This window comes from Psittacula echo, assembly GCF_963264785.1.
Source record: "Psittacula echo genome assembly, chromosome: 1".
In the NCBI taxonomy this organism is placed as follows: domain Eukaryota; kingdom Metazoa; phylum Chordata; class Aves; order Psittaciformes; family Psittacidae; genus Psittacula; species Psittacula echo.
Window position 1 is genome coordinate 72,416,942 of NC_137735.1, and position 144,179 is coordinate 72,561,120.

Genomic DNA, 144,179 nt, shown 5'->3' on the forward strand with positions numbered 1-144,179 from the left:
AGATGTGATGAAAGCAGAATTCAGTTTCTGGCTTTTATACGGAGCCGCTTGCAAGTCTAACATGTTACTCAAGGCCACATATGTACGGATCTTATCAGATACAACTGTGTCCTGGCCACATGTTTCAGGACAGCAAAATTTAATTTTGCTTTAAATGCAATGAAGTTTTGAGTTGGTTTTGCAATTACCAAGAGTTTATCAGCATTAACTGAACTAGTATTGCATATTAGCAATTGTATAGTAATATTGCATAATATTAATAATACGAATGCCATTATGTTCCCAGTTAGTTAAGTATCAAAATACTAAATTTTAAAAAACATCAAACAAATATGCTTTTTTTGGCAGGGACAGAGCAATTTCCCATTCCTTTGCTGCAACAGTAAATCGGAAAACATGCTATGATAGAGTTAAACAAAGACCACTAGGGTCTTCAGACAGCCAAAAAATTCTACCACAGAACCACCAAGCCTGAAATGAACAAAAAGTTGCCTCTGCAATTTTTTTCTCTAACAACATCTTGCTTAAGTTCTGAAATCAGGGCCACTGGGCACTATAAATCAGCCTCATGCCTAGGAGCCCAATTTTGCTTTATTGGCAAAAAGAAGCTGTTCATACTCACAAATCAGGCTCCTGACCCAGTTCAATCTCTTCAATGCTCATAAATTTTTCCAATGATATAGCCATTGATAACATGAAATTCGTTATTCTCAGGCGGCAAATATTTTCAATAAATGATGCACCATTTGAACTGCTCCACCTTATATCCACTTTCGATAGCAGACTGATCCCTTTGCAGGGCATTTGAAACAAAATCATTATAATTTCAACCTCATTTGTAGTGTGATACTGGCAAAGTACTTTGAATGAAAGCATTTTCAAATACTTAAAATATTTTCATTATCTGCATTATTCAGACAAAGACCTCCAAGTTTCGTTTTTATTTCATGATTAATTATTATTCAGACACTAATCAACCAACAAAATTAAACAATTAATTAAACCAACAGAAGTTTCAACATATGAATTTCAGAAATACAGAGGATTACCTATGGAAAAGAATTAGTGAATGTTATCATTGCAAGCACTAAAGCGCACGTGTTGAAATACAGACACTGATTTTGATTACTTCGTGATTTTTAACAGTATTCTTTCTTCAAACCGCCATTCATAGGGTCAGTACGTGCAGTGGCTGCATATCTTGGATTCCTAAATTGTGGCAATTAAGAAAAAGTTCCCCTCTATTTGCAAGGAAAACAATACACCCAAGTCAGCCAAACCAGCATTTTCAGAAAAAAAAAATCTGTTTGGGTCCTGACCAGATGACTGGATATACTACAGCGTAAATTCCAGTCCCTACTGGTAATTTAGTCCATCATGGAGGAAGCTTTTGCTTATCTTCCCTATTAAAGAATGGCTAAGCAAGCCTCAGATGAACCTGAAATGACAAAATTGCAACTAATTGACCTACCCAACTTAAGGCAAGACCCTTTGTTACACTGCAAAAAGAAAGCATCAAGTTAGTAACTCACGTTGGTACAGCCAACATGCCAAATCCTTACCTCAAGAGCAAGAAGTGTGTTTGTATTAACAGTACATGGTATTTAAAAAAAACAAACAAAACCAACCAAACATAGGTAAGGAGCAATTGCTGCTTAAGTACAAGAAACATCTTGATCACACAGAGCAAAATCCTATGAGTTTTGTCATTCAATTCAACAGCAGCCATATTACAACCTTAAAAGTATAATGCAAGACTATAATCAGCTAAAGCTGCTGCAGCCTTGATGACGCACTCTAACCATTCTCAAAACTTCTGCCTTAAATTAATACTCTTCACTGAAGTATGCAAACATTATAAACACTACCTGCCAAAGTTTTCACATTACAGAAAGCCTATTACTCTAAAACATTAAGTGTGCAGTTAACTGAAAGCGTGAGCTATTGAAAAAATATATTCACATTCTGCACAGTGTGTTAAAGTGAAGCTGGACTTTTTGATAATTACTAGGGAAAAACACAGCTTTGGTCTTCACAGAGTACCCATAAAGCTGAAGTATAAACTTGACTATAGAGATATCCACAGTTTTCTGCTCAACCAGATAACCTGCGCCAGCTCACAAGGGATACAAAGTATCCTGTCACTACTCAAAGTGCATTATTTCAATGATTTATTTTAGAGCACTAAAACAAATGAAGTAAGATGTACAGGTTTTAGTAACCAAATGGGGGGGGGGGGGGGGGGTAGGTCATAAAGGGGAAGACAGTTAAAACCAAAAAAAGGCAACAAATGTCAATTTGCAAACCTCTCCGTAAATGAACAACTGGGAAAAATAAAAGACAGAAATTGATTTTATCATGATTTACATCATTAAAAATTTACTTGCATTTAACCTTGAAGACACAACACTTTACGTGGAAACCTACAGAGTGGAATAGTTAGCAAGGTCAGAATTTATTATTAAAAATAAAAACTATTTAACATATTCCTGGATGTTATGCTACATTGTTCTTGAACAAACCTACCCATAAAAATAGATCAAATAGTTCCCTTTCCACTTAAAAAAAGAACATTGTGTATAAGTAAGAATTTCCAGATTTAAGAGTTTTCTTTAGTGCTCTTATATATAAAGTAATTCAGAAAAGTATTTCTTAATCCTGACCTTAAAGAAACCTTCAGTCTTATGAGGCACCAAACTGACTAACCAAATCTGGTTTAAAAGTGATCTACCAAGGAAAACATTTTAGATCTAATTTTCTTACTCTTAAAAATCTTTTTAATGTGAAAAAGTACATGTGTGGCCAAAATGGTTAACATACAAAGATGAAATCATGTACCTGTATTCCTCTACAATTAACATTAGGATACTGGAATATCTTTTCAACCCACGTACTTCCCCTCTTTATTCACAGCTCATCACTGTGATACTTCATTGTCTGAATGAAAACCTATAACCATCAACTTTCCACTTACAAGAAGCTAGAACAGCAAATTACTAGGAGCCCCTCTCATCTCTGTGGCTAACAAAGACACAAGACAGGGGCTCCACTTCCTCCTGAAAATTTACAGCAAGGCACAATTTAATCCAAATTCTATGCAAGATTTACAGAGAAATGTTGTACTTACAGAAAACACTATTAAATTAGTGACATGATACCCAACTAGCTGTATCCAACTTACTTATAATTCAATTACTGACCCTTAATGGAGGATTTTGACAGTATTTTGGGAAATTTAACATCTGTTGTCCTGAACAGAACTCTTTTCACATGGATCTCAATTGTTTCTAAGCACTGAGCACACCCAGGACTCTAAGACTTCCTTAACTCATTGTCTTCTTCATGTAAATAACCACCTTTTTGTCACATATTTACTAGAAAATTACCGAAAAGGGGAGCATTGTTTGCAGAAAACTTTCTCCATATGGATACCTTTAATTCAATAAAAGCTCAAGAATGCAGTCTGGCTTTATTGTGTAAGTTTAGTTAGGAACTGCACTTCCTTTTGTGAGGCTATGAAGACATGAAAACATTGTGAACAGTGTCCTTCCAAACACCTGACCATTCTGAACTTATTTTCCCTGAAAGTTCTCTGATCTCACTAATAAGGACATAAATAAGAAGCCTTTAATTCTTAAGAAAATAAAGTAAAAATAATAATGCCAAGAAAAAAAACAAGAAAGAGTTTGTTTCAGATGGCATTTCATTGTCTTTGCAGGATACTATTCACTGCAAAGTAATCTTCTCCAGAGAGAATTCACCCACATATAGTCAAACTTCAATTGTAATGCTAAAATAAGCTCAGTTACCATTCATTAAATACTGAATTTAACTTCATATCTCATATCTTCTTCCACCAGTAGCTTGGCTGATCTATCCTAATTTTCCATCAGTAACAAAAACCACATGCATATGCAGTCACATAAAAGTCAGTGGCTTTTTGTCCTCATGCAAGCAATGACAATAGTTACCAGTTCAAATTAAAATGGTATCTGAACTTAAATTATGCACAGACACACACCATAAATCAAAACTTCATAAGCTAACTTTTTTGCTCCATCAGAAGTTAATTACTGAACAGGGAAAAAAATTTAAAGACCAGATGTTTGCATTCATTTTATTAATTGTTCATCATACTGCATATAACTGGTAAAGAATTCTATATACAAATATTAAGTGAATGTTCAGCAACCAACAACCTCATAACCAGTGCAATGCCCATTACAGAAATTAAGCTTTAACTCTACTTTACTCAAAGCTGCAGTGAATGAAGTTATATAAATTCCTATTAACAAAACTACTAAAGGCATTTTAACCATGCAGGTTTTGCAATGGCTTCCTCTTTTGGCAGCTATATGAACTTCTGCCTCATTTTTCAGAAATTAAGCTTAAGTAGTTGCACTACTTGTGTATCTGTCCTGTTCTAATTACTTTTGAATCCATGGAACAACCTCATCTAAAAGGGGGGTGAGGGGGTGGGGGGGAGGTAGGGGAGGTGTAATGCGTTAACAGTTAATAAGCTTTTAAAATTTTTGTGGTGAGAAAGTGAAGAGCGAGAAGGATGCTCCTGTTACATCCCTTATGAAGCGAACAGGGGTACAATTTAGTCATTCGCACTTTATTTAATAAGCAGTTGCTAGTCAATCAGCTGATTAATGTACCCAGCATATCAAGTAAACTACCCATCAGCTTAGCTTCAGGAGCAAACAGTCTTCTGTTTAGGATAGACAAAGGACAGTAAGGCGCAGAGGGCACAGAAAACTAAACTGTAAGAAACTACATTCTGAGAAACTGCAATCAGCATGTGACGAAAGATTCTTGGTTAATAATGGAAATAGGTGCATACAATTTGTATGTTTGTGGTTTTATTTAACAGCATGGCTCTGTAACTGTCAAGGGCTGATCCTGTCCCAGGGGAAGTATCCACAAATGCTAGAATACTAGATTGGACTGCTTGCTAATCACAAACTTGCAAATGCTGCTCAGCAAATTTCAGAATTCAGCCCAAATTTGATTCAGACTACAGATGCTTTTATACCTTAAATATCAATATGCAAATCATTATAGCAAGATAATTCCAGCAGAAAGTTTTTTTTGACCAACAGAGTTGATTTAACAAAGCCAGAATGGACATTTGAAATTATAACCTCACCCCATCTTACAACACATGCCCTCCCTCACCCTGGGTGAACTTTGGTATGAGTTTTTTGGTTTCAGTTTTCAAATTAACTTGCACTCAAGAGTGACTGATTCCAAATGGACATTCTGTGCTCTACAGTATCCCTCACTGCAACTTATGGCCTGATATATCTAAATCATAAATATCAATATGCCAGAGTGAGTAACAGGCAGCATCATTTATTTCTTAAAAAGATACAGCTCTTCTAGTGCACAATGTCTCCTAACACCCAGCCTTTCAGACCACACCCCACTTCATATTCTGCCAACTTTTAACCACTAGATATTAAAGTAATGCCATCGTAAAGTAACACCATTGTATTGATGACAATGCATTTGGCAAATGCATTTGACATCTTAGGAGTTTCAAAAAAACTCCTAAGATGTCAAATGCAAGCTCATAAACCTTACTGAAAGCTGACAATGTATGTGTAAGCAAACAGCTAACCTTTTCACCACAAAAAATAAAAACTAAACATATCCCTAGTGTTTCCATTTATGAGAAACAGCTGACTGACAGCTCAATCAGAGTCTGACAGCAATTACAAGCTCCTTAACTGTCACTTTTCTAGTAAGACCTAAGAATCTTAAGTGATTTATAATGCAGACAGAAGGGTTTAGGGAACATGGAACACAAATTCAACGGCAACTAGGCTTCACAAAACAGCTTGTAATTAGTATGTTCTAATTAGATGCTGAAAGACACACAACCATCCACAATTAATTCTATTCCAGACATGGCTTAGGGAACATCACAACTAAGTTAGAAAAGACTGCAAGTGCCAAAAAATGTGAAAGCAATGCTAGGAAGCTCCCATTAGGTGGCCTACTGAAAAACAGAAAACCCCTCTTGTACAATACCCTGAATTTATTTTAAACAATCCAGTTCTTATGACCATAATTCGTTACATTACAGCTCCTGAGAAAACTAAACTATTTGTAGTCCTAATAAACTAGCCATTAACTTGTACCTATAAATGCCTGCTTTTAGGAGCAGTATATTTAATAGTTTGAAAGAATCATTATGATTTTCAATTAGGACTTTTTTTTTTTCCATTAAATCATCTTTCCATGAGTGAACACAAACACAGAAAACAAAACACCAAAGATGTTTCATGAAATTTAAACAGACCAGACAATTCCTCTGACTAAAATCTAATTTTTAAGTGCTGTAATGGCTAAACCAATGCTTTGAACTGTAAATGTTGATACACAAGGGAATCAAAAAGGAGAGAGCTGCACAAATCTTTGGACCAAGTTCTGCTTTAAGGAGGTTACTCTGGTCTTGCTAATGGATTTCAGCAGAAAAAAAAACCCATTCATTGTTGAAAAGTACAGAGGGCTTTCAGAATACGTTTAAGAATCATGGAGGGGGAAGGCGTTAATAACCAAAGAGGGAAATTCCATGTATCACATTACAGTGAACACAAAATTGGGTGAATACAGTCAATGCTTGTTATGTAATCTATGCAATGGTCCCCATTTTAACAGATATATTATACATCTTATAAGCAATGCTATCATCATTTTAAGAACTTCAGGCATTTTAGGCTCAGGAGGATGAAAATAAAGACTTGGCACTGTGATACTAACACATGCAGAATGTGATTACTTTTCCCTGTATGGTGTACTATGCCTGCTAATTAATCTGGAGAGCCTTACCCGAGCATCAAATCCACAGATTAACTAAGATGGAAAGCAGTCAATTTATTTCTCTATTAAAACTAACTAAGCAGGTGCAAAAATAACAAGGAAAAAAAAAAAGAAAAAAAAATATTTCCATTTCTCATTAGCTCAGATACTCTTTTCCAATCCTGAATGTTGAAGTCTTGACACCTCAGAGAAGCAACATTTGGAAACTGACTCATGCCTGAAGGAACTTTTAGTATACAAAAAATTCCCTTTCCTACAAAGGAACTAAGTGCCTTGCACTTGCCAACACTTTAAGCTATAGTAGTTATTCCTAGAGTAAGAACAGGAAATACAGAAAGCTTACCTTTATTCTAGTACACTCCCAACCTCCTATTACCTTCAGCTGAAGGGGTTTCTTTAACCTGATTTTATATACTTAAAAACCTCCACTTTATCCTTCTTCCTAGTACCTTTTCCAGACTCCCACCAAGTCCACAGAAAATTCTCAAACACAGTGGCAATACAACGTTATTAAAAGTACCTTTCTCTACTCTGACCATGGCACACACTAGCTTTGAATGATGGTACATCCAAGACAACCCCTATCCAGCTTCTTTTTACAATTTTATCCATCCAAACTCTATATAGCAATTTGCAGCCCTCTACCACATCTTCAAACTTCCTCTTCCAGGCTGAAGACAGCCCTAGTCTAGCAAGTAGATGCTCATAGAGGAGCATTCCCCATCATATAACTTGTCACTAGGAGTCATAATGACCACTCAAACTTTGAATGAGTTAAAGCGTTGCAATTCTATCTGCCAACAGTGCATTCCCACTCCCAGCAGAATGTTCAGAAAACGTTCACCTGCCAAGCTGAAAAAGTTCTTTTGAAGTTCTTGAAAGTTGTTTCAGAGGGATTACAAAAGACTCCTCGTGACAACAGTATGGACATCTCACCCAGTCTCAAGATTTCATTCTAGAAGTCATAAGAATTTAAGGAGGTACAAGCTCACATTTTTGTCTTCTGAAATTAACTACCTTTCTCTGAAACAGCTAAGTACATTGCTGAAATTAAAAAAAGGTTGGAAGTAGAAACTAGCATAAAAGGTTACAGACCACCCTATTAACATTTACAAAAGTAATATGCAATTTTAAAACAAGAAAATTATTTAAAGTGCCAGGCACAATTAAATATAAATACCATAACTTGTGGAAGACATAAAGCACTGAGAAAAAGTGCCAGTTTCCAAAATGTTTAATTTGCTGATGGAAGCAAACTCAGCAGTAAGAACGGAATCAATTACACTGCTTAGAATTAGAGATGAATAATTTTGTGACAGCTACTACTAGCAACAAGCTATAAACTTCACTGACTGCAGTGACTTACTTCAACAGAATGAACTCATGAAATGAAAGACAAGATTAAATCAGAAAAAAAAAAAAAATATATATATGGAGGGAAGTTCAGTATTTTAAGAAGATGACATCTGAAAATCGCTTTCTCCCCTGCCCTCCCCTCCACTGCCCAGCAATCTGTTGCATATTTGAAGAAAGCCACTGAACTAGTCTAGCTAGGTTGGTTTGAATACAGCAGTGAAGCCACAGCAATCTAGATTTTATTTCAGTGCATAGCTTAACACAATTTAGTTCAGGTTTACCACACATGTAACAATACTTTTGTATTTACACATAAACTACGTAGCTATCTGAGGATATTTACATATACTCCATGGTAGTCTACTATTTCTGAAAATGAATCATGAACATATTTTGGTACGTTCATAGCTAGTGCAGATACAAACACTGCCTCCTGAACCATCACTTTAAACCCCCCACAGACCCTGTAGCTAAGGCTTTTGCTTGGTTTAAACCAGATTAAAGAAAACAAGCAGTGCCAAGCAGTATGCTTGGCTAGATCTAGCTTCTAAAATTGAATTCTCCTGATAATACTGTTACTAATTTCAACAAATAGACAAGTAGATGGAAAAAGGCATAATTACGATACACTTTATGTTAACTGTTGCAGTGATCTCACTGGGACCATTTGTACGAGCCTGTGTATAGCTGTTTATACAACCAGTATAAATAAGGGTTCTATAATCAGGCTTAAAGCACTTGCCAGTACTTTTGCTGCTCAGAGACACTGTAGTAAACTGAAGCACTCACTGAAAGCAAAAGGAAGCAATCACCAATAAAGTAAATGCAGGTTAACTATCAAACTTGAATAGCATTACTATAAATGTACCAAAATTAAATGCAATGAAGTCCACTTCAGAGCTGGCTCTAGCAGCGTGAAAGAATACTGTTACATTTTATGTGCAGCAAACTATGCACTGTGCTGTTCATATTTTGAAAATATGTTACATGGTCAGAATCCAAAATAAAACAAACATTCTGTTTTGTGGCTTTTAGAGGCAGAAAACATCTCAGCCTGGGAAAATGAAACAGTAAGCAACACAGTACTTATTCACCAGTACTGTATCATATTGCTGGGCAGTACAAATATTAACTGACTTGCATTTCTAACAAGTTAACTAGAACAGATAATACAGTAGCTATGCCAGTCATAGCTAACAAAACACATAATCCAGCATAAAGTTAGATCTTACTGGCTCTAACATCTAATATGGCATATTGGAGAAAAATATTAAAATATTTAAAAGTATACAAAGATATCAGCAAAATTTCACTCCTTTTCACAGTTTTTGCATAAAAAAAACCCACTGTGCAGTGTCATTTCATGCAGTGTTAGATTTTTATCACCTACCATGATAAACCTGACAGCCTAAGTTGCTCCATTGTGCATTTAAGACACAAATCACTTGTGCCAGGAAGACACTATACCACTCAAGTTATCTTTAAATAAAACTTTTCAGTTATATTTTTGTATTGAAGAACAGCAATTTTCTTTCCCTCTTAAGCTACAGTTTTCACACTGTTTCACATTCTTCTCTAATCCTCATTCCAAAGTGTTCACATCAGTTGAGCCTCATCCTGGAGGGGTGCACCATCTCTTACAAACCAGGCTAAATTTAAATAAAGGAAAAAAAAAAAAAAAAACCAAAATAAAAAAACAAAACAAAACAAACAAACCACCCCACACCAAAAAATCCTTCAGAATTAATACAGCCTTTTTTGAAAGTTTGCATATCATAACACTTTTATATTATAGACTGACACCTCACGGAATTTATCTTCTGCTAATTTTGTCTCAAAATTACAGAAATACTACTGTAGGAAAAGAAAACTTAGAACTATATCTACACAGCTTGGCATAGTGTTTCTTTTAATAAAGGCGTCTCAAAAAAAATTAAGCCATCATCAGCTTCACTGAAACACCTTTTTCTAAAATCAAGCATATAGTAAGAAGGAATGGATCTGGTGAAGGATAACTAGGCTGATAGCACCAAGGCACAGTTTTGATAACCTTCTTCTTCCACCTAGTGGCAAGAAGCTTAAAAAACAAGGTCTTTGGAAGTACAGTCACAAGGTGTTTTCAAACACCAACTCTGTAAGATTCGCCGATATTATAAGGACTGGGAATAGAATTGTGTTTCTGTAGAATTTTGGTGTTCATGTTTAATTTCACAAGCAATAAACATACTAGCGTAAGAAGCTGAAAAAAAAAGCACAAGATAAAATTGTTTCAACAATTCTAAGTTCTCTTCATAGGTATACTTTCCTTTCATGAAGCTCAGGTTTGGCTTTCTTTATTTGATTATGCACACACACACATTCAGGTTATTCAGCCTGATCATCTTGTAGGTAAAAGGCTGCAACCATCCAAAGCTGCATTCGGCCTCAACTGCTCAAGTATTTACTAAGAAGAATGGCAGGGAGGGAGAGAGGGGGGAAAATGACATCAAAGCTGCTCAGTATTTCATTAAATTTAGTAAATCAAATACAACAATAGTGTGAACTAAGACAGGTAATTCTATTGCTCTATGGACAGAGGGATGGTTGTAGCAGAACATAAGAACTAATTAAACGTTTCTGCAAACCACTTTTGAGCACTATGTAACAGCAATATATTCATTATCTCAACAGGAATTAAGTAACGGAAGTATTTTCAAGCTTGTATTCTGCTTCTCCTTAGTCACAACAGAACAGAAATAGGAAATTTATTAAACCAAAACTGTATTTTCAGAGGCAATGACAAGTTGACATTATGTTCTTGTTTTAAACTAACTCTGGCATTAAACCTGGGGAAACTCCATCCATTATCCTTTATGTGGAATCTTCTTCTGAAAAAAGACAAGAACAGGGGAATTATTCCCTCAAGTTTCAAAAAAAATTAAAAATTAAAAAAAAAAAAAAAAAAAATTGCATCCATACACTGTCTCGTAAGCTTCTTACCTCAAGACAACACTAGGACACAGGTCTATGAAATCTAAGCTGTGACAGCACCTTATATGCCTCCAGCTGTTCACATTCACAGATTTTGCAAGAAACCACTATCTTTTGGGGCTGTATGTTCCCCCAATTCAGCTGAAATCGGCTAATGGACATAAAAATTGTTGTAGCAGTGGGAGAAAGGTGATGACAAGACTGCCAGAAAGGCAGGAAGGTAGTGATAAGCCAACAGCCTCACTTCCTTAGGAATTCTGGCTAAATACAGTAAAATAATTAAAAATTGACACAACATTGATTTTTCACATCTGAAAATGTCACACTTACCGTTATCTACAGCCTGGAGAAAAAAATACTGTGCACTCCCAGTAAGTATTCTCCCATTTCCTAAGTAATAAAATTCCTCCTGCATCTTTGACTTAATACATCACATGATACAACCAGTATAACACCAAATATTATCCACAGGAAATATTTGAGACAGGTTGATTTTTTTTTTTTTTTTTTTTTTTAAGAGAGCAATGGATAAGAAGTGCCTACAGAGTTGAAGTGTTTAAATCCATTACAAAATGAAATGGATTTGTGGATAGACTGCCTGCTTTCTATCATGCAGCCCTGCATTTTATCAAATTTGTATCCCACATAAAGGGTATCTAGTGGGACAATTTAGCAAATTTATCTGTATTATTCTTGATACATGTTTGACATACAAAACCAGCACAATACTGAATGCCTACATATGTACGCATGTATATACACACATACATTAGCTAGACTGGATTGAATGATGTTCCTTCTATACCGAGATTAATAATTAATGAACACATACTTAGATGGAACTCATGCAGAACAGTCTGTTCTGTCTTTTCCTCATGCCAAAAAGAAGAAATTCAGGAAAGGCAGGCTACAACTGGACTCCACAGCGTAAAACAAGGTCCAGTTTAAAGCAGATCAGAGCAAGAAAACCATCAACTAGCTAGTCATCTCAACGAACACTGATACCCATCCATACAAAGTCCTAGGAGCTTTGAGTGATGCTGGCAAGCATTGTGATATTCATTGACGAGCAATGAATTCACTACTATGTGCTGAAACACCATGCTTCCATCTAACCTGTGACTCATGTAGAGACTGTCTCCTACAGTAACTTTCTATCAAGGAATTCCTTCAACTTAAAACTTCAGAAACAAGTCAGTGTATAAATTCCAGCTCTGCACTCCATGAACGTATATGGAAACCTTCTGATGAAAGCCAGCACTTACAGTTCAGGTTGTTAAGGCTTAAAATCATACAAGTGACTCCAACAAGTGGAGTACCATGTGCCTTGAATAAAGTCTATATGATAATTCCCATTTTCAGAAGCATCCAACATTAAATTTTGTACTGCAGAGACAATTATTTTGCTTTAAAATACTTATTTAGGGAAAGTAATCTACTACCCTCAAAGTTTACAACTTGCAGCCAAAGTCAAATCTGAAGTAGTCAGTTTGAAGTGGGAATGAATATGAGATCAAGGCTCTGAATAAATGATTTGATTTACTGTCCTTTATGTACAAAACATTATTCATCATGTGAAAAACATCTTTGTGGAAAAAAAAAAAAAAAAAGGAGTAAACTCATTTTGACCCTTTGTATACACTTTTTTTAACAAACCGTTGAAAACAAAGACTAAAAGTTTGACAACCGGTTTGTTTTGGGGTTTTTTTGCTTTTAACCAAAATTTCAAAAGCATCTTTGAGATGTTGGTGTCTAGAAGATGGTTTTAATAAATATTTTTGGATTATTCAGTATTTCAGACTGATGGCAGCCTTTAGAAGATTGTAGGTAGAAAAGAAGCCAAACAATTGAATGTACAATACTTATAATTTTCAACAGATGGCACTTTATATCAAGAAATCTATAGTGTCTAATTAAGAGAGAGCAAAAACAATTAGATGCACGAGTGCACTGACATGCCAAAGTCTGCATCCAAAAAAGCCCAATATCCTTAAATTTGAAAGTATACCTCTATAAAACTGAAAGTACAAATAAGGAATCTAAAGCCAAACAAAAACTCTGAAGGAACATTCTCAGATATTAATCACACAGAGATGTTTTTCATGAAGGCAAGTATATTCCCATTTTCTCAGACAAAAAATAAAAGGTAGACTTAAATTTAGAGATGACACAAACATGACTATAGCTATTACTGTATACAAGCTCATAATAGAACAGAGAATCCTTTTAGTAATATTACTTGGAGAGTGCAGTCTTGTGCAGAATTTCACAGGTGTTTTGATATTTAAAGCTACATGGATTTTTAGAACCACTTATGAGTTAACGTTAAAAAAAAAAAAAAAAAAAAAATGCACTCTTCTTGGACATACCAAAAGGACCAACAGCAATGGGCAGACATTGCAACATGGGAAATGGTTATTAGGCAAGTTTTCATAACAGAGTAAGTATTGAAACAGGCTACACAGAGCATCTGAAGCTCCATTTTTTGGAGTTATTCAAAACTCAACAAGCCCCCGAGTGATCTCATCTATCTTCAACAATAGCCCTGCTTTGAGTGGGATATCAGACTGCAAGAACATCAGTCCCTTCTAGGAAGCTATAGGATTTTAAATTGTTCAGAAGAAATTGCAACACAAGAGGATGCGACCCAACACCACATCCTCAGGGTGTAATTTCTGAAAAATACTCCCTCAGTTATAACTGAGCTGTATTCTCCCAGAGTCCCAAAACAAACCTCACAAAACTAGAGAACATGACCTTTTAGCCTGTGATGACGACATTTCAACAAGATGTAGGAAGTCCTCTCTCTAGTAGGGGACTGAGGACCATGTCTTGGTCTGACTCCTCATTCTGAAATAAACCAAACAAGATAGATTTTAAAATCACCTATTTTTCAGATGTAAGATCTGGTTAGTGGGCAAGCTTCCCACTTCCTAAGTTAATTTATATAGGATCAAGTTAGCAGCCACAGTCAAGAATCATGTACCATGCTAGACAAAAAAAATGACATTATCACTTGTAAATTGTGAGAATTTACAATTAGATGTTGCCATCTAACAGTATTCACTACTGTTAAAAATATTCATGCCTGTACATAGAAAAAGTAAGCATTTAAAATTAGAGTATTTCTAACATCAGTTGGCATGCATACAGAATTCGCCTATGTCTGAGCTGAATCCTTAAGGTGATGTGACACCATCTTGGAACAAATGAGCTTTTGTAGGTACATCAAAAGGTTTTTAAACATTATTTGTCCCAGAAATTTTTCCTGGAGTATATAAAATCTTTTGTAGATCTACTGTCCATACCTAAATATCACTAGAAATTCCACATTGAATTTGAAGAAGAGAAGTCTGATAGTAAACTAACACAGATTAAGTTCCCTTTCAATACCGTGCAAGGAAAAACTTGTAGAGGAAGGTGTAAGACAGGGTAGTGCAATACCTCCATAGCACTTTGCAATGCAAGTACTGGGCCACAAATGCCATGATAGCAATATTCTTTTCTGTTCCAAGAGGAGGTATTCTTCCTCCTGATTGCAATCAAAAAAAAAAAAAATAATTTAGACATGTAAGACTCATTCAACAGAATGACAAACAAACAAGAAAATACAGCAGAAATGGACTAACTGCAAGAAACTGAAGGATTCCAAGGCAGATATTGGCCCTCTCAGGCTAGAGCTCTCTCAAAACCACAGCTGTAATTTTAGCACTTCATTTTAGCACTTCTCCCCTTCATTGGTAGGAGCACATATGAAAAACTCCATACCTACATGAACTGAAGCACAGCTGTTGCATAGTATGTACATTCAGATACTTTGCAGTTGATTTTAAGACTGATCAATGATTTTGATGTCAAGAAATGCCTTAGGAATCTGATATTTACAGACTGCTCAGAATGAAGTTGCTTCCATACAGCTTCATCCAACCTTAATGCCATAAAATATTATGCCTCAATCCATTTAATTATTGAGAGATTTCCAAATATCTGATTCAGGCTGCTTCCAATCTTCTCCCATTAGTCCTTTCAGGTTCAAATCTTCAAAAAAATTCCAGGCAATGACTGCAAAGAAAAGCAAAATAAAAAAAGCTGTAATTCTTGTAGTATGTGTCTTAGTAAGATACAATATCCTCCACAGGTTTAACTCATCTCTATTTTCAGGTTTTCCTGGACAGAAACGTAACCAGCATTTCATGTGTTCATTTTCCAAAACTTAAGTTTATAAATAAAACACACTACCATGTTTCTGAAAATCTCATCCCAGAAAAACACAGGGCAAAATTCTCAGCTACAAACAAGCATTACACAGCATAAAGTGAAGTTAAAGCGCTCACCTTTTAAATTCCCTTAGTTCATATTGCCTGGAACTGCAGTCAGAGCAAGTGCACAGTAATATCCTGCTTTATGACTCACCTGCACTCCAATAGAATAAAAATCTACAACTCCTGACCATTTGAAAAGTGGTATCACAGGGATATTCCTTCCTTACAGAAAAAGAGGAAGTCTGGATAAGGAAGCTAGAGAACATTTTTTCCTCTAAAAGTTTTATTTTCTTTTAAGCATTATGGATCAGTTCTTGCTAAAACTTTCTCCTTTAAGCTATCACACAGAAACAATAGAATGAAGACACTGAAGCCAATTGCTAATTAATACTTAATCAACTGACAAAAAGTAGACGAGTAGACGGAACATCCGACACTAAACTCACCATTTTAAAAGGTAAATGGAATTCTCTTATTTGGAAGAGATTTCTAAAAGTAAAGACAAACTAAGAGCAATGAAAGTAGCAAGGAGTAACCTCTTCACATAATTGCATCTTCTATCAATGTCTGAAAAGTTAAGGGTTTTTTTGAAAGGGGTGCTATAGAAAGAATAGGAAAATATTACAGCCAGTTTACCACAGAAAAATAAATAGTATTTATTTCTTACGAAACACTAAGAAAGGGAATTTATTAGCAACAGCTTAAAATTTTTAAAATAAACAGTTGCAGAAGCAAAATTTATCTTAAATAAAGACAAAAAGGGCAAGTTATCTAAAATTTACCTTACCTGGCTGCCAATGTATGTTAAGTAACAAGTTTGCATAAGAACTATAATATACCCACTAAAGCTCATTTATACAAAATACCCAGAAGTACCAGCTCTTATCAAACCATCTCAGCCTTACAGTTGAAGAAAATAAATCAGCCTAAAGCACAGTTTAAAAATCAAGATATCCTAGTTTTTCTATTGATACTGGATATCCTTTTATTATACTTTTCAATTTAGTCTGCCTTTTAAAATTTTTCCCCAATATGGAGCCATCTGTAGAGGTAAGGTTGTTTAGAACAGTAGGGGAGAAGCAAAAGAAGCAAAAGAGGTCTCCTGGAAGTGTATCTGGTAAAATGAACATTAAATCACATTTCAGGAGGTGCGGAGGAAAGGAAAAAGCAGAACAAGCTTTCTATGATTTAATTGAGAAAGGTGATAAAACAGATGCCCACAGTGTTGAATGCATCATTTCCTATGCATCTAAGGGATGATAATACAGAAATCAAGAACTTATTACAGCTATCTGCCACAGTGCTTTATAGAAAGCACAGTGCCAATGGATCCGTGGCTAAGCAGTATAATTAAAATAATAGCAGCACTCAAAGAAAGCCAGATTAGCTTTCTTTGAGTATTCCAGAAATAGTGTAAATATATTACAGAAAAGCTAATTTTATGCTTACAAATCTGGTTTCTGTCCTTCCTGTAGTTCATACTGAGGTACCGGATAAAGTGCTTCATATTTGCTTTCTTCTCCTGAGCCATGAATTGCAAATGTATTGAACCTGTTAATGCATGGTGGAAAATAATTCTGAGGAAGATGAACTTTACCCTCCCATTTGGTTTTCATTCTGGTCACCTCAAACTCTAAAGAAAGTTCTTCCTGTTAAAGACAGGAAAAATAAACAGAGATAATGCCATCTTCTAATCGGGCAACAGGTACCTAAACGTAACTAGGTTTTCTGTACATTATGAATGTACTTGACCACTTACTTTCCATACTCAGGCCAGAAAGCAGCAGCAACACGTGCTGTCTATGGCTGTCAAAAAAATCAGAGCACCGTTTTCTTCAAATTATGCCAGTTGCACAATTATTAGTGCACTGTTCTGCCACAAATACGTACACTCCCCATACTGGAACAATTTGCAGTCTTCCTCATACACATACCTTACAAGCATTAGAACTCAAAATGCAAATAACATATGTAAGTTTCAGAGTGCTGTACTTATGGACAAACTTCAACTTCTAAATATTGTCCAGTTCTGTCATTCAGGAAAAATGCTTCTACAACTAAAAAAAACCCAAAAAACAAAAAACACCAAAACACACTGACAGTATTTTACATTAACTATTTTGTAACACCCTGAGACTTTCATTATCCCCCTAAAACAATTCTAGTTTCATGATTTTCGGCCTGTATCATGCCAGATCTTGACTAGCTGTGTACATGCTACTGACAGCTTCCTAACTATTTGAAATGCTGAGCCATAACTGTAACTTCAAGAGTTTTTATTTCTAATGCTTATCATCATAAAGTGGTTTAAAAAGCACTGTAGTAATCTATTTACTTTACCACTTTCAACTTTCAAAACACTCATCTCGATGTTGCAGAAAAATATGGCCTACTAACTATATTAGCTCTCCATAAAAATAAGAAAAGCATCACCACACAGCTATTTCATCCAGTATGCTTGCTGTGAACAAAGCTGACCAAGATAGACTGATCCTAATCAATAATATGGCAGGCACAGGCACTCCAGGAAGGGTACTTAAGTGCAGAAGTCTTGTGTTTGCTGGTAGCCTGAGGATTAAAAAAAAAAAAAAAAAAAAAAAAAAAAAAGAGAAATAGTTAAGAAAGCACTGAGACAAGTGATTACTGTTCCAGGCGTACCGGAAAGCCATGTTGAACCACCTTTCAGGAACACAAAGGAGAATTATAATGGTGTTTCTCAACATCAATGACATTATTAGAAAGCTTCAGTTAGAATTATGATTATTTTGTTTTTACATAAGCCTACTTAGTATAATCATATCAGAGAGGTGCTAACACTCTTTCAGTAGGGCTTTAATCAGAATAGTTCAATAATTAGGAAGTAGAGAACAGCCAGAAACAAATTTTTGCATTATTCAAAGCAGGTGAAAGTGACAGAATTGACAGGAAGCAACAAAGAAAACAGCATTACTATAAGAATATTCCCCATTCCATTTGGGAACAGTCTTGAATCATATTTTATAAGTTGCTATCTCTTTGTTTCATACTCCCCCAGTCCTCAAATAAGACTGTGGAAAACCAATTAAAATAGACATAGATTCTCTACTTCTTAAAGCAAAAGCAGAACCCATCTTTAGGATTTCACTTCTACTTACCAATTGCAACTGCATTTATATATACATATACTCCACAAAATTATTTTGATATTCAAATATGTTAAGCCCCTGTTATTCCACAAATTATATCAGTAACTCAGAAACTAACTTCGATTGCCTACATTAGGCACTTGACTAAGCACTCTTCCTTGACTAGGGAGAGTCAGCCTCATCATTCTTGAAATCAATCCAGCTCATTGGACTTCATTTCTTCCCAGTCACTGACTGACATAACATATTTGCTTCTTTTCCCAGTCATTTGTATTGTTGCACTACTATAAAACAACCACTCACCATATGGCCAGCAGTGCTAGTGATGAAAATCATTTCATTGCCTAAAAAAAGAGTGTTGCTGTTTATACAGTTTGGGGTAGTTTTCAGCTGAATATAGCATGAGGCTTGTAGTTACTTAAGGAGCTGTTTAAGGATAAGGCAGTGATTGCAAGTAAACTCTTTCCTGGACTCTTCTGGATACAACAGAATAGTAAGTTTTTACTTTACATTTCAGTACAAGCAGTACTGTGACCAAAGAAACTGAACTAGATGTCATACACTCACAACCATTAGATCAGTTAAAAAAAAATAACCATCACAGACTCTTAAATAAAGACCATCCATATTAACTACAGAGGAATATCACTGTCTACACAAATTAGATACAACTGCAGAACAGTTATGCTTACCCTCATAGTCCCACAGTCTACTAAAAGGTTTCCCTGGCTCTCCAAGTGGCGCTGGAGGGTCATTAAAGAAGGGAGCACTAACTTCCATTAGCAGTCCCACATTGTCTGACTTCAGCCAAATTGTTGCTGGCCCACGGCTCACAGGTAAACCATTCCATGTGTGTTTAATTGTAAATTCCATCTTCATACACTACATAAATGAGAAAGGAAAGTTCTGTCAATGATAATCTTTGATTCCATTTCAGCACCAACTTCACTGTTTGCTTGTCCAGGAAAAAAAAAAAAGCACACTTTTGTACAAAGTCAATCACCAAATCATGTTTTTATATATTAAAAGAACTGAAATAGTTTAACTTTTCAAAGCAACTAAATAAGCAGTTACATGAATGCTTTTCATAGGTTTTTATACTTGCATGGTAACAAATCACCCCGACTCTTACCAAAGGTAATTTCAAGTATGTACCTAAATAAACACCTTCCAAAGCCATAAAAAATATCTATCAAGAAAACACAGACTCCACTACAGGACCTTAGATGATTTGGTGTCATGAGAAAAACAGATTGAGAAAGGCCTTTCACGAATGAGATACAAGCAAATGAAACAGTTAGCTAAAGCTTTCCTTCACAGTCACTGCAAACCACCCAAACTAAAGGATTTCAAGCCAAAGTGCAAGCTCATATTGTTAAGCACATTGAATGCTTGCAGAGGAGCAAGAGCAGAGAATACTGCACTCCAACAGCTGTTGCCACTTTGAAATATACAAACCTTATGAATAGTCTTAATCTATTTAATAAACAAAAGAACCAGTAGAGCCCAGTTTCCAAACAATTTTAAAGCCCCTGAAGCCTTACTCCTCCCCTCTTTAGTATTATGAGTTCATTCCATATTGATGGTTATTTTTTCATCCCTTACACATCTAGCCATACAGGAAGTGAACTGGCAGTACATAGCCCAGCAGAGAATTATAAAGTTCTGTGACCAGAAAGATGCTAGCTCAGTACTTACGCTGTAACCACAATGGGAAACACTAAATTGGATCATTTAATCTCTGCTTCACTACCTACTTCCTTGGGACTCACAGAAAGGTAAGTGTAGCTTATCACATTTTGCAAGTATTGTCAACATGTCTAGCACATGAGACAGAACGTAACTACATGCATCACACTTCTCTATATGCCATAGCTTTGCTCTTATGACTGCAAATTAACTGTCTCATACACTCTGCTACAGACATACCAGCCAGCTTCTCTTCACTGATGGGTCATCCTGAAAAGCACCAGATCTCCCCTCTTTCTAGCTATTTTACTGACCTAAGCCCAATGACATAAGTAGATACACTCACAATAATAAATGACTGTGATAATGATGTGACCAAAGAAGACTGACAGATTAGAGAAAGTTTGAAACAATAGGTTTAATCATTAGATACCTTAGGAAGTCCAGTAAAAAAGGAAAGTCAAATACTGGAATAGCACTTTGACAAGGCTGCATTTAAATAAACTGAAAACTAATTAAATTCTTATATCACCATTTTAACTGCATAAGCCAGACAAGCATCAGATGTGCTTTATGCAAGAGACCTGGAATAGCCCTAGAAACTATGAAACACTTTACCATCATTAATGTTTGCTCCAACTCAAGTGGCAGGTGAGTTTCTGGAAGCTAGACTGCACAACCTGAGAGAAAACAGCCATTGTACAAAGCACGGGAAGACACTTTACAGCATCCTAACAGCATTCTTAAGCCAGTAGAAAAGGGCTCACAGTCCAGTATTAATACTAAATCAAACAGGAAAAGCTAAATCACCACAGTTTAAAACAAAAACAGATAATTAGTTAGGTATTCCAAGCAAATACAGTGACAGCTTTCTGCAATAATTACAATGTATATCACCAATTAAAAGAGCAATATGTTAAAAAACAAGTCCCTTTCACAACACAAACAGCTGCTGAAACATACCCAATAGGCTACTTCGCCTTAAAATGATTTAGAAAATGTTAGTCCACAGAAAATGTAGGCAAGAGCTGTGCTTTTAGTGTTTTTAAGCTACAAACACTGAGCAGCATAAGCATGAACTCTCCAGAGATGGTAAGGCCCTTCCTAGTGTTTTCTGAATGAACAGAATTCCTGTAAATTGAATACATGTGCCTTATGCACTCACCATGGAAAGAAACAAAACAGAATTTCATAAGGAGGATTACTTCCTGAAAATAATAAAGTTTAAGACAAGATGGGTGCATGTAAACAAATTCATGAAGTGTTATGAACCCATTCTATATTACATTATGAAATTAACATGCACTTAGAAGTGAACATTCCCTTCTATCATTCAGTTTCAATTTGTGCTAATATATTTAACTATTGGCTTTCACTGGTCAAGGCAAATGCCTGAAACACCTATTTGAAAGGACTACCAGATTTTAGTAGCTTTTTAATAAAAGTAGGCTAGAAAGATCTTAAAATAGAAAGCGCCCTGGGTTCTGCAACACCAGTCATTTTTCTCCTTCTTAGTAGCTGGTGCAGTGCTGTGTTTTTGACTTTCGGCCTGGGAACAGCACTGATAACACCAATGTTTTTAGTTGCTGCTCAGTAATGTTTATTCTGACTAACGACTTTCTGAGTCTCATGCTCTGCCAGGGAGGAGGGGAAGCCGGGAGGAAGCAGGGACAGGACACCTGACCCAAACTAACCAAAGAGGTATTCCATACCACAGCACGTCATGCCCAGTATATAAACTGGGGGCAGTTACCCAGAAGGGTCACATCACTGCTTGGGTTGGGCAGGGTACTGGTTGGCAGGTGGTGAGCGGTTGTATTCTCTTCCCTTGTTATTTCCCTTATCATTATTATTGGTGGAAGCAGTAGTGGTTTTGTACTATACCTTAGTTACTGGACTGTTCTTATCTCAACTCGTGGGAGTTACATTCTTTCAATTCTCCTCCCCATCCCTCTGGAAGCCAGGGGGAAGAAAGGGGGCAGGAGTGAACAAGCGGCTACATGGTTCTGAGTTACTGGCTGAGCTTAAACCACGAGAAGTACATGACTAGCTATCGTTCCTGAAGTAACGTGAAGCTTGCCTTTGGGCATAAGATTCGAAAGGTTGTCTCTGGAAAAGTCACGACATAGCAAGTTTAATAGGGGAAAAAAAAAAAAAAAAAAAAAAAAAAAGACAAAAAAAAGACAATGAAATAATGTAAGTTGCTAAACTATTTTAGACACTACTGTAACTGCAGTGCCTAAAATGAAGACAAGACACAAGATGCATCACACATATACATCCCTATTTGTACCTGTACGATAGATGACTTTTTTTTGGTTAAAAAAAACCCTAACTCCTGCAGGGACAATTCACAGTATGCCTAAATGAATATACTGAAGATTTAGCCTGCTGCCGTAAACCCCTATTACTCTTGAATAGAAGAGCATGGAATCTAAAACAATCAAAAAAAAAAAAATCAAACAAATACTATGGGAAACTGCAAAACATTCATTAGCATCTGTTGCTCAATTTACAGGACAGAAGATGTAAAATTTTCCACATTAATAGCCTTTAGTGCAACTTTTATTACATTGCACAGACTTAGATAAGCTGGTTACTAGCATGCTTTTTAATTATAATAAAAACAGCAATACATAGAAATAGTGTAAAAGCAAATTAAAACAACGAGGGGCAACCCTCCGTTACTTTTAACATCACACCTCTACCAGTTGCTAATACGCTATAAAGACATGCAAACGCTCAGTAGCTTTACAGCAAGTACTTTCTCAGCCACTTTGTAGTCATACTGCATGGCCTCAAGCTACACAGTGCCCAGAACACCTAGCTGGTATGCTCAGACCTCAGCAAGCAAGGAAAAATCTGCTGTTCGCCGCTGCCACTACTTCATAGCTCTCCCTACCGAACGGATTTACGTCTTCCATTCCAGATCCCAACCACACTAGTAAGAAGGAAAAGAACAAGTAGGAAGTAATTACCCTAGTGTTTTTCTTAATTCCTCCAAGATAACAGGGGGAAAGTCAGAAACCGAGTAGAGACAGTAGCTTTTAGCGTATTTAAGACTTCGCTTTTAGACACAGGCATGAGCTCCCATAGGGCTTCAAGGTGTCTTCGGTCTCGGAGCGCCCTTCTTCAACGCCAAGTCCCTCAGATGCGTTCACCAAGGCACTTCTTACACACGCAGACACCCACCCCCCTCCTTCCCCCCTCCGCCACTTCGCCCTCCTCCAGCTGCCGCCACAGTGCTCCAGCGCGCATGCGTGGGTGCGCGCGCACACAGCTACCCCCCCCTCCGCCGCGAGTGATTGCTGATCGCGGCTGGAGCGGCCGCGGAGAGCGGAGTTCGAGGGGGCTCGGCCTTTAGGCGAGCTGTGAGCGCGGCTCGAGGCGGGGTTAACAACTGCTGAGGCGTGCGCGGGCCGTTAGTGCCGGTTGGTGCCCAGAGTCGTTTTCCTCTCAGACGGCGGTACTGGCGCCGTTGCTGCTCCGGGCTGAGGGGAAGGTGTGTGGAGGCTCTCCTAGGTGCAGCTGTGGCTTTATTTAACGCGAGAAGGGGGAACTGGTGGGTGAGGGAAGTGTGTCTTCGCTGTCTGGAAGTTATTGATTCCGTCTTCTTAATGGTTCTGGTCTTCTTTATCCGCCGGTGAGCTGAACGGCCGAAATTACTGGTGTTTCTCCGGGTTTTTTCGAGCAGGCTTTCTTCGAGCTAGTTGAGCAGGGGTGAAGTTTCCCACGGGAAACGTGGCTACTGAGCTCAACAGTGGGGAGAGTCAGGTGAGATCTCTGCCAGCGGTCAGCATCTCGGGCTGCCCACCCGCTCCTGACACTTGGCGTGTCGGGACACATTGTGTGCCTTCAAAGCACTACGCTGTTAAACATTTTTGGCTGACAGGTTTATGTAGATAATGTCCTATGTTATAGCTCTTATTCTCAAACTTGATATCTTTCAGATCAAAGGCTAAGTATGCTACATGAAATAGATGAGATTTTGAGAGCTACTGCTGACCAGGTACGTGAACTTGGGGAAGGAAGTAGTAAGATATTTTTTTTCATAATGAAGTTTTGCAACAGACATCTTTCTATACATAGACCACAGCCTGCTTCAGAGTGGCTGGCCTTGCATTGGGTCCGTCCTACAACTCTAGAGCTGCTTGTTGTTCTTCCAAGCATAAATAATAGAATAAAACTATCATAACAGTGAAATTCTGGTGTATTTAATGCATTTTTAAAAGTTTGTCATATGCAGGAGAACATATCCTTGAGAGAACACATGATTTCTCCTTTAGTAGACACTCACTCTTACAGACTTAATGTTTTTTTCTAAGAGATTGGTCTCTTGTTAAGAGAACTTTTTATGCTGGGTACAATCAACCTGTCTGAAGGTCTGAATAGAAGCTAGCTTATGAGTCTTTGCTGATGCTGAGGTGCATGGAAATGAACTTAGCACTTACACAAACCTCTGATTGCTCTTTGAAGAGTGAGATGATTCCTCCTCAGATCCAGTTGTGCTTTATATCAGAGCATCTCCAGGAAACAAAGAAAAAGTTGATTTTTTTCAAATTGGGCCACTTAAGTATTTTTGAGCATAAACCTGAAAGTGATCATGTGGGATATTGTGTATTAGTACAGTACAGACAAAACAACAGCTTTGGGGTCCATATAAAAATTTAAAACTACATGCAATCATGTGCGATTATTAACATGTAAAGTATACTATTACAGAAAAATGCCCTTGGTGGTGGTGTCATGTCAGGATCCAGGATGATGGACGAAAGGTAACTGATTGCAAGTGATAAGTGGGAATACTACGAAGTACTTAAAGAAATCATCACACGCTTTTAAAAATTTAACCAGGTGAACCTGGTCTTATGTGAATATATTCACAGCTCTGAACTCGTCTGTAGATCTGTAAAAGTGTTCCTGTAGTAGTTGCTTTTAGATACTGTTCTGTTAATTCAGTGAACTAAATATATGACTTTTCTTCTGCAATCTGTAAAATAAAGGATGAGATATGAATGGGGGAATTCTCTAGTCTAAATTGTAAGATGATAAATAGAAGTGCAGCTAGGACTGTACTGATCTAGGTAACAGCTGTCTGTTGAGGTCGGGTGGCTGTTTTTAAAAGTGCTTATTTGACAGTCTTCAACTAGACTTTGCCTATTAGTAAATCGTTTAATAATTATTGTCATTCCTGTTATAAAAATAGCCTATCCTTTCTTGTTAGCTTTTAAGGTATTATCCCTTTAGACTAATACAAAATTTTCAGGTAATTACTGTCAATTAAAAAAAAAATGCTAGGAAGACAAAAAAGATATTAGTGGAACTACCTTATTTTACATTGTCTTACAGGCTGCTTTACTGTTGTATGTGAAAGCAGTAGCAGTCTACTTTTCCATCATTTGGGATTCTATGTATGAAATATGGATGCTGTCTTAATGCTCATTTATAATGTCACATGTTCTAAGTTCTGTTATAGAGGAAATATGCTGTTGATGATCATACTTTAAAAATAGTAAGTGTATTTGTTCATTTGATTCTGGTGAATGTCCAGCTTAGGTATAAAGAAAAATGACTGTTCTTTAGATTAAGAATTCTTTAAAACTAGTTAATTATCAGAGCAATGTTTCAGTATTTACGAAACTTAGCATGTTTTTCAACTTTTTAGCTTGTCAGCTCTGATGAAGGAGTATAATGAACAATTGGAAGAAATGAGGAAACAGCAGCAGCTTTATTGGGTATGGATGTTCCTAACATTTCAGACTGTAAATTCTTAGTATTTTATAGTATTGATGTCTAGGCTATTAGTTTTTGTCAGTAAAGGAAAGTCTGCCTCCGCCACACTTCACAAACTTGCTGGATTACAGTCTGCTTAAAATGGATGAATGGAGAGCTTTCAATTAAAAGGTTGGGAGATCGTCCAAATTGCACAGATTACTGTTTGGAGAAGTTTTGTAAAATAAAACATACATGGTTTATGTCTCTACATGTTCGGATGTGGTTGCAGGTATTTTCCCAGGTGACATTCAGGTGAGGCAACTGTTTCTCTCTTACCTTACAGGTCTGATTTTGGCTGTGCAGTCCAGCTCAGTCCTGCAAATGTAGATGCACCCAGCCTTCTTCATTCTTAATAATTTTTTAGATTCTAATAATTCTTTAAATGTTGATTATCATGGAGACTCTGATGGAGGGGGACTGTCCACCTTTCAGCCACAGAAAAAATAAACTTTTTAATGCTTCATATGATCACTGAAAAGCAAAGTAATGATACGTTTAATATTTAAAACCTGTGGCAACCAGAAAGCAGTTTTTACTTGTGATCTACATGCAGAAGAGATCCTCCAGTTTTGATTTAATGCACTGAATTTGTTTAATTTGTCTATCATAAGTATTATGCAAACACAGTCTTGAAGCTTGCCTGATTTCAGAAGGCAATAGAAGCACTATGTTTTTGTTGCACTAGTTAACAAAACAGTCCGTTTGGCTCGTGTAACTGAAGTTTGTCCTCAGTTAATTTTTAAACTGTTTTCTCAAATATTTACTGCATGAAAGATGAGAGTTATCCACTGTATCTCTAAAAGAGCTTGAGTTAATAAAGAATCAATCTGTAAGAGCCATAAGAACTCCTAAAGGTAAGTTTAATGCTCATAATAGCTTCTGAATGCTTTAGATATAACACGACCTGGAATATACAGGACTTGGCAGCTCTTAAATTTAAGTAGCATCCTGAGAATTTCCTTAAAGAATTAACAAAGTTTGTGTCACCTGAATGAGTGCTTACTCTTGCATGTTTTTATGTTAGGTACAAATGAGAGAGATGAGACAAAAGCTTGAACAGGTCACTCGGGAAAATGAAAGGTAAATAACTGCACTTCTGCTTTTCTTGATTTCTAAACCTTGAAAAGCTTTTTCTCTAGGACCTTGAAGTCTTTTGAACCTACGTAACAGTTGAAGATTTCATACAAGCTCAGTGGCTCAATGTTTGTGCCTTTAAGTGCTTACTATAGATTACAGCACCATGTTTAGGAGATTTAACTATGTATCTAAAAGAACTAGATTAAACTATTTCAAACTGTCCATTGTGTTTGTAGAACATAAAAATAGATTTAAATATGACTTAGAAGTAAACAGTAGGTACAGATTGAAGGTATAATGTACTTCAGTTGTTAAAAATATCCTTGTTAAAGAAATACTTTGCTGAACTTAGTTATTTGAATTTCAGGCTGCATGCAGAGTTGAAAGAGGCTATTGAGAAGCAACTGGACGCCTTTCCTTTCGTGTCTCTAGGAACTGATATTCTTGCAGATGAATATATAGTGGAAAACCTTCAAGAGCAACTAAAACTGGAAACTCAGGTGTGTGAGATAAAGCAGTACAAATGTTTTACTTTTTTGTTGTGACTTGGCAGTGATTTATTTATTGGTTCAGAATTAAGTTGTTCAGAGTTCCTTGACACTCTTTTGAGGCATTCTGACGTTCTGTAGCTAAATAAACAAGTGTTTGTACTATCAGCTGAGACCTGAAGGAACTTCTTTCCTAGATTAATGTAAGGTTTTTTAGAATTAATTTGTGTCTGTGGTTTTTACATAGTTGACTTCAACTGGAAGTCAACCAGACCAGGAAATTAATGAAATACTTTGTTCAATTCAAATTTTTGTAGTAGAATAAAAATAGAGGTTAAGACCTCTCTTTAGAGAATGATAGATGAAGGTAAATGTGCTATAATTAAATATTTCATACAAGCTATTGTTCTGTAACAGGCAAAGGAGCAAGCAGTAGAGCTTTGGCAGACTGTAGTACAGGAGCATGATCAACTCCAGCAGAAGTACCAGGAATACCTGACTGAAACAAGGATTCACATGATTGAAATGCAAAAGCATAAAGTAATTTTAATTTGTTTTTGTTAATTTTGGAATCTTTCTATACTGTAGAGGTGATGGGGGTGTGTGTGGTCAAACTGAAGGAGGGAGGTGCCTACCAGTACTGTTAGTTATTTTCCATAATAGTTACCTAAAGGTGCGTGGTTAGATGCGGTCACTGATTCATCAGCTAGATGCACTGTTATGACTGGAAAATTCTTTATTTCAAATATACGGGCAGGAACTTGCAGAGGACATGGAGTCTTACTGTGTATATATGTATATGTGCACAAGATTGTCATGTGCATATAAATGTGGTTTTTATTGCAGGGTTGGAAATCATGGTTTTTTTGCCGTTTTTAATTAAGGGGTGTGTCTGCTACTGTATTTAGCAAAAATACTTATAATAGCATCATAGTCTATGTGACACTTTAAAGGCACTGCTTATACTTTCATATTTTGGAAATAAGTATGTATGAGTATTGGAAGGAGGCAATTTATAACTGAGTGAAACTTGGATACATCTTTCAGTAGCATGTCTTAATTATCCAAGTTACTACGTCAACACATAAAAGCAATCTAATTAAAATCTACAAAGGCATATTGGGTTTCCTGCGGTGTGTATACATTTTTGGGAAATGTTTTCAGTTGACTATGAAACTATAATTATACACTCTTTGTGATGATAATGATTATAACAAGCTCTGAATTCTCTTTTTAGGATCAGCTGACTGGTTCTCAGAGGTTGACTCAGCAACTGCGCATAGCCAATGAGAAAAAAGAGTTGGTAAGTAAAACTTCTGAAAAATGACCTAGTAAATTATGGGGAGGGGTTCTACTAGAGCCTCAAAGTATAAAAGAAAAGCAAAAAGTCCTTCATATATACCTTGTTGAAAAAGAAATTGTGCCTTTCAGAATTGCAGACTTTTCTGGGGATGAGACAAAAATCAAGTAGTAACAGCTCTTTTTTTCCTTAACTCCAAACACCTGGTCAGCGTGGTTGAGAGGTTAGCTCTTAATATTATGTGAGCTCTTTCTTCAAGAAGTCAGGTTACACTCATAATTTGAGTATGTGGTGAGTACACTTCAGTTACACATGTCCAAAGCCATCTTCACAAAGGAAAAATTGAATTACCATCTTTTATACAGGCTGTTCTCTGCCATATGTTTACTGATTGTTTGGCACTTCTGGCTTCAGTGTCTGTTGTCAACCTTTTCAAAGATTTTTCTGAGCAATAATCGTCTACCAGTACTTCATCCATATACTTGGATTATGAGACACCTTAGTCTTTAAGATTTAGCCTAGGACTTCCCAGGATTAACAAAAACTTTTAATACTGTAAAAAAATCAAGGTGAAATCCTGACCTACTATAGGTAGTCTACTGTCTTCTGTCTTTATCACTGGAACCCTTTTTCCTCAGATGTGACCTCCTGTTAAAATATTCTTGTTAAAATATTAGCCAGATTTCTTTGGTGTGAAATAACGTGGGTATGAAGGAAAGATTATTACATTCTTTGTCATGGTGCCTCTATTATTGAAACTTCTCTATTGCCATCTTTTCCCTTTCCCTACTTCTCTATTCTGTTCAAAGCCAGTGAAGTCTTTAAATGTTCTTTGATGCTTTTTTCAACATATCTAATCATTCTTATAGCTCACCTTTAAATTCCAGTTGTGTCATCATTCTTGAACTGTGGTGCTGGAAACAGTACAATATTCCAATTGAGCCCTTACCAATGTTGTGTAGTATATTGCAGATTACTACAGAACTGTATCTTGCAAGCAGTTGTCCTGTTAATAAAAGCAAAATAACACTGAGAGGAACTTGTATATTATGTCATTTCAAAATTAACTATTCTGTAAAGATAGATTCTTTAGAGTTATTGGGAGGTAGCTGTCTGAAAAAAAATCTTTTGAGGCAGTTTTGCTGAGGGTTTTGCAGTTACAGACTGTTTAATCTGCTGTTACGACGTCAGTAGTAGGTACCTAGAAAAACAATCACTAAATGCTTAAAATCATAAAATTGGGAAGAGATGATATGGAGAGAGAGTAAAATATGTGAACTCATGGAAAGAGATGAAACAGATGATGTTAACATAAAGGTAATCCATTTGTCCTATCCAAAGGATATTACAATTCTCATCTCAGGAAGTTTCTGTGCTACGAAAATATGGGGAGGATTAAGTAAAATCACTTCTGTGTTTGCCCTTCTAAAATACTCTGTCTAAACCTTGGAGATGAGCCACAGTTTTAAATAGACCTTGCTGGCTATTTGAATGGTATTATATTGTGTAGAAGTGCCCTGTCACAATTCTAAGCATCTATTTTCAGTACTGTAAGGAACATGTTACATGTATCTCCTTATTTTGCAGATTAATCAACAGCTTCTGCAAATGGTAGCACAACAGAATGTGGAACTAGAGAACCAACAAAAACAACTGAGGTATAAACTAGGCAATTAAAAAATTATTAATTATCTGTTCTATAGCTTTTTCTAACCTGCTACTATATCATGGGCCTTGTTTGTACTGTAAACTGCCTTGATAGTGATAGTTACAATGGTTTCAGTTAAAGCCTCTTAAGTTTGTTAGAACTGTGCATCATTAGTGTTAGGGTAGCAAATTTCCAGTTAGCAATACTTGTCTCAGCTGTTTCCTGAAATATTCAACATTTGACTGTTGGTTTAAAAAGAGCAAAGTGTCAGTATCACAGCAAAATTTACTCTGGAGATAAGTTTTCAGTACAAGACAGTTTGCTCAAAATCCAGTGACATAATTACTCATTAACATTCTGAAATTTGAATGTTCAAAGTAGTTTTAAATTTGAATGATGTTAATAAAATTTCCATTCACTGTTTGTCAATAATGAGCAATAAAATGTGGGCTCTTTGGAAATTAGAGGTAAGAGGAGTATTAATTATATTCCTGAAGTATATCAAGGAAAACAAGGAAAATAGCCGTGACACAATTTCATGATTATTTGTATTTACAGCCAGAGTCTGTTCAGTGCCAGTTTACTGTATCTGTTAACCCTTCTAATTAGTGATGGTTGAGGTAAAACTAAAATTTCAGTAACTAGTGGATTTGTAGAATGACAATAAAAAGGAAATTGATTCTATATCAACCAGTGATGATTTTTTTTTTCTTTTATAGCTTTACCCTAAAACTTTAAATAAGCTCTTTAAAATAAACATTTATGTTTATAGGCATGAAATTTATAATGTGCTTAAATTTGGAGTTAAATTTTCCTTTGATTTCTAGATACTGTAATTTCCTTCAATACTGTGATTAAAATATTTAGTATAGTTGGACTGCTGTGATTTTGTTAGATGGTTTTCTATTTTGATTTTTAAAGAACATAGAATCATAGAATATTTAGGGTTGGAAAGGACCTTAAGATCATCTAGTTCCAACCCCCCTGCCATGGGCAGGGACATCACCCTCAAAATGGTAAAAATCACTCCTATTTTTATGTAAACAGTTAAAGATGGCTCTCCATGTGTATGCACTCAATTTTGTATGCAGTTTTTGCAAGCAATGCTGGTATTGAAAAACCTAGGTTGGCTGCATCAGACCTTCTCTCTCCTCTCTTCTGAACCCATACAAAATATTACATGAAAAGCAGCTGCTATCTGTTGTAGTGCTAAGTGATTGTCACTGTAAAGACTGGGTATTACAGGAATTTCAGCATCTGTTTAATGAGTCTAGTTGTACTATTCGTAGATATTAACATTACCGTGTCACAAAACCCACATTAAAAGGTACAGGTTGAGGGTGAATTAATAGATTTATTAGTGTTGAATATTGGTCATGGTTGAATATTTATTAAGCAATTTAAAAGTTGGGGGTTTTTTTAAGATTGGATGCATCCAAGTTTTCTTGCTGTTAGAGTAATAAAAAATAGCTGCTTCTACAATTAAGCTTTCACCCCGGTTGGTACAGTATCGTTTACTTACTAGAATAATTTTGTTTTAAACAATATTTAATTTTACATTTCCTTTTGTACAATAAATGTGGGACCAGAACCTGCTTACAAATGCCAGGTTATCTCAATCACTGAAAATGTGGTTTTGAGAGGGACTTGTTAGGAACTCTCGTTTTTATTAGTCAAGATTTTTCTTTGGAAAAACTGTTTTCATGAATCATGTTTTGGAAAACAAGTGTTATGACAAGCAATCAAAGATTAACATGGTACTTGGGGTATTTGCCAAAATAAAATATTTCCAAACTTAGTAATCACTTGCAATTTGCTTGTGCTACTGTTCTTAGAAGGGAAATAACATTTTCATATCCCTACTTTTTTTGCAATTTCTTTCTTTGCAGAGGATATTAGTATTGAATTACTGTTTTGATCTCTCATTCATCTGTAAATCTTTGCTGTTGCATTGACATGCTTAAAGTGACTCCTGTAATAAGTGGGGCTGAAAGCAATTAGCATAAACTGAACCTATTTTAGATATTCAGTAAATGTCTAAATTCACTCTAAGGTCTCTCACCCACAGTCATGAGATTTAATGTTTCCTTTCAAGCTGCTGGTTTAGAAGTCTTTCTGGAACTATTTAATCTGGCCGGCAGTGATCGTGAGCAACCTTTGTCATTGTTACACTCCCTTATAGCATTCTCAGTTTTGGGAAAAGAGGATCTTGGAGGATTTTTGCATCTAATTATGGGCTCTGATTACACTTGCATCCTCTCACATCAGCTAGAAGTTCTTGTAACCCTGAAAGCGGTGCTTTTATATTTGTAAAGCTAATGACAGCAGCTCTGTATAGCTCTAAAAGTGCTGCAGTGATTTTTTTCAAAAAAGTCTGGCGTATTCTACAACTTGTTTCTCCTAACATGAAGTTACATAGATGTAGTTTGCATGGATTATATAGCATATATTACACACAATTCCAATCCTTTAGATTGTTTTTAATAGATACACATTGATATATGATGGTAGAGTAACAAGTCATGAGAGGAAAAGTAGATCTAAAAAAACCAGACTTGTATATAAGAGAATTTAGATTTGATTTAGGTTTGTGTGGCCTAGATTGAATGTAATTTTGGAGATTTTGATATTGCTATATTTATAAATGTGTTTTGATAAACTTTAGATACTTTAAAATTAATTATATCAAAGTATGCAATCTGACATGTAGCCATGAAACACTTTAAACATGCTCCTGACATATTGTCATGCAGTGTCTCCAGTACATGTGCCTAAAGGAATACTGTTAGATTAAGATTTGGCAAGTAATCTGGGAAAAAGAAGACAAAATGAAGAATTCTGCTGGAAGTTATTTTCAGCCTGATGTTAGCTGTTATTCTTTTGATCAGACCTTACCCAAAATAAAAAAACTGAAATTTGGGCAAAAACTCCCTAAGTGCTTAAGAACTAAGTCATTGCTTCTCATCAATGTTAATGTAAACTGAATTTAAAATGTACTACATTGTACTATTTATGTACTATTATGCTAGCTATTGAAGGGCCATAATCTGCCACTCTTAGAGACATTGTAATATTTGATATATTTCTGTAGAGAATTGAGGTTTGAATAGATTTCACTTATATGCTGAATATGAATATATTCACTTATATTTTACTGAAACATTTATTTGTGCTTTAGTGTTTCAAAGCTCTGTTGTATACAGCTAATCATTTAGTTCACTGTATTGCTGTTCTGTTGAATTAACTACTAGCAGCTGTCTCTGGAGAGGGGATGCGTAACAGTCAGTGACCTGATGGTCTTTTCTGGTGGCTTGAACTGTTGAGTTTTACTGAGGGTATTAAAAATGTTTTAATCTATATGCTAATGAAATATTTTTAAAGATTGGTAGATAAAATATATAAACTAAGCAAACTGGCATTGCTAGGGTCTGTATCTGCATTTCAGAATCTTAACACTTTTAAACAGAGAACTTGCCAAGGTTATGTTAAAGATTTATTGCACAGTGAAGAATAAAATCTGCATCTTTAGAATTAATTTGTTGCCTGTTAAACACACACCTCTGAATTTTATCTGAATCTGAATTTGTTCCTTAAAATTCATTTTTTATATTTAAACTTTTCTGAGTTTTATAACTTTTTGTTTGTTTGTTTGCTTCTCCTTATGCTGGGTTTTAAGGTTTTGTTTTGGTTTACAGCATATTTTAAATATCTGGGGGAAAGCAACTTAATGTCCTAATAAATTCAACAGTACTTTTTGTAGGAGAAAGGTGCATAATTCAGATGGAGTAAGATCAAACTTCTGGACCTGCAATGAGAACCTTATGTCTGGAAATAACATTTTTAACTTTGTTTTTTGCTTTTAAAAGAAGCTGTAACAAAATTAGCTTTTCTGATTAATTAAGCTGAAATTAAGTATTTGCTGTGGAATTGCTGGGATTATGTATATCTTGCTTAAGATTTTCATGTAGATATAATATGTTCTTGTCTTTTATGTCATTAAATCAAAGTCACTACAAGGATTGTTTTGCTTCATATTGATTATTTAAATATTTTCTAGCTTTCGTTAATATTGGTGCTCCAGTTTGCATTACCTTATGTAATATATTTGCTCTTTTTTAACTGTATCATACATGCTATCATTGGTATTTAAATTTAGCCTAATATGCAGCCTGAATAATTGGGTTACACCCCAGGTGAAGGACTCAGTCTTTCTGCTCTCGAGTAGGAGGGTTGCCTGTTTCAATAAGCTTTTCTGACTAGAAGGAAGCCTGATTCATTAACTAATCTTCATGTAAAACCTATTCAAGTTACAAAGCACATCAGTTAAATTCTTTGGAAGTGGTTAATGATTTTTTTTTTATTTTTTTTTTAATTCCTTGTCAGGTTGCTATAAAAAGTGAAATCTAATTCTGTAAATGATTTTTCTATGAAGTATCTGTGGCCAGTTATATTTAAGCTGACTGAATGACTTGAAGTTCTTGATTGCCTTGTCCTCTCAAATATGAAATCAGCCTTCCTGTTAGAGGTCTTAAAGAAGTCATTTTCACAGAACAATTGTTTAATGAATCTGTTGTTCCTCTTTCACTATGCCACACAGTAAGAAGGAGAAGGGGTAAAAGTTTTCTGCCCTGTAGGAGCAGTGTTATGAAATTTGACTGCACTTCACAGCTATTTCAACAAAGTTGTAATTGATCTGGGGTTTTTTTCCCCTGTAATAATTGAAATGTAATTCATAGACTGTTTTCTCTATACAGGCAAGCCAGAAAAGATGAGCAGACAGCAAATGTTAAGGTTGATGAAATGACCAGAGCAACAAAAAAGCTTCAAAGCCAATTGGAGAGAAAGGTACTTTAGAGAAAGTAATAATTTTCTGTTGCAATTGAATGGCTAGTCAGTTACCTGAATGCCGACATAAAATTAATCCCAAGTTGTTCTCTAACTTGTTTTATGTTAGTACATACTTATTTTGTTCAGGGAAGGTCAGATGATGTCTGGATAATGCATACATTCTTTCTAGGAAGAAAACATGTTATTTGACCAGCAAAGAGAAGCAGCATTTGGCAGACAGTTGTATCAAATGCAGACTAGGATAAAACAACTAGAAACAAGGTAACAGTCACTCCTTGGGTGTTAATCACACAATACTTGCAAGTAAGTTTAAATACTGTTGAGTTTTTTCAGCCTGTGGGTTTTGTGTTTCTGAGCAGCTCTGTTTTCTCAAAATACAGGTATCTTATCCTTGGCTGCTCTCAATCTTGTTATATTCTGCAACCTTTCAGAACAGCTTCTGATTTCAGTGCTTTTAAAATGATAAACAGGCCACCTGATTTTATTGACTGTAATGGAGAAAATATGAGGCATATATGTTTCGTTCTAGTACATAAATTCTAGTTATTCAACTCTTGTTAGCTTTGAGTGGAACTCTAAAGAAAAACATTTTCAAATTTCAGTATCAATGGTTATGTAAACTAGAAGATTTTGAAGTTATTTTTCCCCCCCCCGTGTTAGATAGGATTTGTTTTGAGGTGTTAGTTAAGCAGTATTTACACAGAAAAAGATAATGACATTGTTAAAGGTCGCTTCTTAACAATAAATGCTAATTACGAAAGCAGCTTGAGTAAGTTTGAGCTAAGGAGTAGAACTTAAATTGCAGCACTATCTACTGGAAGATGTAAGACTCGGGTGCTTTTGCATGGATTTTTTTCCCCTCCATTTTCAAGGATAAGACACTTGGCTGAGCACAGTGATTTTTGATTGAAGTATCACAAACTTGGAGTTAATTCGAGTTGTTGAATTATTAACATTAGTCAAATGACCTGATAGTTAAGAATATGTAAATTTCTTACTGAAATAATTGTGTGACTGTTCATCTTCCATTCTTGGCCAGCCTTGCAAGCATGACTCTTCAATAACTCTAGAACCCAAGTAGTTACTGGGGAACCAAGCTTGTAAATCTGTGGTCAAGTACTATCTCAAGTTGTTGCACAGGCTAGTGAGGCTCTCTCTACTTGATGAATTTCGCTGGCCTAAGCATTGTGGAGGATCTTAAGTTTATTTTAGAATGTCTGAAGGAATTAGCTTATTTTACTGTTTTCTGTAAGTTTTTGGTCTTGCAAAAATTGGGCTTTGGTTCTACAAAAATATGATGGTTGTCTCTGTTTTCTGAAGTGCTCTCAATGGATATTTAGAACCATGAACTTCAGTGAACCAACAGTACTTGTGGAACTTTCTGAGATTGTTTGAGGATACCTCTGAGGCTGTCTTGCTCTTTTTCATGCTTACCACTACTGACAATCATAATTAAACAAGATTTTCCAAGCTGTTGTAAAATTACCAGTGGTTTCTTGTTCTAATGGTACAGCTGCAACTTCATTGCTCACTTCCAGTTATTCCATTTGTTCCACAGAGGAAAACTGTATTCCTTCTGGGGCTGTTATATTCTGTTTTAATATAGAACATTTGTGGTGATGTATCCCAGGATGTATCCCAGGATAGCAACATTCTTCTAAGGATCTTCTGAGATTAGGTATCTCAGTTAACTCATTTAGTTCTGTTTGTTTCTAGGACTTGATGAATATTAAGCTCAAAGACTGTCCAAACACAAGCAGAAAACCAGGAATGCAGTTTTGGCAACTTATGAATATATCTTATTAGTTTAGCTTGCAAGTATTAGTGTATTAATTAACCATCTTATTGTTAAATTAGTAAAATTATTACTATCTTGTAGGTTAAGCATTACTGTCCAAGATGCTCAACAGCAGAGAGAAGAAAGAGCAGCCTGGGAGAAACAAGTCATGGAACTTCAGAAAAAGATTGCTAATCTAGTAAGGGAGAAGTGTGATGCTGTTGCAGAAATCCAAGATTACATACACCTCTTACAAGAAGCTAACCTACAAAAAAATTGGGTAAGGCAAATGTTGAAGATAGTTATTAGAATACTTTAATCACAGTTGTGAGGTGCATACACAACCAAGCTGCATGTCTGTTGTACTAAAATTACTACAAGTGCATAGTGCGTAAGATAACAAACTCTGATATGACCATACATTAGTTAGACTTGTTCTACAGTACAAATTTCAAAGAATATGTTGAGTGTCTGCATAAAGGTGACCTAAGTGATAATACTGTACTTGAACTTGAATTTTCAAAGATTTTTTACAGAGCTTCTTGTCAACAGATGTTTCTTATAAACAAATTGGACTGTCAGAATAAAAAGGAAGGTTGTGTTATGAATTTCTAACTTAGGAAAGAAGAGCTAAAACTAAAGGGAATTTTTTTGTTACATGATGGGCATAGGTCAGCAAGAGAGCAAATTCTGTGTTCAGATCTTAATGATGCAGAAGAAATCTGAAAAAGTGTCTGAGCAATCAGTGGGTGAAGTGTGCAGTCAGGAAGAATTTGCCAAGGTGTTTATTCGTGTATTATAAAATGACAGAAAAAATTCAAATGTGCCATACTGGTTGCTGAATTTAGTCTTACCAGACAAAAAATGGTTTAGGAGATAGTGTGGATGTCTCTAAAGAATATACTTGCACAATCCTCCGTGGTGCTAATACGACGATTAGAATGCGCAGAGTGAATGCAGAGTGAATAAAGATGCCTTTAAACATAGTGCCTCCTTCATGTGCAGTTTTGATCAGTCCATTTCAGGAAGACATAGGAGAAACAAGAAAACGTAGGAGAAGTCAACAAAGAAAACTAGAACTTTTTTTTTTTTTTTGTATACAATACGTGATTAAACTGTCATAGCATGAAGGGTATGCAAAAAGTATGTAGGTATGAAAATGGTCAAATTCAGGACAGGACAATCCACCAACACTTCCTAAAGAACAGGGTCTAATTCAGCAAGTCTTGATGTGTCTGTTGATTAAAAAAAAAAAAATCCTTTTTTCCCAGGTCTTAACTTTACAGAAGTCTGTTCTTTGCCCCTTTCGGGAATAGATTACAGGGCTTGGAAAACTTTTGTCTAATATGGGCTCTTTGTTTAATGCTAGGCTTCAGTTTCAGTCAGACTTTTAGAACTCTAATGAATTGTGTTTACTGTCAGGACAGAACTTTAAAACACATCTGATGACTGTAGCCATCAGTAAGTGAAACCCAGTGTAGTCAAAGTCCATGGAAATAAATGGAAGAGCTAACATGTTGAACCGGTGAGCAATTAAGGAGAGAAATGCTCCCTTTTAGTCTGAAGTTGCTTTTTAAACTTGAGGAGCCTCCTGAGTGTCTAAACTAGATTTTTACTTTAACTTTCTAAATATTAAAGTTAGTGTTGCCCTTGCTGATTTCAGTTCTGTGACAAAGGAGGCAGACCTGCCTCTTTTTTTTCTGACAGAAAACGGAACTAGCTTCTTGAAGGACATCCTGCTACCTTCTGGCCTGCTTCCAGAATAAAGTATTGACAAAGCTTAGGGTTCTGCATGTTATTGTAGTTAAACTTATGTGATTGTTCTTGCTATACAAAAAGGGGTTATCATCTTGTTACAGTCTTCTCATGTATTTATAGTTATTTAGGAAATCCTTTGGTGCCATCTTTTCCTTCTCAGAATTTCCTCACAGCTTCGTGCATCTCATTTGTTTCCTAACAGAGAACTTACTATGCATCATTGTTGGTATTTTTTATTACAGATCTGCCCCTAAATGAGAACATGGGAGAGTAGCTCTAAGTTCCTATGCTTTCTTCTGTGTAATTCTACACGCAGCCAAAATCTGAAGGTCCCAATAATAAGTCTCAAGAGAAAAAGGCATCTACTGATGCTAACTTTTTGTGTGGTACTGATGTACAAGAAGGTGCATTTAATGCAAAATGCTCACTGTTCTTGTTCTCTAGCTGGGTCTTAGCGTCAAGCTACTCCAAAGCAAAAAGGAAGAAAGGTGTTTTGAACAATGACTGTGTGGTTTCTTCTCTCAGTGCTAGATGCTTTGTCACCACTGAAATACCAGTAGTATTTCAAGTTGTGGGTTTTTTTCTAGGCACACTCGAGGGAGAAAAAAAAGGAAGAGGAAATAAAAAAAATGAAATATGAAATGTCTCGATTCGCAGAAGATAATGCTGCAAGAATTAGAAAGGCAGTAAGTTATGGTGTTTAGAAGGAATGGGAAGATTTTTTGGTTTTCCTCACTGTGAAAAGCTGTAGATGATGCATGATCGTGAGCAGTTTTCTTACAAGTGTTTGAGTAATATAGATAGCAAGGCAGCATGCTAACACTACTGTACTTTTCAGGTTTGTTACCTAGACATAAATTCTTCCAAACTAAATGGTATTCTGAAATTTATTTTAAGACAAGCTCCAGAGGAAATAAAAGCATGTGTTGGCAATGTCTTTTTTGCAAGTGAACAACAGTGTAAAGCTATTATTTTATTTTCTTAAGTTTTCAGTGGTGTAATTAATTTTGACTCCTTTCACTTTTGTCTCTATGACTCAATGTGCCTGTGTACTGTATAGGGATGAAAGGATTATTTTTCTTTCCAATCCTTTCATTTCAAGAGGTGTCAGGAGCATACTACCTAAATTTTCAGAGGCTAGGATGATAAAGTTTGTGCTTTCCATTTATGGTTACCTGAAAGAATCACAAAAATTGTATGGATTACTTAAAACTGTCATAAGTGGTTCAGGGAAAGTACAAGAGCTAAAGAGCAACTAGGATAACCACTTTAGTTGTAACAGTCCTTTACTGAATAGAATTTAGAAGCTTAGAAATGCCCTATTTCTTATTTTGAAATTGTCTCAGTAAAAGTGAATCTATCAGAAGCACAGAAAGTAAAATTTTAAACCACGAGTTGTCATGTTTCTCCAGGTATTAACAAATATTTATTTTGTTATGCGATCTAAAAATGTCTTGTTACACAAATGGCAAATATCTTGCACCTGATAGCAGCTTTCTTGATAGAATTAGTGTTCTTTTTATAAGGCCTTGTTGTGATATCTTCCTTTCTGTCTTTTTTTTTTTTTTTTTCTTAACAAGTATGGGTTGATAATAAACACTCTTCTAACATTTGTACAATAAGATTTGTCAGTTATTGTAATTCCAGGTATTTTTATATATATGCACCGCATATAGAATATATATATAAAAATATATATTTATATATATACATTTAAAAAAAACAAGATGGAAAATTAGTTCATGGGTTTATGTGTTCTCCTTTGGCTTTGATCACAGGTAGACTTGGCAAAGAAGCAGTATAAATTGCAGATTTCTCGACTAGAAGAAGAACTTTCAGCTCTTCAGATGGTATGGTATTGACTGATTAAAGTATTTTTCATAGCAAAATGTTTGTGACTTCTAGTTTTTGTTGATGAGGTAAAATGCTAAATTCTGGCTAAAATGCAGTCAACTAAAACACGACTAATGAGTAATTTGTCTAGGTCTATGTTTTATTACTGTATAGCACTTTACATCCTTCGTAACTCCAGACATTAAACACAGAGTGCCTTTCACGTTACTTGACAAAAGCAGCCGTGTGCAGCGTCGTAAGGGTGCAGAGATTCATATTTAGGTATAAAGCGTATTTGGTTTGAAACTTCATTTTTAATGTACAGATTTGCCTTATGCATATACAATCATACCTTACCTTCCCTGAAAAATTGACTGTCTGTGCATAAAATTACACAGTTCTGCAAATCCACCCATTTCTTTGTGTACATTTATTCCTTGATGTAGGTTTAGTTCACAAGCATCAAGTCAGTGAGATGCTGTGCTCTAGAAAATATTTCCCATGCGATGGCATTTCTTAGGTATTCCTGTTTCTTTCAGGGATAAAGCATGGAAAGCTGAGTATCTGTACCATATCATATCTATAGTTGGGTATGTAGAAATGAAGTATATGAAAGTTGATAAATACGCTAAGAGAAAGTCTGTGCATTACAGTCATCACATTCTTGAATGAACCAAGCGCTTGTAACAAATTGTGCGGGAGACCAAAAGAGCTCAGTGCATATGCACAGTGTGGGTTAAATTTCTTAAAAAAAGCTTTCATTTTACGTGTCTTGGTCTGTATTATGAATGAGACTGATCCTATGGAGAAAATAATGAGCAGGTAATTATAATCAAATGCATTCATACCAGCAGGAAGAATTACATTTACAATGGCTAGTTTTAAGCTTTGACACTTCTTGAATTTTTAGAGTTATTTTTTTATTAGATTTATCTTAAAATGACTTTTGAAAAACAGGAGTGTGGAGAAAAACAGGGTCAAATTGAACGAGCTGTTAGAGAAAAGAGAGCAGTAGAAGCAGAACTTGAAAAGGTAAGGCAGTTGCATGCTTTTTCACATCACATTTAAGATCACTTTTCAGAAGGAAAAGATACATAAATTTTTCCCATTTCTCATGGCTTGTTTTTTCTTAATTTTCTTATTTGATTCTTGGAGTAGATTTTCTTAATGGTAAATTTTCATGCAGTCATTTTAAGTTCAGGTTTTTATGTAATCCAGAAAGCATTTTAAAGCTGTAATACTAAACTGAAAGGGTTCTTTGGAAAGTATAAAAAGTGAAAGAAGAGATGTTTGATGTCACGGAAAGGACTCAGTCAGAGATCAATGTGATCAGACAAAGCCATTTATTATAGAAAACTAACTCTTTATATACTATTTCTTAAAGTTGTTTACACTAACTTGGCCCATTGTGATTGGATACGTATCTTTAAGGCCCTTAACAACTAACATGTAATTGGTTAAGCACCGGTGTGAGAACCTGACCTTCAAAGTTTTCCAACAGTCCTCAATTTAGCAACTCAGTAAATTCCAGCTCCTTCTTATCTTCCTGGGATTCTCACTCCCAGTGCCTCACTCCCATCCTCCTTCACCTTTAGCTGTCCCTTGGTTCATGTCGAACTCCATGTAGGCACTTGCTGATCTGGGTGTGTGGCCTTTCTTTGCCAGAAAATCATCCACAGTTTGACATAATCTGAAAGAGTGTTGGCACACATTCCAGTTAAGCTTAATAGACAGAAAAATTAATGGATGCCAGACCTTTGTAAACTTTTTTTCCCAAGTAACAGCAATAATGATTTTTGTTCAAAACTTAAATTCAGTTTTGTTTTAAATGACTGGAAAATAAGGTGCAATGAGGAATAAATAATCTCCTTGTCAGTATCATAGAATAGTCAGGGATGGAAAGGACCTTAAGATCATCTAGTTCCAACCCCCTGCCATGGGCAAGGGTGCCTTACTCTAGACCATGTCGCCCAAGGCTCTGACCAGCCTGGCCTCAAACACTGCCAGGGAAGGAGCATTTGCCACTTCTTTGGGCAACCTGTTCAGTGCCTCACCACCTGCACAGTAAAGAGCTTCTTCCTTTCATCCAACCTGAACTTCCCCTGTCTAAGTTTGAACCCATTACCTCTCATCCTGTCACTACAATACTACACTGTAACACAGTATTACACTGTCAGTCACCAGTGCAAGGTAAAGATGATGTTACGCATAAGCTTATTCTTCAGATTTACAGGGAAGACGAAGGATATGAATCTGACAACAGAAAACTAGAGCAACTGCATCAGAAGTACTTACTTGCAGAGACTACAAAAGGTGACCTTCAGCTCACTCTTCAGACAGCACAAAATAAACTGAAACAGCTGGAAATGAAGTAAGAAATGGATGTTACAGAAATTAGCATGGAAAACAATGGAAATTGTGTCTGAGTATTTAAATTGTTAGTCTGTGTTAGGGGGTTTTTTTTACATCTTTTTAACCAGTGACAGGAATAGTATCCAGATACCACAATTCTCAATCAAGGGCAATTATGAATCACTGTAAAAGAATTAAAGGGGATAATGTGCTATAGAATGAAAGATCTTTACGAGATAAGAATTGTAAGCAATTTTTTGACCAAAAAAAAATAGAATAAGAAAATAGTATATTATTTGGACTCTCACTGTTTTTAAATACTGTTTGTAGGAAAAGTATGAAATATTCAGGAAGAATTTATAATATTATAAATTCATCTACAGTGAGGTATCTCCTAATACACGCAGAACACTGTTTACATAGCATACTGAGTTTCAGGTATGTGTTCAGAACTAACAGGCATTATTGCAGTTCCAGTAATACAGTGGTAAAAAGTACACATTTTTAGAAGAGGTTGTAGTTTTCAGCATGAAAATACAGGATTCTCTAGAAGCTTTAGTCATTTCTGTACTCTGATCACCCTGAATCATAGAATCATAGAATACTCAGGATTGGAAAGGACTTTTAGATCATCTAGTTCCAGCCCCTCTGCCATGGGCAGGGACGCCTTACTCTAGACCATGTTGCTCAAGGCTCTGACCAGCCTGGCCTCGAACACTGCCAGGGATGGAGCATTTACCACTTCCTTGGGCAACCTGTTCAGTACCTCACTACCCTCACAGTAAAGACCTTCCTCCTTATGTCTAACCTAAACTTCCCCTGTTTAAGTTTGAACCCATTACCACTTGTCCTGTCACTACAGTCCCTAATGAAGAGTCCCTCTCCAGCATCCTTATAGGCCCCTTTGCCAGATTAATCCTCAGTTGGGAATCTGGAAATGTGGTAAAAATTAAAATCTTTTGTTTGACATCATTTTACTAAGATTGTTACAACATTAGATTGGTTTTATGAATTCCGTCAGGATAAAATTCTTTGCTGACTTTTGTATAGTTCTAGCTGTCAACTGTTAAACATGCTGAGCAGATACAAACTTTCAGGAAGAAACGTGAACAGCTGTACTGGATCAGACCTCAGATCTGTCCCAGATTATTTTTTTTTTTTTCCGCTCTTGTGTGGTAGTTGCTCAACTCTTGAGTTCCAGCAAGACATTTCTTCTCTTTCAGCTTTGAGGAGGAGAAGTCCCGTTCCCAGGAAGTTATCTGTAATTTGCAAAGGACTTTGAAATCAGAAAGAGAAAAGAGTGTCTCTATCAGTGAACAAAGCCTAAAGCTTCAGCAAGAGAATGAACAGTTGCAAAAAGAAATGGAGTACTTGAGAAAACAGGTCATAGAGGCTCAACGAAAAGCTAACATAAAGGTATGGTTTATATGTTAGTTTTATTTTAACATGACTGATAATTACTTGATAAGGCAGCAATTCTAAGAGAAAATCATTTAAACTTTATCTTAAGGAAGAAAGTTTCAAGGATGCTTCCTGTTTTCTGCTTAAAATCTACTTCATTGTAGCATTTTTTCCACAGAATATTTAGGTAACTCAATCTCTGCCAATTAATTTTTAGTTAAATTTGTATAAGAAGATCCCAGATATTCTTTGTTTAAGATGATTAAATAGTATAATAATTACATAATAATCCTCCAAGTGATTTCACTTACTCCAGTTCCCGATCTTCATTTATCTATCTGTAATATGTTACGAATCTCTGTATAACTTTCAGTCTAGAGTGTTCCTCTATTTGTATGTCCACCATGTTGTCAGTGCAGTGTGCAACTAATAAATAATTTAATACTGTGGTTGTCGAACATTGGCCCTGTATTTTCCGAACAGAGAACATTCTTCTTTATGAATAGTTGCAAACAAGATAATTAGCTGAAAGATTATTCCTTTTTGAATGTGTTCCATTAAATGCACCTGAACAGACTGCGGGTGCTAGAATGAATTAATAGTAACCTCAGCAGATTTGTTGTACCTTTAGTTTCTGGAGCAAATAACAGCTTTGACCCTTGGTGTGCTTTCTAGGCATACAAAGCTGGTACTTTTCCCCTCTGCTCTTAACTGCGTAAGTGTAAAGATATTGCAGAGGGATGTAGGAATCTACAGCAATTAAGAAGACTTCAGTAAGCAGTTTTACAAGTTATGAGTGGGGATCATCTCAAGTCTGGTTTCCACTTTGCACCACAAGATAAAGGAAGCAGACAAATGAAATAGGAAATCTTGCTACAGCTCCAGAATCCTTAAGTCAAATGTAGTTTAAAAGCAGAGAATCAGTCTTGTAATAGTTATAAACAGTTTTAACAGTCTTGTGACAGTTATAAAACATATATCAGATCTTTGTCTTTCTCTTCTTATAATCAAGACAGGCTTCCAGTATAGTCACAGGTAAGATTTATTATTTTCATTTTCCTGTGACATACGAAGGATTTTAGATGCAGTTAAGAAATTCTTGATACATTTTAGCTAGATGAAAAAGAAAGAACGTGTTTCTTTGAAGAAAACTCAAGAGAGAAGGATAAAGATTATTTCCAAAAATAAGCATGCACAGCTCATTATCATTCATTGTCAGTTATACTATTTGCTTAAATTGGCCTTGGGAGCATGTATGCCTTTGAGCATATAATTACATGTTTAATTATTCTATGTTACATACTTTCAACAAATGTTTATAAATTGAACTTAAGTGTTGGGGGGGAAAAAGTTAGAGACTTGATTGTACCGGAGTTGTATTTTTTCTAGATAAGCACAATGGAGCATGAGCGTGATGTGAAAGAACATGGATATGAAGCTCGACTTAAGGAAATGGAAGACATCAATCAGAAGTCTACTGCTGAACTTACATGTCTGTTATTAGCTCAGAAAAAAGCAACAAATCAATGGAAAGAAGAAACAAAAAAAATTATTGAAACTACAGAAGCCAGGATCAGTAAGCTAAAGTAAGTGCAATTTTGTTCCTTTTCTGGAAGCTGTTACTGTTTTAGTTACTGTTGGCATAGTAATGCACTTTATAAGTGAACATTTTTCAGGAAATCATAAACTTCCTAAAAAAGTCATATATGGGTATACTGGGGTGGTAGTTTACATTAAAAAGCATTTTATATTGCGTTTCACCAGAAGTTTGCTGTTAGTGCAGCTCTCATAAGCATTGGGTCAGTGTCCCGTTTGTTACTGTAGGTGTTTCCCATTCTTTTGGCTTAAAGTCATGATCTGTTGCTGGTTTTCAGTTCTGTCCTCATTACTGTCTTTTTCCATGTGAAGGTATCTGAAACCTTTTGGCTTCTTTATGAACTTCCCAGCAGCGGCAGCTAACTTTCACATGTTCTGTGCTTCTCTTTTGTCATCTTTTAAGTCTGCAGTGTTTTGGTTTGTGAGGTGTAATCCATATGCATAAAGGAGGCATCAAATAAATAATTCTAAGAACTGAAGCAACATCAGGGAGTGTTAGGTGATTTTTTAATTAAAAAAAAAAAAGAGGCAGAAACAAACAAACAAAAAAAAAGGCATAAGAAGGAAAAACAAATTTTGCAACCTGTAGCTGTAGAGTGATGATTTTCTTATTTCTTCTAATAATACAAGAATGTAGTAGATCAGTGAAAAACCTGTAGATAATGTTGAAAAATAAATTGAACCTTTTAGGCTTCACTGAAAATTATTCTCTGCTTTCTTGGATCTCTGGGTCACAGTTCAAATCAAACACATAATCATTGCCTATAAGACTGAACTTGAAATTACAAAATAATGCTTGGCAGTGCATTGAATACTTGTAGACTAAATTCCACCATTTTCTTCATAAAAAATACATTGCAGTCTTCATTTATGAGAAGAGGTTTCTTCTCTCTAAGCATCTTAAGATGCTGTACGCTTTTAGAAGAATTTATTAGTAGTAGACCTCACCTTCACCTTGCAAGAGGGCAAGGAACCAGTTTTGCTTCAATATACTTATGCCAAAAGTCAACCTTGAAGGTAACTGAGAAGGTCAGTGCTTCTTGCAACATAGGTACTCATTCCAAAGAAAAATGTTGCTCTTGGCAGCATGGCTAACACCTCCTGACTAGTGTTTATTCTGTCTATTCCTGCAAAATATCTGGTCTGGTAGAGTATGGAACGAAGCTGTTCTGGCTTTTGGTTGCATCCATTTTAGATCTACTTTGAGTTCTAATGACATTTACTGAAGTGAACTGAGATAGCAAATATTTACAATTATAAAATAGTTATTTAAATGAGTGATTGCTGTTAAAGGTTGTAAAAAAAGTAGTGTAGCACTCTTATTTAAAGATGGGTTGCCCCAAGGCTTTTCTACTGAATTTAGGCTGTTTCTCCCTCTAAGAGTGTGCATGTATGTAAAAAAATCTATAGCTGGTTATATGTGTTTATAAACACATATATAAATTATTACTGTCAGATTAATTTTTGGGGAATTTTGTATTTGAAATCAAGGTGAATTTAATACTTCTTAAAGACCTGTGCAGGGTTTGACGGGGATGGAGTTCATTTTCTTTGTAGCAGCCTCTGTGGTGCATGCCATGGCTTAGGTCTATGACCAAAGTAGTTTCAATAACAGTGATGTTTTAGCTGCTGCTGAACAGTGCTAATACAGGGTCAAGCCTTTTTCTGTTTCTCACTGTGCTCCCCCAGCAAGGAGGGTGGTGGTAGGCAAGATGCTGGGAGGGGACATAGTGGGATAGCTGACCCCAGCTGACCAAAGGGATATCCCACACCATATGATGTCATGTTCACCAGTAAAACTGGATGGAAGTGCTTCCAAGGTAGCTGTTGTGTTCATACTAGCTTGCTGTTGCTCTGCTGGTGAGGAGTGATTGCTCTTGCATCCTTTTTTTCCCCTTTAGTTACTGTCATTCTCATGGACCATGAGTAATTTTCTCATAGGTACCATTCCAGTTCTCTCCCCCTGTCCTCTGGAGGGGGAGAGAGTGAGTGAGGGGGTGAGGGCTCGCCTGCCATCTGGGTCAATCCACCTCAATACCGAAGGACAGAAATGTGGATTTGGAGACAGAACTGCATGTTAACATTTAATTTTAGTTGAATTGGTTTGGTTACTTGCTGTGTTTCAACAGGCTTGTATTTTAATAGTTGTATCTCTGCAAGGGTCTGAGATTGAACCACCAGTTCAGTTCTGACTAGGAATAGTAAGTAGAATGAAGTGAGCTTCTGAGATGCAAAAAGTAATCTTTGACATTCATTTAAGGGTTTAGATGGAAAATAGTAAGGAGAGAAGTACAGAAATTCTATAAATTTAGTAAATTTCTCAGGGTAATTCTTTTCATAACACAAAAAGAGCTTTTAAATCTTGGTGAATAATTTAACTACTACATATAGTTCATGAATTAGTAACTGACACATACTTGAATTTCCATTTCTTTTTCTCCCCCTCTATCTGGAACGTTATTGAGGTCATCTAAATAACCAAATCAGAATTAGATTTCATGTTGAATAAGTTATTTTGATCTTCAGTGTCACTTCTTCGTAAATTTGTATGAATTTGATGAGATATATACAATCCACGTTTTTGGTGCTGATCTACAGGTTATAAAGCTTCCAGTTGTGAAATTGTAAGCTCTCAGATCACAGTCATTTTGAATGTCCTAAAACTTCAAAGGATGTAGGTGATCTGCCTTTGACAGCTGTGATAAAACAAAAAAAAGAAAAAAAAAATCAGTATTGAGTGTTTGCAGCTTATTTTATGTTTCTTGTCATTTGAAAGAATTTACTTTTGAAATAATTGAGAAATACATGCACATATTTTTAAAGGCTCTTGCTTTCATCAAAGTACTGTAATCTAGAAAAATTATTCCTATGGCTATATTTGGGAGGAAGAGACTGGGTAGGACTGTTCTTGTTACGTTTACAGCATCGTGTATAAAGCAATATAGTTCTTCAGACTTCAGCTAAGTAAATGAGAGCACAGAGAGAAAGTGAAATCAGCAAAACCAAAGGAACATTTAGGAAATTTTTTAATTGAAAGGAAACAAACTTCAGTAGCAAAAGAATACAGGATAGATTGAGATGGGGTGAGAAAGAGAGTTCTGACAACACAATTTAAGCAAAAAACAGGGTAATCGTGTCAGCCAGCATTTACTAAAAGAAAATAAAGTGAAAGACTCTATGCAGGTTTAAAAATAAGGGCAAATCGTTCCTTCTGTAAAGTCCACTTTGACTTATCTGTACATAAGTAGGTTAAACAACTAAACAGAAAAGAGGTTGTAATACAGGTAGTAATAGATGGTTAATCCTTTCGAATTGGTATTTTTAGTATTAGTATTTTTCATATATTTCTATGTTTTAATCCGGAGAATGAAGGTAAGAACTGGGGCAATTGAGAGAGGATTTTGCAGGTAACCAGTGGTTATACATTAAGCCCTTACCAAACTCTTTACCTGTAGCCAACACCAAGAGCATGTTTTTATTGAACATGATTCTGGTTGTACGAGGGATCAGAACCAGATTCACATGGATAAGCCAAGTCTCATATTCAGTCAGATAATTGAATTATCCACAAAAATGCTCTTGGGTGGAGTAGATCTGGAAAACTGCAGATGGGGAAGAAGTTAGATCCTTGAAACTTGAAAACTTTACAGGAAATCGACAGTTCTGTCAACTTTGCTATGAATATTACTTTAGCTTGTTAGACCTGTGGGTGGTTGCTCAACGAAGGTACATTTTAGCCTGAGAAGGGGTAGTAATAGGTGTACAGAAGTCTGTTCTCTTTTTAGAAATAGAAACTAAATCTACAAAACAAACAGTACCCAAGAGAATTTATAAATGTAGGCTTAAACGAGAAAGAGACTAAGTAGAAGTTAATTCTGTGTAACAAAGCATTTGAGGAGCTTCTGAAATCTTAACTCTTTAATAAAAAAGTAATAAAATTGAGTACTAGTACTTGGTATGAGTAAATCGGTAAAGTAACAATCTTAACCCATGTGCCACTGTTCCCTAGCAGTAAGATACAACTATTTTTTTGGAAAAAATTCAAAATATTTGTGGTAACATGAATCCATCATGTTTGAACCAACTATACTGAACAGCTTTGGGGTTCTTTTTATTTTCACTTAAATTATGATTGTCAGTACTTTACAAAAAGGGAATCCTTGCCATATTGCTTTTAAATTTAAATCAATCTTTTGCTTAGCTTAAGTCATCTTTGCAGCTATTTAGGGTGGTTTTGTTCCAGTTTCTGCCTGTGAAACATTCCTGTGTCACATTTAGTCCCTGACTCAGCAGTAGCCATGTGTGGGTTTTGGAGTTCTCAGTTTTATCTCTTCCATAATTGAAAAGAATCTGCCTCTGAAGGATGACCTTTTTTGGTGCCTGTGCATGAAGTGCTGGCCAGGACTGCCTTCTCCTCCTCCCAACATCCTGTACAGTACACTGAGTTGCACAGCATCTTGAGATGAATAAGTTTCTTCCATTTCTAAAACATTATTCTTGGCTATACTTCCGTACTGTTTGGCAGCTATAGCTGCTTATTTTAAGATGTTCATTTAAAGAAAAAAATTAACAGGATGAGAGACAGCTGCAGGTACTGGAAGTATACAAAATTCATAATTACTAAGAGTAACTGAAGCGTAGTATAATTCCACTGAAAGAACAGCTGGCACGTGTCATATATGTTATATGAGAGCTTTGCAGAATGTACTTGATACAGCTGGCAGATTTATCACCTGTCTGCCAACATGCTAAAAGCTCACCTTTTGTTTCGTACTCACATAATAAAGACAATATGGAGTAGGGCCTGATGTGATTATTCAGCAGTTGAGGTTACTTCCCAATTTTAATTTTAAAGTCTCATGACTGGGGGAGGGTTAACAGTCGGAATGAATCAACTGGCTCAGTAGCCATCACACTTCCTTACATGGGCACAGTTAAACTGGTTTCTTTCAATATGTGTTCAGTGTGAGGCAGGCAGGCAGGCCACCTTCAATAATGTCCATACTGAAGTATGCTTATAGGACAGTAATTAACATGTTACTATAAATATTGGATGCACTCTGGTAACGTACCTTATATTTATAATATATTTGGTAATGTTCTTGCCAAATAAGATTCAGTAAAGAAAAAGTAAAATGTCAAATGCTCTTGACAAAGTCGTATTGAATACATTCCTTTCCTCTGGCATTATAGTTTTGAATTGCATCATGAAGCAGTTCTAGGTGTGTAGTGCTTTTGAAATCAATGTTTTAAGAGCAATGCTGTAATTAAAAATATATCATAAGCCCTAAACTGCAAGAAAGTAACATGTGAAATTATATTCCAATAACTGATGCACTAATGTGTGTAATCAACATCTTTACTTTTGATTAATAGAAGAGAGCTAAGTCAACAAAAAATTTGTAACCAGGAGCTCATTTCTCAACTGGAAATCGCAAATGAAAAGGCAACCGAGGTAAGATTGACTGATATGACAACTACTTTCAGTTGCAAGCTGGTACATGTACATTAGGATCATAACAGAAACCTATTGAGGTGAGTTATGTTGTTGGCTTATTAAAAACTAAGGATTTTTGACAGAAGTAGTCATAACAGGAAACCCCCGATGGTTCTGCCAACTGACAAGTTCAAATGGCAGGAGGACAAATGACCTTTACTCTCAAATTACAAGGAAAGATAAAGAGCGATCATCTTTCAAGGTTCATAATCTGGCAATTTTAGACAGTACAGGAAATATCTCCGAAGTCACTTGTGACTATCTATGCACACATACCTCTACAAAGGAGAAGGCACTGTGTTGTGGATAATGCAGATAATGCAGATAATATGCAGAGATACCACATTCTCAGCATACTATGTGTATAGTGCAATTTACACTGTATGTGCATATATGCATATAGCGGTATCCATTAAAGATTAATGGCAGGGTTGTTTTGGAATTGCATTGTTCAGTAAATAATGGCCACTTTAGAAAACAGCTATCCTGTCAGCCTCATAAATCTGGGATAACATGCAGTTCAAATCAGGGTAAGTCCTCCAGTGTTGTTTTTTGTAATGCTAGATTATTTAGAGAAGAAAAATGGGGCTGATGCAAGAATAGTTTTTTGTAAGTAAAATATAGTTCTGAAAGACTTTATACAGACCCTTTGCTGAAGAGAACAGATCTGTAGCAAGTTTATTATCTCATTCATATTATCTAGTGTGGCCTTTGTCTCTTTGAGTATAGTTGAAGTATAGCTAAATAAAACACATTTTAAGATATTGTGAATTTAATTACCTGGATTAAAATGTCAGCTTTTTATGCATCTTACTTCAAGATGATGGAATGAGTAAAACTTCCTCTGCAGATCACTATGTTTAGAAAAGTCATAGGATATGATACTTGGGCTGGAAATTCTTTATATAATGTGTCAGCTGTATGTCTTAAGTCTTGTAAGTGGTGTATGAGGTTACTCTTGTTCTAAGCTTTTTCACTGCAGTATGTATGGATCCTGTAAAAAGAACTTTGCATTTGTAATGAGATACTTCAATTCCACAGGATGGAAAATTAAAGAGGGAATATCAAGAATACATCAATAGGCTTCAAAGGCGTCTAAACCAGGCAGAACACAGGGCAGCAACGGCAACTCAGAAGGTACAGAACTAACAAACAAACACCATGTTACCTAAGTGCATTTAAATCTTCCCACTGAATATTGCAAAAATAACCACTTTGTATTATTCCTGAAGCAGACATGATCATTTATGTGCATTCTTACTAATACAGTTTTAACAACAAGCTTCTGTTTTGGGTGCGTCATGACAAAACTGATGCATATTCAGTTAAATGCCACCTTCTGACAGGATGCTTAAGTGACAGTATAATTTGTTTATGGAAACAAATTTGATGCAAATTAAGCTTGTGTGGTTCAAAATGTGTGAATGAAGGTGTATGATCATTTCCATCTTCAGAAATGGGAGCAAATTAACTAAGAGGAATAAAACCTTTGACAAATAACCCAGCTCCTGCTTACATAAAGCAGGCTTACCTACTGCAGCTGTCACAAACAATGGCTTCACGTGCTAAAGAGCAAATGTTGCACTGATCCCTACACTTGTCTCCTGGGATTCTGATATAAAGCAAAGCATGCCTTGAGTTGATGGCTACAGAACTGCCTTTATAAAAATTGGGAGGCAGCATAGCTGTTTGTGGGAATTCTCTGCTTTTTTCAGCCAGATAAGTTCAATGGTCTAATTCATTGTGTGGCTGCACAAAGAGTGCATGGAAACAGTGTGAAATAGTTGCAGGTTGACAAGTTCAGTGTTCATCAAATTGCAGCCTTGAGTACCTTCTTCTGTATCATGTAAACTTCAGAATTATCTTGTCTATGCACCTGCATTTCCATTAGTAGTCTCCAGTAGCTGTGGCCCCAAAGATTGTTGGAGGAGTACACCTCACTGCAGTCAGCATCAGTTACCTACAGTAAGTGCAAGAGATCTTGCAATGTCAAAATACTGAAAATTGTGCAGACCAACTAGAAAAAACTTGGGTTTTTTTCTAGGTCAGGAGAAGAAAGGGGATGTTCTATGTATCTCACTGCCATGGTGAACATGCCTAGTCCATGTTTCAGTAATTCTGAAAACTTCAGACAAGACGTGTCTGTTAGGGCCGTTTATATGCCCACATCCTCCTTGTGGCATCCCTGTGATCACTTAATGAGCTGAATTGTTGCTGCCTTCTTTTTTCAGTTCTCTTACAATTGTGTTCCAGCTTTGAGCAATACTGGTCAGTATTTCTAGACATGAGGGATATTGGGAGGAAAAGTCTTCCTCTCCTCAGAGAGAAACTTTGGTCTTTAATTATCTGAACCTCATGCTACTATAATTCTGCTACTATAATTCTGTATTTCCTCTGCTGGACATTAGGTGGGTTTTTCCACATCCAGCATTCTCTTTCCATGCTATTCAAGTTATACTTGAAGCAAATCCCACAAGGGGGTTGTACACTGGGCTCACTTATTTGCCAAGCAAACTTGTAACTCAGGTTGGTGTCCTGTTAAGTAAAGGTGGTCTTCCTGCCTCCTGGTTTGTTTTGTTGTTTTTTTGTTTTTTTTTTTTACAGTGACTTAGGAAACTCATTTGCAAATTACAGCCTTTTAAGGGAAGGGAATCCCATGTGAGCTGCAGCCAGAATATGCTTGGTAGATCCAAATTGTCTAGTTAGGACAAAAGGCAAATTTTCCCTAACAGCAGTGGGTATCTGCCAAGCTGTCATAACTTAAGCTGCATTTACTGGCTGTAGATGTTCTCTTTCATGACAAGGTCAGCTGGTGATATAGGAAGAGATCTTGCTGTTCCTGAAAACCTTGATAATTAACTATTCCTTAGCAGTCTCCTTCTGAAAGGTAACAAAGAGATTTGTAAGATGTTTAGCAGCCAAATTGTTGTCTGGATCTTGCTACCAGTCTTCAGAGCTGCCTTGCCCTCTTCAAGCTTGGCAGAGGTTACTGCTGCCTGCTGTCAGGCAAAGCTTTTCTGTAATGGCTTAAAGACTTCTGTGCCAAGCTCCTTCCTCTTCCTCTGAACCCACCCCAAAAAAGACATAACAGCACTGTTCCCACTAAAGGCTGGGAAAAGAGGTCTCCAGGAGTACAGCTAAAAGCATGTCCACTCTTTTGGATCTGAAGAAAGGAAGTGTTTGTTCTCTTTTAGCTCTCATAAGACTAAACGGTCATATGGGTACTTCCTGAGATTCAGAATGGCAGATCCACTCTGTATTCTTAACCTGTCAGTTGAGGACTGCTTTCTGACTTAATTGCATATTCTCATTACAGTATCCACCTTACCTTTAAAATTAGATCCAGGGTAGGCTAGAGCTGGACTATTAGGGAGTCTAGAAATTACATTTTTATTGTGGTTAGTTCAGTGACGATGAATCTTAGCTTATTATTAATAGTAATCTTAGCTTATTAGTAATAATAATTATTATATATCCATATATATAATATTATATATATAATCTTAGCTTATTAGTAATACTAATCATTAATAATAGTAATTCAGTAAGAAACATAAAAAATACAGGCTAATGTTGGCACAGGTTTAAACTTTGTTTATCCTATGTAGATGCATTGAAAGTGTACTTTTCCTAATCTTTGATCATCTTGAATTCTTTGGGATCTCAAATAAAACAAAAGCAGTAGTCATCTGTGGAGTGCATTGTAAATTCTGCTGCTTTCCCCAAATGCCCACTTACCTGTACTTGTTCCCTCTGCTTTGTGCCACCTTCCATATTGAAGATATATTGATACTTTGATCTCACAAAAACTTACATACAAAACTGTTTGTTTGTAGTTACAGCTCAGCCTCATGACACCACAGACAAAAAAAAACTGCTCCCCTGAAGGAGGTGGAAGATATGTAAACACCTGCATTGTTTCTTCACACCATGTTGGAGATAAGAAGATTGATGGAGAAACTTCATATTGAAGCATTAAAGTCATCATAGAACAATTAGGGTTGGAAAAGACCTTAAAAGCTATCTTGTTCCAACTCCCTGCCCTGGGCAGGGTCACCTTCCACTACATCAGGTTGCTCCAAGCCCCATCCAACCTGGCCTTGAACGCTGCCAGGGATGAGGCAGCCACAGCTTCTCTGGGCAACCTGTGCCAGGGCCTCAGCACCCTCATAGTGAAGATTTTTTTTCATAATAGCTAATCTACATCTACCCTCTTTCAGTTTAAATTCATTCCCTGGCCTGTCTCTGCTCCATGGGAAAGCTTGAGGCACCTTCTGCAACCTGAGATCTGCACTGCAGCTGCTCTGAGTGAACGCATAAGCTACCACCAGCACAGACAGTAGAGACCCTCCACTGGAGTTGTGACCTTTGCTTTCCAACAAGTGCCCACCATTCTGCCCTGAGGGTGAGATAGGACATGTGTCCCAACTTGGGCAGGAGGCCTGTGGAATGGCCCTGCTTCAAAGAGGCGCCCAAATGCATAGCAAGGCTTGTAAAACTTAGGTTTTAAGTTCTAATGTTTAATCTAAATGAATTATATCTAAATCTAAACGATTCTTAATGTTTTATCTAAATGTTTAAATAAACATTTCCTAGTTTATTTAGGTAAGAAAGGGGTGGATCAAGATACTCTATCTGTAGGCATACTAAAGATTGGAAGAAGACCACAAAACATCATTTAAAGGACTTAAATGTAGCTGCAAAATGCCTTCCTTATCTTCCAGTGTTAAGATTTTGGTTCAGTTTGGTTTTATGCCTCTTTGAAAAAGTTTGTAAATAAAATGCTGTTCAGACCATATCTTTCTTCAGTTGTGCTTTTTCTTGCTAATCACTATTTTACAGTTGTTCCTTGTTTGTCCATTGGTCTGCTCTCCTTGTCTGTCTGTCTGTCTGGGAACTTGAGTGCTTTGTTACTTCAATTAGCACAAAGCTGGTGAAGTCATCCAGCTTCTGTGCATTCTGAAACGGTGTATTTAAATTCTAGAAATGCCTGTATGTGGTAATCCTCTTGCACACGTTTTTCTTTGATAGTTGAGAAACTTCATAAATAACATTCTAAAATGAGAGCTGAACTCTGTTTTCTCTTTCAGCATATATTATAAACATTTGATAGGTGCTAACTGATTTTGAAGTAATGTAGTTTCTTGTTCTTTCCTGTTAAATGTGAAGAGTATAATTCTGGTTTGTAACTTCAAATTCAGTTGGTGGATAATGCTTACCTAGTGCTTCAGGAAAGCTGGTTTTTTGGACTAACAAACCCATAAATCTGTCACAGTGGATCTTCACCATTCACATTTTAGAAGACAAACCCAGGTTGTTCATCACATGGAAGTTACAGTTGGTGCCACCTCCTGAAAACCTGCTGTTCCAGTAGAGCCTGCAAAATGGATGCAACCTCAAGAAGAATTTCTACTTTCCACAGAGAAAGTTACCTTGTCCTGCAGTTGTACACACTTCTTTCCTAGTGCTTTCTCAGTTTGGTACCTGTACCTGTACCAACTGCAATCTGTAATTCTGCTTAAAGACTTCCAAGATTTGTCAAAGCAACATGGACACATTGTCTGGAAACTCTAAATGTCTGTTGCGGTGAGACTGTCATCAATCAACCATCTGTGATACAGAGGGAGGTAAGTACCAACCACCTTTTTTCTATTTGCATAATGCACATCTGAAATGATGACAGCCCACCTGGAAGGTTTTGTGTGAGTTGTTCATCCCATCACATCTTCAACAGAGGCTCTAGTTGGGAAGTGAACCCCAGCTCGAAATGGCAGGTCGGTTTTTGAACAACATTATTTGTGTGCTTGTTCCTTGAAGCACAGAAGGAACCTATTTGATCCCCTTTTAGTTATGTGTGTATTCATTTCAACTTGTGGTCTAGTTTTTGTGTAATGGTTATTTGCCAAAATACAAAGTGCAGTGATGACACAAGAACTTAATAGTCAAGATAAGGGGCAGCAGAAGAATTATGGCAGAGGACACAAAGAAGAAAAAGATTGCCCTCCCCTCTGCCTAACCCCTCTAAGAAGCTAAAAACTGACCAAATATTTCTGTCTGAACCACAAAAGGGACTGTGGCCAAGCGAAGCTGGTCATCCAGCCACCACCACCTCTCATTTCTGTTTAGCTTCTAGAGGAGGCTGCTGGCATGTTGCTCAGAAGCTGGATTTGGAAAGGCACCTGCTGAGGCAATTAAAATTTGAGGTTTGCTTATTAGGGAAGTCCTGCTCTTTCCCCTATGATACTAGGTTGTTTCAGGGAAGTATCTGTCTTGTTTTTTTTACATTTGTTTCTATCTATATATTTCTTGTCATTCTCAGTAAAGTTTGTTTCCCCTACCTTCCTTTCCCACCCAGCACCAGTTTCTAAGCATTTTGAAGATTCTGTAGTGTGATGTTTCCCTTAAGTAAAATTTTGTTCTTGACTATGTTTAAGAAAATTTTCTAGGGAAATAGTTGAACAGGTGAGATGATAAACTGACAGGTGAGATAAACTGAAGGTTAATACGAGTTTCATTTTGGGTCTTCCCAAATGCCTTGTACCTTCCTGCATCAAGCCAGAGCCGTGACCCAGCCTTATTTGTGTCATTCCAGCAGCACAGTGCCCTTCAGAAAGGCTGCTGTCAGCAGTATCTATACAGCGACTGGAAGAATGTCTTTCAGACTCTTATCCACACCTTGATAAGCCTGTACTAGTAACCCCTCGTGGAGTCATTCTTTAATCCTCATTCTATGAAATGTGTTGAGGGTTGCGCCACTTGCAGTGCCTGCAATGGGAGTGCACGTGATACAAGTACAGATCTGAGAAAAATTACTTGCCCACAGCTGTTTTTCAGGATGTATTGCTAGACATACGCCTTTGCAGTCTTCCTCTTTACTTGCTCTGCTGCAAGTCTGTTCCATGCTTTCGTTTAGAGGAAGCCTTGCATGCTTTGTCTCCTCAAGATCCTGCTGCAGCAGCAAACATTCTGTCGGTGTTACTTGACTAGAGGCAGTTCATAGAGTGAATGTACATTCAGCATACTAATCCTGAAGAGCTCCAGGTCAGAAACTTCAGGTTCCAGTTCAGTGGGATATGTACGAAGATGATGGATGTTGGAAGGCCATCAGACATCAACAACTAAACTATTTGAAGTAAGCAACATCTCTTTGAGGATCTCAAGGAAAAAAATCAGACAATTTTCTGTTGATGGAACAAGCACAGCTGCTAGTAACAAAACTCTTTACTCTTCCTAACAAAAACAAACAAACAAACAAACAAACACCCCCCCACCTCCCCCCCCCCCAAAAAAAAAAAAAACCACCACCTTTCTTTGCATTTTAATAGCTGTAATAATCTAAATTAAATGCTGGCTTTAACCATGAAAGTTTTTCATATCATTGCAGTGAAGTGTTTATGTAAAAACTCTAAAACACAACTACTGTGAATTCTAAAACACTGGGCAAGGATACTGCAAAAATGTACAGCATTTATTCACATACAGACAAAAAGGCACAAGTCTACTGAATATTCTAACAAAAAATAACAGCTGTCTTCAACTAGGTCTTTATAAATACTTCAAAAAAGGGAGAAAATAAATACAGATTGGGCCATGTAATATAAAATAGTCATCTCTACATATACTTTTTATTTCTATCTGTTTCTCTTCATGCACCTTTCTTACTTAATTTCAGCTGAATGAACACCAAAGCTAGGCACATAGTGAAAAATCTTCTGTACAAGATTTTACAAATGTAATGACAAATCTTCTCAAATCTCTGAAATTAAGATTTATACACAACACAGATAACCCTTCATTTACGTCTGTGTGAGTCTGCAGCCTAATAAATGGCATTCCAGGCAACTTTACAGAAGTTCAACTAACCTACAGTTGGACAGAATACACCAATCATAGTCAAAGATCTGTTGGTCAGTCTGCACAAGGGAAGGAAATGCTTATAAAAACAGAAATGCAGCAAATGGTTCTCTCACAATAAAAGACAGGGCAGGTTTGTGGTGTCACTGCTGTACTTCTGACACCTCCTCTGCTGACAGCAAAGCATGGGGGACAAACCTAACCTACAGAGCTGAGCATCCTGCAGTCTTACAGGTTTTTGGTTTTGGTTCAATTTAACTTCAAAAGTTAGAAAGCTTATTAACCTAAACAGCAGGGAGCAGAACAGGTAAGGCATTAATTCTGCACAACCTTAGCGTTCATCATAGTGCAAATTAACAAGGTAACTCCTTCAATCTGGTGCGAGGTTAAATGTTTACTTAAGCATCAAAATTTAGACTCCTTGTATGGCTTAACAAATTATTCCCTATATGGTTACAAGCTTCATTATTACAGAAAAGCACGGCGCCTGTTTGGAAAACCTTGCTGCACGTTGAGCAGAACCTACCTGCATTCACCTGTTGTCTGTCTGGTGATGGTCGATCAAGTAAGTACTTTTAACACATCCCAAGAATAACTGCGTAACTTCAGACTCTCCAGTGCCTTGTCGTGATTTTCACCTCTGGAAGTCCTGATATTAATCTAACTTCTTGGGACCAGCAATCTATTTTAAAAGTATACTATCTTATGCACAATCCCCCTCCCTCTACAGGGTAAGACTTTGGAGTTGTAAAACTACTGATAGGGATATGTTCAGTTGAAATACTTCATTAAGTGATAACTTGCATAGCAAGATAGGGTGTTAATTGTTAATAAGCCTTGTTTGTTTGATTGAATCCTCTGGAAGACTCAGTTATGGCAGAGGTCTGCTGGGCTTTAAATGTCCCCTACTCAAGAAGCAAGGGTCTAACACTAAAAAGTGAGGGGATGTAAGAGCAGACTAGAGTAGGAGGTGGGGGTGGGAAAGGAGGGGTTTCTTTATGCCTGACTTTGTGTAACACATTGCAGCTTCAGCTTTTTCACCAGTACATACCTGACTTACAGCTATGCAGAATTCCAGAACTTGAAGGCTCCTAACACTCTACTGTTAGATGTGCACTCTACTTGGCCCAACAGTACCCTAATGATCCGTTCATATTATTGCTCCTAGCTTACCACTTATTGCCATTTGCAATTACTAAAAAAGTATACAACCAGAATACGAGATCCCTCTTCCATCAAATCTAGTCCAGAATAGAATGAGTTTTTTTCATTTGTAAAGAGCTAATTACAATTTATTGCCTTTCCATTTTATTCTATTTAAAAATATATATTCATGTCCATTTTAAAGCAACCCTTTAGTGTCCTAAGCCTGGCTTCCCCAGTACGTACCATTAGTGCATCTGCAGTGGACTTTGGGAAATCCTACCAACTAGTGCCTTTGAAATTTCTCTGTGGAGCTGTCACCATACTCACAGAGCCAGGTGACTGACTAAATGGTGGTGGGTTATTTCACGGGGTGCTGTAACCCACAAGCTTCCCCCCACTTCCCTTCTCAGAACTGAGCCATTTTGAGAGTGTCCTCGTGCTCAGTCTGCATCTTTCCCAGCTGCTGCAGTGTAATACAGCTGCAGCCCTGACCACTCCCTTCCTCCTCCTCCAGCATAACATCACGGTTATATCTGGTCACCTCATAGGTATATGTACATGTAAACTCTGGAGCTTTCAGACAGGTCTGAGCTGCCACCTCTGCTGAAACTGAATGCAACAGGAAACATCTGCAAAGAGAGGAGAAAGACTACCACCGTCCAAGGTAAGTGACCATTTGTAATGAGATAATTAGCAGTGCAGTATGGTGAAACAACCATCTTCCATTCAGTACACGCTAGTTATAAATTACGAGCTTGTGCTTTTCCAGAAGGCAGGGGAAGGAAGTAATATTTTATCAGTGCTTTTTAGCTAAAAGGGATGAATGCAGCCTACTCCCCCCTACCCACCCTAGCCTCTTTTTAAAAGGTTTCTGTGACTTATTTTAGTGTTCATCACAAATCCCATCTTAGGAGTGACATAATTCCTCTGCTTACTCAGGATAGTTGCAAATAAAGGAGATTCAAACTTCTCACAGAATGAGAGGGGGAAAAAAACAGCTTTAAGTGCATGTAAACATGTTTATACAGCTCAGGAACAATAGGTTATCATCAGTCTATGGCTAGGTCTAAGAATTCTTCTCTTTCAAACTAATAAATAATGTGGAGTTGGCCTGTAGGCAGTGACTCTGTCCCTGTGTCCAGTCAGGATGCCAGGATGCTTCTCCTGATAATGTCTGTCCTTCTGCTGATAGTGTTGTTTGGACTGAGCCTCTGCTGCCGGCACTTCTTTTCAGCCACTTCAGTCTCTGAGTCACTCATTTCGGCATCAGGGATATACCCATCATTCTCGCTGTCGGGCTTGAGCTTGCTTTTTGCCCTGTCCTTTGGGGAAACTCTGCCCAAGTAGGGGTAGCTGGAGTTCTGGCGGTAGGTCTCCTCTAGGCTCTCACCCTGCTGTTGCCTTTCCCCCTTCTTTGGAATTCGGAATCCGCCCCAGTTTTTCGCTGGGCTCGTGGGTGTCGTAGGCACTTGAACTGCTGCTGTCTGATTAGAGTTTACTTTCACAAGACCCCCGTTGCATTTAGGCACTATATCCCTCCGCGTGCCAGGTGCTGACCTACCACTGGAGTGGTTCACAGCCCTTTTATTTTCCGATTGCCTCTGAGAGAGTTCTGTAGGTCTCAGTGGTTTGTGGTTGTGTTTAGAAGTCTTTTCTTTTAGTTCTGCCTTGGTCACCTCGCACTGTGGACGATTGTCTCTGCTTTTTCTGTGGTCTGGTATAACTATGCCATTTTTCTGCTGTGCTGATGCAATCCGTGTTTCTGCAAAGGTCTTGTCAAAATGTAAAAAGCTCCCTGGAGCTGCACTGCCCTCCTTTTGGCTAAGCTGCCTCAGAATGGCTTTGCCGTCATTCCCCGAGCTCTCCCTTACTCTGTCCCTCTTGTGTGATTTTTTCAAGGAATGAGTCAGGGACGTGCCCATCTGTTTCCTGAAGAATGCAGAATGCCATTTCAGATCCTCTATCTTAGGGGCACTGGGGCCCAAAGATGGACTGTTGAACAGCACTGTGTTGTCAATGGAGGAGAATGAGGAAGGCACACCTACATGTAAACAAAGTAAGTTAAAGTCAAGGAATTCCACATCTGGGTAAATACCACTTTTGAATATACCTATTTTAACACTGTTCTTCCCAGAACCTGGTGTGTTCTTTGACAATCAATGGGTATTTGGCCACAGTGATGTGGCTATGTCTTGGTTTCGCAACATACTGCTGGTGTAGTTTGCTTTCCTGTAGCTGTGTTACATCCAGTTACACTTCTAGCAAATATAAATCCTAGCACTACTGTAGCTACTAAGACAGACTCCAGGGCAGGGAAGCAACCAGCAAGTGAATGTGATTGATTCTGCCTAAAATGTGACTTATTATTACTGAATCCTTTAATGATAATCTAGTTAATGCAGTTAAGTTTGAGGACATTAATCTGAGAAAAGGCAATGAGAAAAAAACTACATCTTGTTTTAAAACCAGAGTGCTACCTTTTCAAAATTCATTTCATTTAACAGCCATCTGTGATGCAAAGAAGCACATGCTAAACACTAATGTAGTGGCACTAATAAGCCACAGACCTAGAAGGTACCATATGGTACCTAAGTCATGTCTTTCTGTCACAAAGAGTCATTGAAGAATCACACCAGACAGAAGCTGAAGCCACGAGCCACTCAGTGCCCCCTAGACAAGAGCATAGACTTACCAGTTCCTATAGCAATGTGCCCACTATTAGAGCTCCACCCACCCACATCTCTCCCAGTCCGCTGAAGCATAGTGGACTACACAAGTTCTTAATGAGAATAAATGAGGTCCTGATTGTCCTTCAAAATTAGCTACTAGCCTGTAGCCAAACCCTTCAATGCTTGTACCTGTGGTCTTAGGTGAAAAAGACAACACTGAAGCATACCTGAAACTCTTTCTTGTTCCAGCTGCTTTGCGTAGATACTAAATATCTGTTCTTGAACTTTGCAAACAGATCTCTTGATTTTTTCCCTTCGGGTCACCATGTAAGTGAGATTACGCACCTAGAAGACATCAAGTTATGAGTTTTACAGGAATTGCATTTCTATAATGTTGTCAATCTGCTCTTCAACTTAATTTAGTTTAAGCACTATACACCATTTAAACAAGTTAGTAACGTATCTGTATTTTAACCTTCTTGAACATATTTCTTACAGAAGAGTCTTAAATACCATTTAATTGAGAGATTATTCTCCTAGAGCTCATTAATTCCTTCTCTCCCAGTGTAAGAAACTCCTGAGGGGTCCACGTGAGTGTTCCCAGGGCTCCTCACTCAGCCTGGTGCAGCCACAAGCAGTGTGGTGCCCTGCACATTACAGCCTTGTAGGCTGGTCTCGCAGTCACTGAGGAGGAGACACTGAATATGTGTGACCTTGCGTGCTGAGGTCCTGCTCTATTTAACGGTTCCAGTCCCATGAAAGCCGGTATGTTTAACTAACTGTCATTACTCTGTGGATCTTAATTAGCAGGGATTTGTCTGGCTGGTCCCCTTTTTGAGACAGCCCCTGGCCTTTTGTTCTTTGCCTTGTTTGATCCCAGCTGCACAACAAATACATCACGTCCATCAAAGTACCTCTTCCATAAACTGGATGACATGATTTCAGACTGTTTCTAGATAGACGACACTGTCACTAATGTCACTCATAAAGTTGGGTAACTTGATTATCTTGAAGAGGAGAAAAAAAACTTAGGCTTTTTTTTCTGTATGTCCAAGATAACTTCAATTAAAATCAGTAGGGACAATAGAGTAGTAAAATATTACTGGAATGATGTATCCTGTTTTGACATGGCACTTAAAAACAGGAAGTATACCTACAGAACCATTTAAGATCCAGAGAACACAGTGACAATCTCAACTTACTTAGCTGATCAAAGAGAACATGAAAAGAAACCTTGAGCATGCAGCAGAAACAAGAGATGCCATCTCACCAAACTAGAGAAGGGTCATGGGCCATTTCTAGTTGGATGGGCCATTTCTAGTATAGGTCATGGGTCATTTCTAGTTGAAACTAAAGGAAAAACTTCCAAGTAAATTTGCAATGATTCCTTAGAAGAGTAGTTAAGCACTGGGATGCTTTACAAAGAATGCAGCAGATGCATGAACATCCACTGTCCTGATTTAAAGGCTAGGTATTACTCTGGAAGAAAGGCTCCAGTTCACCCACAGGTTACTGTGGCTGAGTTACAAGCCCCTGAGCCAGGTCCTGTACATGTCCATACAGTATGTGGCTTGTGTAGGCCATGAAAAGCTGGAATTATTTCAGTACTCTGTCTCTAAACTTAAACTGATCTTAAGTGTTCTCTAAAGTTAAACTGATCTGATCTTAAACTCTACTAGTTAACCCAAATAACCCTAAGAGGAAGGAATTCGGGTCATTACAAGATCAGATGTACTTAAAACACCAAACTGCTCTTTAAACATTCAAAACTGGAGTGCAGTATCACACGCCTCCCAAACCTACTACACAGACAGTCCAGTGTCTGTATGTGTCAATGCTATGCTGTGTCAATGAAAACACAGATCTGCTGCAAATCAAAGTAAGGTTCATAATCTTTTCCTCCTTGTGCACCAGATGAAAGGAGCAGAGAAAGCCCTTAAAGGCTAGAAAAGCTCCAGGTACATGGAAATAAAACAATCCAGTGCTTATAGAGAGACTGGATACTACTACCAAGACCTGGCCTCTGAACTAACCCTCTGTTTGGAATGGGTAACTGGTGCGCTCCGTAGAAATTTAGTGTTCATGGTCTTCTCTGACACCACCACTTTGCGTGAGGATGCTGCATGCAAGGGCAGTAACTGAAAGCGTAATTTAGAAACCTGGCTAATGAAGGGCAATGCCGCTTAAGCATGTGCAGGCAGTGCTATATGCCTTACCCGCTCTAGATCCTGCCGGAGGTGTGTGAAGAGCTGCAGTCTTCTGAACAGAACATCCTGTTCTCGTTTGGCCAGATTGTCCTCTTCATCCTTCTTTGGAGTAATCAAAGGCTTGTTGAAGTTGGCTTTTCTCTTCAGCTTCCAGTACTGGTAAAGGAATTCCACTGACTCCTCTGGCAGCCGCAGCACTTTAGCCACTTCCACAGACTCAACAAAGGTATAGAACTCATCCTCCAGCTGCTGGAGTTTCTGTTTGCGGAGGCTGACTCTGTGGGCCTCCTCCTGGTTTTGAGCCATGCTGTGGAAAGGGTCAATGTGGGCGGGAAGAGAGCTGTCCTGAATCTCATTCCCATTCTCCTGACCTGGGCTTTCACTGAAAGTCTCCTCATCCACTTTCTTGGTGGAACTGTGCTTGGGACAGTATGACTTAAACTTCACCTCATCATTGTCTGCCAGGATGGTCTTCATCTCCAAGCCACGGTCAAATGCACAGGTAACATGAAAGGCTGTTCTGCAGTTCTTCACCGAACACTGCACAAATTAAAATTAATCAAATACAAATTTAAAAAGCCACACTGCCTAAAACTATTCATGCAGCCAGGAATGCTTTGCAAGAACAACCCTGTAACCGTGCTCTGCCTCTAAGCTGCATGTAGTTCCTTGCTCTCTTTTAATTAGGCTTACGATCTTGTGCTTTCAGGCTAGGTAAGGACAAAGTGGCCCAGTGGGACAGAAGTGGTTAACCCTCCCCCGCCCTATTCAATAACCAGCAAATCCACAAGACGAGCGTTCTCACCGGCACTGGGCCACGCGTGTAAGGCAGCATTACACAAAGGAAATCATTCCACTTTGGCTGTGCCAGCAAGAGAGAGGGAAAAACACCTTGGGGGCTCCAGGCCAGTTTGATACTTTTAATTAAAAGTCTTCCCTTGCACCGGGACCTGTGCTGCCCAAAAGGCCTCAACCAAGGGCAATTTTCTTCCCATTATCCCAGTTTTATAATGTCAAATATTAAATTGCTGTCAATCACTACTTCACTGACTGCAGCCTTCGCTTCACCTGGGATATGAGGAGAACAGGAAATTCCATTTTCTGTTCTTTTTCTTCCCTCCCTGTGAGCCCAGCCATCATGGTGTGATGGGCACTAGTTCAGCTGATTTAGCACTTCATTTATATGTAACTTCCTCTTTCAAACTGCTGTCACAGCTATCACCAGCCACAAACTGAAAAGTTTAAATATATATGTGTATGTATATACCCACAGGCATACATATGCAGTTGTATCAACTCACACCTCAGCCTCCAGTGAAGAGAATTTAGAGTGGAAGTGAACACTGGTGCTATTAACTAGGAGGAAACAAAACTATGCTTAACACAAGTCATCTAACCTTAAAGAGAAATAAATGCACTGCATGAGGATGTTTATACAGTGCTTTGTAAAGAAGCCAAATATCTTTCTCTGCTGGATTTTCCTGCTCAGGTTCACTCAGCAGCCAGATGGCATATAAAGGTACAGCAGAATTTAAACTGCAGAAGTTTCAAATGAACATTCTTTAATAAAATCAACATATAAAATGAATTAAAAAATACCAACCCATCTTTTGCCCTTTCCTGTTACCAACAAGCAGAACAAAAGCAGCCCTGCTGGAACACCACATAGTCCAGATGAGTACTCCAGCCACGGTGTCCAAGCTGCTCCCATTCAGAATAATTAGCTTAGTGTGGCTGATGTTTTACTGAGAGAACAGGGGAAGCCTGTCTCATGAGAAGGAAATCTGCTGAATCTGGGAGAATACACAGTGTCAGTTTTCCCAGCTTGTTGCGATTGCTCCATGCCCAGCCTCACACGCACTCCAGCTGCCAGCTTTTCTGTTTGCTGTGCCTATCTCCCAACATCTCTGAAAAATCCCATCTCCCCCAATTTCTCCAGTTAATGCTACTTCCTCTCCACTGCACTCTGTATAATATTCTTCTCTGCTGTATAAAATTTCACAACACAGATCTATGTATTTCTCACTGCTAGCTTTAACGATACCAAAGATTTACACAATTGCTATAAGATGTCAGGCACAACTGCAGTTTTTTGTCTCTTTCCCCACAATTTCAAATGCAGAGCTGTCTGAAGTGGCAGCTGTCATGTCTGCATGTCCTCCTGCGTCAGCACTAGAAAGGGAGAAGAAATACGGAAGGACGCTCCCCTCTGCACCACACTGACGTATGTAAACACTCAAGCATTCAACTTAAACTACCATGAGTTACCCCACAGAATGGACAAAACAGTTTCCACCAAGTAAGAGCGGCCAAGAGGAAGGGGCAGCTCTGCAAGGAGGTATTACAATTGCAAATTTATATGCTGTGGACGGATTTATTTACTTAATGTTTACTATTTTATACATTCCTTAAATGGGAACGGACTGATAGGTTTCACTGGAAATACTGCTGCAGTGCTGGTTTACAGCTTTTGCTGGCAACCTCATCAAATAGAGCAGAGGGGAAAAAGGAAATGGATAAAACCTAATTTCAAAGAAGAGCAGGACTTTTGTGTCTTAATGCTGGTCTGACCATCCCGGACCCTGCAACGTAAGGCCAACCACAACACAACGAACAGAGCTCTACTTCTTCAGAGTGAGTCACCTGTCTTCCTGCTCTCCCATCATTTGGTAGGGAGTAAGCTAGGTCAAAGTTTTGTCTTGTGTTTCAAGAAACCTAGTATCTCCTCTTTCAAAAACTTGGGGCTTGGCAATGTGTTTTCACAACCTAATTTTAAAATGATTCTTAAAGTGTTCTTAAAATGATTATTTAACATTTCTGAGTGATCTTCCACTGCAGAGGATATGCAAGTGCTTTACAGGCAACAACTGAATATAAATATGCACGTGCACTGACACTGCCTGATCTGAAGTACCCTGGTGCAGATCATTTAACAGCCACAGTTTACAGGCTATGGTGAGAAAGGCTGAATCCAAATGCAACTGAAACTGCAGAGAGAATTTCAGAAGTATGCGGTGAGACAAACTGGCACTGGCACAAGAATGGGAGTTGTTGGTGTGAAACCAACTGCTTTACACGCAACTCCCACTGAAATACCCAACTTGTCTTAGAAGTCACTAAACAGGGACTAGCAGATAGATGACCTGGCTATCATTATTCAAATCTGACTAGACAGTAAGAACATGCTAACACTGACAGCACTCTATACAGTTAAGTCCATAGTAGCAAACAGGAAATCAAAGAAAATTTCTGGCAGATACAAGTTTTGTGTATCTACTAAAAACTGACAAAACAAAACACACAGATATCTGTGCAATTAAATTACCTGTATAGAAGCTCCAACTTTTTCATTGCAAAGGCTGCACACCAGTGCCCATCTGCTGCTGGGAATGTGAGAAACCTTTGTAATGGGCTCCATTTTTTCCGGGCTTCCAATGCTCACCTTAAAGAAAAAAAGGTTAAAAACCACAGAGTGACCATTACACTGTTAACTGGAAAGCAATTTATCAAAGAAATCTAATTCCTTGTATGCATGTGCAAAACAAGCATGTTCCAAATTCCTCAATTTGTAAGGAAATAAAAAAATTACAACTCCTTTTTAAAAACATCAGTTCCTCACTGCATGAACAAAACAGTTTCAAGGTGAAGCCCACCATTCTGAAATTATCATGCAGGATGAAAACCCACAGGAGCTCTCACTGCCACATCCAGACCTTCCTGATCCACCTTTAATGTTCCCTTCACAAAATAAAGCAGTACTTTGTGTCCTTGTTAAAGGAGATTTGCCAGCAACAAAGGCCTCATTTTTTGAGGCCTAATTTTGGTTGACAAAAGGTAATGTAATTTCTTTATAGATGATGCATCATCCTGCCAGACTGTACACCTTACTGAAAATCCTTTATACTGTCTTTCTGAGAAGTATCATATGTATGTTAAGCTCACTGTAGGAACACACAGGAAGCTGAGCTGTATTTTTATAACATACCGCTCCCAGAGCCCCAGCAGCCCCAGCACTCCCATAGGATCAGTACCTACCTCTGGAATCCATAGAGCACAGCTAACGTGGACCCACTTGGTGCCACTTCGAGTTGGCTTCATGGCTCCACCCTTCTTAGGACACAGCAAACACTTGGGCTCAACGCCAAGCGCGCAGGTCCTGCACAACCAGCTGCCTTCTGGCACCTTCAGGATTCCGTAGCATGCCTGTGGGGAAATAAAACATGGGAAGGATGTGAATTTCTGTTACTTTTTAGCTGCTTACGTGTAGCCTCTCCCAGCTTTCGAACAGTTCTTTATGGGATTGCTAACACTACAGACACTTCATCTTGCGGAGAATCTCAACATGCTTTCAGAAACGTAGCCAACCTCATTACCCATTCATTCCCCAGGAAGATCAGATGTCACGACCAGCTGTTAGGCAAAAACCACTGCCCACGTCATCTGGGAAAAAGAAAAAAATGTGTTTGCCAGCCCAAACACCAAGGGGACTCCTGACAGACAGCCCTGCCAGAAGCCAGCTCCCATGAAGTTCAGTATCACCATGACTCATGTAACAGGGATTGGGCTATACCTAATTCAAAAGGCTAGAATCACGAACTGAGAAGCTCAGCTGTGCAGTACTCAACGTAACTCAGGAGTATCAGGTTTTACTTTGTATTCAGAGGGAAAAATGCAGAACAGCAACAAATTAATACCATTTTTTTCAGATGCTGCACCTTTATGGAGACCTGTGTCCACATTACTGTCAGTTTTAATCCTCTTAAGTTTCAGATTTGATGTGATCAGAGACTAAGGAAAGAGAACCACTACAGGTCTAAAAATGTCCACCTCACTCTGCATATCTCACAAGAAAGCCATCTGTACCTCACAGCTCTCGGAGGCGTACTTCTTTAAGATTAGTACAACTGCATTTAAGTAACACATACACAAAAATGCCATTCTTGCTCACGAGACCACAGTTTTCAAAACAATGAATGGCAAAGCAAACTTCTTAGAGCTGGGAAGGAAGGACAGACTGATAGAAAAGCACCTGCTGCAATAAGAAGCATCCACAGAAACAGATAGCCTAAAATTGAAGACTTTTTAAATGGCACAAAAAGGTGGCACATAATAGCGCTTCATTAGCTCAGCTCTGTAAGTTCTCCATTAAATTTACTATAATAAATCCTCCCTATGTCCCCACTGATTACCAGAAACCCTTTTTTCCCCTCCCTGCTGAGCCTCAGTTACTGATACTGAAGTGTGCAGATTGGATATGAGTATAGGACAAGAAGTGACCAGGTGAGAATGTGTAACAAGACATGCCTGTTCTGGGGAGGCAACTCCTCACCTTGTAACTCCTCCACACATAAACAATACTACTTTTAACCTTCTTAGCATGATACTTCTAGAATCACATGTAACAATTCTAGTCAATTACATCATTTCTGAATTCATCCAACTGCCTGATGATGAACTCTGTGCAACTGAACAGATCAATGTCACTGGAAAAAATCCCATCTGTTATCTTTAATGGTTTGGAAAAGTTTCTGTCACCATCCCTACACACCCCACCATACCTGGTGCACACAAATGTTGCATTTGTCACAAAACACCATTTCGTTGCCATCTTCTCCATCTGGAGACTGACAGACGTCACAGACAACATCTTCATCATATTCAATCCCAAGTCCTTCTTCCGTCTCAATAGCATGATTCATGTTATCATAGCATCGTAGTTCAAACTCCTCTAGGATCCTTTCCATCGTGTACTCATCCAGCTCGGGCATCCCTGGGGAGCAGGGGAAAGAGTGGTAACACACAGCTCCAGCTTCTTTTTTTAACAGCTGAGTAGATACAGCCAACCCCCAAGCACGCACATTTCATTCCCAGACAACCTCAGCCTATTCCAGCATAAACTAGAGAAACTTGAAAATAACGTCAAAGTTGTCTTATAACTGTATTAACCTAACAGAAGTGCAATATCCAAACCAATCTTTCAAAATCCTGAGGAAGATTTCCATAAACTGATTTTGGCTTCCTGGTCTTGCTCTCAGTTTTCATTCTGGTACAGCCCCATCTATGGCTTCGGCTTCAATTTTGCAACCCAGATGTTGACTGTTTGGTGAAGGATTTGAGAGTGTTTTGAACCAAAAGTGATGAAGGCAGAGGGAGGAAATCTGCTGCAATACTTAGGCAAACTTACAGTTTCTAACAACAGCTGCTGTTTTTTTCATAACTTCCAACTCAAGAGGGTGCAACCCCAACTGACAATAAATTGGTTTAACAAGTGAAAACACACCTGTAATAAATGCAACATCAAATCTGGGACAATAAATACAGACACCATCTAATCTGGGACTTGCTCTTTTCAAATGACATCCATCAGAAAATTATTCATGACACCACAGCTGCAGGCTGACTGTATTATAGTATTCTATAATCTATCTTTGTTAATTATATTACCATTACAGACCTCAAAAATATCTATCATAGAAGCAGCAGGAAACATATCAAAAAAAAAAAGCATGGTGCTTCCCCCCTCTGGCTTCCGTGTCTCATTTGCCATGACAATGAGCTGGCCGTAATACTTCCAGGTTGGTGCTGCACTGACCTTCCCCACACAACCATGCTACACAAGGCCCGGTGAAACCAGGACAGATATGCTACTGCCAACAGTCATCTTCCTTTTGCCAAGTCAGTTTAGGACAAGCATTTCCATGTAGTTAAATCACTACAAAGAAGCACAGGCTTAGGATATCCTACTTTTGGTCTAATACCTAATGTTTCCTGTAACATACAGAAGATGGCAACCTTACGATGTGTGTTTTAACAAGAAAATCCTCCTTTCAGCTTTCCCTGTGAATAACTGAGCCATAAATTCCACAAATGAAGAATTAAAACCTCTCTAGCTCCTGCAGGTCGAAGACAAACACTCTCTGGAAGTACTTCCAGCTTCCCCTACTGGCAGGTAAATCCCTGCAGCAGGGATCAGTGCCTCCAACACCCCACATAGAGCAGTTGGAAGGCAGCAAGAAGAAACAAGCTGAATGACCACTTCAGGGGTTCACACACCTCACCACTCACACCCCAGTGTAACACTGTGGCAGCCCTCCTCTGGTTCTGGCAAGACAGATGGACAGAGGGGATTATCTACACTGATAGGCATCAACTGAAAATCATAAAAAATATTTTGATTTTATTTTGAAGACAGCTAAGGGGACTTGCTGGTTCTGTTCTCTTGAAGATAACTTGGAAAAGTAACTTAAACTCTTGAATTATGAACTGGTTTGACTTGTTTAAGCCCAACACTAAACCTGAGCTGGCCTGACCTGAGATCTGGAAAAAAGGCTGGGGTAAGAGACCAGGTCATGGCTGGGTCATATGTGGGTTTAATTCAAGAGTTCTAAATGGTCAGTTTGTTGTTTACCAGGTCTTGTGCCATGCCACATGTGGGCTACAGCCAGGTAAAACCCGTATGAGCATTCTGTAACCCAGAGTAGGGGACTGCCACAATGCTGACACATAAGCCACCTTCACTAACGTTCCCGTTCTTGCCCTGCTTTCTTGTCCCTTCCAATGCACAAGTCATCTTGCAGAAAAAGGAAGAGCTGCTCCTCCTGCAATACCTCTTCTTTCTGCTTCCTAACTGGAGCCCACAGGCACAGTAAGGTTTGGGAGGTTCCTCCAATAAATCACTACAGGAGTTCCTTAATGTCTCATTCCCTGTGCAACTGGGATGGCATTAGGCTCTCCCGACCTCCCACGACTCCTTGTCTGCCTTCTTTGCACTCCACATGGCTAGCTAAAAAGATGATACAGGTATGTGACGCAGAGAAAAATAAAGAAGTAAATGGAAAGGACTAACTGGGAAAACAATGAACAGTCTGTCTGATGTCCTCTTCAAGAAGCTTGATGGCAAAATGGGAACTCTGGAAGAATTCCCTTGTGAAATAGCAGCAGAGAAAAAAAAAATCCAACCATGTGGCCAGATTCTGACCTGGTCTAAACAAATACTACTCAGCAGTTACAAAAGCCTGTATCTTATGGCTTAATCACATCAGGCTTGGCTTCCCATGGCTACCCCATCTCTTCCTGCTGCTGCCTTCCCTCAAATTATTCTTAAACCTGCCAACTTTAAAAATAAAGGACACACAAACACCATGACTCATTGCTCACCCATTTCTTTGAATTCTTCATTGGCAAGCTGCAACCACGCTACATCCACATCATTGAGATCGTAGCGACACATGCTGTCTGCTAAGGTTCGAATGTCAACATAGCCCAGCTCCGGAGGCTCCGACCCTGACGAAACAATGTACTTCCTGGGTCGCGTAAACGTGACGGCTTTCGTCTCAGACACAACCCTAAAACAGACAGACAAGAGGATGTCAGATATGCTGGGATGCTGAGACTTGTTTCTAGAGAACTCAAACTGCCTCACTTTAAGTGATTAACCACCATCAGCACACATCTGACCACCTAAGCAATTACCGTGCTCTCTAAGGGAAGAGACAACAGTATAGCACACTTCCATAATGGACTGGTGATATTATGTTAATTGGAGTTGTCTAGAAACCAAATTCATTACCAAGAATCTAAATAAAATGGAAAGATTAGAGGATAGGGTTCTGCTTACTCTTACCTTGTTTACTTGTTTAAAGCTAAAGTGGGAACACTGTATTCATGTAGTGATAGCTGCCATACACACAGATGTAAACTCTGGTTTGCAGCCTTTTTTAAAATCAATCTGTTGAACTACATTACCTGTTTGGAAATCTACAATACCAAGATCATGAAAATTCAAGGAAAAAAAGTAGTATTTCCTGCTACATTTGAAGGGGTTGTGTGTGTGTGTGTGTGCACATGTGTAGCTAAGGAATTGCCATCCCTGTGAAATTCAGAAGACTTTTCCACAGAGAATCAGTAACCTGCACTAGTTTCACCTCCGCTTACCCAAGCATCCTCGGTCTGCATTTCCTCTTTCACATTCACTAATGCCATGCTGGGTCAAGTGCAAATATTAATCAGCCACTGATGAGACTACTTTCTCCCAGACTGTGGAAGCTCCAGCTGGCCAACAACCAACCATGAAAGTGTATTTTAGCTGCAAGCCAATGGAATTTTTGTTTGACCACAGGCACTAGTTCAGGAAACAGTAAAGTATCTACAACACATCACTTGTTCTAGGTCACATTCCTGCAATGCCACAGCCTTGCCAAGCCAGGAACTGGGGGCAAAACCACCCAATTTACAAAGGACAGCAGTCGTTCTACCAGCAGGCTTGCCTCCAAACAGTAAGGTAACTCCAGCCTGCAGCACAGTTCCCTCACTACAGGACATTGCACTTTCTCTTAGTTAACTGCACACACTGTAATTCAGTTTGGATCAAATCCAGTTCACCACATGAGGCTGGTACCTCCAGGAGCGACAGGCCACGCTGCCAAAGGACTGCCCCTGCAGCACCAGTGCAGATGATCTTTGGTGTAAATCCTCTACCTATCTCAGTCTTCTGCACAGCCCTAAATCTTCTCCTCATCTAGCTTATTTCAGAAAACAATCTGACATATCGTGGCAACTGTGGGCAGGAGCCAAATGCTGAATTTGGGGCTTCCAAGGTGCAGAAAGGAACCGTGGAAGTATACAAATATGAATGACTTTGCCAGCCTAACTGCACTGCCCAAACCGTTCCTGGTCATGCTGCACAGTTTTAAAATACTACTGTTATAGCTCACAGCAAATTTACTTGAAACTGGGCACTGCTCTCTGAATCTTCTGTACTAGAAATTCCTTCCTGAGTACTGCTCCATCCAGAAATCATAACCTCTGGGCTGCACCTTGCACATGCTGTCTAAATACCACTCTAGTGGCACAGGCAGTTTGGCTTCTAAACAAACCACTTTCACCTCTTTATTTCTGATCAAAAGAAGTAAAAATATGCCACACTTGCTACATACCGACAAACCCATCCAACTGCGTTATCCTCCTGACCATGCTTACACGCAATCATCACATGGACTTGCTCCTTTCACCACCCCTCTGAACCTACACCTGCTGCTCTGACCAGCCAAAACCTTTAATTCACCATTACATACCTTGCTGGCATCAGCTGTCTGTACTGTATTTTGCCTCTGTTCTACATCAGCTACTGTTTGAGTATTGCTGGTTCAATTTACAGAACATTTGCCTCCCCTCCCACAGTCAGGCACAAAACAGTTCCAGCTCTCCAGCAGCACCACCACAGAGCTCTCTTGAGTATTTTGTGAGGGAGCAAGCAAGACAATAATCACAGAGCCACTCTGAGCAGCAGGTACTCTCCAACAGCACCATACAAGATTGCTCAGCAGCTAAGAAACAGTGATGCCTCCTGTACTCATACCTACAACTGTGGGTGCTGCCTTTCCCCATTTCCTTTAATATCTTAAATTTGGAGCAACATCTCTGTTGGCCACTGGCAGAGAAAAACTCTCTCCTAAGTGAGTACCTGGATCTGATACAGTCACCAAACCACCTCCCTGAAAGATACAGGGTGGGGATCCCCTGGACAGTCTCCCTCTCTTAAAGTCCACAGGTCTCCCAGCCACCCTGCAGCCATGGGAGATGCCTGAAGGAGAAAGAGGTGAGAAGACAACGTGAGCACACATGTCCAGTGTGTGTGCATTTATGTAGGGACTGGTTAAGGTCGGTGTAGAGCATGCTACAAGCACTGCAGGAAAACAGTATGCTCCCATGTTCTAAACTGCAAAGCATAAGGAAAAATCTCAAGTTCTCCTTGGACCTCCACCTCCAATCCTTTGGAAGAAGAAGGAAGGAGAGTCTACCTGATGTGTCGGTGAAGTTCCTCACTGTACAGACCTAGCGGGGCTGTGCAGCGGTCTGCAGGCTGCTGCACAGAACACAAGAAGTGCTAAACATTCCTGTAGTCGCCCTGCTCCAAGGTTAAAGATGGCAGAAGCAGTGCAGCATTATCCATGATTTTTTGCTGTATATCAGAGATCGGGCTGTTCTGGCTCCACCAGCACTGGTGGGTCATTTGGTAACACCTTACGGGCCAGCCTGGACTTTAATCAAAGAGATCTAGTAGAATTAAATAGCAATAATCCTTGCCCACTTTCTCCAGCTCCAATCATGAAGTAGACAGCTGGGCTGCAGCACACTCCTGCCCTTACAACTGTTTAATTTGAAACAGAAAACAGTATCCAAGTATAACAAACAAGGTATGGAAAATGAGGGTTTCTTGGATAAGAGCTAGAAAATCTCACATTAATGTATTTAGTTACATGCACATGTGGATGGTTCTTGAAGCAGCTGAAATCTTGTACAACAAACCATTTCCTAAGTTAGTAAATGAAACAACCAAAAAAATAACACAAAACCAGAATAAATGCTGTGTTTTCTCTAGCCCTTAAGTCTGGCTGTCTTAACTGTTCCTTGAAAGGAACCTATGGCTTGGAACTAAACACAAGAAGCATTAGACAAGGGCTCTCCTGGCAATGCTGAGTGAGGTCAAGTCCGGACTTAAAAATAGAAGCTATTTGTAAGGTTCTGTCATCACACTCCATCCTAATGTAATGCCAAAAATTACTCTCTGACATTCACATTTTAACACACAGGCAGAGCAAGCCTGACTCTTGACCTCCCTGATCAGTCGAAAAAGCTGAGGCAGGTCACTCTTCATCTCTGAGAACCAAGACCTTTCTAGCTAGACACTGTGGAATACAGCTCAAGAAGCCAAGGCAATGTAGATATAGCTGCTAATATAAATGTTTGTGTATTTATTTACATTCCTTCAAACTATACCTGGCTACCGGTTCTGGGATGGTCCCTGGGCTAACTGGCACCTGAACTCCCTTTTCCCACTCCTGCCTCCAGGGGTCTGCCAGCACATAGTATTCATCAGGGTTCAGCTGGAAGGAGTCATGTAACTTCATGGCAGTGATCAGGTCCGTTCTGAACACCTGCAAAGAGAGTGACCAAGAGAGAAAAATAGAGACACCGACATTTGATATTTACACTCTATGATTCACAGCTTGAGGGTAACCATGGAGCACAGTGTGCAACAAGGTCACTGTATCACCAGTGAACTAACCCAGCCCGCTGCAGAACAGAAGTTTAGCTGCATTGCAGGGAAAGGGGTGGCTGAAGGTGCAAATACTGATAGAATGACTTCCAGCTAACTCCATTACAAGTCCTGGCACTCCCCCTACACTGGAGGCATAATGCTGAGAGCTGACATCCACTTTCACCTCTGTCTTTCTGCAATAAAAGCTGCAGGAGCTTTGAGTCTTGAAACAGCAGAACAAGAAAAACTCATTTTTGCTGCAAAGTTTGGGGTTTCTTTTCCTAATTACTGCAGTTCTGACTAATCCAAAGCAATTCTAGAAATTCCCTGTGGTAGAAATCAAGGCGTGACTCTACCATGACCAGCCACAAGAGGAAATTCTAAGGAGATGACTCTTTGTGCAAGTATTTAAAATAATAACCGAAAAGATCAAATAAAGTAAGACCCAAACTGGAACTGTGGGGGCAACTCCATTATTCAGCACAGGTGCTGTTGTTCCATCAGCTGCAGACACCTCTGCATCATAGCTGTGAGTTTACTTTGTCTTTGCAAAGGCATCCACCTCTAAAATGAGCAAGGTGTTTGGAAGCCTTTGGGTTAGCAGCCATAAACAAGCAGTGATACTGTTTTCAACAAGCCACAGAACGAAATTAAAAGGGATTCATTCTTGTAGCAGGCATGCTGTGGTACTGCTGTAGCAGCTTCAACCCAGTCAGCCACTGCCTGTCAGCACTGCGGAACACAAAGGGTGCTATCACAGGTAGCAGAAGTACAAGCCTGCACTTGTTCATGCATCTTCCAGCTCTCCTCATCCAGCTCTCGCTGCAAGGCAAGGCTGCTGTGCAGTGTAACTGCTCTCACCACTCCTCACCTCCACAACCACTCATTTTTAACTGCTCAATGCCATATTTAAAGGAAAAAAACCAACCAACTGACAGAAAATAAGCACCATCAGGACAAGAAGAAGACAAGTAACACCTTAAGAAAAGCTCCACTGCAGACTTTGAGGTTCTGCATCCACTCAGCCCCACGCTGCACAGTTACAAAGGAGGAGACAGATACCTGGGCAGTGCTCTTAAATTCTCTTACTGGGCTGCTAGTGGAGCAAAGGGACCTAACCTCCCAGTCCCAGAGCAATGGTTCTACCTTAGCTCCAGCCAGCAGCTGCCTAGGGCTGAGGAAGAGCTCAGTCTATGCAGAGCGCTGATGAGGCAGCCTCCCAGGACAGCCATTTCTGTCATACAGTAGTCACACACCTGAAACCTCAGTAGATTCCCTATGATTTTCGGGAAGCACTTCTGGGAAACAGTGAAACTGATGGTTAATTACACTTCTGAGAATATTTCAAAGTGTGATTTGCCTCACCATGCTGCACATCTTGGCACCTCTCCTCCCTCCCATCACACACATACTACCCCACTTCTGTCTCTGTCTGTTTCTGTTTCCACTCTGGCTTTGACAAAAAATAGCACAAAATCATGACATTTTTCTTAACATTTGTCTTGACATGTTCAGAAAAACTGCCAATAATAAAGAATAATATTACCATATGAAGGAAAGGGAGAATGCAGGTAATGAAATATAATGAAATGTTTCAAACAACCCAATTACGAGCCCTGTGAGGCTCCAATCAAGAAATAAAAAACAAGCCACAAAGTAAACCAGCTCACAAAACAAACAAACACAGCTGGTCAGGGGATTCCGTACTTCTAAGTGGTTTGATTTAAAGCAATCAGATGTCAAATGAAGAGAAGCCTAGAAATGTAAAATGGGTCACAAACCTTGCTCCATCCGAGAGCCAAACGAAACTCAGGCTCTCGGATAAATTTGTCACTAAACTCCCTCAGAAGCCAAGCTAATGCATCACCTGGCAGCCAAGAAACTTCTTCCCAGGCCAGTGGCCCCGTGACACCATTCTTTCTGCTCTAATTTCTGATGCAATCAGACTGCCCGGAGCAAAGCAGAGCTTACAGAAGTGCTGGCTCTCAGAAGCACTGAACACTTCAAGGCTGAAGGGTGAAACTCTGGCCACGCTGAAGTCAATGGAAGTTTGCCACCGACTGCAATGAGAGCAGGATTTCACGCGGGCAGTTTAGCAAGTGTCACTTTCCTGCCAGCACACTTCTCATCAGAATAGTGTGCTGTGGTGAGCAGAGACAATGCAAATGGAGGGAGGCAGCAGGGGCAGGGAAACAGAGCTAAAGGGATGTGTATGAGAAATCCATCCAGGCTCAGAAGACAAGAAAGAACAGCACAAAACTGCAAAGATTCTGACAACAAATGCAGCAACAGGGAGAAAGCAGAAGCTCACAAAAAACCAATCTGTAATTATCTCAAATTATTTCCAGATGGCCTTTCCTGAGGTAGTTCTCAAACCTGCGTGTAAGGGGCTGCTTCTAAGGGAAGTACAAAAGGTAACTAAGGAAAGCAAGCCCTTCACCAGGGGGTCTCCACATTCACCAAGAAGGAAGGAAAAACTTAAATAACAGGTCTTTAATGGCCAACAATCAAAAAAGAAGACTGGAAACCACCAGTACTTGGTGTCGCTCACACTGAGCAATGAGAGGGATTCTTCACGTGAAAACTCTTCTCTGGGACTTGGGCATACTGTCATTGAGGAGATTAATAAAGCAAGTTTTTACTCAACATCAATCACTAATGCATCAGAAATACATGTATTGGGCAAGTACATTAAATGAAGAAATTCCATCTCCCAACATTAATACTTTCCTTGCAGCCTCTACAAAGTCTGCCGTGCAGTATTTGCCTGAAGATAGGGAGATTCACCAAGAATACTTCCAAAGAACTGGATTGCGTTTATGTGTTACTAACAGCTGATCCATCCTGGAAAGTTCAAAGATTTGCATCTCCCTTAAAAGAATTTCCTCAAAGCACTACACAAGTCAGAACTGTCAGGAAGCAGACTTCTAGTCTGACAAGCAGTTTAACAAGGATCACATACCAAGACCCAATATCAACTATGCAATAAATGCACCTAATGTTGACTTTCACTGTTCACATATCAAGCTACAAATAAACCCTGATGCCTAAAAGACTAGAAGAAAGACTACACAGCCATGCTGAACGAGTGTCAGACTATAACAAAATTCACAGATAGAGACTGGTGCTGGCAGTGGCTGTGCTAACAGCTGAACTCCCTCATCTCCTGGCCAAAAAAATAAGTTGGGGGTGTGGGGAAGGTGCCAGCTAAAACCTAGCCGAAAGAAAAGAAAATGTAAATCAGAAGCAATGGATCCATTACCAGAACACGTATATGGCTCTGTACTTGATAGATGTAACAAAATGCAAATCACATTCCAGAAATACCTCAGAAGGTTTCCGATCTTCATGTCTGGAACACGACGTCCTCCGACGTCGAGATCTGGAATGCTGAGACCAAGTGGACAGACCTAGGATACAGAAATGATCATTTGCAGACACTGCTGTCATCTATCAATAAAAGCCTTTGCTCTCTCCATGCATCCAAGAAGACCAATTGACTTCAGCATAACTGTATGAGTAAGGTAAGCTAGAGGCAGGCTTCTATGACACACCTCCAAAGACTCTTTCAAAATGAACCAGAAAATGGAAGTTACTCAGTTGTAAACTTCAGTGATTGCTCTTCTGGTTTGGTTTTGTTTGTAATTTTCTACTTACAGAGGCATCGGCTGCATGGCACTTACCAGCCTTCCCCCCAGCATTTAAAGAAAGCTATCTCATACCATGCTTCCCCCTGAGCATCAGTAAACCACTTTCTACAGATTAATTACTGACCAAGAGGTCTGCTGGCAGCCAGAAATGTACTCTTTCAAGCTAACGTATTAACATCTTAAATATCTCTTTTGGTCAGCCAAAGAGCAAGCCTCTTCAAAATTAAGCCCACTGCCATGCGCACACCGCAGAGCCCACAAAACAAGCTGCTGTCTCTTCTCCTGAGCAAATCTCTCAGTGTGGCTGTATAATTTTCATTTGCATAATTATTCATTCCATTCCAAACAAATTATGTCTTTGCCTTGAAACCTTTTGGCAGAGTCTCTGTCAGCTTTCAGAAATATTGTAATAACAGGAAAAAAAAAACAAAAAGAGAAAGCACCTACACTCTGCTGTCAAGGCAGTGCTTTGACACCAGAGTATATTATACCTGTGCCAATCAACTGATTTTAATTCAGGAAGATTTACAGGTACAGCAGGCATTTTCTACTCCCAACTACACAGCAGTAATGAGGAAAAAAATAAAAGGCCAATAAATCCTCATGGGATGGAGAGATGAAGGACTTGAAGTAACATCTGTATGATAAGGAGGCTAGGACCTACACACTGAACTCTGAACACAGACTTTGCAACTCTGGGCATTACAGACAAACAAAACAGAAACAATGCAAAGGCCTTCCCACATTGCTCATTTCTCCACTGCCTGTGCACATAGATGGTAGGAGTAGAAAGTGTAAGCTACAGTCCATAAGAGCAACACCACCTTACGTCATCCAGCAGAAAACCTCATGGGGACCAGAAGGTACTGCTCAAAACTAGATTGGATAGGATAGATTGGATGGGATAAGCTCTCAAAATGAAAAATCATTTTCAAACTGAAGCGACTGACCAAGATGCTCATTGGAAAGACACAGCTAGTAACAAGTCATCAGAAGAATTCATTATGTCGTAGTTACACTTCTGTCTTCTCTTTTCAGTTTTTCAGATTCCATTAAGGAATCTGCCCCAACAGAAACTGCTCTGTACATAGCAATGAGTTAACAGGTTACGCAGACATACATAATGGTCAAACTAAAGCAAGGTGACAGCGCAAACAGCTAAAAATCTTCTGAAATAAGAATACAGAAAAGATTATTTTAAGCACATGTCATCATTTTACTATAAAAGCCGGTGATTTTACAAGTTTTTTAAAAGTCATGGTCACTTGTCCTAAGCTCCCGTATTTCACAATTACAATTTTCTATTTCTATGAAGGAGGAAAAAAAGAATAGGAAGAAAAAGAAGGAAAGAATCAACCATTATTTATTGACCTGTGTGGAAAACCAGACTCCCAAGATCATTTAACCACCATTCCACTTAAACATTCCCTTGAAAACTAAAGAAAAACCACAAGCAGCAGCAGAAATTGCTTCTGAGGATCCTATCAGCCTTATCCAAACTCAACCTAAAAAAGGCAGAGGGGAGTAAGTGTAAGCACTCAAAAAGTGTCAGATATACAGCTAAAATCCATGACAGAAAAACAGATTTTTCCTGCACCACAACAATACAAACATTTTAACGTTTAGGCAGATGTGATTAATCAGGAGCCTCACTAGAAGACAGACCACATTCACACCCACCCAGACAGTATTCAGTTCTCGTGGGTTCTGGTATTTTCCATCAGCAAGACATTAATATCTGACCAACCATCTGCTACCGAGATATTCAGCTAGTCAGGCCGCTACACCAGCAAGTCAGACACTTGAAATTTCTAATTCATCTGTGGTTTGGGGTGTTTTGTACACTGCTGGGCCTGCGGGATGGAGCCTGCAAGGCAAGGAATTAAGAACACCAAGCTGTATTGGCAAAGTGGTGTTTGATTCAGAAGTTTCTGTGGGAAAAGAGCTGGTGGGTCTGGAGGTTTCATCCAGCTGTTCCCAAGTAATGCATGCATCTGGGAAAATTAGAGCAGTAGCAGCAGTACAATGTACTTCTGGATCTTTACCCATGAGCTGTAATTCAGCTCTGATGACAATTTATCATAAGCTGAAGACAAGTAAGCAAGCAGCATATGGGGCTTGTTTGTTTGTTTTATTGTGGGTATTAAACGATGGACTCCCAGGTCTCTCTCATGCCACAGAGAAGCCACAAAGGGTGAGGACTAAAATAATCCCTGCCGTATCTGCTGCCGTATCTTCTCTATCTCTTTACTCAATCATCTGCAGATGCTACACATCAAAACTGTCTTAAATGTGTACTTCTGTTTTAGACACAGCCCATCTACACAAGGGTTAGGCCAGCAGATCAAATAACTATCGCGTGCAACATGAAAGGTCAACTCTTAGCACCAAAACTGCAGAAACTTCATTTTAAATTACTTTTTTTAAAGTGCTATACCAAAGCACACAACATAAAATTTCTGTGCATAAGGGACAACTGAAATGCAGCCAGCCTTCCTCAGGAGATACTGTGGGTATTTTTTCCATGCCAAATAACTCCCTACAATAAATAAGGGAAAAAATAGTTTCTTAGGTAGTTCTGTAATAGCTGTTTCCTTGCATGTAACATTGGTGAACACACACTGAAAGCATACAATGTTTTTAGTAAGTTACTGAAGAAGCTGTTGTATTTTTCTGAGCAGCGTAAACTGACTACATAATACTAGGAGAAAAAGGTGTAAGAATTTCTCATGGGACTGTGATTTTACTACCCACTAAGATCTGTAACTATAGCTAACAGATGACCTTTGGCAACAGCTTTGCTTCAATACGGAAAACATTTACTCACTGAATAAACAGAACCCAGCTATAAGGCAGCATTCACAGAGTCAAACCACTACCACTTAAGACACCGAACTGCAACGAATTGAAGGAGCTAGCCTAATGATAGTAAACTATCCAGCCCATAACAGTATTAAATTTAACACTTTGGAAATCTCGAAACAGATTTTCAACTCTGCTCCCATTAAAGTTAATGGCAAAGTATCACTGCCTTCAACAGTGCCAGGAACAGGTCACTGTATTACCCAAAGCTGCTTTCACTAATAAGGAATCCACCCGCTCTGAGTATACCATTAAAAGTGCAGGAGGAAAATGAGGGTGCTATGTGTCTTTTCAGCATCATTTCCACATTTTCATGCTTAATCCAGAAGAAGGACCTCACTGAAAGAAGAAGTTCATAGGCAATTACAACCACTTCAGTGATGAATGATCTGATTTTTATGTCTAATATGTGAAGTAAGAACCATTCCTGGATCGTACAGAAGGAACAATCTACTGTAGTCAAAACAAACACTGATTCAAAACAGCAATTCTGTGCTTGTAAAAGCACACGAACCTAATTGAGTTATTCTAGAAAGATTACAGACACTTTTCACCAAAATTATCCTCTTGCATTAAATATTTAAAATGACTGTATTCATCAACAGTTTTCTGAATACTAGCCTTAGTCTTAAACTGGATTAGGATCACCAAGACTAGAAAAACAACTGAAGATCAAGACAGTTAAACCCAGTTTTGGTAAAACAACAAAAAACATAAGGGAAGGCTGAATCACAGGGATTTGGCAGACGTAAAACTTCTGTAAGATAACATTATACACCTCATGGCAGAAATGAGTTCTACAGAAGACAGAAAATTAATGAGATGTTAAGAGAGCCTACACTACCAAAAGCCACGTGAGTAAGAGTGAACAGGAAAAGTACACAACTCCAAACCACGAAGCTAAACAAACACATCCAGAGCATACATCACTATTATTACTAGACATCAGAGATAAAAGGTGTCTCATTAAGTGCCAATCCTGTTACATGATTGTGGAAGGATGAACCTAGTAGCCAGACCCATCACCACTCAGGAGAGACACCAAGAGCATGCTTGTTCTTTTACAGGTATGATCCTTTCAGACTGCATACGTGTTCACATGTTTTAAAAGGGTTTCATCACTGAGACCAGTAGGAGGATCATACTTTTACTACATCTCAGTTTTCCCTTTGCGTTTATCCACTTACAGACAAAAAGCAAGAAGAAATCCCAGACTACTAACAAGGTGCAGTTCACAGCAGGAGAGGCAAAGCTCCTGGTGCTGCAAAGGTGACTTCTAATAAGACACAAGTAAGAAACCTTCCTATTCCCCTAGGCTACTACATACACCTTACACTGTACACTCTATAATACCACTACAGGGTGTATGTAGCACATTCACCTCCTGATAATGAAGAAATCAAGAACCATGAATTCTCTCTCCATATTTGTGAGAGACACACACTTTGCAGAAGGAAAACCATAATCAATTTTAACTGTATCAATTCATTAAATGATCTATCGAGGATGTGTTTTGATTCAAAAGAAGTCCATCAAAACACAAAACTCCTCTAGACCAATAAAGCAATTCAAGCCCTCAGGGAATTCTACCCCACAACTAATCTACTACTCAGCATGAGCAGGAAAGGCTCAGCTAGTATGTATCACACACAGGGCTGTTGTAAAGCCACCTGCAAGGCACTCCGCTGTGTCCTTGGAAAACTACCTGCTGCTCCAGCCTCTGAACACTTCAAAGCCTCAGATCACCAGGCATCAGAAAGCAGTTCTCCCACCCTAAATACACTCCTGCTACACCATTACAGCAGGCAGCACAACAGAGCAAAACATCCCCGACATGGATGTATGTCTGGCTGTCACTTCTGCTTAACGCTGGCATTTCCAGCTGCCTATACTGTTCCTCAGCTCGCTCTGACTCAAACTAGGTGCTGCTGCCAATACTCTGTCAGAAAAATCTGCAATCTGAAGAGAAAACATAGATGCTCACTCTCCCCATTTAGTGGCTGGCCCACAACTTTTCACGTATCATTACACATAACTGCATGTCTAGACCAAAATTCCAACACGAAGAAAACAGAAGCAGACTACTTCAAGGGCAGGTTCCCATTATGTTAGGTACAAAAAGAGCTGTCTGTGCAGAAGTCTTCAGGCCTTATCACAGAGCATGTATGCAAACACAACATACGAGATCGTTTCACACAGCCAGATTCCCCTTCTCATGTTTCTGTTGCTGGAGAATTCGCCCATCTATCTTCCTTATCTTTATATAATAGCGTATTAATACACAATAGTCTCATTCAAGATCAAAACAGAAAAAGCAACACCAATTTTACTTAAGATGTAGTGTCATTTGACAACTACAAAAAGTCTTTGCCGTGCTTTACAACATAGCACAATTGCTCAGTATCTGACACACCTAACGAACAGCCTTTGCAGCTCCCTGCCACAGCAGTTCAACACAAGTTCCCTCCTATCATCCCTTTTCTCAGTAGCACACACGAGTTTTATAATTACAAAGACCACACACACAACATGTGCTATGCAGAAGCACATGACACTCTTCTAACAGTGAGGAATTCCTAGACCCCACCTTGTATTTATCAGAAGACCCAAGTGCCACTCTAGCTCTCTAGCCCAGGGCTTCCCACCATAGCAATGTTTTACCATTAACAGTATGCAAAGTTTTAGGGCAAGGTTAATACAGGTCATCAAAGCAAATTTAGCACCTCCTGAGCTAGCATTCATAGGTTGGTAACACAACTGTCGTCATCCAGGCCTTAAAACTCCAGCGGAGTTAGATGTATTCAACATTAGCAGTCTTGTAAAGAAAGGTGTACGCCTCCCAATATGGTTGCGATGATTATGTGACATCCCTTCCTCAGATGCAACATCCTAAAAGCCCAGGTAAGTCTTTCAAATCACTCAAAAGAGCAACAACTTCACCAAAAGCCACACCACCCCGGTGAACATAACCTTCACATGAGATGCTAGTTCTGACCACTCAGCATCAAATCTGAAGGCCAAAACCCTTGTCGAAAAGCACAGTAGTAACCACTAAACTTGCTACTTTGCCCAAATTCTCACACTGTAACTACATTACATTCCACTATTTATCACTATCCCTCACCTACCAGCCAGTTCAACCGAAAACCAAAACATGTCCTTCACTTCCTTTCGATAAAATGGTGCACAGCGTTACTCATACTGCTAAGTAAGTGCCACACCTCAGGCCAGCAGCAGCTGCAATTCCCTGGTAAATGATGTACACACCTGAGGTTATGTACTCAGCAACCTTTGTGAAGGCACTCTGGGATCCATCTCAAATACAATGGAAATCCATTGGGATGAAAAGCCCTTTCTAAACCTAAGATCCCCATCGTTCAGCCAGAGCAATGGATATTGGCAAAGTGAGTTTAACTTTAAAGTAACATTTGTTTAGCAAAGATAGAATAAGGGTCCATCTAATTTACAGAACTATATTCCATAATCCGTAAGTATTAAATCTTTCATTTCTCGAAACTGATGTGAAACCTTGTAAATCTTACAAGTACTTTTTGTCTGCAAGCATCTTCAGTTTTTCTCTCAGATACTCTGCATGTAGGAGTATGATGAATTGATGACCCCTCCACGAATAAATGAAGAAGCATCTTGGGAGCCAGTAAAGTGTGGAGAAAACCATGCTCTGAATTCCTTACTCATGGAAAACACCAACCAAACTCTGACATCAAGGAAAGCCTGGATTTCACCCAAGATCCCTACAGTACAATTGTCCAAGCAATTTGTGTGAAAGGAATGCCCTGAAGCTATAAATGAAAACTACTCCCTGCACAACTTTACCTCGCCAGGAAGCAAAGCACATGGAACATTCAGCACAAACCACTTTTGCAGATCTACACACCAACAAGGTTAAAAAGCCAGGTCAAGACTGAGCAGGAAAGATAAAACAGCGTCAGTATCTACCATTTGATTACAGTAAGACCCAGAATCATAAAGAGGAGTTTTTGCAAAGGAGGAGCAAGCAGAAATACAATGGAACAATTGCTCAAGAACTACGAAAGCACTAGCCAGCCATGCAGGTAACAAGGACATGACTGAGTTTGAAGTAAACATTACTAATGCACTTAATACAGGTTTTGAAGAAGGTGGCATGCATATCACCAGGCTTTTATAATGGCCCTGGCTCATATTAACATCTACTGAAGCTGCTGTAATGTGCTACCTGGAAAGGGACAGAAACTAACAAGCTGCCAGATGACAAAAAAAGGATCACTTTCAGGTGCCAATCATCTTAAACCCTTCCGCAAGCCTTGCCCAATACCATTTTTCTGTATTTAGACATAAGCTCAAAATCCAGAACTATATCTGCAGCCATTTTTCATTCAATTATCTTTCATGAATAGAATATTCAGAAGTGACCTATGATTTTAGAAAACAAAATCTCTGGGAACACACTGGGATATGCAGGGGCTAACTGTGGAACTGCTGTGTACAACTTGCACTGATACCTCTTGCTCACGGCTTCAAATATGCTATTTTGGCCTCATGTCTAAATGAGGGTTTAGAACTCTGATTTTAAGGGGATGCAGCTTAAAGATTTACAGCAGTTAGACTGAAGGACATAAAATAAATACTTTGCGGGGTTTGAAGTCTGCACTTGGCTTTTGGGAAAGAACCAAATCAGAGGGCAAAAAAGAAGAGATGAAAAAAGTAAGGGTTCTGTCTTTAAGGTGTAAGGCTTTAAAATACTGCAACTACTATATAACCACCCACACTAAAATATCTGACATAAGTCAGTAAATGCATGTATGTACTCAAAGACTGCAGCCATGTAGTTAAGCTTTCTTCTGTCCTGTATTTCACTCCTAAACGAAAATGATCCTCCCTTCTGTCAGCTCACAGAAGGAGAGTGCCCCTGAAGAACTACAGGTACACATATCTTCAGCATAATACATTTTTAGTGTTTAGGATATGAGGCTTATTTTGCTGTAACTTTGTGACTACCAAGGAAACTGATTCAGTTCAATTAACGGAGAACAGTTTTTGTATGTTCATTCTTTTTCCATAACTTCCATTATTAGTAGTAGTATTATTATTACCTTATAAATATTCAGGTTCCTGAGTTCAATAATGCAGAATGTGTATTTCTTCATGTCAAAATATTTTCCGGGTCTACGTGCTGGAGTCTACCCCAGTCAAGCATCCTCATTCAGGTTACTTCAACCACATTTATCCAGTGACACTTGTGATCAAGCCAAGATGCCTGATCACACAGTCTCCTAATGCACAGTATGAAAACTCAGCTTCAGAACTGAGGAAACCCAAGAGATGGAGGCCAAATTCTCACCATATGAGATGAGGGACAGCAGTGCTGAGCAATAAGCTGAAGGACCACTGAGTTCAGTATGATGGGAATTCAACAAGTGCACTGAAGGGTCAAGAGGTGCCACTGACCAAAGGGAAGCAGATGCTTGGCAACAGGATTCCAACTAAGTGTTGATTACAATTCCAACTTTTCAACAAGAAGATGGCTGTCTGAAGTGCTCAGAATAGTCTATTTAATTGTTTTCTGACTCTGGGAACTCCAAGAAGGAAGAACAGCTAGTGAAAAAACTTAAAGCCTTCAACACAGAGCACAGAAATTTTTACCTTTCGTTTTTTCAGGCAACAAAATTTGCTTCCCCTTCTAACACTACTATCCGTACACTGAAATTAACATTGTCAGAGTAATCAGTAATTCTACTGAAAACTACTAAAGATTAAATGAAGGTGAGACCTGTTAGAGGAGACCTTTGCCATTCACACATAGCTGGGAGGAACTACTGGCATCCCTGTAGCACGAAAAGTGGAAAGGGCCTGAGCGCTGTACTCAGCCAAGTGTGAGTGACAGAAAGACTCAGACACTGTCCCTACACTGTATCTCAGCTTCTGATTATTAATCCTTGATCTTTTTGAACACAGAATGAATACAGGAGCCTGTACCTAAATCTGACCACTAACTTCACAAGGGGAAAAAAAAACCCATAATCAAATCAAGGGAAAAGAAGCCTAATGAAAGGGAAGCAGTATATATTTCAATCAGTACTTGAAAATACTTTTAAACTGCCTTTTGCCATGTAACTTATTCAACAAATAGTTAGGCTTTAACGCAGACAGATCCTAAAAGAGCAAGGATTTGGTTTTGTTTCCCTAACTCATTTCCTTAGATCTTGACCTCTGGAACAGATGAAAATACAGCTTTTTGGGAAACATAATTCTGTAAGTTGACAGCTCTATTCCAGATTGCTATATATCAAATGACATTGCAAACAAGCACCATAATCAGCAACAGATCAGTCAACTGTATCTGTGTCAGAACTTCAATTCCAAAATTATCTCCTTCATATTTTACCTGGCAAAACCTCTAACACAAGGCACATGAGGGGATTGAATTGTAAAAGTAAGAGTGAAAATAAACACCAGTATTATCAAAATGGAACACTATTATACAAAGCTCCTAGGGAATGGGAAAAAAAAAAAAAAAGGTAAAGCAAAATTATAATGAAAGCCCTCACATTTGCAGCTACCTGTCTCTCTTACAAGTAAAAACACAACTTTGTTTTGGGGAAGTATGCGTTACATTTGAGGAAATACACCAACTTCAATTTCTTAAACCTCAAGTAATCTTCTAACCCAGAAAAAACAGGTCTGAATCACCCATTTTTGTCTTCCAAAATCCCTCAACTGCAGGTAGCTCTCCAAAACCAAGCCAAATCCCACACCTCTTTACCACATTTTACTCAATCCTCATTTGGACGAACTCCTATTGGCTTGCTAGTTCTCACCTCCTCCAATCCTTTTACCACTACTTCGTGTCAGCAAGAGTTTGCCTAGGGTTTTCAGGGTGCAGATCTGGCCAGACCTGAGCAGACTCCCATGCAGCACAGACACACCTAAGAAATGCAGGTGAAGTAGTCACCTGTGCAGGGCCACAGTGTAGCACAGCTGCAGCTCTGCTTCTCAGAGCAAAGCTTTCAGAAGCACCTGGAAAACCTCCCTGATCATTTTCTGTTACATTTCAAACTGAAGTCTCATAAAAGACTTCAGATTTGAAGATGTGCACCCAGAGAGATCAAATTAAAACCAGGGAAATCTCTCTGACAACTGGCTAGGCTGCACTATTGTCAGGTATAATCAGCTTGCTTGTTTGGGTAAATGAAACACCCTGGCACACTTCCCAAACTGCCATTTTACCTTCCTCTCTCCCTGCCCCCCCCCCCCTTTTTTTCCTGCTTAATGGAAGATTATCAATCTCTGGAATCCAAAACACCATTAAGAGCTCAATGTTAGTTATGTCAGCACAGAAGGAGTTAAAAAACTAAATACATTCTGTATCCAAATTACTGACCTACTGAATTCAAATTCTTTAAAGTTATTCCTCAAATAAGATAATCTTCAAATGAAGTAAGGCACAACTTTTATGCACCATCAATCTTTCCTACTGAAGTTGGAAGCAATATACCCTTCCATTGCATATGAGAGTATGAGAATCCTAATGCCAACTCCTATTAGATACTAAGCTGTGGACAATGTCAGCAGATGTCTCCATGCAAATTTTGTCCTTGCAATGATAAATTATGCTGCTTGCAAAGATTTTAAAGAAGACAACTACTTTTTCACTTGTTCCTCTTACCAGCTAACACTGTACAGTCAATGCAGTGGGGGGAATCCCCAATTTTCTGTCCATCTGCACTCGAATAACTAAATCCTTATAATACACATTTCCTACCAGTCCAACCAATATGCAAAATACCTCTGTCAGATAAAACACTGCATTAAAATGTGTTTTCAAACTCATAACCTATTGCACTGTACAACAAAGGAGCACTTACTGCCATTGTCATCAGAATCTTCACTGCTGCTAGGAAGCCGACGTCGTTTCATGATCTCCCCGGGAAACAGCAGGCAGCCTGCAAAGCAATGAGACAGCACTTAACCCAAGATAATAATACACAGTCATCAAGTTGTGTTTCTGATGGCATTTGAGGATTTACAGCACACAAAGGAAAACAAACAACTTTAAACAGCATCTGAAATACGAACAGAGACTCTCTTAGGGATGCTTAATTAGGCAGTCATCAGATGAGCAAGTGAACAAGATTGGAGAGTATCAATGACAGCCCCACCAACACTTTCACCCATAAGCAAGAGCATATTTTGTTCTGAGAGGTCTTAAAATCACTGAATAGCTGCAGTCAATGTGATTGACTTCCCCTGCCCATTCTGACACTGGATTTGGAATACAATAACATTTGTACTGCTTGTGTAAATATTTGCTCTGGCTAATATGGTACTGGAACCATTTTATTCCTGTTTAAAGTGCCAGATTTACAAAATCAAAGTTTAAAGTCATCCACATATATATGTGTGTGCATTTATATATATACATATGAAAGAAGTATCAGCAGTAGCCAGCCAAGTTCTCCCACATTAACTAAACATGCATCACCTATGCCTTGGAAAGCACCACCCTCTCCAGTGAAAGCGTTAATTCCTCCTGCAGGCACATTTCTAGCACCATGCCCAACACTGTTCTGCAGGAATCAGACCACCAACTGACTGCACAGAAGCTCCTATAAACTGCCAGACTTCTACCAATATTGAGTTCAACTGCACATGAGCCAGTGATGTAAAGACAAAAAGTTCAGTATCTTTTTAACTGCTATTCACAGGGTGTTGGTATTTTCACAAGTATTCTCTGTGGAATGAAATCAAATTCAGAAAAATTAAAGAAGCTGTAAATAGCTAGTGCGCATCTACATGTATAAAGCTATTAAAAGGTGTAAGCTGAAGAGCAGAAAAAACATGACAAGTGTAGAACGACACATCCACCATGAGTTAAAATGACAACCATTCTAGAAGCAGATCAAATCCCTTGATTCTGTACTTACCACGTATCAATCAGAGTATCAATAAGGTCTGAGTGTTCTGCTAACAGCAAAGCCCTCATACATACCTCAGAGACACAGATTTGGAAATCATGATACTGAAATACTTCTTTGCTTCTAGGTAGGTGCAGAAAATCTAACCTCATTTTCACATGAGCTGAGATTTCTTAAAAAGCCTTCAACAAAACTCTTTTCACGGAGCCTTCCTTTTTTACAATATACTTGCAAACAGAGGTGGGGGAAAGCCTCCCTCCCAGAAAGTTACCTTTCAGAGTGGGATTTAACATGGTTGTCTGTGAAACTTTTAACAGTTTTGAGCTGCAAACTTCACTCAGTGAAGGTAAACTGAATGGTTCACTTCACCAAAACCTTTTGTTATCATTTCACAGAGTAGAAGTTCACAGATAATGTCTAACGCCAGAGAATAAAGAATCATAAATGGCAACCTCTTACAGTGCTAGAATTCCCTCCGAAAGAATTGCTTTGAAGCAGACCAGAACTCTGTGTGTATGGCAGGCAGAAATGCTGCCAATGAATAAATACACAGATCACCCTGGACCATCAAAGTCATCTGAATACACATCTGGTATAAATGTAGTAGGTCCAGAGCCAAGTTCTGACACAATCATGTATCACAGAAAGCCAACATTCAGGTCTAGAACAGGCCAAGACCGAAAAAATCAATTAGCTGCTACAAGGCCAAGGATACGGAAGAAAATAAAAAAATAAGTTATCTCACAAATGTAGCTGGGATATTCCTGGTCAAAAATCTTCATTTCTTGGTTCATTGCTGCACAGTCTAAACATACTATGTACCATAATGCAAAGTAGCATAGTGTATATACACTGAGACACACTCATGACCTTGCAAGGAGTAAGAAAATTTGACATCCTACTCCTCCACATCTTTCTGGATACATGTGGTTTGAGTTCATCTTTTCCCATCCCTACTTTCTGCAAATTCACAAAGTAAGGGAAGACCAGGAAGCTTCTCCTTCCTACCTGGTACTTAAAAAAGTCCCCAACAAACTAAACAGTTTTGTTGTTGGTATTCTTTAAAGGAAAGAGTGGTATTCACACCTCTCCATCCAAACACTCCCCATAGTTCTGCAGGAAAAAAGAGAAGACAGAACAGAAGCTACTTCCCTGCAGTATAGAATATTAGGTAAGACAGCTCATTTCCTTGTCCACTCTGGTGAGGTTTCTGAAGTTGGCCTGAGAAAAGCTTGTGTTCTCAAAAATAACAGTCAAAGAAATACACCATCTGATGAAGCTTCTGTGAGAGTCCTTTATAGAAGGGTGGGGAGTTAAAATCCAGGGACCTCATTTTCTCATCTTTGAACCTGAGTTCACAGGGAGCTAAATCGCAGATGGAAAAAGGAGCATTCAGTTTCTTAGAGCAAGTCTCAAACCTCCCAAGATCAATGCCCTGGAATTTTGCCATTATAATAAAACAGCTTTTTTTAACTTCTAAAATAATTTTACACTGTTCCCACCAGATGTTCATATCCACAGTTCAGAAAACACATTCTAGAGATAACACTACAACAGCTAGTAAGAACTACAACCACACAGATTGAAATGCTGCTGTCCTTTAGGGTCCCATAGTGCCTGTAGCTCAAAGACTACTGGTTTCTATTGGGTGATGGTGACCTCAAAGTCACACAAGAACCACATCTGAAATAAACCCAGTGATGGTTAGGTGCAGACCGAAGGCACAGGCTTTCCTTGTTCAATCACATTTTCCCAGCATGTTTAGAGAATACCTGTGAATTCAAGTAACACTTTTGTAATCTTCAAGAAGAATGGAGAAAAAAAAAAAACAAAACCAAAACCAAACAACAAACCTGTAGTAACTCTTTTCATTAACTAAAAATAAGGAGGTATCACTATCACACTGAAAAAGGCAGAAGGGAAGAGCTATCAAACTTCTCAGTAAAATTACTTATTTCCTTCTCTTTCCTTTCCTTATCTGAGATTTGAGGGCCAGAAATATTACTTTCCCTTTAATTTCTTGCCCTTCACAGCCATGAAAATGTTGTCATTTTTCACCTGACTTTATTATGACCCACACTTACTATACCCAGGTGCATATACAATGCATCTGGTCCAACTCTGAGCTCATTAAAACGTATTCTGAAACTAAAGTACACCTGTCAATTCCAATGCGTCAGAAGTAAATACAGGTTCATCAAGACTGACTGCATCACAGCTAGTTTAATGGCACATATTGGCTGTGATTACCATACCTGTAAGTAAAATAAGCATAAAAAGGGTGAAATATTTAAGACAAGCTTTAAAATTCATACCAATAGCAGTAAAAACTATGCACCCGGTCTACAGCACTTGCAGGACAGGAAGAGACCACCCAGGTTACCAAGTGTAATTCCCAACGACTGCATGCAACCACATAATTGCTGTTTAGCCCAGAAGCTTCCACAGAACATTCACTGCACCCACACATGCTTCAGAATAACCTGCCAATCCCCTTCACAAAATGAAGCAAGGAAGCAGCCAACCAAGCAGTGCCCCTGAGCCCTGTGTCTCCCATCACAAAATTTGTACAGAAGTTTTTCCCAAATTCTTACCCCAAAAGGGCATTTACCCATATACTGTTCACCTACAGAGGGAGCCCACACTTGGGAAGCTACAAGAGTCCAGCAGCCCTAGAGTCCTGCATCACCATGCCAAACATTTCCCAAGACTTTAGTGACACTTGTAAATAACCCAACAACTTTGGCTTGACGTTTCAGTTTCATTTCTTGAAAAGATGATTGCTTCTTCACTTTAAAAGCATCCGTTCAGAAATCAGACAGACCAACACACAGCATGCTGACAGTTATCTGCTGATAGTTATTTCTCCTGAGGACTCTATTATAACATTTACCCATTTATTGGGGGGAAAGGGGAGAAAGGGAGAGAGAGATCAACACACAGACAACAACAAAACACACACATGGACTAAGGCAAACGCCAGCCTTCAACCACAGTCATCAGCGGCTCTTCCATGCTTTCTCATCATGCTAGCTCTGGAAGCGAAGCTTTACTCATTGATCAGGTACAAACTTCAAACATACAAATATAACTCTGGATTTACATGGTACAACTGCTATAATTTACATGGCACATTTTTAAAGGTAAGATTACACTGCGTGAAATGTTTCTTCTGGCTACTGCATTTTGGAGAAAGCACTAAACCTTACCTAATATACTTGTAAAATGCTATGCAAACGGAATGACTGGATGATATTCATATAATCAATGTCAGGCTACAAAATCACATTTGGATTTACATATCCTTGTGGAGGTGAGTAACAAACATCTAATTCTACACAAGTAACTAGACACAGTTAGGAATACAGACATTGCTGTCCACTTCCAAGTATCTGCTGGTAGATGCAGTACAGCGGGTTAGAACTAGCAGCATGACACGGTACAGCAAATACACTGATCACTGTTTTTACCAGTAAGCATTATCATGCTCCTCTGATCATAGAACCAACAAAAGTCACAAACCATTCTGGGCAGTAACACCAAGATCCTTCTTCTTACTTTTATTTCTTCCACACTGAAGTCCCAGGAGTTGCACAGGTTAAGAGTGAAAAAAAAAAATCCAAATCCTTATTCCTAGCTTCTTCAGAGCAGAAACCCCCATAAAGCTGGCAAAGCAGTACGCCCATGTGCAACACATCACAGAACTTTCTATGTTATTACTGCACGCTTAAGAACACCCTACACTTTTTCCTCTCTGTCTGACCCCAGTAGAGAGACATGATCAAATAGGAAGATATAAAGTGTGTCACTCTTTGTTATGCAAATAGCTAAACAGAACCAGGTTTTGAAAAATAATTATACATGAAAAAAAACCCTATATCCTCAGGTCAAAGGTTTTACATAGCACAACTCTTACTAAAGTATTTTCAAGGGCTGTATAAACCTCTGGGTAAAAGGAGTGTATAACTGAAGCCCTGACAATTAACTGTAACCATGCTAACGTGTGTCGCTACAATGAACTGCACTGAACAGCTGCAGAGACAGAATGGGAAGAAAGCAGAATTATGACAGACGTACACCCTGAAGACAAACTGAAAAACTGGCTTTTACTGAAAATAACCCACTAACTGCAACGAAACTAAGACCTAATTATCTCTAGTAAACAAGAAATCGCTTCAAAACACTTATTGTATGAATGGAAGTGTGACATAGTCTTAATGACATGGATAGTAGATGAAGGCATGGCTTGTATCTCACAAACAGGTAAAATCCATGTAGAACTTTATTATTCCTCTTTAATCCCTAGGAAAGCTTCGACAGCAACGTTTTATGGTCAACAAAGAAACAAAAAGAGTTATTTAATTAAATACTGCAATACTACATAGCACAGTCCACAGTTTAAAAGAGCCACAGACCTTGAATTTGGAGAAAAAAATCTTCCAAGTCTCATGAAGTAAGAAAGTATGTCCCAATGCCAAGAGTGTTCTCCACAAGGAATATTCCTGCTGACTTCAGCGCACCTATTCGAAATTTGACAAGGAAAGGCAGAAGCACAATTTGGATGTAAGAGCCCAACACTTTTCAGCAAGCCACGTTTATTTATGCACCTGTGCAAGTCAGCTCATAACACTACCCTACAACCTGCAGTGGCAGGAAATTATTCCCAAACTGTGCCAGTGAAACTGTCTGCCCAAAACTTTGAGCAATGATAAACTGGGCTCCATGAATTGATGCAACCCACGCCGCACCCATAGCAGTTCACCTCTTCCATACAGAAAAAGCTGTCAGCTTGGTCAGCTCCAGCTGAAAACAGGAGCACGAAGCAGCAGTACTAACCACATACAGAACACATCTGAGGAAAGACTGGAAGGGTTTGGGTTTTTTGGTTTGGTGGGGTTTTTTTTGTTTTGTTTTGTTGGTTTGTTTTTTTTTTTTGTTTTGGTTTTGGTTTTTTTTGTTGTTTTTTTTTACAGTATTCTGCGAATTGGGAATGAAACCAGAGAAGCTGGAAGGGAAACCTGCAGCTGTGAGGGGAAAGGGGAGTTTATTATTATTATTTTAAACATATGTATTAAACATAGCTCAAAAGCAGGGAGCGAGTGGTATCCGACGCCAGAGGGAAAATCCTGCCACTAAAACGTACGACCCTTGCTGTTTCAACAATATCTCACTGAGTGTGAGAAACCTCTAGAAATAGAATCATAAGAAGCATATTTTGGCATAACTTTTACGAAGGTTTTACGTTTGCAAGTGTGGGCAGCTTTTGACTTACTTAAAAGACAGCACCTGCTTAAAAAGGAAATTATTCTAAATCACAGCTAAATCTTCCTCTTTAAAAAAAAAAAAAAAAAAAAACACCGAAACCCAGCCTGGCATAAAAGCATTCTCCTGCTTTTATGTTAAAGTGTCAACTAAAATGTGTTGCTAAATGCTATCAGAATTTCTAATAGTACCTAACAGCTACCAAGACGCAGCAATCTATTTTTAATGCTTGTGTGCAGTCACACAAACCATGCATTGGAGAGGGACCTTTTACAAGGGCATGTAGTGACAGGACAAGGGGGAATGGCTTTAAACTGACAGAGGGGAGATTGAGATTGGATATTACAAGTAAATTCTTCCCTGTGAGGGTGCTGAGGCCCCGGCACAGGTTGTCCGGAGAAGCCGTGGCTGCCCCATCCCTGGCAGTGTTCAAGGCCAGGCTGAACGGGGTCCGAAGCAACCTGGTCTAGTGGAAATTGTGCCTGCCCATGGCAGGGGGTTGGAGCTGGATAAGTTTTATAGCCCCTTCCAACCCAGAACCGTTCTATGATTCTATGTCACACATGGCCAGTCCTTGCTGGGCTAGTGACAGGTCTCAAAATCCCGCGGACTTCACCGATAGCCGAACCTAATAAACTCTAGCCCCATAAAGCTGTCAGAAGAGGGAAGAGACGGAGGAAGAGGCAAGTGAGAGGACGCCCTCGTCCGGGAAGCGTAGCCTTCTGCACCGCCTTCCAGGTGAGCAGTGCCTCTACCGATGCCAAGGAGCCGGCGCTGCGGCCAGGGGCCGCCTTTCCTGCGAGTGGAAGCCGGGGCTCCAAGACTAAATTCAAAACCGGCGCCTACCGCCCCTCGCTCGCCGGCTCTCTGCCGGCCGGGTGCCGCTCGGGGCGGCTCCTTCCTCCTCCTTCTCCCTCAGCTCCCGGCCCGGCGGACGGCGGCTGCCCACCCCGGAGCCGCCGAAGCACGGGCAGCAGCGGGCAGAAGGAAGGAGAGGAGCGGCCTCGCTGCACCTCCTTCGCGGGGTGGCACCTTCCCGGGCAGCGGCACGGCGGCCAGTTTCCACTCGAAACGGCCCGGCTTGCCCCCTCGTCCTCCTCTCGGCTCCCTCTGCCGCCTGCAGCACCAATCCGCTCGGCCGCGGCCACAAATCAAACTTGGTATCCCCAGCCCCGCTGCCTCTACCCCAAAGCCCTGGCACTGCCCGAAACGGCAGAAGCACCTTCCCGACCCCTCCATCCCCATCCCCGCGTTGCGGTGGGGGAGACGGGACACCGGTTTCGCGGATGGAGCAGCATCAGCAGGACGGACGAGACTTGAGCTCATTTTATGTCTGTCTCTCCTCCCACTCCCAGACAGTTCTGGAAACTGTGTATCACCTCTTGTCACAGGAAACCAACCAGCAGGCGGTGCAAACAAACAAACACCCTCTGCCTCCACCCTCCCAAAATAACGACCGCCCCACCGCCTATCGCTAATGAACGGGCGGGCGTGAACGGCAGCGAAAAGCAAAAATTAAAAATTAAAATAAAACCCCAAAACGGCCTCGGAACGCAGGCGGCTACCCGAGCCCAGGGACCAGCAGGGTGGCAGCAGCAGCCGGGCGGCTTTGTCTAATTTCATCAAGTGGAATACCGCTGGAACCGCGCTCACCTCCAACGGGAGGCCGAGACCGGGCCGCCGCAGGGCACACAGCGGTTACCTCAGCACAGCCCCATCCCGCCTGCACTGGGATCCCGGAGCTACCTAGACCGGCGCCCAACCAACTTCTGGCGTTTGCCGCCGCTCCCCGACGCAAGAATTCTTGCTCTGTTACGTTCGCGTTTCAACACCGCCGGTGACGTTTCGTTCCCTCGTCAACAAACACGGGCACAGCCACGCCGATCACCCCGGCAGAGCTCCGTCCTGCACAGAGCCCCCGCCGGAGTTTGCACACTTCACACCATCCCGTGCCCCTTCTCGCACCGCACCCGCCTCCCCGGGGATGCCCTGCACCTGCCGGCCGCAGCGCTGCCGCCCCTGCCCGGCGGGGCTGCTCGCAACACGTGCACTCCTGGGCTCCGCAACTTGCTCCGCAGCGGGACACGCCGTGCGCTCTCCGGGGCACAGGGGGTGGGTACGGTCGCACCTCTGGCTAACCACCCGCCGCTGTCCGCCTCCAGCGGAGCTGCCATCGGTGCCTGTGCCCTAGCGCATTCCCTCCCGCGTTCAGCCAGTGCACGGCTGGCCGGCTGCGGCGCAAAACAACTTGTGCTTAATTTCACCGATGAGCAGTTTTTATGCTTTTCAAGCATTTTTTTTCTACAAGCGAAAGCCAAGTGCGCCCGAGGGGGGAGGGGGGACCAGTGTAGTTACAGAGCTGCTTATGCACACCCTGAACACATCCTCCCCCACGTACACGCTCCCGGCGATGGGTCTAGTGGACATGTGGGTAACACGGTGACAGGCAGTGGCCATGGCTTCCCCCGCCCCCTTCCCACACATCACCATCCGAGCAGGACCTGCGCTCTACTATTGCCATCTGTCTACCAAGTTACTCCAATGCTTCCCGCTTCCCGCGGCGGGCGATGCCCCTGGGGCTCTCCCCCAGCGCAGCCCGAGGCGCGGGGCCGGCGCCTCAGTTGGCCGCAGTACCTCGGGAGCTGCGCGGTCCTCGCCTGCGGCGGCGGAACAAAAAGCCGGGCGCCGGTGCCGGCGCAGCCTCCCCGCCCTGTTCCCACCGCCCCGTCCCTCCCGCCCGCCCCGGCCCGGCACAAGTTGCTCGTGGGATAGCGGAGCCGCAAGTCGGCCGCCTCCCCTCGCCCGGCACCGAGCCGCGCGGCTCTTGGCGCCATGTTAATGACGTACTATCTTATTTCCACTAGGCAGCGACCTTCGGCACCGAACTGCTCTCCCGCCGCCTCCGGAGCGACAAAAAAAAACCATCAAATATGGCTGTGCTGGCGGTTTCCCCCGGCTGGCGCGGCGGCGGCGGGCACGGTTACCTGCTGGCGGCGGCGGCGGGGCGGCGGCGAGGGCGGGTAGCGCGGCCGGGCTCCCCCTGCGCGGAGGGCTCGGGGCCGCCTCATGAGTTCGGCGCGGCGCCGGGGACCGGGCGCGGAGAGCGGCTCCCTGCGCCACACACACCACAGACACAGAGAGACTCCCTCTGACTGACGTTTGTACTTGTTATGGAGGAAGGACTCCGTGAATCAAACTCGTTTCTGGGTCACTGCTGCCACAGGGGGGAGCTACTTTAATCCCCTGCCAAAACGGGAAGGCTAGGGAAGCGGGGGGGGGTGGGGGGGGGATAATAATCGCGTACCGCCAGGGAGGGGACGGCCCCGCGGGAGCCGCCGTTAACTCTTGGCGGGCCGCGCCCGTCTCGCAGCCGCCAAGCCCCGGGCAGCTCGCCGGCGGGCTGCTCAGCACCCGGTTATGCCCACTTGGCCGGAGCCCGGGGGGGCGCGGATGACTGGGTCCGAACGCGTTCGCGCTGGTGTTGGAGCGGGCTCGCAGAGGACGAGAGGAGCCGACGGCGCAGGGCTGGCAGCTGGGAAACGAATGGTGTCTGCACCCAGGTCCCGCCCGTGGCACTGCTGGCGTTACCCTGCGACCATTGCCTCTTCTCTCCCCAAAATTCCAGCCGATTTCACAAGCAGGAACTACAGTGCTGCACAGGCTTCCTGTGAGTAACACACAGTGTGCTGGGTTTGAGGCAGAGAAACTGAGGCACCCAAGAGTTAAATGGTGCGGCCGCATACACAGTGAGTAATTGCCAGGGCAAGAATAAAACTGCAGGGTCCCCATTTCAGCCCCAGCGCTACCCCTCCATCTCCCAACTTTGACACTTAGGAAGGACCAGAAAGAGCTAACACACGCTGAGGTTCAGTTCACATCTTTCTAGCAGAAAACCAAATTATTTTAAATTGGCATCAAATTACATGCTAAAGTTCCCATTATCAAAAAAAGTATGAATGCGGATTTCTTTATTTTCCACATAAATCACTTTACCTCATGCCATGCACCCGTGCTCCATGACTGAAGAACTCCCCCTTTTGAACAGCGTTCCTGAGCAAATGCAGTGTGAGGTAATGAATACCATGAAGAAGATTCGGCATAATCTCAGAATTAAGGCAATCTGTGGAAGGTAATCCCCATAACTGCAAATACAAATTAACGCAGCCTCCACAGCAGTCTGCCAGAGAATCCCGCTTTAGCTCAATAGAGGAACTGGGTCATTACTCATCCATGCAAATGGAGTCATTCATCCTGCCATCTCACCCACCTACCTACCCAAGAATGAAACAGGACTTGCATTGCTACACATCCTAAAAAGTTGTACTTTACTACAAAAATATCCTTTCCCTGCCCCAAGATATTTTTTCACTGTGAAAATAGGACAGTTGTGGGTTTATATGTAGAACAGCCTGAAACATCTTCAGGTTGTAGAGCCTAAAAGCCTTTGATTCTCTTTGTTTTCATCTCCATGAAAATCAGAAAACACACCAATTTGCTATATTCTCCTGTACTTCCCTGGATGTCCAGACCAGCACTCCAGTTAAAACCATTCATATTCACAGGATCAGGGCCTCAGCTCTTTGCCATTCGGGGCACTTGTGATCATCTGTGTGACAGACCAGGTCAGATTATCTGATAAATAATCTGCTTATTGCCAGACTTACATCCACACACCCATCATCTCACTCCTGAGCTCCCAGGAGCCTACCCCATGCATGCGCTGATTGTCAATACTGCCAAGGGGGTTGGGGACTAGAACTTTGTTGATCTGTGTTATCTAAACAGCATGTGCCATGCTGTGGTATAAACGCTGGAACAGGTTAGGTCAGAGGATTTTTTCACTCAGTGGTCTGCAGGCTCCTTGGGGGCTCATGAACTACTTCTTACTTTGTTATGATAAATAATGTCATTAGACTGTGTGCCTCCTTCAGTCATCTTTGCATCAGTATTAACACCCATTCCAGGAGCATTCTAAGCATATGTATAAGGCTTGGAGTCAGACTTTGTACTACCACACAGAACTTCTGGTCCCTTCTCCAAGGTGTTTCATCAGATATAGTCACTCATATTTTTCTTTTTTCCTTGATTTTTTATATAGTTTCTTGATTTCTCTTGCTTGACTTATTTCTGAGCAAATGCACAAAGACAATTTGCCTTTTCAACACTTTTTTCCCAGCCTTTCATGAAAATCTGTTGCTGCAGCAGTGTCTGATAAAATACTTTTGCTTCTTTCCCCTCTCCCCCCACGCCCATCGGTGCCTTTTGGGGGGAATCTTTTCCACTAATTCTTGCAGTCTCCACACAGGAAGATGGAGCTAATGATGTTGAGTTCCTTCCCACCATTAAACTTAGCCCAAGTATTGCTTGGAACCCAAAACTACTCTTCTGCTCTTTTAGTTCCAGTTCTTAGGAACTTCTACTTCCATTTTTTCCTTCTTTATTTGGAAGATTAGAAACTTGAGGGGAAGAACACAGTCCAGATCCAAACCAGCACTGCCAAGACTTTAGCTCACACTTAATCTTGAAGTGTAAGAACTTCCAGAAAGCTTTAGCATCTTCTGTGAGATGTGTGCATATTGCAGTGAGATAAGGTGTATACATAGTTGAGCCAAATCCTATTGAGATCCATTTTGTCTCTAGTTGGTCTACTCACATGAGCGGGAGGGGGGAGGGACACACGCACCGTTCTGAATCATGCATATATGAATCTATGCTGCTTACAAATTGCCTAAGCACAATACTTTTAACTCCTACAGAAATAAAACTTGCTCACACAGCTCATGTATGGGCTGTAGAGGAACACAGTTATCACAGTTCTGTCTAATCCAAATACAGCATTTATGGCAACACAGCACCTGGCCACTTCACAAAATAATGCACAAAAATTAATCGGTTCTCTGGCTTTTTCTTCCTTCTCTTTAGAAGCACTGAATTTTGGTGTGTTTGGATTAGGGAGGCCAAAAAGACTAAGCTTGGGTAGTATGTTATTTTCTTTTACTCTGAAGCTGAGGTTTAAAGCTCCCAGGATTGCTTGTAGGACTGATTTGCATATTCACGGGCCATACTCCAAAGATGTGCTTTCTCTTGTGCACACAAGCCTCATTTTTCTGTTTTATAGTTCCTCTGTTTTATTGAAATATAATTGTTGTGAGAGGTTACTAACTGGGTGTATGAGCCAGTACCCCAGTAAGGAGAAGTTGTACCATTAAGGGATGAGGATGGAGAGGGATGAAAATGAATCTTTACAGCAGAACATTATATTTAGCATACTATCAAACATGGTAGTTGTAACAGGGAGACTAGTCTAGTCTTTTTTAATGACAATATTTGAGAAATAGAGATTATAATATTCATTTTCTGTTTTGTTAGGCAGGGGCATACAAAGGTTAAGTCATTTGCACAAGTCACATCTTAAGTCAGCATTAAAACCAAGAATAGAAACCTAAAGTCATGCCTCCCCATCCAAGGTTTCTAATGATTAAACTATATCCTCTCCTTTGGCCTGGTCTGTAGCACATAACACAGTACAAAGTATCCCTCCATGACATTTGACACATAGATATCTTAAAATATTCTTGCAAACATAGTCATTACATGGATATGCATCTGCTGACATTGTGTATTCATCTGAAAGTGAACTGGTAATGGGTAAGTCCAATAGGTAAAATTTACTAAATTCCAAAATCCAGAAGAACAGCTACTGAAACCAAGTGTTTCTAAATTACTCGAATTGAAAAGCAGAAGCTGACAGGAAAACAGTAGAACAAGAACCTCAAGGGAACAACTGGAAGCAGGCGGTTAACTTGCAGGTCTGTGAGTTAAGCAGGATGAAGCTGATGCATCACCTTTAAGGTAAACAACACCATTTTGTACATGGTGAGAAAAGTAATTAGCAGGCAGGGTAATGCCCTAAGTACAGGAAGAATGGATTCTGAAAACCTCAGGCAAGTGAGAGTTTAGCAGTAGCAGATCAAATCTCAGTTGATGTATACACACGTGCCTATCTGGCAGCTCATCAAGCAACATTACACTGGCTAATCTAAATGAACTTCAATATTAAATTGTGTTTGTGCAGGCATAAATCATGTAGGGAAAGAAAGGTGCTGTGACAAGACTCATAGAAGGGTTCAAAAGAATCTGATTACAGATTTTTTGATTGCAGAGTACATCCTGATAGCTGCTTGCTAAAAGTGGAGTAGTGGTACCAGTTTATTGGGGAAACACAACAAATATCAATTTCTTTTTTCAGTAACAACCTGGTGCCAAAAATGATCTAAAGAAAAAGGCAGCTTCAACTCTGGATCCTTAGGAGTCAGAAAAAAATTAAACTTGGAAAAAAAAAAAAAAAAAAAAGATCAGCTGTTGCAATTGCTCTGAGCAATTTGTGGTAACATTTCTGGAAAGAGCAGAAACCTTTGAAGTATCTTCCCATGTGGCCCTTTTGGGTTCCATTCGGTACTTTACGGAATTACCCTAGAGTGGTTTCTATTTGTGGTCTCCTCCGGGACAGTCTCTTCCAAATGTGACGACTCACAGTTCATTGAATTTAAAGCTGTTTCCAGACCACAAAGCTGAGGTGTGCCACAAGGGCCAAGAGATCATACACTCCATGGCAGAAAACATGGCTAGGACAATTAGACATAAGTTACAATGCAGAAGAGATTCTCTGTTCATCTTCAATAGCTGTAGCTCCCTCTCCTCAGTTTACCAGCTTAGCAGTTTCCATGCTTGAAAGCCCCATTAGGGAATGTGTCAATCATAATTAAGGGCAAATTTTCTTATAGTATCATAGAATCACGGATCGGTTTGTGTTGAAAGGGACCTTAAAGCTCATCCAGTTCTAACCCCCTGCCACGGGCAGGGACACTTCCACTAGACCAGGTTGCTCAAAGCTCTGTCCAGCCTGGTCTTGAACACTATTTCCTAGTTAGCAATTCAATAATTTCAGATGCAGTTGTCCTGAAATCTACTTCAAATATTAGTAACTTTAGCTCAATAGTACACAGATGTAAGGCCACAAAGGTGTAAAGAAGCCATTACTTGTAAATAAAGAAAACTTAAGTCAAACAAATAGGCAACTGTTGTTTACTTCAGTTATTTTACTTTACCAATTACATGGTTTAGAAATTAAGTTATTCAGGGTTTAACACATAGGAAAACTAAATTGAATGTCTGTGGCAATATGTATTGCTGAGCTTTTGTATGGTTTCTTTGCATAAGTAAGCACAAAAGAAAAACAGTTCAGAAAGTTTTAATTGGCATAAATGTAATAAAAGCAGCCTCACATACTTCCATTTCACTATTACATATATTCAAAGGTTCAACACTACCAAACAGGTCTTGCAACAAGAGGCTCAGAATATCCAGTACAAAAGAACCGTTACACAACAGAGGGAGTTGAGCACTTCTCTAACCTCCCTCCCAAAAAAGTGGGGGGCGTATTGGGATACACAAGGCAGTTTATCCCATAGATCAATGAGCCACATAACCGTGCAGCAAATGGCCTTAGCTGCCTCTCTGATCCAGCCAGCATTAATACATACCCAATGCAACACAGTCTCATGCTGTTACTCTTCCGCTTTGCTAAGAGCTTTTCAGAAATACACACTCAGGAGGAAATGCACAAACATCAGAAAATCTGCAGTACCCTTATCAGGTAGAGTATTATTATCTATTTTGCAAGTAAGACATTGAGACATAATGGCAGAGAGAGACAAATAAAAGCTGCACCTGGCAAAGCAGAGACTCAATCTCATAATCCAACACTAACTTACTACAATAAGTTACTCCTTCAGAGCTGTTTGAAACTAAACAGTATAAAAGATCAGCTACCCTTAATGCTGCATTTGAACACTGGATGTGTCTCAGCCCGAATTTCTGCTTCAGACTCCAGGACACCAAGGAGAGTCACAGGAGGTAGCAGAGTTTTTGCACATGAAGATGTTCATAGGCAGAATCTCAAACAGCTGCACAGTAAATTTTCACTGCACATACTGCAAGCGCTCAGGATGTAAACAGCCCTCAAGTCATTTCGTACCATCTATAACAGCAATTCTGAAGTTACTTTTTTTTTAATGGACAAAGGACGTTATAGCTTATTTAGAAGTTTCATCTCCTTTGCTACTGCTCAAAGCCGAGGCTGCCACAGATGTATATAAGTAAGCACACAGTGAAGAATGAAGAAAACGTGGACATCAAATCATTACTCTGGCTCTTGTGAGCTTTGCTTCACTAAGCAAAAAAACCTGCAGCAAACAAAATAGGCTCTGACCTTCGAGAACAACATGAAAAAAAAAAGTCTGATCTGCTTATGTGGGCAGATTTTGGCACTGGGTAAACATCTATGTTTGCTCCTCAAATTGCACAACTCGGAAAAGACTCTCTCCCTCTTTTATCCAGGACATGCTTTTAAACCATCACGCATGTATGTTTCTTTGACAATCTGAGGCAGATTACTTTCTTCACATGGAAGTGAGAGCACTGGGGCAAAGTCAGTGTGCCAAGTGCCTGTAACCTGGTATCTCTAAAGGAGGAATGGGCACATCCTACATCGAGCACACATATCCTTTACGTAACTGCCAAAACCACAGTTCCAGCCTACTCTGTTTCTCAAATACTCAGCCAGCCATAGCAGCACTTCTGCCCTTGGCCAAAGCTAAAGGTGAGCCCACAGTGTCTCAGATCTCTCCTGGAAAAGGGCCCAACTACTTAAGGAAGCCAGGCAGAGTCTTCAGCCCCAGCACATCAAGGGGGGGGAAAATGTTTATAGAAGATAAGTTCAAGAAAGCCTGAAAGAGCTCCAGGACCGTAGTGTAGTCCCATGCCAGAGTACAACTTGTACTGGCACTCTGCTGTAGTGCTCTGGATTGACAACATCTGTAATAAAGCACATATTAACTGACAGGCTGGACAGATGCACAGCAGGAGCGAGTGATTGCTCATTTCCCATGTGCTGGCACTGGAGCCTAGAGATCTGCCTAGGCTCTACCTTTACATGTTTATCTTTATTTCATGCTTTACAAAGAGCTCCTCCTGTGGGTTCTTTGGGGTTCCCCCCCTTTTGAATGAAATTAAACATCTTTCATGACTGCCTTAATGAACTGCTGCAGGTGTTGTGCGCTCAGTAGTGCCTGACATGCACCTCACATATTCTGGTTAGCTTGTTTGCAGGAGTTTGATTGCAGTGAAGGAAACCAGTGACAGCGAAAAGGTCCCAAACCTCAGGTAAAGTAATGAGAATCCAAGATCACTGACTGCGTAAGCCCAGTTGCTTTGTGTGAACAGAATGATTAAGTATTAAAATGTGTACATCTGTCATATGCTGTCCCCAGCAAGGGAGCCCCAGTGACTAAGCTGGTTACCCTTCACAATACAATGAACATCAGCTGGTTAAGTGTTTTAAATCCTTTTCAGGTTGCCAAAGGTACACTAATACTTCAAATTCTGTATTTTTCCATGAAAAATAGCAGTCCAGAAAATCAAGCTACAGCATACGCACAAAATCTTTCTCTACTACATACACACATGCACGCTTTGTTTTTGCAAATATCTCAAAGTCTGGATATCTCCAAGCCTAGCTAAGGGAAGAAGACATCAGTAGTTGTCTCACTTTAAAAATTCCTTGCACGTACCTGCAGTTTGTAAGCACCCATTGGAACCAAAAGCAGGAGTTGAAAGTCTCTTCTCACCAGGAATGAGTGTTTATGCCACTTACATCTGTGGAGCCAGGATTCTTCCTGAGCCTATGTTTTATAATTGCAGAGAATTCCATGTAGCCGTTGCCGTTCAAACTTTGTGTCTGAATAAACTGATTTCTCCAACACAACACACTACCCTGATTGAAGACCAACATCTCAACCTGAACATCCAACAAGGATTTAGTTGACAGAGGGTTTAAAAGCTGCATGTCATTTCTAGCACATGCACCAAATGAAATCATACTGCTACACTAACCCAGTTTACACTTCCTAGCACAAAACCAGACACATTTAACTCTGAAAATTTAGGCCAGGTCCAGGAGTATTAAGCACAAGTAAAGTGAAAAATGTGCTAGGTTACCGAGACTAGGTTCAAAGGACTTTGATGTCCAAGGCTAAAAATGTAGTTCAGCAAATTCTTGCTCTTTTGTCTGACTCTGGAATAGTCTAAACTTACATAGTACCTCCCTGCATGATTGCAACATTCCTTGAAGATCTGCAGCTCTTATTTGTTTGGCATGATCTGAACTGCTTGAGTTTGCATAATGAGGTCATGGCTCCAGCCTCAGCCCAGTGAAGCCAGATGCGATGGTCTGGGGCTACCTATTGGTTAGATGCTTCCACTTGCTCCACGCTGAATTTCGCAACCCAGTGCCACAGAGCCAAAGGGCCTGCTTGTTCTCATCCTGCTTCGTGACTCGTATGCACTCTTGCACAATGCCTCAACTTTAATAAAAGGGATGAAGAGCACACATCTCTGCCTAAGTTTGAGGGGAAACCATTGTATCTCATGTCTTTGTACTTACTTATTCTGTTCTGGCTACACTGCTTTTTTACAGGAAGAAAACTTAATGCTTGACTCATTTTTTAAAACAACACTACTATTTAAGGTCTGAAACTTGCATAACACTTTTGCTAGCTATGCTACAGACACAGGACACCAACTAGGATATCTCAACTCTTTTGTATTTTTAACCTAAATTAATAGTACCAGTAATTCAGCTCACACTTCCCTATTGAACAATCATTTTGTTCCCCGTACAGGAAAGTCTCCGGCATATGGAGGCCACAGCTTGCAGGAATAAACAAATAAGACATTTTCTAAGAGATGAAGTTCATAAGGATGTTACAGTGCTTCACACTGACAGCAAACCACATGAATTTCCTTCAGGAAAAAACAAAAAAAAAACCTTTTGAAAGAAACAAGTGAAGTTGCAAATTTTTTTTCTTTGCACTGAGGTTACGTCACTTATCTCTTGGGTACAGATGACACCAATAGCCACTTGCCTGGACTCCAGTTAAATTATCAGTTTCCTTTAAATAGTTTGAGGGAAGAAAAACAGCAAGAATGCTGCATGGCAGAGTAGTAAGGCCTGGTCTTGAGCCTAATTTTGAAAATTCTGTCAGTTTGGCCTCCATGTGTTGTTCTACAGGTTTTCATATACAGATATTTCTCATTTGTGCATGCAGACTCGGTAGCTGCATATGTAAGTACCCAAACTGCACAGAATGCAGGCACAGCACCTGCACACACTAAAGCTGTCTCTAGACAAGTTCTAGCTCTTCAGCCCAAGCATTTTAAATTATCTCCACCCATCAGGAGACCACTCTTTACCTTTGTTTAAGATTCATATTTTAACCCTGAAGTCACTGGTCCTTATGAGTAGCGTTAGGTTTTCCAATGACATTACACAGAAATGTGCACACCCAGCTGTTTGTAAGTCAAGGTCTGAAGAGGACACCATAATCCCTTGACTCCCATAAAATGCATCACACTCAAATTGTCTCATATAGCTGGTATATAGAAGACTTGAGAAATATCAGGTAGGTGAGGCTTCAAAAAAAAAAAACCAAAAAAAACCAAACAAAAAGAAACACCAAAAAAGAGTAATTCTGTCAAATTTCAGGTTGCAGAATGACCTGCATCACTAAATTAACCGCTGATGCTTCAACTGAATCCACCATGTGTCTACTAACACTATCAAAACTGAAAGAGTATGCATAACTCAAGGTCCTATTCATGATCAGAAATTCACAGCCAAATACAGGTAGTACCAGGAGCATTCCAAGATTTCCAAGCAAAATTTAATGGTTTCATGTTAATAATTTTTTGCATTCCAAGCAAAATTTAATGGCTTCATGTTAATAAGTAAATATGATGAGCTTTACAAATGACTGCTGAGGCATTAGAGATCATTAGTCCCACAGAGAAAGCACTAGCATCCTGCAGTATCAAATGGTTTATCGCTAATTCACAGAGACTGAATCCACAAACACATTTCTTTCACTTTGTAGTTGCTTAATTAATTACATATATTAAGCAAATTAAACTGAAGGATGCAGCGGGTACTCCCAAGGCAACCAATGGCTCTGTCATCAGCAATTTGCTTTATTTCTGCTCAGAGAAGTCCTCCCAGTTTTCTTTTTCTTTTAGCAGCAAAGAGAATCATGAAAGCATGAAAGCTGTGATCTCACTAGCACAACAGAAATCAGGAGAGACTGCTGTTGCATTGAGATCTGGAAGATGACTCTGAGAGAAGAACTTCATAAACATGTGCATGAGTGAACAAGCAACCAAAACTTTGGGGAATCATCAGATCGCAGTCAGAGCATCCCAGTGCAGCTTTTCATTATGATAAGACCAGAAGCAGCCCACAGATAGCAATAAAGGACATAGGTATTTGCAAATTAATTCTAAACTTCCTAAGTGGAGTCTTCTACCACAGTATGATTTATAAAAACTAACATTTAAATAGTTTTTTAATATATCAGATTAATGACTGTAATATTTACTGATTTGTTATCTTTATATAAAATGTTAGAAGCAATAGTAAGATGGTAGTTAACTTTTTGCATAAAGCTGTTCTGCTAATTCAGTTTCCTCTTGTATAAAATAATGCAAATTAAAAATCAGTGCTCAGATCTCATGTGGTTAAAAACATAGAATGTTATTTTGCTTGAAAACAAAGCAAAAGCAACAAGAAGAAAATGTTTGCCCAGTATTTTCAGCACCATACAAGCTGCTATGAAGAAAGTTAGCTGCCTGCCAGGCAGACTCAGTACCTCCACAGGCACATTTACACATTTATGTCCAGAAGCATCAACTGGACTATTATACCTAAAATTAAACAATTTCCTAAGTTCTTGGCAGACGGGGTGCTAAAGTGCCCCAGGCAATTAACAACTTAGTTTTTTAAAAAAAACAGTTTACTGATACTTCAACTTAAATGCTTAGGAGGCAGTTCTCCTTTTGATAGTATTCCTTAACGCATGTTCAGTCCCTGTACCGTGTTATCCCTATTGTGTGTACATATGTATTTTTGGTCACACAGACAACGGAACCTATACATTAAATATTACCACAGTTTATTTTAAATGCACACCCATTTTTGTTACTTTAAAGATACAGATCTTTCCTGATAATCCAAAATCATCTTATAAAAGCAATTGCTGGTATTTGTGGAGCTCTGTTTGAATTTTGAAAAAACCCTAGACTATTGGCATTCATTTTTCCTGTACTGTGAGGGTAGGGGATATTTGAGCATAATGTCTTCCTCCTTCATACAAAAAAATCACCTCAAAAAACCCAAACAAACTAACAAAAAAACAACCCACCAAGAAATCAAACCAAAAAACAAGCAATCCCACCTCCTAGCCCCCCCAGACTGAAGGGAACATACATAAAGGGCAATTCCACAGCTATATTGTGGTAAATTATAAACCCCAAAGTGTCCCTTAGTGGATGTGCAGAATGTATGATTCAGGGTTCGGAATATCCTAATTTCCTGACACTTCTCTGGCTTTTCCTCTATGTAAGAACTGCTGACTGTTACACTTAATAGGGAGGGGCACCCTTATTCTGCACTGGTTTAGGTTCCAGACTTCAGAACGACTAATTCTTCTCTTCTAGTATTACAGACACAGTTCTGAAAAGAAAATGGCATAAAATATAAAAATTGAGGGTTAATGCCTTTCCCCCTTTTTTTCTTTTTTTTTTTTTTTTTTTTTTAACCCAGATTTTGGGGCATGATTTTTAGAATGTTCTTGGAATACTCCATTAAATGTTAAATTTATTCCATGGTACAAGATCAAAACACTTCTTCCATACTCATTGATATCAGCCTTCATACTTTGAATTAAAGGTCAAATGAATCAAGTGACTTAAATCCTACACAACTAAAAGGAAAACAGAAGAGAAGTCGATGACTAGAACAGCAGAACATTCAAACTCTTTCACTCCAGACCCTTGTAGTGGTTTTATTTTAGTGTCCAAATATATGCCATGATTACACCAAACCCTTCTGTCCTTTGATAAACAGCAAAACCAGCAGCTGAATTAAAGATTTTAATTTATATAGACCACAGCAATAACATTTTCAGGAGAAAGTCACTCATTAGATATACCAAGCTTCAAATGCCTAAGAAAACAATCTGCAATTTGGTTTCTTTCTTCAAAGCACGAGCTGGCTATAAATTTTTCCTAGCTTGAACCCAAAATCTGATGAACTTTCCTGTGAATAGGTAACTGAAGCCTAACAGCATTTTACAAATAGACTTATAATCTACATGGTCAAAGTAAATAGCTCTTGCAAAGTATCTCTTCACCAGAAATCGCAGGCTAGATCTGGCTGCCAAAACACAAATTACATGTTCCCTCAAAGGTTACTCTGCTTCAGTCAATATAAAATTTCCTCATAAAAATTCTTCCATTAATTGAGGAGAACCTGTCTTGTGTCTTTTCTTTCATTTTAATGCTTCTTATTTCCTGTTCCTCATGGTTATTCTTTATGTAGTCTTCATTCCTGGCAGTTGATCCTCCACCTTTGCAACACCAGCAAGACGGGAGTCACTTGGACTCTGCTGGCCATGCAAAGAGTCACACTGGCGGCCCCCTGGTTATTAAATGCAGCATGGTTAGTTGAGCAAGAGCACCCTCTTTCTGAAGCAATTTTCGTCCCAAGGACCTTGCTGGTATCCACAGTGGGTGAGTATCCTGTGACTGAATGAGATTTGGACTTCTCCAGCCAACTTGGTGTCATAAACACGTCACAGTCTGAAACTGCTGTCAAGACATTCATCAAGCCGTTAGGTTTCAGCCCTCCTTATATAGTCTGCATGTGTCTAGGCTGACTTGGATTGAACAGGCTTAAGTATTCGCTCTTTCTTTGGCATCTCTGGTACATTTCCAGGGCACTCACAACCTCTCTATCAGTCAGTCTTTTCATGAGACTTCTAGTCCGGCCACTGTCTGAATCAACAAATACTGACCTTCCTCAAAACAGGCCCTTTGCTATATCTGTGCTCAGGGTACTCAGGCTTTCAGCACATTCAGGGGACACATGGCTACTGAAGCAAACTGATCCTTAACCCTGTGTGCAACATAATGCCTGCAAATCTCCATTTTAGGAATCACAAGTGGTTTGTAGAGTTAGCTTTTAAAAACATCCTACATTCTGAATACACCCATGTACATAACCACCCAATTCTCTAAATAGCCTAAAAAGTGTCCAAGACTAATCTTAAAGTCCTCTAAGAAGTGTATAGTTGTCTACATAGAGCTGCTTCTCTGAAACTGAAGGCCCAGCAAACATTAGCTTTACATAATCGTTTCTGTAGGGAAGGCCATACGCTGATCTCAACAAAGCTACACAGGAAAAAAAGTCGCATAAGACTTGTGGAACTCTTCATAGAAATAATGCAGAAGTGTCCTTATTCTTTGTGCCATAAAGCTGACATTTCTCTGAGTACATTTTCTTAATTATTGTCCACTTTGTAAGAATTGAGGAGAATTCAGAAAGTAAATGGAGTTTACCAACCAGTAAATATTGAGGTTTATACCCCATTATAAAGACAATCTACAGAATCAGACAAAAATTGGCAGAATCGTTTTTGTTTAGTTTGACTGGTTTCAGTAACGAAAGTTCAGAGAAAAATCACAATGGCAATTTTTTAAAACGCATCCCTGCCATGGTTTGAGCTGTGGCAGTAGTTCTGCTATCTATATTCTTACAGTTTAGAAGGAAAGCCACCATGTAAACACAAACAGCCCAAGATTTTAAACCAGAACATTTTTCTCTGGGGTTCTACAGTGCCAATGAGTAAAATTCAGGTCTGCAAGTCCAGTTCCATTGAAGTCACCATCCTTAAGAAATGGCTCTCCTGCACTTCAGAAATGTGTTCCCTCAATACAAATAAGAGTCCTTTGCATGTATTTTAGTGGTGAAAATAAGACCCACTACTCCTTGAATTCAGCAAAGAATGTCTATGGAAGAACTGAATTCTATTTCACTCTGGTAACCACCCACAGAATTCTCTACTAGCGTCTGATAACATCAAGATGAAACAGATGCTAAATATTAAGCATCTGCTTTAAAGACTTAGATGCCAAACTGCTGTGCTGATGACCTATATTTTTCAGTAGGCTTTATTGATGATGGTAAGGTCTAAAATGAGCTTGTAGGCTACCACTGATTAAAAATGCTATTCTGTTGAAACCACCAACAAAATGCTAATATTTAAGCTTAATTTTAGGATTCACATCTCACTTGAGATAGACGAGAATATAGCATAATTGTGGCTACCCTTTCATTAGCAAGTTGTGCAGCACAATCAGAGCAAGTCTGAAGAGCAAAACAGGTGTTACTGGAAGCCAAACCCCCATGCTACAGACGTTTCTGGAGGGAAGGGGAAATGCTTTATACTAGCTGTACCCCAGTCTCCTGCACTGAATGACCGTTAGCAGTTAAAGCACTTTAAACACGCTCCTGTAGCCTGCCTCTTATTTTAATCTAAAAGGAACTCAGTTTGTGTTCTCCAGGACAATTTGACAAGACAAACCAACACGAGGTGAGGAAGGAGGATGGAAAGATTCATGTCACCAGGACAAGCCCTCTCTGAAGTAACACATTAACATATATGCACCTGGTGATGATCAGCAGAAATACTTGAGGCAGAAACCATTTAATATAGAATAAAATGACAGAGAAACGACATATTTTCCGTGAGGGTTCCATTCTTAAAAACTTTCCCTCATTTAGTAACCTAGTACCTTTTCAGGAACGTCACAAAGCCTGCTAACTTTGGAGTAACGATTTAGGAAGGGCAAAAAAAGGTTAGAGTCAAGATGTCTGTTTAGTACTAGGGTACACTAGGGAAATTTAAATGGGACTGTGGTAGGAAAAGTAAAATTAGAAGAAAAAGTTGTATTTCTCAGACATTTTTCCTTTGAAAGAAAAGCAATTGTCTGTAGCAATACGGACACAGATGTTTTCAGATATAGAAATAAAATACAGATGCTAAAGACTAAGTGAAATTCATAGCTGCATCTGGGTATAGACTGCCTGAAGAAGAATCAGATTCTGCTCTTTGCCTCATGTGTGCACCATCACTAAAACATCAAGGTGTTCTCCAAGTTTTAAATTCATTCAACATTACATCCAAGCAAGGGACATCTCGTAAGTCTGACCATCCAACATTCATCTCCACTAAACTTAAAGGATATAACAACTCAGTGCAATTTAACAGGAATTCTAACATATTCCTGAGAGCCATTATCATCTTTTCTTTGTAAATTGAACCCAGATCCATGGCCCAGGAGTTCGGATTTCTGTGGTCTGAGGCTGAGTTCTGCAAAGCACAGAGGTATGACCTTAGCTCAGCACTACAGAAAGATTATTGTTGAGCTGTGAGAGAGTATGCAAGATAAGAAGTAGTAATAAGTAAAAGTAAAAACAAAGATTAAAGTGATTTTCTTTTTTTTTTAGTTGGAAGCAGTAGCTGAAGGACTCAAGAGCCAAATACAGCCATGAAAAGGTATAAAAGTCCAAAGAAGTAACAGTAAAAAGTCAGCAAGATCAAGGAACAGTTTGTTCCAAGAAGCCACAGAGGCCAACGCGCCTCCACCTGACTAATGAGCAGAGATTTATCAGATGTTTGCATTTGGGGTGGTGTACACATTTCCTGTTGGCCTAATAGAATGTTGTTCCTGCCAATGTACTAGCCAATAAATAATTATTGGGTACACAGTGGTAGTATATATTCCCACTTGCAAGTCTCTAGGCATAGTAAAGATATTGATGCTGTCAATTTTGATACCTATTTTGCTATCAGAGGCATCGCTACTTACTGATTTCAATACTCAGTGGCATTGCTACTCATTGATGCCTATTGATTTCACAACTTTGATATCAACAGGACCTGATGAAATCCATCTGCGGGTCCTGAAGGAGCTGGTGAATGAAGTTGCTAAGCCACTGTCCATCATATTTGGAAAATCATGGCAGACAGGTGAAGTTCCCGATGACTGGAAAAAGGGAAATATAACCCCCATTTCCAAGAAGGGGAACATGGATGACTCAGGGAACTGCAGACCTCTTCCTGGCAAAGTCTAACCTCTGTGCCTGGCAAAATCTTGGAGCAGATTCTCCTGGAAGGCATGCTAAGGCACATGAAAAACAAGGAGGTGCTTGGTGACAGCCAGCATGGCTTCACTAAGGGGAAATCCTGCATGACCAATCTGGTGGCCTTCTATGATGGGGCTACGGAACTGATGGACAGGGGTAGAGCAGTTGACGTCATCTACCTGGACTTGTGCAAAGCCTTTGACACTGTCCCACACGATATCCTTGTCTCTAAATTGGAGAGACATCAATTTGATGGGTGGACCACTTGGTGGATAAAGAACTGGCTGGATGGCCGTACGCAAAGAGTTGTGGTCAATGGCTCAGTGTGCAGCTGGAAACCGGTAACGAGTGGTGTCCCTCAGGGATCGGTGTTGGGACCGGTCTTGTTCAACATCTTTGTCGGTGACATGGACAGTGGGATTGAGTGCGCCCTCAGCAAGTTTGCTGATGACACCAAGCTGTGTGGTTCGGTTGATAGCGCCGGAGGGAAGGGATGCCATCCAGAGGGACCTTGACATGCTTGTGAGGTGGGCTGATGCCAACCTTATGAAGTTTAACCACGCCAAGTGCAAGGTCCTACACCTGGGTCGGAGCAATCCCAGGCACAGCTACAGATTGGGCAGAGAAGAGATTCAGAGCAGCCCTGCAGAGAAGGACTTGGGGATGTTGGTCGATGAGAAAATGACCGTGAGCCGGCTTCAGTGTGCGCTCGCAGCCCAGAAAGCCAACTGTATCCTGGGCTGCATCAAAAGAAGCATGACCAGCAGGTCGAAGGAGATGATCCTGCCCCTCTACTCTGCTCTCATGAGACCTCACTTGGAGTATTGTGTGCAGTTCTGGTATCCTCAACATAAAAGGGACATGGAACTGTTGGAACAAGTCCAGAGGAGGGCCATGAGGATGATGAGGGGCTGGAGCACCTCCCGTATGAAGACAGGCTGAGAAAGTTGGGGCTGTTCAGCCTGGAGAAGAGAAGGCTGCGTGGAGACCTCATAGCAGCCTTCAAGTATCTGTTGGGGGCCTATAAGGATGCTGGGGAGGGACTCTTCATTAGGGACTGTAGTGACAGGACAAGGGGTAACGGGTTCAAACTTAAACAGGGGAAGTTTAGATTGGACATATGGAAGTTGTTTACTGAGAGGGTGGTGAGGCACTGGAATGGGTTGCCCGGGGAAGTTGTGAATGCTCCATCCCTGGCGGTGTTCAAGGCCAGGTTGGATGAGGCCTTGGGTGACACGGTTTAGTATGAGGTGTCCCTGCCCATGGCAGGGGGCTTGGAACTAGATCACCTTAAGTTCCTTTCCAACCCTAACTATTCTATGATTCTATGATTCCATGACAGGCATTGATACCTATATGCATCATTATATTTTGATATCAATAGGGATCAAGAGGCACCAATGCCTATCAGGAGGCATCAGCGCCTATCAGTAGGCATCAGCACCTATCAGTACCACCACCTTTCAGTTCTGATAGGCATCAATACCTATCCATATACCTCCTGGAGCAAAATATTGAATAAAACTCATTTTATCCTATGAGATATTTTCCATTCAGTCAAAATCCTGCACTGTGAAGGTCAGTGAGCATCTGCAACATCAAATGCACAGATGAAGGAGTCATTTGTTAGTAACTGTTCCTTGATATTTAGATGGAGAACAAAAATGTAATAGCTTGTTATTTCATTATTTCCAGGAATTCTGAGCACTAACATGTTGCTCAAATTCATTTGGTTTTCTTGGAAGCCAGTTATCTTTGAAACTGGTAAGTTTCCATTAAGCACCTCTCAAAATAGCTCAGTTTCAGCCTCTTAGAGGTGCACTTCCTCCTCTCAGGTCTTGCAGATTTATTAGTTCTATTTACATTTCTCTCTACAGTGCTGCCACAGTTTTATTTCTGAAAGTTGACAACACAGACAGCTTTTTCACTTTCAGCTGCAGAAATCATTTCTCAGTCCCACACACACACACCTCCAAACCCAGCAGGGCAAGACAGACCTGCTCTCACAGAGCTGCCCAAGAAGCTACTGTGCCATGTGGAAAGACAGTTGGATTTACTGGCATTGCTTCTCACTTTCAATGTTTTGTCAACTCCGGATTTTGGGTTTAAATTTGCTTATGCGACTAAAGGAAAACTGATAGCTACAAAAGATACTGCTCGCTCATGTTAACTTAGATCAGTGTTGCAACCAGAGTAGCAGCATATGTGGTGTCACTGGCACCCCCAGAAGAGGCAAGTTTTCAAAGTTCACCTCTTGCCTGCTGGAGAAGGCTGGGATCCTCAGACTAATGCTCCTTGCTGATGGTAAATGTCACCATGATATCACATTACTACAACTAGTTTAAAAAAGTCTGACATTTAAAAGATACCAACTTAGAAACCACCTCCAAACCACACCACTGGTGAAGCACTGAATAGTAGCAAGGAAAAAACACTATCTAGCAATTCAGACAAACTTCCCTTTAGTACTTTCATGTGGGGTTTTTTTTCACCAAAGGCATTTCCCATGCAAACAGTGACTCTGCCCAAATCCTGTTACCTTCAAAACATTAACAAGATCACAACCTGAAGGAGCCCAGTAAGTTTTGGCTCTTAAGGGCCAATACTGAATCAGGTCAGTCAGGATGGATATAATACACTATAGCAACACCTGTCACACCAAAGCTGAGAATGAAAAACAAGACTGATCTCCTCCCTTAGGTAGCATACACCAATATAAATGGTATCCCAACAGCTGTGCGGTTGCTTCATTAAGAAAACAGTCACAAAGCGTGACAGAGGTTTTTAATAAAAACTGGCATCGTTTTTACAAGTAATAATGGATCCCTTTATGAGTATTTAGGTACAGAACCAGGGTGATGTACTTTGCAACAAAATGAGTTAAGAGTACAAGATTAAGTGGCTAAAAGGACTGACGGCAAGCACCATAGCTTTTCATAGTCATAGTATTTTCATCAGAAAATAACTGAGCCCAAAGCAAGCTGTTCAGCAGATCTATGAGGCTGCTGCTGAAAGGCCTCTTATCTCCATTGTATTTTGGTCTAGGAGGGCTACTTTGGATCAGAGCCTGGCCAAGGGCCAAAGCGTCTTCACAAAGCTGTTCAAAACTTCCTGAAGGGATGTTATCCTCCAGGGCTTCACAACCTAAACTACAGGTCTCTCCAAGAAGCACTGCACTATCTTCTCATTTCTTACAAATATTTCAGCACCACATTACGATCACTCATGGACACAGAAAGACACAAAGATAACAGATGATCATTTGCAGCATTTGGGTGTCCATTTACACCACAGGACATGCTACAGATGCACTATGACATGAGCTCTTGTGCTGGGTATGTCTGGGATGGAGTTAACTTTCACCATAGCAGCACACATGGTGCTGTGCTTCAGATTTGCAACTAAACCAGGGTTGATAACAAAGCAATGGTTTGGCTATGGCTGAAAAGTGCTTGCAGAATGTCAAGGCCACCTTTCTTTCTTCACTTTGCACTGGAAAACAGACTAGGGGTGGGCAAGAAACTGGGAGGCGGCACAACCAGGACAGGTGACCCAACTAGTCCAAAGGGATATCCTGTACAACATATAAAATTTAGGAGATTTTGTTTACGAAGGTAGTCGCGGCTCAGATGCTAGCTGGGCAGTGGCGTGATTATGGGAAAAGATAACTGATTCAGTTCCTTGGGGCCATGAGTTGCAGGCTTCCAAATTCTATAAAGTAAAACAGGTAACTAGAAATTTGTCAGAAGATGGTGAACAAAGTAGAAAAGTCATTACAGGAAGTGGAAACTAAAAGAAATAGGAATTCAGCAAGGGAAGATGGCAAAAGAAAGATGGGCAGGTTCAGGAGGGATTTCAAATCCAAATAGGTACAGATGAATGAGGAAAGAGTACCAGAAGTGCAAGAAAGAGCAAAGGGCTGGCGGTCAGCAGCAAATCAGAAAGCATTCATGGCATTTAGCCCCTTGTAGAGGCAGAACTAATTCAGGGTGCTGTGAGAGCCTTTGAGATCCTCATCTTGACCCTTGTGTATCAGGTTTTCCCAGGTGACCTCAGGGTGGCAAAACCTAAACATGGGGATAAAGCCTAATGAACTAAAACAAAAATCAATCACTGTAAATCCTAAGGACTGTGAAGTCTAACCTACATCCTCAGTTTCATGGTGTTAAAATAGGAAGGGTCACATGCAGTGTCTGACCTACATAGTCACACCACGTATGCATTTATGAAAGTGCTCCAAAGCTTTCCAAAGGCACAAGGTTCTAGAAAAAGAGTGAAGAGGGGGCAATCTCAAAGTATAAATCTCCCCAAAACCATGTTGGCCACAGCTCTTGTGTATGCTTCATCTGAGAAAGCCTTTAATTGCAAAGCAGTACTGATCTGCTCCTAATTTGGGAGCCTCTAGAAAATGAAAGCAGCAAGCTACTATTCAGCAGCTACTAAGAACATACAATTATTTCTCTGAATAGAGCTGAAAAGCTCACATAAATTTCAGTGTCCTTGAGATACTGTAACTGCACTTGAGGTTGTTTCCAGCTGATGCTGGTCCCACAGGGAATTCCTTTACTGTTCACAAGGCTGTAGTCATTCCTACTTTTTGTGTGAATAAATCATGGTATTCACACAGCCGGTCGGAAGTAGTTGTGGCCTGACAGGCAAGTCTCATCATCATACTGGGATCTAATTTAGATAACCAGCACAGAAGAGATCAAACCATGCTAAATGAATATTTTGTCCAGGATTTAGACACATGTTCACTCAAATCCAGTAAGTTAATTTTTGATAGATTCTATGCTAGCTACAATTACATTCAACCCTGGGTTCAAAGTCTTGTTGAAAACCAAGGAGAGATTGGCTGCAGAGTTCTAATGCCTTTTTCCAATAGCTCACTTTAAATAATATATCTTCTCCATTGATCTAAGCAAGCCTCTGGAATCTCAAAAGCAGATTGAAGAATCCATGAAATTAACCTATTGGCCTTCCTGGACTCTATCTGCTTACCAACTCCTAACTTAGGATCTATACATATCTTTGCAAATACATTGATACTGGCACTTGCTTGGGACTTTACTATTACTATTGTACTCACCCATTCAACTGCATCATGTTTGTCCTGTTGAATAATTACTTTAAAGGGAAAGTTTAGATTTGTGTTTGATACTTACAAAGACTATCTATCTGGCAGAATGCAGTTTATATCGTAAGATACTGCATTTCTATTAGGCTCCCTCTGTAAAATGTTTAGGTATGATACTGTAAGAGATCCTACATACACACCAAGACAAACCTAGTATCATTTACAAACATCAGAATTGTGGGGATTCTTCCTGTGATGAGTTCACCACAAGAGCACTGCTTAAAGATAAGATCTGGTTTATTCTGCAGCCTGCCAAACTTTTGGTGTGAAGTGGCACATTTTTTGCAATGCTTTCTTTTTCTTCAACAATAGACTTTGTCAAATATCTTGAAGTTAAAAAAAGAGAGGGAGAGAAGAAAAAAACCTACAAGGCAATTCTAGCTTTTGAAACACACTATCTATTTCATATTAGAGTTACTTCAAATACTGTGAGCCATCTGGAACATTATGGCTCTGTCTTGACTGCCAGAAATGGGCTTCTTTTGTTTTTGTCACTAGTAGAAACAGTTTCTAGTCTACAGAGAGTCTTTAGTCTTATCACAAAACAAACCAGATAGTCAGCCATGAGAAAATGAGTAGAGTGAACCTTGTCCTTAAATTTCTTTTCTTTTTTGTTCATCTACCATAGGTGGGCAAAGCCTGAAAATCACATTATTATATGTTAGAATTGGGGTTTCCTTTATTTGATTTTCTGCAGAGGCAAAGCCCAGTACTTGAAAACTTGCCATTTCTTATGAATTTCCTGGAGAAAATACAGACTTCATATAGAAGAAGGATATCATAATGCCTATGTACTTCAGTGTTAAAATATGTGATGTCATCAAGGTCTTTTATCTTAGCTCTCAAGAAGGCATCTAAAATCTATGCTAATATAATACATGATGCAAATACTTTTGTGTATGTGGTATGGATCTAACATCTATGTTACTCAAATCTAAAGCAAGCTAAAGAGCCCCAAAACTCCGTGGTTTGTAAGCTTATTGCTATTTTTCATTATTAGAAAGCAACACACATTAAAATAAAGCTCTCCGAAAAGGCAAAAAGCCTCACCCAAACGCACCACCTCCAATCCAGTCACCAAAGAAACAAAACCACACAACTGAGACAGGACATTTTTGGTACCCTCAGCCAGACACAAAATGGAGCTGCCGTGTTTTACAAAGTGAGGTGTTTGACTCAGACAAGCCTGTCCTGCCCCAGTGTGTTCTCGTGTAACCTGAAGCTAGAAACATCCTCAAGGCCAGGTTTGATATCTACCAGACCCCAGAGGAAATCTGCCTCTACTGGAAATCATGCCATTTTAAAGATTATGTATGTTCTTATCGTTGTTTGCTTGTAAAACAATAAACTTACTTTTGCCTAATCAATCTCAGCTCTTAAGAGTAAATACATTTGCTTTAAACATGGTCTTTGATGTTAAGCTACTTCAGTACCTCTCCATCTTTCTTCCCCCTCCTTCTTTTTTGAGGATATAAGAACATTACTTTACTCTCACACTGTGAGGAAGCTTCTGCTGGGAAAGATGGGAGAAAAGACTAAACAAAACCAGAAATCAAAGCAATTCCTTTTCCCCTTTTCCTTCACTCCTGTTCAGTAATAGCCACAGACAGCAGGTCTTTGCAAATTTCTTTCCTTTTCTCTTTAATCCTTACAACTTTGTACACAGAAACTTAATAAATTACTATATCCTATTGAATTTTAAACTTGCATCTGCAGGATAAAAAAGCAGCAGCCAATGGATTTCTGCCTCAAACCAGCAAGAGGTTAACAGCTCCAACCTAATCAGCCTTTTCCTCTGCTATTAGATTACCAGAGGTTACATCAGATTATCAGAGGTTACAACTCAGCTACAGTTTCTCCCTTCCAGATGAACTGCTATGTGTCTGATTCAATAGCCACTTACAAAGCAAGACAGCATCAGCATCCCATTTGTTATCAAAAAACACTTTTGATCCTTTTTTTGATCTCTTGTGGCCATGGCATTTAAGGAGCGTATTTTTGCCAATTAAATTACTAAAGTATTCAGGAAATTTGCCTTAAAGTGTTTAGGAAAAGCATGCATCTATAAAAAACAAGCCAACAAAACCCAATTTCTTTGTACCAGACTGCCAGCAGCTGAGAACCACGGCAGGAATGCCACTAAAAGGAGGCAGATGTGCACTCTCTGCTGGGGCCCCCAGTTTGGAAACTTGCACCCTCAGCCCATCCAAACTAGTTCTAGTCTATTGACTTTCAGGGTACACTAAAAGGCCCATTTGTTTTCCCTAGCTGTGAGAAGACTGGGAGGACCCTGGTGAGAGATCATAAAATTGGCTCCATTCTCACAACAGTAGTGATTTGTATGTTAATAATAGAAAAAAACAAGGGAGAGGAGTCTCCAGAGAAGTCTGTGTGTAAAACTACTCCCAAAGTGCACCACAAACAAAGCCAGACACTTAATTTCTAAACATTTCGTTAGAAAGAAAGAAATCCATCTTGATGCCTAAATAAAAAAAGTCCACTAGTCCTCTTACTTTCAGAGGTGCAAAACAGATACAAAATTACATTAGCCCAGCTGCCATTTGTAGAGAACATAACATTTTGCTCACCTTTTTGGATTTGTCCAGGCAGGAAGATAAAATTATGCCAACCATTAAACTAATTCAGTACATGTGCTCAATGTAAGAGCACCGTAGGTCTGCATTTGCCTACACAAAATTTTCCAGTGCTGCAGTCTCACTTCACTCCTTCAGCCACATGAGGCTTCAAATGTGGCAGCATGACTTGATTTAGTTATTTTGGTCAAATTAGAGATCTTTTCTCCACTATGAGCTGCATGTGGATCAAATTTAAGTTGGGGAGGGAGGAAGATGAAGGAAGACATTCTATTTTAAAGCATTTCTCTGTATATCTACCTGAACATGAGAAATCCTGAATGATGTGCCAAATCAGTGAAAACTCTTGCTAGTGTTCGAGCCATAAATGGGCAGAACCCAAATAATTTTGGTGAGACACAAAAGTGGATTGCAAAGCATTAGTAAGTGTAGCATTACTAGAGGAGTAAGTAAAAAACAGGTAGTGACAAACACAGTAGAGGGACTTCAGTAGTTACCACTGGAAGGGAGGAGCTACTAGAGGCATCATGGCAGACAACTTAACCTACAACACACAAGAACCCTACACCTATGTGAATTGGAAAATAAAAAGAAGAAAAAAGATTTTCAAAGCAACAGCATTGAGGAAAGAACCTGTGGGAAGAGAAAGTGCAATGAAAGAAAGGAATATGATTAACACTGAAATAAATTTTGGGTTTGAAAACAAAGACTTTTCAGAAGCTAAACTGTATACATTTTATTTTTCTCCAGTCTTTGGGACTCGTTATTTTAAATATGCTTATTAGCTAGTATGTATTTGAAAAAATTATGCACATATTATGCTCTAGAGAAAGAAGAGAATGAGAGGTAATTGCTGCAAGCTTTCATCACAGATGAAGGTACAATAAAGACCTTCCCTCAAGGAGGTACATCAATGAGAGCTCAGGATAAAAGGTGTGGTAGTAAGACAGCAAAAACGGATACTTGTTCTGTCAGAAGAAATGGCTAGAACAATTTGCAAAGCTAGTTGTACATTTTCCACATTTAAATTAAAATCACAGTAGAAAGTCCTTTTTCAGTTAAATCAGAATATAAAAATATCTCATTGAACAATACAGCTCCTCAGTGGTTTTCTGTTTAGATATGAATGTAGATTCTCTCTCCTGGGTCATTACCAAACAGAAAGCAACTGTATCATTGGAGAAGAACAAGAATATTGCATAATTACAAATGCTCAATTGACAGTGCTGAACTATAAGAACAGGAGGGTTTAATTATTGAAGTAGACCAGCAAAATAGATTTCTATTATGAACTAAACCTTTCCAAAAAGTCAAAACCATGACTGCATGCTGATAAGAGGTCAATGTGGAATTAGCCAGAGCTACAATGGCAATATCAACATTTATCTTCAAAAGATGATGGCTGAAGTTGTCAAATAACCAGCGAAGATTTCTTTACTGAGGGTAGATAAGTTCCGCCTCTCCAAACTGCATATTTTATAATCTGCTTATACAGCAGCTCATCTGTACAGCTGTCCCTTCATGTTAAATCCACCTGCTGTTTTAGCTGCTCCTAGTGTGATAGCCAATACGTAATAAAGTGCTGAATCGGGTCTTCAGGATAAAGAAAAACACACAAGCCCCAACTGTTCTAAAATTACAGGTAAAGCCAGCTGTTTGCTTTTCTTTTAATTAAATGCTTTTACTTCATACCTTCAGAAAACTTGTGGCAGGAAAGAGAGAGGCAAATTGTAGCAAACACATGATGCAATGCTTTGCATGATGTAATTTAAATGCTATTATATGTATGATGCTGCTGCACTCAATCTGGCAAACATTTCCATGTTCACAGGCCCCACCAGTATGCAGCTGGGCACAAAGGTCAGGCTGAGAACATTGCATTGTAGGATCCATTGTTTTCCTATGAACTGTGCCTTGTCTTTCAAATTAGTCACTTAAAGAAATGAAACAGTTACTTGGTTAAATGACTGTTTCCCCCAGCTATTAGACAAAATGTATTACATCTCCAGGCCTGTGATCAAATGATTTAGAGTTTGACCTAAATTTACTTACTGTGCTAAACAACCAAAGGAACAAAAAGAATTACGCCTCACTGCCTGCCTACTGTCAGCTATAAAGAATATTGAACAATCTGTAACTGCAGATAAAATGCAGTTCTATAGTTTTCTGGGCCAGCTTCTTGGAGCAATTGCAGGTCAGGTGAAAAAAGATGTTTCAGAGAGTTTAGGGCTTTTTTTTTGTTGCTTGGTTGTTGTTTGGTTTGGTTTGTTGTGTTTGGGGTTTTCTTGCCTGGAAGCTTTATGCCAACTGTTTTTGCACTTTGGGGACCCTAAAATGAAATGTTTTAGAGGTGCCTTGACATCAACATAGCTAAGCTTATATGGAATTTCCACTTAAGACAGATGCAATTTGAATCCTTCCAAAATACCAATCTCAAAAGAGCAGAAGTACAAACAGATCATAGTCTCACACATTTGATAAACCAGACTAAAAACACAGGCACTTTTACGAAATAAGCTTTATTTATGGGGAGGGAGCATTCTAAAATTTCATAGACTCCCTTGATTTGAGCACCTGCTAGAAGCTATTAACATGCAGCCATTTGAAAACAGGTTGAGTTGTTGAGTTCTTTTATCATGATGTCATTTAAAAGAAAACTGGCAAAATAATACATTCAGTTAACAAGGCTGAATATCTCCAATTGAAATTCAAATGTTTTGGGCACCCAACTCCCTTTAGTTCTTTTATAAATAGATTTTCACATTCTGGCAACAATAGTTTTTCAGTCCATAACACCTCTGAATGTGTGGCTCGTGGCCATTTTGAGAAACAGCAGGGAATGAGAAATAGGGCTAAGGGAGTGATCTACACCAACAAAATAGTACTTATGTGCTAAGCGGAAAATGTACATGTGTGCAGTCAGTCTCCTTCAACACAAAGGCAACCTGCAGTTTTACAGAGAAAAAGAAGAACTGTGAAGTAAACACTAGTGTGTAACAAACCTGATGCCACAGTTCAGAGAAGCCCACAGTCTAACATGAGTGGGGAGTGATTCCGCCAGCAGGAGCTGGTTCCAGTCTATGAGATTAAAGGGTAAGGTCCATTTTGATAGAAACATCAGTGCCATGCTATGGGAAAAGCCTGTCAAAGAAGAGATCACTACAGGACTAGAGGCTGTATCTAGGTGACACTACCAGCAGAACACGGGAAAAAAGAGCATGAAGAGGTTTCATGAACATGCAGCCCATACTGACACACTTGGATAACTATGTATACAAAGTCTAAAACCTGTGAGCTTAAGTGACTCTATTTGCAAAGGTCATTTTGTATAGTTTTTCTCATGTGTAGCTTTGCTGTTTAGTCTGTTACAACATTTAAATCTATGAGTCACATTCAACATTGAAGGTGTTTTAACTTGACAGAAATATAATACAAAATAAGTTTTATACACATTCTTCCCTTCACTTGCTCAACATCTCTCAGCTCAGGCTTCCTCTTGACACTTCTTACCATGCTGGTAAAAAGTGGCTAAAGGAATAACCAAGACTAAACTCTTTTCTTCCACAAAAAATGCTATCCAAAGCTTAACATCAGCTCTTAAAGGTTTGTAGGATTTTTCTTTTTTTAAGGTTTTCTTCTCAATTTTTCTGTGCACATACATTTTTACAAATACATATGTCTTTTTTCCCCAACATGCAAAGGGAAAGGATTGACAAAGGACCAAGTTTATTCCCAGTCCTTGGCACAGCTTGGCTTTTTTCCACACTATGAAACAGCAGGATAGTCAACAAAAGGCAGGGTAAGGGAACGAGGTACATGTCTTGACACACTGATAGTATGTTGACAAACTTCTTTCAGCATCAAAAGGCTTCCTTCTTTTTGCAACTCATTTAAAGCTGCTCAAGGTTTTTGAACAAATGGGTCATTGGCGGTCCCTCAAGGATTAATTTTCAAAAATTATAGGCCCAAAAAAAGCAGTGCTTACAGATAAACATTTACTTCTGTGAGTCAAACTAGTGCCCCTCCTCCACATACACATAGACATTTATATATATATATACACACATTTATATTTCAAATAAATGTATATTTCAGATTCTGGAGAAGATAAGCATCCGAGCCAACATTTTAAAGGCACTTTGAATATACCTCTGGTGGCTCAAAAATGTCTCAATCAAATCCTTTTTCTTTCTAGGGAACTATAATGTTCACGCAGTGAACATTTATCAGATGTTTCAGATTATTAAGCCTGGATAATAATTCCTTCCTTCTGGCACAGTGAAATTTTCTCCACCTGCCCCAAGCCCCACATGCTCCCATCCACCTCATAATGCAAATCTATGCTCTTCATATACCAATAAAGATCTGCAATCAGAGACAATGGAGTTTGCCTGCAGCTGAGCTGACAGTGACAACTTCAGGTTTTACAAAAGATCTCCTTAAAAGCCATGCCAAGCAGTATTACAAGCAAAGCCAGCAATCTGAACCAGCAGCCATCTAATTCTCACTGCCTGTGCTATATTCCTACCTTCGGCAAAAAAAATCCTTCAGGGCAGCAAGAACAGCAGTAAACCTGTCATTAACAGCCACAGTACTGTCACATCAGCGACTCTTTCATGTCAGCTACAATCTTTAGCTCAGCTGCTTGCCTCTTTGGGGAGAACTTTCCTTGGCTGTCAGGAAATAGAACGTGTACGTTGGTCCTTCGTAAGCATATACAAGCACTCCAAGGCACAAATAAACAAAACAATCCTATTCTTTGGGAAAACATGTTGATTTTTAAAAACAAGCCAAAAAGATGCCTCTGTGAATAGTCCTATATTCAAACTAGCAAGGTAGAACTTACATGTAAATATGTCAGGTAAAATAAACTGCTGTCACATGTTTTCTTTCCTTGCACCAGCACTGGAAACCAGATTGGTTTTACCACATGCTTGCTACAGAACTGTGTTTCCAAAACACATAGCTGAAGTCCTTGAATCACAGCCAAACAATTGGCTAAAACCCTAGAAACCTACAGATCATTACCTTGGGCACAGCCATCCAGAAGCACACAAAAAAACCAATCTCTCTCGTCAGCCTTTGTGCCTCTGTCAACATCAATTGGAAACTACGATCACATAAATGGGAGCATCTCTGTTCAACAGACAATCCAAGGTTCTATCCATTAGATAACAGCATCCGAAGAGAAAGAAAATATGTGAAAGTAACTTTTTGGTACAGCCAAAGCATTTACACCCCAGCTAAGTTGTTGCAGTGGCAAACTAACAGCATTCTGGTAAAGTAACATAAGCTTCAGAGAAACTTGGAGCATTAAGACAAGAGTTTTGAGGCCACCAGAATTGCTGGACCTTATTCATATCTCTGCCCACCTAAAATACACCTGCTAAGACAAATCACATGGGAGTGAGCAGAAAAGTAACGGTAGTATCAGAATCTACTTGGTAGAGCAGTTAAGAGGCAGAAGAAACAAGAAGTATAAACATCTTCAAATTACAATCCTCCACAGTACTGAAGACTGTAGGAAATTATTTCAGAGCATACGTTGGAAGGCTTGATTACCTAAGTACACTCAGAAATCCAAATTAATCTAACAGAATACTTGAACTATTAAATCCTTGTATGAGTACTCTCATTTAGAATTGTGGTGGATTTAACATTGTTCATCTTGAATTAATTTTCACGATTAGCTGCTTGGACAAGTAGACTTCTCATCATCTATAAGGCCCATTCTTACAACGATTTACATAGTGAGCCCAAGAGAAACCAAGGTGTGACTGAGTCTGTAACAGCACAGTGTACCTGAATATAAAGCCCTTAAGAAACAGTAGATGCATATGTGTGCCCACCACTATGCATGCTGGCTTTCCACAGAGTAGCAAACCAAATTCAAAGCCTCAACACTCAAAAGCAATCAATGATCTAAGCCCAGTGCATACAAATAAGTGATGTACTAGAGACTATGGAAGAAAAGAATTTCCTTCCCAACAGCAACTCATCTGCTCTGGAGACAGAAAGACACAGGAGCTAGCCAAGTCTGTGGAAATAGCTTCTCACGGGTACCAAAGTCCATGACAAGTCCAGAGGTCTAACAGCAACAAACCAGGATAGGATTTACATGCAAGTATATGCCAAGCAAGGAACTCCACCTCCTGCCTGCAAGAAAGAAAGAAAGAAGATGATAGCTGTAAACTAACACCCTATATTAGGATACTCAGGTAATTAATGCAGACCCTGCAGTGAGTAGAGTCACTTAAAAGGGCTTTGTCAGCCCAGTTATGATAGATGGCTGATTTCTTTTACATCTCTCAGCAGAAGAGGCTCAGGTAGTAAAAGAGAATAGAGGAAAACAAAACAGAAACAAAAAACAAAACCAAACAAATTAAAAAAAAAAAAAACCCACACCAAACAAAAAACAAATCCAACAGAAATTTATAAAACTGTTCAGGGCCTTATAAGAAAAATACTAACGACACAATGGGAGTCAGGATACGAAGATGGAGAAGATGCAGTTCAGACAGAGACAAACTAAGCTATATAAAGAGGGAGTTTCCACAATCAAAAAAGGAAGATACCGTTACAAATCTTAAGGTCCTTTCCAACCCTAACTATTCTATGATTCTATGATTCTATATATGGTGCTGGCAAAACACAAGTGTTGACTGAGGAGTAAGTGTCACAAGCTCTACAACACAGCAGTGCTATCAGCCACTCATTGTACCTTTGTGCGCAATGATGTACGTCTGCATTAGTGTGACAAATAGATATTATAATTCACAAATAAAGGATATACACAATGTGGTTTTCAAGCATTACACATTTTTTAAGAAGGTTTTAGCTTTGTTTGTTCCTTAAATTAGAGCTACTTTAAAATAATTTCTTTAGCAAAGCTTAAGTAGTCATGAGTTGCGCAGAAGACAGAGAACCACAGAAAACTCTAGAAGGATCTAAGACAGCTTTCCTGCTAACATAATTCCAAGAAATCCTACAGAAATTCTGAACGTCTTCTAGGAAGTTCTTTTCATTAGATTCACTCAGCTTTACTTCATTTTGGTTAAATGGCTGAAAAGGAACCTTCTACCTTCACATTCCTGTTGTTCCCCCAACACTGTTTGCAGCAACCTTCTCTTTAGTCATAACCGCAAACCAGAACCGCAAGTCTGCATATAGATATGCCAGAAGATTCCCCTATATGTCATCAACTAAAACACATTCGAAAGAAAGTTTAAAAATCACACATAATTTTTAAACAAGGTTTGCAACTCTCATTTTCTTCCCATTTTGTCCTCCAAACACACTGCAAAGTTCTTTGATATCTAACCACCTTATTTCTGAGGCATCTCACCTACCACTGGATTATTCCTTGCCAGGAGAGCCTGAGCTTCTAGGATCTTGCTAAAAACATGCTTGCTAAAGACTGCCTCTTCCACAATATACATTTTACCTGTGAATGAACTTGATGGTGCTAGCAGCAGGTGTTGTGGGAGAAATAAAAACTCTAGGAGAAGATCACACGCTGTCCTTTGTATTCTTAACGTCTCACTTGAGCATACATCTGAAACAGCTTCAAACTACACAAGCAGAACCATATACCATGTTATTTGTTTGCTTTACACGTATTTCAAGACTGAGAACAAACAGTTGCCGCAATGAGCAGCTTCATATAAGGAAGTTTGCCAAGTTTTCTGCCTCCTCCCCCTGTTATACTTGAGACAATGATGTTTGCTTAAATAAAAATCTTGGTTTTGAATCCCCTATGGAGAAATTCTCCACTTTTCCTCTCTCAAGAAAAATTTCTGAGATCCTTCTATGAAGAAACAGGCATGACATGACTACAGCAGGAATAATTAAATGCAAAAGAATACAGAAATTAATAAGCAGGAGTGTAAGTGGGGCCTCTCCTTCTGGAAGATCCATTAAGCTGTTCTGCCTGGCTGCATCATCAGACAGGAACAGGCATCTCTGCAGGACCATCCAAGCCCACCTCTAGGTCAATAGAAAAGCTGTAACAAAACTGACTTTTTTCCTTCACTGCATGACTTGGGGTGAGGGGAGGCAAGAGGAGTCTAAATTAATACGTTGGTTTCTGTTGTAAGAATTTAGTCCCCTTAAGAGAATGCAAAAAAAAATCTAAAAAAAAGGACCTTCTGGATGAGTCTTTTTCAGGATTTTTTGAAGTTTCTCTCTGAACATTGGTACATTTATGAAATGGTTCTGTTGGCCCAAAATAGGGCATTTGGTTAAAAGAAAATCCAATGAAGAATTCACTTGGCTCTACTCAGCTGTAGAAAGTAGTTGATGCATGTCTGAAAAACAATTATATGAGGATCTTGCCTTCCTTGTTAGATGGAAGTAAGAACCAAACCTTGAACTAACAGAAATTCTCTTTGAAGACATTCACCATGTGAAAGCCCTGCATCTGGAGTTCCTCAACAACTAAACGAAAATAAGCGTTTTGAATTCGAAGAGTATAGTAAGGTTACTACAGGTCAAATACACGGTAACCTACTGCCAGAAACAGCTGCTCTTGCGCTATATTAAAAGGTTTTAAAAGCTGACAAAACTGAGGATTCTACCAAAGTACATTTGGAACATGACAAGCATCCAGGACAAAATTACCTGAAGATGAATGTAGTTTATTTTCTTTTAATTGTGAGGCATGAGTCTGAGTCTATAATTTTTAAAGTAGGCCATTTCTCCAGAAGAAAAAAAGATTCAGATGATAGCTTGTGTCTCATTGCATGCCAGGTTTTGGCCTCTTACAGTACACACTAGATGAACTGTAAATGCTTTCTTTTATTTGTCTGTCAACAACTCCCACTGCTTTTATTTTCAGTCTCCTGATTTTCATTTCGCATGGTTTGACTTGTACAAAAATGTGGTATATGTTGATCCAAGATGTTCACATCTGTAACATGATATTCATAGGATTATGCCAACATGGAGAATATGTGGAAAACATGGCAACCTAAAAAATACGTTTTGATACCAAGTTAAAAAAAAAAGAAACCTGACTCACTGGGTTTTGTGATGTAAAAATATTTTACAATATTATTCATGGACCGGTCATAATAAGAAGTAATGAGAGAGACCTCAACTTTGTTTAAAAATGTTATTCTTAGATAAAAAGACATCCAAAAAGCTATCACCTGTGATGTATAATTCCACAGAGACTCATATTTGCTAATATACCTATGAAGGAATTCAGAGTCAATTCTATAATAAGAAACAAACTGACAGATCTGGAGGACAAGGTATAGACAGCATATAGACAAAAACAGATGTAAAGCAGAACCAAAATTAGTATAGGCTCTCATATATGTTGCTGGGGCCTGAAGAAAGCCCTTAATATATATAATTATAGTGTAGATTCTCAGACACCTTTACTGATCTTGTACCCTGTCAGGAAAGTGAGCAAAACTGCCCACTTACCTATTTCTATGTTGTGGAAAACATGTTACATCTTATATAATTACATTAATGTGCATTGAAGAGTAAATATGCTTAGGTCTGCATAAAATACTGATCCAGTGCATGTTGCTTTGTTATTTAAATAAGCTGCCCTTTCTTGTGTTAACTGATTCAGAAACACTTTTATATCTGAAGCCATATATACTCCTTATCTTCATGGAAATAAAAGTAACTTCATCACACTTTCTCTCTCCCCTAAGAAAACTCTCCAGCTTTTAAAATTTTGTTTAACCACCCCAGCCTAAGGAAATTCTGAGTTCCAGTTCTCAGCTCCAGCATCACAGAGAAAGGAAGTTGAGACTTTGACCCCAAAAGCCAGATTCTTAATTCGTACAAACCTTAAAGTTACAAATTCAAGTAACATGAATCACCACCTCCAACTGCTGACGTAAATTTAGTGTACATCAGCAGTACAGGATCCCTTTGTACAAATGGAGGGAGAACAAAGGGAAGCCAGATTTTGAATAAGGTGCTGCACTATCATTTTTTGCTCATAGTCTTCAGAAGTAGAAACATTAGCATTGATTGACACAATCCACATCTAGTTAGGTTTTTTCTGCTGCAAGGTAAACTAGGTTGTTTTGATACACTCTTCCCACACAAAGCTGCATATTTCCTTTTTGCTTGATGTAGAACTTGGAATTGGCTAACATTAGGCTCTTACATGACAACTAACTTTAGCAGTGTTAAGAATGCCTTTAGTTATCCATATTATTGATATTTAAGCGGGGTTTGTGGCACCGTTCTTGCTGTTCCAAATACATTGTAACTAAAAGCAAAGTGTTTTCTATTCTTTCTTCTTCTTAAAGGAGTCACTGAAGCAAAATTTCAGTGAAAGAGGAGATAAGTTTCTAACAAACAAGAAAAATGGAGTGTTAATTATCAGCATGAATTGAAATAAAGTTCTTCTTTAGAAGGTTTCTATCCTGAGTTTCCAGTGTAAAAGGGAAGAATTTGCCTCTCCTTCTCATCTTGCATAGTATGCTAATTAATTAACTTAAAACAGGAGATGGTATTTCCCCAGGTTTTCCTCTCCTTGTTATATGTTTCATTTCACAGATTTTAATCCAGAGCTACATGTTATAGGAAACATTTGGAAGGGAAGGTATGATTTGAGGTACAGGCTTTGTTTTGCAGCGATATGTCACTGATTCAGTAGCACACTTCAATTATGATTCTTTGAGTATTTACTAAAAAAAAGCAGAAAATGCTCAAGAGTTGTAAGGAAAAAGCTCTCCAAAGCAACAGGCAAGGAGAAATGCGTATGTCACCTTTACAGAAAGAAAGGCCATTTTAGGTTTCATGGTTCCTCACTGCACAGAGGCAGAACAGTCTTTTACTTGCACTTTAGTTGCTTTTTTTTAAAAAACACAACTGAGGGAATGCTATGCTATAAATAAATATTAAAGCATGAATGCCTTAACATGCCATTTTTTCTGAACACCACAATTGTTTGGTGTACCCCTCTTCTTTTACTCACCCTTCAGAGACTGCTGTAACCATGAATACAAATTTATTCCTTCACCTTATGAGCTAATTTTCTAGCTTTCCTTCCTTCCTCTTCTATGTGCTTAATTTTCTGTTTATCTTTATAGATATATGTCTCCATCTTGTATTCTCTCCCTCTCTCAGAAGAGTATGTGCTGGTTGAAACATCCAGCAGAGGCTGCACAGGTCTGAGCCTCACCTATAGCTAAACCTTGTGAAAAGAATGTAAGCACACAGTTTCCACACTAAAAGCATATCCTGAGGTATGTTACTGCTTCCAATGTATGCAAAGCAATGTATTTTAAAGGCAATTTACAAAGAAAAAGACCAGAACAGAAACCTAGTACAAAAAAGGCAAGCCCAAACAGCTTTAATCAGTTTTGACTTCCTTACATTATAAAGGAATGACCGAAACCAGAATTCTCATATAAGACCACACTAAAAATAATTACCTTGATACTGACCTTCACTGCCTTACAACTTTTTATGCCAAGGTTTCCCAAAGAAATAATCCTTACATGCTTGCTCTCTCACACCAGTAATTTCTGAATCAATAGACTAATTTCCTCAAAGATTATTATTTTCATTAAACATTATGATATTAAGTAGTTAAGCTAAGGAAGGAGAATATCAACACCTCAGCAGAGAGAGGCTGAAACGCAAGTTACAGCCTTATTCAGCTCCAGAAAATGCATGCGTAGCAGAGGTGCTGAAATCCTCCTATCTGCAAGAAACCTTCAGCTGGATCTGACATCTTCCCAGACACCAAAAACTCCAGTTACTTGGGCAAAACTGTATGAAACCAGGGTTTATTTACTCTGCTGCTGGTAGAGTGACTTGATTAAGAAGTGCTTTCACAGCTTTTATAAAGGCAGTTCAATGAACTTACATCTGATTAGCTGGTCTAATAATCTGATTTAGTTTATCTAAACTCCTTTTATTCCTCATATTTCCCTACTGCAGCGTTTGTCTGTGCTTTGAAGACGCAGGCAGCATTCATCACATCTGTAAGACAACTGGGACAGAACTAGTTCCTCTTGTGGAAAGCTTATGAAACATTCCTCAAAACCATCCATGCACCATAACATAAAAGTTTGTGGGAAAAAAAAATTCCATGTAATTTAAGCACATGACAGTTTTGATAGACTGTATAAGGTGACACAGATGTCTCCATTCAGGTTATCTACTGCCAGATGTCTCAGCTAGCAGATTTGAGTGGTAAAAGTGGAAACTCTTACAAGTATATTCAGCAGTCACAGTCATTTTGTCCTTGTCTGTTATTTCATTACTAATATTGGTAGAACTAAACAAACACAAGGCATTTTTAGAATGGCAAGAAAAATTTACAATAGCCAAAGTATTTGCTTGTCACCCTCACTGATCTAGTTTTGGCAGCCAGAGAAGTTGTCTAAGAAACTGTTTATTGTCTTGATTGAAAACTAAGTTTAACAGTAGAGCTGGACAAAACCAAACCCGACAAGTTGCTGCGTGAATGACAGTGTGATTCTGTATGCCTTACCCAACGCTGGGAAATTTGTCAGTGTGCAGAGTGTGGAACCAGAGTTATTCTTTGGGTAAACAATTCATACTAGATATTGCTTTAAGGGACTTGCCTGCAGCCCACTGTCCCCCATAACAGGGGGTATAGTTTAGCAAATGAATAAAAGCTTTCAATCCTTACTTGCGGTTGTGCAATAAAACAATGAATTCACAATTAGGTGAAAAGGTTTTTCTCACCTTTCCCCGCTCCCTTCCCCCATATATGAGCCAGTGTAACCCTTTTGTTCAGCTTTGCTTGATTTACGAACAGCTTTGATGATTCAAGGAATAGTCAACACAAATTAGCAGCACAGAGTCTCTTACCCAGCTTTGCTGAACTACAAATTGAGCATAGTATTAGCAAACAGTAATATGCTGAAATAGTCAGTCTGCTAAGTGTCACCTCTTGTATGAAACACCTTAAACAGTTTTCCCGTGATTTACTACTTATTTATCTCTACAATCATGCTGTGGAACCAGCCCGCTCTAGAAGGTCTTTCTTTTATTTATGAACAATTCTGAGAAAGCTTATCATAAAATTAGGATATGAATTAAAGCTGCCCTGCCAGATTTGACAAGAAGGAAGCATTTGCCTATTGCATACCCAAAGCATACAGTATCTGTTGGCAAAGTTCAGAAGTACAATTTGTCAACATTTGTGAAAAGAACACAAACACTGGTTACATTTAAAGGTCAGCTGGTCACTTTTTAACTTTTAAGCACTTAATTTTGAAACCCTGCCTGTGCTAGCAGACATACTAAATAATATCAAAGTTTTGATAGAGGCTTTGGCAAACACAGCTGCCCCATGTCTTAGGGATTTACCATGTCTGCTTTTAAAATAACGTTCTTAAAAGTGTTTGTCGTCCAGTAACAGGTATGTACTTGCAACCTCAGGTTTCCTTTGGGAGGTCATCTGGGGCAGGAGAATTAACAGTGTATGTCTATGAGACATTCTCTCTAAAAATAATGATTCTAATTGTCATGATCACTGGAAAGATATTAATTGACAAAGTCCAGTATAATTTTTGATATTTCCAAAAGGAAAAACTGAAAAGATAGACAAGGCTCTACACTGGCTAGGCACGTATGGGCATTTAATGGCTTTTAGTTTCAACTAATGGGAGACTGCCTTTACCTCGTAAATTGATCAAATATTTTCTTCTCCTTTACTGCTTATTACTATTGCATTTCCATTGTGCCAGGCTAAGCAATTGCAACTAGCAATCACTTCAGAATTAACCTGACTGTCTCTATTGAGGAGTAAAATGCGATAAACATGCATTGAATTGCAGGAAACACCTACAATCTAGAATCATAGAATCATAGAATAGTTAGGGTTGGAAAGGACCTTAAGATCATCTAGTTCCAACCCCTCTGCCATGGGCAGGGACACCCCACACTAAACCGTGCCACCCAAGGCCTCATCCAACCTGGCCTTGAACACCGCCAAGTATGGAGCATTCACAACTTCCTTGGGCAACCCATTCCAGTGCCTCACCACCCTCTCAGTAAAGAATTTCTTCCTTATATCCAATCTAAACTTCCCCTGTTTAAGTTTGAACCCGTTACCCCTTGTCCTGTCACTACAGTCCCTAATGAAGAGTCCCTCCCCAGCATCCTTGTAGGCCCCCAACAGATACTGGAAGGCTGCTATGAGGTCTCCACCCAGCCTTCTCTTCTCCAGGCTGAACAGCCCCAACTTTCTCAGCCTGTCTTCATATGGGAGGTGCTCCAGTCCCCTGATCATCCTCGTGGCCCTCCTCTGGACTTGATCCAACAGTTCCATGTCCTTGTTATGATGAGGACACCAGAACTGCACACAATACTCCAAGTGAGGTCTCACGAGAGCAGAGTAGAGAGGCAGGATCACCTCCTTCAACCTGCTGGTCACGCTCCTCTTGATGCAGCCCAGGATACAGTTGGCTTTCTGGGCTGCGAGCGCACACTGAAGCCGGCTCATGTTCATTTTCTCATTGACCAACACCCCCAAGTCCTTCTCTGCAGGGCTGCTCTGAATCTCTTCTCTGCCCAACCTGTAGCCGTGCCTGGGATTGCTCCGACCCAGGTCTAGGACCTTGCATTTGGCGTGGTTAAACTTCATAAAGTTGGCATCAGCCCACCTCACAAGCGTGTCAAGGTCCCTCTGGATGGCATCCCTTCCCTCCAGCATATCAACTGATCCACACAGCTTGGTGTCATCGGCAAACTTGCTGAGGGCGCACTCAATCCCACTGTCCATGTCACCGGCAAAGATGTTGAACAAGACCGGTCCCAACACTGATCCCTGAGGGACACCACTCGTTACCGGTCTCCAGCTGGACATTGAGCCATTGACCACAACTCTTTGTGTGTGGCCATCCAGCCAGTTCTTTATCCACCGAGTGGTCCACTCATCAAATTGATGTCTCTCCAATTTAGAGACAAGGATGTCGTGTGGGACAGTGTCAAAGGCTTTGCACAAGTCCAGGTAGATGACGTCAACTGCTCTGCCCCTGTCCATCAGTTCCGTAGCCCCATCATAGAAGGCCACCAGATTGGTCAGGCAGGATTTCCCCTTACTGAAGCCGTGCTGGCTGTCACCAACCACCTCCTTGTTTTTCATGTGCCTTAGCATGCCTTCCAGGAGAATCTGCTCCAAGATTTTGCCAGGCACAGAGGTGAGACTGACTGGTCTGTAATTCCCCGGGTCATCCATTTTCCCCTTCTTGAAAATGGGGGTTATATTTCCCTTTTTCCAGTCGTCGGGAACTTCACCTGAGTGCCATGGTTTTTTAAATATGATGGACAGTGGCTTAGCAAATTTATTCACCAGCTCCTTCAGGACCCGTGGATGGATGTCATCAGGTCCCATGAACTTGTGTACGTTTAGGTTTTTAAGATGGTCCCGAACCAGATCCTCTCCTACAGTGGGCCTAGGGTCTTCATTCTCACAGTCCCTGTGTTCGCCTTCCAAGACTTGGGTGGTGTGGTCAGAGCCTTTGCCAGTGAAGACCGAGGCAAAGAAGTCATTAAGAACCTCAGCCTTCTCCAAATCCTGGGTAGCCAGTTCTCCCAATATCTTCCAAAGTGACTGTAAAGTGCTTGGAAAATATATGGAAGGAAGAAACCTGCCACAAACCCCAATTCCTTTCCTAACTCAAATCCTATTAAAACGAAGACAAGCCCACAGCAGGTTACAAGGTTATACCTTATTCCCATGATACATGTATATAATGCCATACATTTCACAGAGGATCTCTCTGTCACTGCTCTTACACTTTTATTCTGCTCCTGCCCCAGAAACTCACAACCCTCACATGTGGGCACCCTCAGAACATGCATGGATCTGACCCACAACTTGGCCCATGTAACAGATTTGTGTGCTCTTGTTTCTTGGACTCTTTCATGTTCTTCCTCTTTAATTTTGACATTTAAAGGCAGACAAACAAATAAACAACATATGTTTCTCTTCAGCATGTACCTGAAATTCCTATGGCTGCTAACAGCATGGGTATTAAGATAATAGATTTGAAGATTTAACACTGCAGACATTTCACAAACCCTAGGTTTCCAAGGATTTATTCTGCACCCTTTTTCTTACTTTATAGCAACCAACCACACTTTGTGTTGCTTGTTTTGTTTAAACAGACACACAAAAACAGAGGAGCTACTTGTTTTGAATTCTTCAGCTATCTCACATAGAGAGGAGTACACATCACAGCTTAGCCAAAACACCAGCCTGGATTACCATGGTATCATGCTTTTGCCATGTGCTGACCTGTGCTCTATCACAGAGCAGAATCTCCTTTTCCAAAATACAATCGAAATACCTCTTTTTCTGTACTGATACCAAGCTTTCCCATAGTAGGTGGTGAACTATATGTTTTCTGAAGCTATGTTTGTCCTTACTGTTGCCTTCAGGCAAGACATTCTCTGCAGTTCCAGAAGCGGAAATAAATCTGCAAATATTTGTACACCATGGACACATCCAAGTGCCACTATTCTGACTGCTTAGCGCTTCAAATTTTGTTCCATGTCTTTCATATTATCTCTCCCCTCCCTCTGGCTTGTAGGGTTTTAATTTTAGATTCAGATAATTTAAGATTACACTTAGTAAGAAATGGTTTAGGATGTTTTCCTCCTCTCCTCCCATTAAGCAAAACAGGAAACACTTATACTACACACATTTCCAATTCTGTGCACTAAATACGAATGTTGGCTGAGCTATGGTGCAGAATTGCAATCTGCTACAACGGTGCATTTTTTAGTTAGAATAGTAAGATTTTCATTGAAAACGTCTAATTACCATATAGTTTTCTACTAGTTGGGATTTTAACATTAATTTTTAAGGAATGAAGGATTTTGTGATATTCCTGCAGAGATGCACATAGATGTATGCTAGGAGTCCAAGTAACTTCTGTAGCCATTGGGCTGTTCAGGCTGTTCAGGGAGAGACACATTATGAATAATGCTAACCCAAGGGAAGCTTTAGATGGAGTTCATACCATGTCAGATGGCAGAGGACTTAACCACCGAATGCTGTTGCCATAAGTAAGTCTTCCTGTAGCTCACAGAATAAATTCTGTGTCCCAGCACTGCAATGAGAAGACAAAAATCAAAGGGTCAAGATCCCTGGGGGCTAATATTCTTTTCTCCTGGTTATATCCACTCCCAGGCAGCTGCTGAGAGTAAATGAAGGAGGAATAGGTGGAAGCAGGGAAGGGAGGCTATTCAAATCTAACGCTGAAAGTTAGAGTATGTGCGTCCTGACACCAAAGACTCTCCTCTGAAAGATGGTTCACAGCGCAAAACTTTTGCAGGAATCTCTCTCCCCACCAGTCTAAAGAGAAAGGTAACCCCTGAAATTAAGTGGCTGACGTGACCATCATGATCTACATTTAAAGAAATAATTTTTATCCAAGTCCAATCACAGAATATAAACATGGGCACAGTCAAGTACTTCAGCGTTAACTATGTCAGCAAAAACAAAATCAAGTCCAGAGGTGAAAACATACTCCATGGTCCTATTTTATGTTCAAATCTTATGGACGTGAAGCCAAATAACAAGATTTTAAAAATAAAAATTAGAAATTGGACTTCCAAAGCAGCTCAGAACCCACAGAGTAACTAGGTCTGCCATTTCTTTGAACAACAGAATATAAGCTATAAGGGAGACTCCAGCTTCTCCTGCAACTACCCTACAGTTAGATTTCAGGGCAACACAGCTTGCCACTGTTAGAACTAAACATGAATAAGGCAAAATACATATCCAGTATGTTGAAGCAACAGTTGAAGCTTGATATTAGCTTGTTTGAGTCTCTGCCAGCATCTTAAAATTTGGGTACATATTTGAAACTTACTTTAGACACCAAATCAAACATGTACTAAGCAGATTTTCATGCATAACCTTCTTTTCAGCAATGATGTTTCATCTGAATCACCTCAGATTTTAGCAATTACTCTCTTACAGCTTAAAAGCACGAAAGCTATGGGAAAAAGAGGCAAAACCACTTTGCTATTCAACTGAAATCAAACAGCATCCAAAGTATTTACACAGTTTAAGAGATTCTAAAAGTAAATCTATACTGTCCCAAAGTGATTATTTCATATCATATTTACTGCATATGACCTGCTGTTCTGTAAGAGTGGCCACCCTGAGCCAGACTTCCTGCAACAACAGCCAGTGGCAGATACGTGGAGAAAGAGCCCAAGAGTAGGGCAAGCATAAAGTGATGCTATACCAGCTTATTCCTCTGTTTTTTGGGAACATTCTCAGCCCAAGAGGATATCTTTGCACTCACAAGGCCCTCATGGGCTGTCATTTGTCTCATCATTTCTAAATCCAAGCATACCTAAAGGTATTCGTATTATTGCATGGCAATGACCTCCCCAGAACTATCTTCTTTCTTGTATGTTTCCAGCCCACCACCTGACCTGTATCATATGAGGCTACTCCAGTCCTTGGATTATGAGAAAAGTGCAGTTACTTGTTCCCTAGTCACTTTTTCCATGCCACCCAAGGATTTTATAGTCTTCTGTCATGTTCTGTTGACAACACTGGTTTTCCAGCTTCAGCAAGGCCAGGTTAATCAGCGGAGGTTTGTGCAGAAGTTATTCCACCTCTCTGAGTATCCTTGCCCCTTTTCATTATGCCTGCTGTAATGTGAAATGAGGAAGCGGGCTGAGTTTTAGATGGGGGGGCACAGGTGTTTTAAATGGGTATGAGTGTCAACTCAGTTTCTCAGTCAAGGCTAGAAACTTTGCAATCTCCGCCTGGAACTGGCTGATTCTAAATCAACTAGCCCAAAGACAGGAAGCGATCCAGCATATTGGAGTAGCATTTTGCAAGTGCTAATTAACCTAGTTTCACATTTTTAAGAAGCAGTCTGAGCTAAGTAAAACAAACATGTTTCATGCACATTCTTCTGGCCATCTTTTCTCCTCATTTCCACTCTCCCAGAAAGCTGTCATAAAAGGCTCCCTCCCTGGAGTCGTGCCCTGTTTTAGCTCTACTTGTCTTTCCTCCCCCAGATTGTAACACACAGAGAAACAACTTCTGCAATTCCTCTTCTCTAGCTCTCATGCGCCTGGCTTCTGCCCAATAATTTTACAGCAAGGAAAAACCCTACTTAACTCTTTTCTAAGCCTCTAACTTCAGCTTTCTTCCTCTTGGAATGCTTT

The 144,179-nt window shown here is 39.5% G+C and overlaps 3 protein-coding genes and 1 long non-coding RNA gene across 15 annotated transcripts; 1 reads left to right on the plus strand and 3 right to left on the minus strand.

Moving 5' to 3' along the window:
• Positions 1-5,833: 5,833 nt before the first annotated feature.
• Positions 5,834-19,864, minus strand: LOC308231777 (UPF0462 protein C4orf33). Its single transcript, XM_080637515.1, is given in 9 exon segments — positions 5,834-14,007; positions 14,602-14,689; positions 14,926-15,205; positions 15,207-15,219; positions 16,869-17,068; positions 17,179-17,188; positions 17,190-17,225; positions 17,416-17,476; positions 19,237-19,864. Coding segments are annotated over 7 exon segments (594 nt in total). The 5' UTR covers positions 19,424-19,864; the 3' UTR covers positions 5,834-14,007; positions 14,602-14,689; positions 14,926-15,118.
• Positions 19,865-23,602: 3,738 nt separating this feature from the next.
• SCLT1 (sodium channel and clathrin linker 1) lies at positions 23,603-56,371 on the plus strand. 6 transcript variants are annotated; one of them, XM_080614139.1, is made up of 22 exons: positions 23,603-23,735; positions 23,928-24,007; positions 24,184-24,242; positions 24,956-25,008; positions 25,899-25,968; positions 27,033-27,088; positions 27,453-27,585; positions 27,991-28,113; positions 28,811-28,876; positions 30,461-30,531; positions 35,276-35,366; positions 35,539-35,630; positions 37,249-37,426; positions 39,492-39,590; positions 40,683-40,754; positions 41,695-41,769; positions 42,963-43,108; positions 44,313-44,505; positions 45,880-46,076; positions 51,463-51,541; positions 52,625-52,720; positions 55,420-56,371. In XM_080614139.1, exons 3-22 carry the CDS (start codon positions 24,198-24,200, stop codon positions 55,552-55,554), a joined length of 2,070 nt encoding a protein of 689 aa, XP_080470265.1. In that variant the 5' UTR covers positions 23,603-23,735; positions 23,928-24,007; positions 24,184-24,197; the 3' UTR covers positions 55,555-56,371. The 6 variants fall into 6 exon arrangements, with proteins under 6 accessions (XP_080470265.1, XP_080470267.1, XP_080470268.1 ...); XM_080614141.1 differs by having other exon boundaries at positions 52,640-52,720; XM_080614142.1 differs by lacking the exon at positions 41,695-41,769.
• On the minus strand, positions 41,812-51,582 carry LOC308219355. The gene is made up of 5 exons (XR_013956489.1): positions 49,536-51,582; positions 48,504-48,782; positions 44,181-44,348; positions 43,033-43,097; positions 41,812-42,427 (listed from the first exon to the last, which is right to left on the minus strand). It is a non-coding gene; the product is annotated as an uncharacterized lncRNA (long non-coding RNA).
• Positions 56,372-58,886: 2,515 nt separating the features above from the next.
• JADE1 (jade family PHD finger 1) lies at positions 58,887-101,419 on the minus strand. 7 transcript variants are annotated; one of them, XM_080614065.1, is made up of 12 exons: positions 99,842-99,864; positions 97,342-97,446; positions 91,877-91,954; positions 80,827-80,909; positions 77,238-77,395; positions 73,617-73,804; positions 71,018-71,229; positions 69,495-69,662; positions 68,785-68,901; positions 65,469-65,999; positions 63,480-63,597; positions 58,887-62,624 (listed from the first exon to the last, which is right to left on the minus strand). In XM_080614065.1, exons 3-12 carry the CDS (start codon positions 91,926-91,928, stop codon positions 61,726-61,728), a joined length of 2,526 nt encoding a protein of 841 aa, XP_080470191.1. In that variant the 5' UTR covers positions 91,929-91,954; positions 97,342-97,446; positions 99,842-99,864; the 3' UTR covers positions 58,887-61,725. The 7 variants fall into 7 exon arrangements, with proteins under 7 accessions (XP_080470191.1, XP_080470190.1, XP_080470193.1 ...); XM_080614064.1 differs by lacking the exons at positions 97,342-97,446; positions 99,842-99,864 and adding an exon at positions 101,173-101,419; XM_080614067.1 differs by lacking the exons at positions 97,342-97,446; positions 99,842-99,864 and adding an exon at positions 100,184-100,383.
• Positions 101,420-144,179: the final 42,760 nt, after the last annotated feature.

Coding starts and splice junctions, on each gene's coding strand:
- JADE1 (XM_080614064.1), bottom strand. CDS start 91,928: ATGAAACGACGTCGGCTTCCTAGCAGCAGTGAAGATTCTGATGACAAT. Junction 71,230..73,616: donor TGAAGAATTCAAAGAAATGG/GTGAGCAATGAG, acceptor CCTGCTCCCCAG/GGATGCCCGAGCTGGATGAG. Junction 66,000..68,784: donor AAGTTGGAGCTTCTATACAG/GTAATTTAATTG, acceptor TAATTTGTGCAG/TGTTCGGTGAAGAACTGCAG.
- SCLT1 (XM_080614139.1), top strand. CDS start 24,198: ATGCTACATGAAATAGATGAGATTTTGAGAGCTACTGCTGACCAG. Junction 25,969..27,032: donor AACAGCAGCAGCTTTATTGG/GTATGGATGTTC, acceptor TTTTTATGTTAG/GTACAAATGAGAGAGATGAG. Junction 35,631..37,248: donor ATAAAACAACTAGAAACAAG/GTAACAGTCACT, acceptor ACTATCTTGTAG/GTTAAGCATTACTGTCCAAG.